This window comes from Helianthus annuus, chromosome 13 (assembly GCF_002127325.2).
Source record: "Helianthus annuus cultivar XRQ/B chromosome 13, HanXRQr2.0-SUNRISE, whole genome shotgun sequence".
In the NCBI taxonomy this organism is placed as follows: domain Eukaryota; kingdom Viridiplantae; phylum Streptophyta; class Magnoliopsida; order Asterales; family Asteraceae; genus Helianthus; species Helianthus annuus.
The window spans coordinates 152,080,813-152,224,991 of NC_035445.2; the positions used below are offsets into that span (position 1 = coordinate 152,080,813).

The window sequence follows — 144,179 nt, forward strand, 5'->3', positions numbered from 1 at the left end:
TGATCAGCGCGTTGCGACATACCTATTAAACGAGGAAAAATAGACGCGTTGTAACGGGCTTGTAAAACAGGAAAAATAGATAGAAAAACGTCGAACCCCACACGCACTTTGTGACGTGTTAACTCGAAAATTTAAAACGGAACGTTAAACAACAAAAAATGCAAAAGAATAAAGTATAAGGGACCGAAGTTGAAAGTAAAAAAATTGTTGGGGTTAACTTGTAGAAGATGAAAAGGTTTGGGTTAAAAGTAAAAAAAATTAAAAGGGTTAAATAGCAAAAAATGAAAACTGTTGAATTAGAAGTGAAAATCAAATTAATCAAAGGAAATGGGTTAAACTACCAAACATCCATTAACCATCATTACATGAGAGGAGAAGAGTGGGAGACATTTTTACTTAAATAAGGGCAAAAGCCCAAACAACATTGGTATATTTACGTGATCAATTTTGAAGATTTTTATCGTCGATGGTGTCACGGTAGAGAAAAATATCAAATATATATACAGTGGCGGACTTAGAAATTTTTTTCTGGGTGTGCGGATGAAGGGTTCAACCATATTTTCAAGGGGTGCGATCGGGTTTTTTGCCTAAAAAAATACACTAATTTTTTTTCAAGGGGTGCGTCCGCCCACCCTCTAATAAAGGTAGGTCTGCCAATGCATATATGCACACTTGTAAATCAAGTTATGTCATGAAGTTTAAATGTCATCAGGGGCGGACCCACCCTTTGGCCAAGATGAGCGGCTGCACCCCTTGAAAAAAAAGTTTAGTGTATATTTTAGGCAAAAAAACTTGATCGTATTTTTGAAAATATAGTTGAACACCTCATCCACATCCCACCAAATAATTCATAGGTCAAATAATTGAGGGTCCGCCACTCATCCTATCAAAAATGGTTCACATTATACTAATACATAAAATAATAATAATTATAAATATCATGTATTCATGTGTCACCCCGAGATTGAAATCTGCACAGATTGTTGATTAATATTAAAAAGGAATGTGCTGAAAAGTTGGTTTTGAACACGAAAGAGGTGGTGCCATTGTCTGTAGGGTCGTTGAACAGCGGAGATAAATAAACCTTTATAATAGGGGTGTGCATGGTTTGGTTCAGTTTTTGGGTAAAATCAAAACCGTAACCGAAAGTTCGGTTTTTGGTTTTTAAAAACCGTTCGGTTTCGGTTATTTCAGTTTTAGCAACGGTTCGGTTCGGTTTTTTCGGTTTTTGAAACAAATTATGTAAGATTCAAAACTTAAAAGTATAATTCATAGTTTAAGAATCTTTCTTAAATGTTTACATTTAAGTTAATAGGGTAAGGTTCCAGCGTCAACAATCTCCAAGAGTGAACTGCGTGAACAGATATGGACCCTTGATTTCCTTTTTAGTTGTTAAGGGTAGGATTGTAGTTATATAAAAATTTAGATTTAAATCATTATTTTAATAATTGAATTAAGTTACATCTTTCCTAATTTAAATTCATTATCCACATTATGTTTATATATTAATAAGATAATTATCAAAACAAACAACAAATCACCAGATTTCAATTTTAATTTTTATTTCAGATTCATCACTAGAATTCAAATTTTGATTTTTAAGATCCACGTAACCTTCATATTTCAACGGTATACACATGTGTACTTAGATATAAATAGAACAGTACACATGTGTACTCAGCATCGTACATATGTGTACAGTAATTCACAGGTGTACATCAACATTCAATACAAAATTTTTTTTGATATATCACAAAAACAGACGATATACACATGTGTACATCGCATTAAAAAGATGGCAAAATCAGAATACACATGTGTACATCGCATTTAAACAAATAATTATTTTAATAATTGAATTCAGTTACATCTTTCCAAATCCTTGATTTGATTTGTGATAGATTTATGCAATCAATTTGAGAGGATAATTGATTACTTGATTTGTGAGAGATTTATGCAATCAATTTAAAATTGAATTTACAGATATACCCTTTTTGTATTTAATTAAATGGAAAAATAACCAAATAATTACCATCATGCCACTCACTTTAATCTCAAGATCATAAAAATCAAGGCATAAAAATCAAGGGCCCAGATCAGTTCACGCAGTTCACTCTTGCGATTTTGTTCACGTTTGAACCTAATCCTAAGTTAATATATCTAGTCTTTTAAATTAATATTATTCACATAAAACTAACTTTCTAATCTATTTTAATGTTACTACAAAATTTTTGTTAAGACGTTTTCTTTTATAATACTTTGAAAACCATTTAATTTTTATATTAAACTTTGTTAGTTCTTGTAAACAATGAATAATTTTAATGATAAATAAACATGGTAATGTTCTTATTATAAATATTTAACAAACAAGAATAAAATTAATAATTCTTAGTAGCATGGTAAACATATAAACAACTTAAATATAAAAATATATAGATTTGGTATATTATTAAAACTTATCGGTTCGGTTCGGTTATTGAAAATGATTATTCGAAAGCCGAACCGAAATTTTCGGTTATTAAAAACCCGAAAACCGAACCGTCGGTTTTTGTTTCGGTTCGGTTTTTTCGGTCCGGATTTTTCGGTTATTTCGGTTACGGTTCAGTTATTTCGGTTTTCTACTCACCCCTACTTTATAATATTATTGATGATTAAGATGGACTTATTTTTTTGGTTTATTGTAATATTTCAATAAAAAAACAATTTTCTGCCTGGAAATTGTATTTTTGACCAAACTAGTTGATTTTATGTCCGCGCGTTGCGGCGGAGACCCAATGATTGCAAAACGCGTGTCAGCAACGGCAAGCAGCTACCGAATATCAAAAAATAAATAAAAATGACATGGTAAGGATAGTCACTCCGTTCTAAAAAAAGATTTTAAATAACCTAATATATAATAATAGGACCCCACACGTCCTACACGTTGGAAATTCGGTTGTTTTCAGTTCAGTTATTTCGGTGCTAACACGTTAAAATATGGATGAGCTCGGTACCGGTAACGGCACTGAAAGTACGATCCGGAAAATCATCGAAATTAGGTACCTGCACCGAAAATGCTCGGTACAATACGGTATGGTATTTGAAGGTAAAAATCAATAAATACAGGTATTGTGCTAGACCGGTGTTGAACCGAAAGTAACGATTCTGAAAACGCCAAAAGGTAGGTACCAAATTGGTGCCGAAAATGATTTGGTATAGTAAATTTGGTACCGATATGATACCGGTTTGATTACAGGATCTAATACGATTTGCTTATCAATAATCTAAATATCCAAGTTAATTTTACATGCTATAATTCATTCATTACAGAAAAGACAAAAAAAGGAAGCGAAATAAGTTGTTGTGTATATAAAACCTCATTCAAATGAAATACAATTTACTTACTGTGTGTATGAAAAGTAATCTAAACGGTGCAATTACTTGCATTGTTACGTTGCTACAGGATTTGATGAGCTCGGTACCAACCGGTACCGAAAAAACCGTTACCGAAATCCCCAAAAGTGGGTACCGGTACTGAATATACCTGGTACGGTACGGTTCGGTACCGGTCGATACTTGTACGACACCGGTATTTGAGGGTAAAAACCGGTGAATACCGGTGCCGAACCGGTACCGAAAATATAACCGGTTTGCTAAATTTGATACCGGTACCCGATACCATTTGCTCATCACTTAGTGATGTTACTATTGATTCAATTCTATTTTTAATATATAGGCCCAAAAGTGGGTACCTGTATCAAATATACCTGGTACGGTACGGTTTGGTAACGGTCGGTACTGGTACGACACCGGTAATTGAGGGTAAAAACCAGTGAATATCGGTGTCGAACAGGTACCGAAAATATACCCAATTTGGTAAATTTGATCTCGGTACCGGTACTCGATACCATTTGCTCATAATTATTATTATTGTATTAATGTATTAATAGGTTACTATAATATTATAAAATCACTGTTCGTTTGTATTATTATCATATATGAACACTGTTCATTCGTTTGTATTATTATCATATATCGTTTGTATTATTATCATATATGAATATGAATGAATGAATATGAATTTCATTGCTTGTGGAATTTGAACTTTCTCATATAATGTGTTAACAAGCAACTATTTATAATATTTAAAAGACATCAGCACATCTAGCAGAAAAATACAAATAATCAAAATAAAACAAAAACACCAGACTTAAATAATCAAAATACTCCAATAGTCTAATCATGTAATTAATTCTACAAAGATTTTACCTACAAGTATTAGGGGTTGTTTGACAACATCTAAATGGTTAAGTGATGAACCAATAAGTGGTCTGAACCATTAATAGCTTGTATAATGCTTAACCGTTCAGAGACAAATGTCTGACCAATTCAGATTTAATGTCTTAACCATTCAGACTTTGTATAAATCTTAACCATTCAGAGGCACATGTCTGAACCATTCAGATATCTGCTCACGAAACGAACAGTCTGAACCATTAAGTGCTGAACTAGTACGAGGTCTGAACCTTTAAGAGCCTCATTAAGAGGTAAACAAACAGCTCCTTAATGGTAAAACAATTTGTTATTGATACCAATGACGTAATTTCCCATAAATACTATTTTCAATTTATTAAATAGATATTAAAATGTTAAAATAAATAAACCACATGTACTAACCATGTAAGTAATTCTAAAAAAAACTTCAAATAGCATATTAGTTTTGTTTATTCTCCTTCATAAATAAAAATGAATAATATTTTAATCTAACAAATTAACTTTTAATCTAACAAATTAACTGAACCATCTTTCTCAATAATGAATTAACCTAACCATATATAACCAAAACCAATCGGTTATAAAACTTTAAAACCAAAATATTGGTTATAGATTCAGTTTTAGCAAAGCGGAAGTAAGAATGTGACTCTAAAAAACTGTCTTACATCACAAAGTCAAAAACTTCATTTTGAGTCCATTTTGGCATCGAACCAGTACAGATTCTTGGTTCCAACATTGTCTTCAAACATCCATTGAAACATGATCCAAATATCAAAAAATGGTTCATTTGATTACTAATTATTTAACCGTTCTCATTCGAAACTTCTCAAACCGCTATACTCAAAAATTGTAATAAACAACACCAACAGGTAAGAATCACATGGTTTTATACTTCTTTCACGCCCTATTTCTGCATCATCCACCACATTATATCATTCCGAATCACCCCATCAAACCCTAATCTTGTATTTTTCATCTCAAAAGTGTTGAACCGTCTGTACTGAGTATTACCTCCAACCGGCTTCATCATCATACCGACAGTTGCATATGCTGCATGACAATATTGTCTTGAACTAAAATGACGCTTACCGGGAGATTCATGATCCTTGTTTTTGATGTAAGATGTTTCATGGCTTTGTGGAGGCTTCTGGTTACGGTTGTCGGTCAAATGTTTTTTCGCGGGGTTGACTTTAGTGTTGTCGGTTTTGGTATGGTTTCGTTCACGTATCTGCGCAGCGGGTTTCATTTTGTCCAGCCATCTTAGGATCCAGTTTCCAAGATTTCTACCTACTTCGATGTCTCTTTTTTGTACCTCTCGGTGAACCTTTAGTGCCACATCAAATACGGAGCGTGTTTTCCTATTGTACGACAAACACAAAAGTTAAACAGTTAATTATCTACCAGATCCATTAATAATCTAATTACTTAATCCTAACTAACACTACACTTAGCCTTAGGCGTGAAGAAACTTCCAATGGCGACTAAACAACCAAAAGAATACAACTTATTAATTGCCACCAAAAGAATACAGCTTCGCTTAAAGCTTTTGGAACCAAAACGCTTCGGAGCGCTTTGTGCTTGTTAAAACCAAGATTAGAATTTTCATTTAATTCATTCGGTTGTGTAAGATGTTTAGCAGCAACAAATATGGCCCTCGCTCACACACATTTCTTCTATTGTTGCAGCTATTAACTTGTTCTTTTCTCATATCCGGCTTCTCATACTAACATGGTTTTAAAACGCGTGTGGCGCTCTAATGCGTTTGATCTCAAAATCCAATGAGTGGGGCCTTTGAAAAACTTACAACCATTGCAATCAACGGTCTAATTATTCAAACAATGGTCCACTGCATAAGGTGTCGCATCAAGCATAAGACTGCATCATGCAATCGCATCGCGCGATGTGATCTAGTTACCGCACCATGTGATGCGAGCATTATGTGCTCCTAATGTGCACATATTAAAACCAAGCTAACTAATATTGTTCGCTTCGTCACAGGAGCTCACATATACGTTTTTGGTAGTTAGAATAAAAACTTCCCACAATAAGTAATTATTCCCACTCAAACACACTTAACCGTAACATCCTCCACTCGCATTAATGCATTATTATATTTAAGTTAAGGCAGGACATTTCTTATGAGCCCAACATCTCTCCTACCCGCCAATCTAGCATTCACCTAGTGTGTTACAACATATTTTCACAATATAAATTAGCAACATATTGTGGCATTGGATTGTTGTACCACAAGCATAGGGGGTTTTTCAAAAAAAAATTGTGATTTTTCACTTTCAACCCAAAAGTTTCATCTCTTATATTTCAACACTTTTAATTTGTTTACTTTTAACCCAAAACTTTTCATCTTTTATAAATTAACCCAAAACTTTTTTATTTACAACTTTGGTCCCCCAATACTTTTTATCTTTCACAAGTTTTTCGTTTTACGTTTCGTTCTAAATTTTGCGAATTAATACGTCGCAACGCTCGTGTGTGGTTCAACATTTTTTGTCTATTTTTTCACATTTGACAGGTATGTCGCAACGTGTCTATTTTCCCCCTTTGGCAACTTCGCCGCAACGGGCGGATCCTACATTGACTTAGTTATTCTTTTCTACGTTATTTTGCGAGTTAACACGACGCAGCGTGCGTGTGTGGTTCAACGTTTTTATGTCTATTTTTTCCATTTAGCAAGTTCGTCGCAACGCGTGTGTCCAAAATCGACATAGTTATTTTTTTTTTATGTTATATGTTTCAGTCTTATTTCTTCGCATTAACACGCCACAACTTCAGTATTGGTGGTCGCTACCAGCGGTGTGACATTGATGTTATTTGGCATAGTTTTAGGCCCCCCGCCGCAACGCGGGGGGTGCTTAATTCTAGTTATGTTCATTTATCAATAACTCCATTGTTATCTTCTTACATACTGTATAGCTCCTAGGGTTCCAAATACCTAATTAATCTATACACAATAATAATCTCATTTCCTTAAGCAATCAAACTAGAACTTACAACTCTCACAGTTTCACATTTCCTAGGGTTTGTTTTAACACATCATTAACAGATTTAATAAAAACTGATCAAAAGTGCGTACAAATCACAGAAATTCGTCGCTAATAAACTACCAAATAGAGATAGAAATGAGGATACCTTTGAAGAAATTGACGGGTCTTAGGGTGTTTATGAGAAACAAGACGCCGTTGAATCTTGAGAGCGAGTTTGTAAGTCCTCTTTAATCCTAAAAAGTACGCTGTTCCTAATGTTATCTCCCATAACACCATGATTTTTGTATACGGTGAAAAAGCTAGGGTTTAATTGCTGTGTGAGAGATATGAAAATCGGTTACATGTATGGAGAAATCGGATGACGGTATCTTGTCGGAGTTTCTACCATTTTCGGTTCTTCCAGGTCACCAGAGAAATTAATCGGTAGAGAAAACAAAAGGATGCACGCAAATTGTTGTTTCCTAATATATTTTTTTATTCCTCTCGTATAAATTTTGTACGAAATAAAAGTGTTTTTTTAGGCTCAAACTATCTATCTACACATGTTGTCCTATGTGAATACCCTGTAATGTCAAGCTGTGGCCAAAACGCGACGTTTTGATCCGGTCAACCAGACAAAGACTGACGGGTCTGTTGACCGGACCAAAACGCCGAGCTTTGGCCGCGTTTTGGTCCTGTCAACCAGACCGGGTGTCAGTCTTTTGTCTGGTTGACAGGACCAAAACGCGGCCAAAGCTCGGCGTTTTGGTCCGGTCAACAGACCCGTCAGACACCCATCAGTCTTTGTCTGGTTAACCGGACCAAAACGTCACGCTTTGACCACAGCTCGACAATTCAAGGTGTGCATATAAGACAAAAAAACACATTTTTGGTGTGCCAATAGGCAAATGGGTGTGCAAATAGGTAGACCTTTTTTTATCGATATTGTTGATATTGTTAGGGAGGGTGTGGTTGAAGCCCTCTAGAGGCTTTATCAGGCTACGTTCACCTAGAATCCACCTCAGCCATTGAGCCCCTTTAATTTGCATGGTGTGGATGGAGCCCCTATTAAACATACTTGAAAAAAAAAAGATTTTATTGGTTTAAATCAAGTGGGCCCCTCCTATAGCGCCCCTTCTCCATCGTTACCATGATAGAGCCCATCCTATAGCGCCCCCCCTTTAAATCCGAGGGTGTGGAGGTATAGCGCCCCGGGCGCTATAGATGATGAGTTGGCGGGGGTGGCGCCCCCACACCCTCCAGCCTTGGGGCTAGGGGTGGTCAACACTCACTCACAACTTTCAGTTAAGTTCCACCACGTCATCGAGCTTTATTCCATCATTGGTGATGAATTTTATTGGAAATGCCCATCACTCATAACACCCAACAATAAACCCTCACATTCCCTCACATCTTTCCATTCTTCACACGTGATACATTCAACGCGTTATAAAATTGACGCGTGATACAATCGAGTGGCGGTGGTGTTTTGTTTTGTTCCACGCATTATGGGGGCTCATCACGTACACAAACACAACCTCCCCGGGTCCCCTTAGACTATCCACATTAGTGACCCAACCCAACTCAACCTTTTATTAAAAAAATATTATCTCTTTCTTTCACATATGCAACCTAACCTTAATCAACTTTTACACACATTCACAACCCAACTCAACCTAAGTTTTTACTAATTTAATATATCATATGGTTATTTTTCTTATTTTAAAAAATATCAATATTAAAATAAGTATCTTGAAACAAACAAAAGTTATTTATTTTAAATCTAAAAATAAAAAAAAATAACTTATCAATATTTATTTTGTAAAAAAAACTATTTTCTAGATTTAACATCGTTTTTAATAAAATTTATAGCGAGATGTTCAGAAAAAAAAAAAAAAAACTAACTAATGATGTTTGTATAGTTTTTTTCTATTTTAAGGAAACCAATGTAATTATGCCATATGGCAACCAATCCTTCAAAGGTCACTAATGTGACTAGTCTTTGTGTCTGGTAGTGTACCGTTGTTGTGACGGATCGGTACCAACTTGACATAGGTACTGGTATTAGACCATGTGTAGTGGTAACACCTTATAATGCCCCCATCATGGGGCATTATCCGACATGTGGCGTCCTAGTCAGCAAGGGGGCATTATAGCAAAAGTGGCGTAGTGGGGCATTATACCAATAACCCCCATTCAATCATTTCACAATCATTTCACAATTATCTTTTTTAATTTAAAACATAAAAAAACTTCATTAATTTAAAAATAAAATTACATTACTTGAAATAAAAATAAAAAAAAAACAGAAAAACAGAAAATAAAAAAACACAGAAAAAAAAACAGAAAAACAGAAAAAAAAAACAGAAAAATAAAAAAAAACAGAAAATAAAAAAAAACTTAAAAAATAAACTTAAAAAAAAATAACATGATCTAGAGTCCATATTTTTCTCTAATTTTTTTGGCGACGCATTTGCGCAAAGATCAACGCATCGCCTTGTAGGTGGTCGATAGGTTTGGACAAAAACTCAATGTCCTTTTCCATTTGCCTCGCCTCTTGCATCTCGTTAAATTTTTTGGTTTCGGCCACTCGTTCCTTCATAATCTCATAACGTTGGTGGCCGAGGTCGCGAATGTCTTGGAGACGACGGTTCATCTCCTCGAAATCTTCCTTTAACTCGAGATCGGAAGACGACTCGACCGTTTTTTTCCCGGTTCCCTTTCTTCTACCGGTGGGTCGGACCAACTCTTCTTGAATTCCCTCGTCAACGTCCACCGCCTCATTTAAATCAACATTGCGGGCATCCGATGTCGGAGTTGACGGGTCAACGGAGGATGATGTTTTTGACCTTTTAGCCCGACGTCTACTACTAGACGTCATTGGATTAACTACCGCCCACTTTGGACTTTATAGTGGGAATATTTTAAATTAAAAAAAAAAAAATTAAATAATGTTACCGTTGTCAACGGTCAAGAAATGGGCCCCCCTCTCTTTTTAAGCGTTATAATCAAAACGCCGGGCGAATTCTTTTTGAAAAATAACGCCCTATAACGCCGTGTGTAATGGCATTAGGGGCGTTATAGGGCGTTTTAAATGAATTTTTTTTTAAAAAACACGCCCCAGTACGGGCGGTCTTAGTATTATCGAAACGGGTATCAAAGTGAACTTATACCAACTGAATTCCGACAATGGTCTTGTTTCTGAGCGGATTTGGAAGCTAGGAGACTGATATCGGCGAGTTCAAGTATTCTTTCTGGTTGCACTATTTGGTTTGTGATTGCAGGTGCTTGCTCGAGAAAAATGAGAATTGAAAAATGAGGCGGGTGATTTCAAATCTCAATGGTATTTCCTTTAACAACATTTTTTTACTCATAAATATCGTCTAATCAACCTGTATTTGCATATATTTAAATCCAAATTACACTTCTAGAGGGCAATCACCAATACCACAAGACCACAACATGATTGTTTATATTATAACATGAAAAAAATTATGTATGTCTTCAAGAGGTTAAAGATTGAAGAAATTAACCATTACACATGGTCTAAAGGTTTGATTCAAATATAAGACCTTTACTAAAGGACATAGGGAATCATATGCCAGCCTATGATGTTAGCCTTTCTTCAGCCACTAGTTATATGTCCCAAATCATAGTGTGAAGTGATTAAGAAGATGCATATACTTTGTTATCTTACACAATCTACGTTTGCTTGTGCCAATGTGGCTTCCATTCTCATTTATTTGGCGACTCTTTTTTCAACTTTCAATTCAATATAAGCAACTACCATTCATCAAACATTTTATCTCACATCTTTTGACATTGAAGGTCGAGTTGAGGTGTTCATTAGTAGTAAAGATATCTCGGATACCACATATTGCCTCGTTAGCTCGTTCAAAATTCCTATTAATCCATTGATTTCCTCTTCATATTGCTCATAGATGAAAAGGAGAATAAACGAAAAGGCCAGTGCTGCAGTGAGGTTAAGCAATAATCAGAAGACGAAAAGACATGAAACCATAGTAAAACATGCGGCTACTAACAACACATACCTAATCCCAATGAAATGGGAAAATAGTTGACAAGAAACAACTTGAAAAAATAGAGTGGAACTGCAACCTGCAGGGGTCAATAATAAAGTCAACAATTCCATGATGTTTTTGGTACTAGCTGGTTTAGCTATAACACTTTTTGTATAAAAAAGTTATTCTATAAATGATTATAGAAGTTATTATTTCAGTAATAATCTATTATTTTGCAAAGAGTAAATTACGATTTTGGCCCGTGTGGTTATATCACTTTTACCCTTTTAACCCAAAAAAGAATCTTTTAACATCTGAGCCCCCAACGTCTTTTTTTCTAACCCTTTTGGCCCCTAAAAGTAAATGGATGGGGTTAGTGTTAGGGGCCAAAAGGGTTAGAAGAAAAGACGTTAGGGGCTCAGATGTTAAAAGATTCCTTTTTGGGCTAAAAGGGTAAAAGTGATATAACCACAGAAGCCAAAATCGTAATTTCCTCTTTTGCAAAAAATGTTTCACTTTTATGCATTTAAAATATAGTTTGACTAAAAAGTTTTGACACGTTCGACCGATTTCCTTTTTAGCTTTGATATACCCGTTTGAACAGTCGACGCCTCTTAAGCGTCTATAAAAATAGCTTAACCATAGCAAATGAGTGCCAGCCAGAACTTTTCTTATGTGTTCAATGTTTAAAGATAATGTTTTGGCAAAAAGGACCCTTTCACATATGGGTCTCGATTTGGATTATGTTTGATATAAACGTGCGAATAAAAAAAATAAACCAAGAAGAAAATGGGTCAAATGGATCGTAATCATATTTTATAAATGAAAGGTCAACAAAAAACTTTTAAAAGTGAAGAAAAAATATTTGCAGGTCAATCACACCTGCTCAGACCCACCCATTTGACACCTCTAACAAACCGATGGTTTAGGGTTTCCCAAATCATTTCCTCAAATCATTTTTAGCAAATTTGAGGAAAAATAAAAACATTTTAGAACTCGTAATATATTTAAAAAGGAACCTAAGAACCACTAAGGTACCTTTAAAAAGAAACTCCAGCTTCTTCCTTGTGCCAATGATTTAATCACATGACTTACGCCATTCCAGATGCTTACTATATTTGTAACAAAATTCCTCATACCCTTTTCAGAGACCTCAAAACGTGAATAGCTAGACCTGTAGCAAGCAAACATAATCAAACGATGGCAAGTTGCAGACGAATTTGATCAATTTCAAGCTTGATTCTGTGACTGAATAGAGATCTTTTTTTTAAATGTTAATACTTACATCTCAGTTGACATTAGAGAATACCCATATAGAAAAACTGTGACGAGCAGCAGTAGCTGAGCTGCAGAAGAGACGGCTGTTCTTTCACAAAGAAAAAACCAGTAGAACAGAGAAACCACTCCACAAAAGCAAAAAAATGACTTCCTCTCATCCCTCCACAATAAAATCTCAGCAACTGCATCCACAAGATAATAAAGGGAGTTAAAGTATATATATATAGGGTGTGGCCAGAATGGAAACCCATTGAGAAAACCTTGCAAAAACCCTATGAAACAATTTTTTAACAAATAAATTAGGGTATTTAAATAACATATTTTTAAGAGTTTTAAGCAAAAAAAATCATAAAGGCGCCGAAGGATTTAAAAAAATAAAATAAAAAGCTAGTCAACTTTACATGAGTGTTACACAAAAAATATTTATTTTTAACATAAGTAGCGTAGGTTTTGTATTTTTTTAATTCTTCGGCGCTCTTTTGATTTTTTTAGTTTTCTTGGCTTGAAAACATGTTACTTACATACCCTGATTTTTTCATAAAAAAAAATTGTTACATGCGGTTTTTTCCAAGTTTTCTTAATAACAGTGGGATTCCAATTTACACACACACACATACACAAAAGAAAAAACAACAAGGGCAGAATTGCCATTTACCATCTCCACCCCCTAGCAGCTGCGCGATTTTTGATTGTTCATAAAATTCATCGAGAATTACAGAAGAGTCCTTTGCTAAATGAGAGAATGATTCAATTGTCGATGTGATACCTTCCTGTACATCAACAATTAGTGGCAATTATAAAAATAAATATCATCCCAATCATCATTGTATTATGCCAGGAAGCCATCATAAGAAACAAAAGCAGAAAAAACAGAAGCATTGCAAGAGTACAGAACGAAAATAGCAAGCTCTAACACGCACTCCAAACAAATAAAATTTGCATCCAGTGAGTACAAAAAATTACAAGAAGAATAGAGTTTAAAAACACTCCGAAATTATAAAACTTACATCCAGTGAAACAACGGGCGAGTATTCAAGGTGGTGTTGGGCTGCAGAGCAATCATAGGTTGTAGTGTGCGACATTAATCGAACAATATTGTGGACTGAAGAATTACTATTGTGTCTGGAGTTTGTCTTTAAATGCATCACTTTAATGAGATAAACCATCAACCTCACAACCACATCAGGGATTTTGACCATTGGCCTGCGGTTTATTGCGTCAGTCCACAAAAATACAAATACAAGTTTTATGAATTTCTGGTACACATATTAATGGGTCAGAAAGAAACCGTAAGCACAGAAATAATAAATTAAGAAAAAATAAAGTTATTAGAAAAAGAGTAAAATGGCATTTTCGTCCCTGAGGTTTGCCTGGTTTTGCGACTTTCGTCCAAAGGTTTGTCTTTCCGCATCTGGATCCAAAAGGTTTAAAATCTTGCCTTTTTCATCCGGCTCGTTAACTCCATCCATTTTCCCCTGTTAAATCAAGGGTATTTTCGTCTTTTTACCTACTTGTTTTTGTTTAGTAAGGATATTTTGAATATTTGTACATTATGTTAAATGCTTGTACACAAAGTGAAAACAAAAAAACGAATTGCCCTTTAAGTTAAGAAAAAAAAGACATAAATACCTTTGAGTTAACGGGAAAAAATAAATGAAGTTAACGAGCCGGATGAAAATGGCAAGATTTCAAATCTTTTATTGGTAAAACAAACTTTGGACGAAAGTCGCAAAATTGGCCAAACCTCAGGGACGAAAATGGCATTTTACTCTAAAATGGGTTTTATGAAAACATTTGCATCGCATAATGCTCTTATGATACACACAACCTACAGATGGGTTTACTTTGTTTTTCTCCATCGTATAACAAAATTCATTAACATGAATTATCACTGATTACACGCATGCACTGTAAAGATGGTTCATGAAAATTTTTGGCGTAATTCAACCGTTTCTATAAAAATGGATAAATTTGATACCTGTAATAGCCTAAGCCCTCCAACATGCGCAAAGAAAACTCCCAAGAGCTCATTGGCTCAAGATTAGTGACGAAAAATGCCTACAGTATATGGAATCTTTTAGTTGCTAATGTCACTGAAGGTTAATAACTAATTAACTAATACTACAAATTACCTTTCCGGACACGGTAACCATACGAGAGACCAGAGCAGCTTCTGCACAGATAAGGGCATGAGCGACATTCTCCATGTATGTGTAGTCACACATGTTTACATCACTTCCTATAATAAACTGGAATGAGAGACTTTATTACTTATAAAAACTATATCCAAGAAGATATTAAAGAAAAAATGGGACTCAAAATCACATATCAATACGCAGAATGGAGGTATTAGAAAACTGAGATGTAAAGTAATGTCAGGCAGTTTTTATGTATACAGAAGTAAACTTTGAAGTTTTAACTTCTTATGTTAAACTGGATATACATGATGCTACAAAGGTTGATGATGTATGTTATAACAAGCAGCAATAATATTTTAACTGGTCTATCAGATTCATTTAGTGATGGTAAACAGCGGCCTATAGTTTGGGCCCCATATTCTCCGTTAATGTCTATCATTCAAAATTAATAATTACAAAGCGAAAAATACCGAGATTTATAAAAATTAGAGTAAAATGCCATTTTTGTCCCCGAGGTTTGGCTAGTTTTGCGACTTTCGTCCAAAGGTTTGTTTTTCCGCACCTGGATCCAAAAGGTTGAAATCTTGCATTTTCATCCAGCTTGTTAACTCCATCCATTATTCTCCGTTAAGTCAGGGGTATTTCCGTCTTTTTAGTTAACTTAAAGGGCAATTCGGTCTTTTTCACTTTACATACAAGCATTTAGCATAATGTACAAGTATTCAAAATACCCTTATTAAACAAAAAACAAAAACAAGTAGGTAAAAAAGACGAAAATACCCCTAACTTGATTGACAAAAATGGATGGAGTTAATGAGCCGGATGAAAATGGCAAGATTTCAAACCTTTTGGATCCAGATGCGGAAAAACAAACCTTTGGACGAAAGTCGCAAAACTGGCCAAACCTCGGGGATGAAAATGATATTTTACTCTAAAAATTATTTTACGTTGGATCTACATCAATATATATAACGATCTGATTGCAAAAAATGATTTTTACTGATAAGTAGGATAGAAGGATCAAGAAATGCACTTAAAAATGTTACGAATAATATGAATTCCGCACCTTAGCCCAGCTGGATTTTGCGACATCAACCAAAGAGGGCAAAAGCTGCTCATCTCGAGGTCCAAAAACGTTGCTAGGGCGAAGAGCACACGTAAGAAGGCCATCCATGTCATTAGCAAGCAAAACAGTTGCCTCTGCTTGAGCCTTAAGTTCACTATATACATTCTTAAACTGCAACACGGTAAATATAATTATATATCAGTATGAGCCGAAACAGAGTCTGTCACGTCAGGTTGACCAGCAATGGATTAAAGCTTAACTGTATAACTTGACCCATTTTTAGTGCATTTGACCCATTTTAGTTTGGGTAACTTTTAACCTGTTTGACCGATCATTAGTCTGGCCCATTTGACCCATTCTATTTAATGCTAAACTGTATGATTTGGCCCATTAGACCCACTTGAGATAAAACCCACCCATGAATAAATACTAGCTAGATCGAGATTTCCACCGCTAATAAAGAATATATTGATTCATCATTTAATAGGTTCATCTGTTAAGCATATGGAATATTTGAACAAAACAAAATATATTAGTCATACACACACGTGGCAGTAAGTAGAGGAACAAGTTATAGTAACATATGTTTAAAAAATCTAAGTTAAGAAAGTAAAATATTGGTCTAAAAGTGTGATCTTCCTTTTATATTTATTGAGAAACAATACATGACACTTATTGTAGAAAGTGGAAGTAGTATAATCTTCATAACTAGGGTATATAACCATATAAGTATAAGTATATGAAGACGTACTTTTGTAGCATATAACAACATTTCATTCCCATTATGAATATCATGTGAGTTGTCCAACACTACGTCTGCAGTACTGTTGTATATTAACCTTTTAACTTTGCATTCTTGACAAGCGCTAATAACATTTTTCACGCCTAAATAGAAAACAAATAACAAGATATGAGATCTTTGATAAAAACATAGTGTATTACATAAGGGGCAATCTAATTTAGGTATATTAAGATTTACCTTGAACAATTATTGTGTACCCAGAGAAGAAATCATGATTGCAGGAACTATCATCATTCACATAGAACACCACTGATGAGCCTTCAATAGCTGCAAAAAGATAAAACATTTTCTGTATAAAGTTTAGTCACAGCCTGATAATCAAGTTCTAGGTAGAATTACTATTTTAAAGTATATGGTAGAAGGACAAAATGACCAATTAGCAGCTGTTGTTTGCCATAGTGACCATTTGTGAGAACTAGTAACTGTGCAGTTAACCTCCTTTTAATCTATTTAGCATATTAGATATGTAGGACGTAGGTCACACCGACTGAACCACGTAAATCTCTAGTTTTCCGTTTTACTTTCTGTTTGTCTTCCTGTTTGATTCCTAAACCTAACAATCGCAATCAAGCACAGTTGCATGTGACCAAATTCCACCAATGATAACTACTTATATACTTCTTCCACTAATGAAACCTCCTAACATACACATTTATCACAAATTTTCATAACCTCACTATCACAATTAACTAATTAAATACATAAGATAAAAGTTATTCGGTTAAAATAAAATTACACTCAAGTACGCATCTACATTACAAGCTCTCACTAACAACTGCAGCAATTATTGTAATAAAACAAAATAAAAGGTATAAAACAGCAAATAACAAGAACAATATCATACATATAACAAAAATTCAGAACAGTACCATTGATAACGGACTTTTTGTTGCGAACATCAACATGAAAATAGAAAGCACGGCCAGTAGAGAGAGCACGGTCAAGAGGCACATCGTAGTCGTGATCATCGGGATCAAGTTGAAGAGACTGAGTTGAATCGGCAACTCGAACGATCCAAAACCCTAGCTTCAACAACCTCGCAACAAGAGATCTGCCAACGAAGCTTCTGCCGCCGAGAACGGTGCAGGTTTTCGATTGATCGTCGACCATCGCCATTTCCTCTCTCCACTTTCTCTCTCTAGGTCACAGAGAAGAAGTTAGAGAGAGAAAGGTGTTTAGGTGTGCATAGATTTGGGATTAAATGGACGAAATTTGTTTTGATTTTGTTCGGTTAGGGTTTGTGAATAAACAGGGGAGGAAGAGGAATTTTACGTGTACGTGAAGTTGGGATTTGGCGCCCAAACACCAAACGGAAAGCCTTGAAGTATGTTGGTGGACCCACAAGAGTTAATTTCTTTTAGCGTGAAATACATCCATTTGGCAAAATGTCACTCGCATCAGCGATCAAAGACACCGCTGGTGATCCGACCCGTCACTAATTCAAGAGAAAACTCATCGCCTGAACACACATTATAGTAAAACTTCTAACTTGCACATAACATTTTTTTCAAAGACATCGCTGGTGACCTGACTCGAATTCAAGAGAAAACTCATCGCCTGAAGACCCATTATAGTAAAACTTCTAACTTGCACATAACATTTTTTTTTCACAAATGAGACTCTCTCCAGACATCTTCTAAAGAAAGATAGAAACTGGAAATTCGATTGATTCAAACAAAAACAAGAACAGGATAGTTGGCCAATTCGAGAAGGCTAATCTCCGCTTCTAAGGTATAAAACCCTAATTCAGATAAACAAAAACAACGACCTAAAAATTGACAAATCTAGAAATATAAATACTAAAAATATGCAGCAGTTTCTGCCCACGTCTCCACCTCCTTAATTCTAGACTAATCCCCTGTTTTCTTGGTCTTTTTTCCCGCCAATTATTTTTCCTCCGCCTCTTTTCCCCCCATCCAATCGCAACTGCTCTGACCCAATTTGACCTGGCCCGGTTTGGCCCAACATCGGTTTCGTATCAATACTTCCTGCCGGGGAAAACAACTTGTCCTCAAGTTGGGTGACAATCAACTGAGCTGCTGGTCCAGAAGTGTGCTCTTCAAAGGGTTCGATAGTGAAGTGGTTAAATGTTGCGGATGGCTGCAGATTCGGTGGCAGTCCCATAAGCTTGTACTCCTTCCCATTGATAGTGAATTGTAGAAACATTTCCTTCCAGTTTGCTTGAACCGTGTTAAGCGTTGCAAGCCATTGAATACCGAGTACCGCATCAGCTCCTCCCAAATCAAAGGGGTGGAAGTCTTGTTTGATTTGTAGGTTCGCAATCTGCAGCACCAAATTCTTGCAAATACGATTGCATTTTAGGACATCACCATTCCCGATTTGGACTCCGAAAGGAGAGATGAAGTGGGTGACGAGGTTCAGGTTACTGACCAACTTATCTGAGATGAAATTGTGAGTGGACCCACTATCAATCAAAACTAAGATTTCAGCCTTGTCTATATGGCCCCGAAGTTTCATGGTTGTTAGAGATGTCTGACCAAATAACGCGTGGAGGCTGATCTTAGCTAGCTCATCGGTGCACTCCTGCTCGTTTTCAGCTGCTCCTTCCTCATTCGTGATCTCAAGGAGTTTGAACGTCCCCGTTTTACAACGATGTCCAGGGCCATATTTATCCCCACATCGAAAACATTCACCCTTGAGGTAACGGCTCTGTTTTTCTGCATCGCTGAGGCGGTTTTCAGTGGGTTTTTGGACGGGAACAACTTGGTTAACATTGCTTGAATAGGCTGGTCGTGGATCTGTTGTTGCTACACCCGTTGTCACACCCCAACCAATGGCGGAAACATCGGGATGAGACGAAGTGTGAAGATTGCTCGAGACATCATAACACTATTTGTGACAATAATTTAATAATCCAAGTTTCATTTCATAACTTCAACTAGTCAACATTACAAGAAATTCCAAATACAACAAGTTTAACCAATACAACATGATAACATAACAAAATTTGATACAACATATTCAACCCTAACGTCTATATGTGTATCTAGGCATCAACGCTACTTCTTTTATAGCATCATCATCAACCTGTAACATGTTTAAAATACAATTCAATGCAAAAGCAAAGGCGAGTATACAAGTTTGGTACGTACATAGCATAAGATAAAAAGTGTGAACAATTCCTCATGGCAAGCATATGATTCAAGATAAACATTAAATATGGCATGTGTCTAACATATCAAACCAAGAAAACGCAATATGCTCAAGACATAACCTCAAGTTTACGGGCGGGTCGTTAATCCTATAGCGCTACATATGTCAAGGTTTGGCTCGTACGAAGTTAATGATAAGTTCAACACATAAGAATAACCCAAGTTTAAAGTATCAAGTCATCACGTATACAAGCATGTTATAGGAACGTTCATGTGTTTAACAAAGTGTTCATGTGTAAGTTAATAGGTAAACATGTTACACCCCAAAAATGGTAAAAGTAAAAAGGGGGAAATACGAGTATACTCACGGTTTACAAGTGGTGACTTGAAATTCCGAGAGCAAGTTTGTAGATGAATTAGTTCGGAGCACCTTGTCCTTCTACACAAGGAAACGTAGGTGTGTGAGTTTGGCGTATAACGGAAGATTATAGATTCGGAGTTTTTAATATATAGAAAGTAACATAGGTGAAAATAATCATCTTGTACGCATAACTCTTGTTCTTGACACTATTGAAACTCAAAAGAGTTGGTATGATTTCATGGATTCTAAGATCCATTAGAGTCGTAACAAGGGCATGGTCATAGATGATGTAACGTCCACTTAACAAATAACTATTAAGTCATCATCAAGTCTTAGTTACTTAGATGTATACATATAGAATAACTTAGATATTATATAGTTTACAAGTCTTATGATTCAAGCATGAGGTAGGAGATTAATGTCTCCATTTAGGTACCTCTTTGTGTCATAGAATACATACATGAGGTAGGAAGAACAAGCTTCCATTTAGGCACCTCTATTGTTCACCACTACACTTGTTGTTATAAACAACAAGGAGGGTCATGAACATACAAGTATCAAGGTATTAACAACAACTAATCTATAGCAAAACATCAAGTAATGAGTGGATTCTTATGAAGGATAGCCCAAGCTAATCCAACCATCACACATTCAACAAGTTTCACACTTGAACATTACTTGTGGGTAAAACCCTAATTAAAAACAGAAAGTTTATGAGGTTTTAACCTCTGATTTAGATGTCTCAACCTTGTTTTTAAGCTTAACCAACCATGGGATAAGTTGTAAGCATTAGGACATAGGTATGAGATGTGTTGGACACAAGTTGCATAGATTTAAACAAGTTTTTGATGAACATAAAAACAAACAGAAAGTTTATGGACTATTTCGGGGCATTTCCAGGTCTGATTTCTCCAAGGAGAAGTCTAGGAATCGAACCCCATGATTATACAAGCAAGTAGGAAAAAGAATCGAGTGAATCGGATAAGAATTGAGTGAGTTATGCTCATTTTCGTGAAGGGGTGTCAATCTACTCGAACCTTTGCTTTCAGCTACGGTTTGGAGGATGTTTTGAGAGTTTTTAGTGTTGCAAAAGTGGTAGGGAGGCTGGTTATAAGTGGTATTTATAGGGGGAAGGATTAGGGTTTCAATGGGTTGGGCTTTGGAAGTGTTTAGAAGGGGTTACATCTTGAAACTAGCCCACAAAACCCAACTATATGGGGCTGAATTTTGCTGAATTTGGGCTGCCATGTTTCTTTAGTTTTTTATTTTTTTAAAACATTATAATGAGTAATTTTATTAGTTAAGTTGTGTAATAATATGCAACAATGTTTCCCCTAACTTGTAACAAGGTGAAATATGAAATAAAACATGATTTAACTAGGCAAAAAGTGTAATGTACAAGTATGTAACATGTTTGTAAGTAACAAGTATATGTCACATATTTACAAGTTCAACATATGTTTGTAAGTATCACAAAGAAGTATCAAATGATCTCATGATTAATCGTATTATGGTGTATGTATAGTATGTAACAAGGAAATGCAAGTTTTCATTCATGATCAAAATCTCGAGTTTACAACGAGTACTAGAAGGAACGAGTACAATGATACAAAGCTTCCAAAATTAGCAACACGAGTAAGACAAGCTATAAATAGAAAGTACAAAACACAGGGCGTTACAGTCTCCCCTCCTTTAGGAAATTTCGTCCCGAAATTTAGGAAGACTCAGGGAAAAGATGAGGATATTTCGATTTCATTTCGCTTTCGAGCTCCCAAGTAAATTCAGCGCCACGTTTTCCTTCCCATCGAACTTTGACAATAGGAATTCGACTGCGCCTCAATTGCTTGGTTCCTTGGTCCATGATTTCGACCGGTTTTTCTACAAAGTGAAGTGTTTCGTTGACTTGCAAGTCTTCGAGAGGAACGTGGAGTCCTTCGTCAGCTAGGCATTTCTTTAAGTTGGACACATGGAAGACAGGGTGTACATTGCTGAGTCCTTCAGGCAGGTCCAGTCTATACGCAACCTTGCCAATCCTTTCGAGAATCTTGAAAGGACCAACGTAGCGAGGTGCGAGTTTCCCTTTCTTGCCAAATCGAACCACGCCTTTCCAAGGGGATACCTTGAGAAGCACGTTGTCACCTGTCTCGAATTCCATAGGTTTGCGTCCTTTGTCAGCGTAACTCTTCTGTCGGTTCCTGGCTTTCAATAAGTTGTCTCGAACCTGTAAAATCTTGTCCGTAGCCTCTTGTATAAGCTCGGGACCGGTGATTTGGGCTTGACCAATCTCGTGCCAAGAAATAGGCGAACGGCACTTGCGACCATACAATGCTTCGAAAGGAGCCATTTGGATACTCGTGTGATAGCTGTTATTGTACGAGAATTCAGCCAAGGGCAAGTATGAATCCCAGTTGCCACCAAAATCTATTACGCATGAACGAAGCATATCCTCTAAGGTTTGGATAGTACGCTCGGTTTGACCGTCAGTCTGAGGATGGAAGGCGGTGCTAAGGTTAAGCTTAGTACCCATAGCAGATTGAAAAGTTTCCCAAAGACGAGACGTAAAACGAGCATCACGATCAGAAATGATATCAATGGGCGTCCCATGACGACAGATGATTTCCTTCATGTAGACCTTAGCCAATTTCTCGACTTTGAAGTCTTCACGAATGGGGAGGAAGTGAGCTGATTTGGTCAATCGGTCAACGACGACCCATATGCTGTCATGACCAGCTGTAGTGCGAGGAAGCTTAGTGATGAAATCCATGGCAATGCTCTCCCACTTCCAAACGGGAATTATTGGTTGTTCGAGCAAGCCAGAGGGACGTTGATGTTCGGCTTTTACTTTGGAACACGTAAGACATTTAGAAACGAAGGTGGCTATATCCTTCTTCATTCCAGGCCACCAATAGGAAGTACGCATATCATGGTACATCTTATCGGCACCAGGGTGAATAGAATATTTCGTGTTATGGGCCTCCTTCATCAGGAAATTGCGAAGATCGTCACGATTGGGAATCCAGATGCGATTGAGATAGTATAGAATACCATCGGGTTTGGACACAAGACTATTCTCAGCACCACATTGCATTTCGTTGTAGAGGTTACCCTCATTAACGGATGTATACTGGGCGTTACGTATGCGATTTTGAAGATCGTGGACGAGTTGGAAACAACGGATACTTTGGACGTGAGTTTTACGACTCAGGGCGTCGGCTACTACATTCGCCTTACCCGGGTGGTATTTGATTTCGCAGTCATAGTCGTTTAACAATTCCACCCAACGACGTTGACGCATGTTTAGTTCTTTTTGATTGAAGATGTGTTGAAGGCTCTTATGGTCGGTGAAGACTACACATTTAGTACCATAAAGGTAGTGTCGCCAAATCTTCAATGCAAAAACGACCGCACCAAGTTCAAGGTCGTGAGTAGTATAGTTTTTCTCATGAATTTTGAGTTGCCTCGATGCGTAAGCGATAACTTTGTCACGTTGCATAAGGACACAACCAAGACCAAGGTTTGAAGCGTCGCAATACACGACAAAATCATCGTTACCATCAGGAAGCGTTAGGATAGGAGCATTGCAAAGCATGTCCTTGAGCGTTTGAAAAGACTCTTCTTGTTCGGGACCCCAAACAAAAGGTCTCTCTTTTTGAGTCAAGGAGGTCAAAGGAACAGCGATTTTCGAAAAGTTGGAGATAAAACGACGGTAGTAACCAGCAAGACCAAGAAACGAACGGATTTCGGACGGAGATTTAGGTGCGACCCAATTTTTCACAGCTTCGATTTTTGCGGGATCAACGTGAATACCAAGTTTGTTGACAGTGTGACCAAGGAATTGAACTTCTTGTAACCAAAATTCACACTTGGAGAATTTGGCATATAGGTGTTCAGTACGAAGGAGTTCAAGAATAAGGCGCAAGTGTTGCTCATGCTCTGCTTGCGTCTTGGAATAGATGAGGATATCGTCGATGAAGACGATCACAAAACGGTCCAAGTATGCTTTGCACACGCGGTTCATTAAGTCCATAAAGACAGCAGGTGCGTTGGTCAAACCAAAGGGCATGACCACGAACTCATAATGACCATAACGCGTACGAAAGGCGGTTTTAGGCACATCTTCTTCGAGTACTCGAAGTTGATGATACCCAGAACGAAGATCGATCTTTGAAAAGCAGGTTGCGCCTTGCAATTGATCGAAGAGGTCATCAATGCGAGGAAGAGGGTATCGATTCTTGATAGTAAGCTTGTTGAGCTCACGATAGTCAATACACATACGAAAGGACCCATCTTTCTTCTTGACGAATAAAACGGGAGCGCCCCAAGGAGAAGTACTAGGGCGTATGAAGCCTTTGTTAAGAAGCTCTTGAAGTTGACTCGAGAGCTCTTGCATCTCAGAGGGTGCTAAACGATAGGGGGACTTAGCGACAGGCGTAGCGCCAGGCACTAAATCGATGCGAAAATCGACAGAACGAGCAGGAGGAGGACCAGGAAGGTCTTCGGGAAATACATCCGGAAAGTCACGTACAACAGGAACGTCACTTATGCTTGGGCCTTTATCCTTCTTTTCCACGATGTGGGCGAGAAAGGCGAAGGTACCCTTGCGTAAGCACTTGTTTGCCTTGATGCATGACATAAGCTTAAGGCCTTGAGAAGGCTTTTCACCATAGACGTGTAGAGAATCACCATTTGGAAGAGGCAAGCGAATAAACTTCTCAGAACAGACAACTTCAGCATGAACTCGCCTAAGCCAGTCCATACCTACTATGACGTCGAAACTACCCATTTGCATAGGTATGAGATCGATTGAGAACGTATGATCGTTAAGGATTAGTGAACAATTGGAGAGAACAGAATTGACTTTGACGGTTTTACCATTAGCAACTTCGACAGCGAAAGATTTTGGCAACTTAGAGCGTTTACACTTGAGCAAAGACTCGAATTCTAACGACACAAAACTTTTATCGGCACCAGTATCAAATAGGCATGAAGCATAGACATGGTTAATGAGAAACGTACCAGTGATGACGTCGTTTGCATTTTGAGCCTGAGCTGTGGTGAGAAGGAAAGCTCGACCCCTAGCGGGTTCTTGAACCTGTTGTTGTTGTTGGGGTTGTGGCTGTGGTTGTTGCTGTCGAGGTTGTTGTGGTTGATATCGTTGAGGACACACATTGGCCATGTGGTTGGTATCACCACACGTGAAGCATGCTCGCACAGGAGCGACTTGATTTGGAGCCAAAAGAGCTTGGTTTTGGTAGGCCTGTGGGGGGATACGACAGTATGGCGAGAGATGCCCATACCGGCCACACTTGTCACACTTTCGACAATGAGCGTTTGGGGGGTGATGATATCGGCATTTGTCGCACTTTGGGTGCGTTCCAGTATAAACCTTGCGTTCACCATTGAAAGCAGGCACAGTTTGAAGGGGTTGTGGGTTTGGCGGAGTGACGACCGCGCAGTTTTGGCTTGAAGCCTTCCGCTTCTTGCCTTGGTTTCTCTTAGATTGCTGGGAGGGTTTAGACTCATTAGGAGAGTCAATGGTGGCTTGGTGCGCATTCTTTGTTGAAACCTTGTCAAAGGTTCCATGAAGAACACAATTGTTGTTAAGTTCGGTAGCTATGCGGTACGCGTCTTCAATGGTTTGAGGGTTGGCAGATGCAAGATGGTTTGTTAAAGAAGGTGCAACACAACGAATGAATTTGGCCACGGTTTTGGGGGCGGTTTCTACTTGACCAGGGCATAGAACACTAAGCTGCTTGAAGCGTGTAATCAAACCATCCATGTCACTCCCTTTTTGCGTGAGGTTCCAGAATTCATTTTCCAACTTTTGGAGTTCGTGAGGGGGACAAAAGTGATCCTTCATAAGTTGTTTGAGATCGTCCCACGGCATAGCGTGTGCGACCTCGTTTCCTCTCTTGTTACGCTCAGTTGTCCACCACTCAAGTGCCTTTTCACGAAACACACCGGTTGCATTCAAGGTTCTTAGTTCGTCAGGGCAACCACTTTGCAAGAAGGTAAGCTCGATGGCATCAAACCAGTTCATCATGGCGGTAGCGCCATTCTTGCCGGTAAATTCTAAGGGTTTACAAGCCATGAAGTGCTTAAATTGGAAGGTCGATTTGGGTTTGTCGGCCTTTGAGTCGACCGAACCATGGGGTGAATCGGTTTGGATCTTGCTAACAATGTCGGGTAGGACCTTTGCAAATTGTTTAGCCATAAACTTCATACAATCCTTTTGGGACATGGCGGAGGAGGTCGAACCCTTCTTTGACTTGAGTTTCTTGGATGAACTAGAAGACATCTAAAAGATTTGAAAGAGAAGGGAAAGGATGAGACTTTGATCATTAATTGAAAACAAGGTTTGTGTATGCAAAGCAAGTAGATGTTCAAGTACCAAGTAAAGTTCACATAAAGCATAAGTTTCCAACACACATTCAACATGTATAGCACATAAGTTGCGAATAGGAAAATATAAATTTAGTTGGTTCATGAGAATTATTATTGTTTGTGATTGCGATAATGTGCGACATGATTAAAACGACATTTCGAAATGAATGAACGTTCAAGTATAAAATCACATATAAATTGAGATACATAAAAGAGAGGCTCAATAAAACATAGGAATGTTTCGGGTAGAGAAACGTCGACAATTCCAAAGTGGGTCGAAAGTCCTTTCGATTTAGAGATATTGTGCTTTGGCCTATAAGTAAGATACTCTCGTCGAGAAGCGATTAACGGTATCTTACCCTTCCGGTTACTACACATCTCTAAATGATTGGAACATTCGGGACTTTGGCGAGAATAAAAAAAATCAAGGAATGGGACTTAATCGACAAGATGCGGGTTTCACCCCTAACTTGACGATTTCGTACCCTAAATGTGGTTGGTACTTGTCGGCCAAAATAAAATTTTGACACTTTGACAAGGGTCCACTAGAGTTGAAATGGAAATTACCATTAAGTTGTGGATGTCACTCCTAGCTTAATGGTGAAATTTCGTGCAAAAATAGATTAAAGGTAGAGTGAGAGTCGTTTACCAAATTGTGGGTTTCACGCCTATTTTGGTAAAGTTGTCTCGTTGATGTTACAAGAGTATAAAATAGCAAAAGTGTATTCGTGTTAGCCTTAGGAAAGGCACATAAATTTATTAACAAGAAGTGTAGCTAGGAAGCATGTAAGATAGAGCACAAATGTTTTAAACAACAAATAAGAGACAAAGTTCCTAAAACTATAGACTAGGGCAAAAGCATGGCAATTTTCCTAATTCCCTATAGTTATGGCTCTGATACCAATCTGTCACACCCCAACCAATGGCGGAAACATCGGGATGAGACGAAGTGTGAAGATTGCTCGAGACATCATAACACTATTTGTGACAATAATTTAATAATCCAAGTTTCATTTCATAACTTCAACTAGTCAACATTACAAGAAATTCCAAATACAACAAGTTTAACCAATACAACATGATAACATAACAAAATTTGATACAACATATTCAACCCTAACGTCTATATGTGTATCTAGGCATCAACGCTACTTCTTTTATAGCATCATCATCAACCTGTAACATGTTTAAAATACAATTCAATGCAAAAGCAAAGGCGAGTATACAAGTTTGGTACGTACATAGCATAAGATAAAAAGTGTGAACAATTCCTCATGGCAAGCATATGATTCAAGATAAACATTAAATATGGCATGTGTCTAACATATCAAACCAAGAAAACGCAATATGCTCAAGACATAACCTCAAGTTTACGGGCGGGTCGTTAATCCTATAGCGCTACATATGTCAAGGTTTGGCTCGTACGAAGTTAATGATAAGTTCAACACATAAGAATAACCCAAGTTTAAAGTATCAAGTCATCACGTATACAAGCATGTTATAGGAACGTTCATGTGTTTAACAAAGTGTTCATGTGTAAGTTAATAGGTAAACATGTTACACCCCAAAAATGGTAAAAGTAAAAAGGGGGAAATACGAGTATACTCACGGTTTACAAGTGGTGACTTGAAATTCCGAGAGCAAGTTTGTAGATGAATTAGTTCGGAGCACCTTGTCCTTCTACACAAGGAAACGTAGGTGTGTGAGTTTGGCGTATAACGGAAGATTATAGATTCGGAGTTTTTAATATATAGAAAGTAACATAGGTGAAAATAATCATCTTGTACGCATAACTCTTGTTCTTGACACTATTGAAACTCAAAAGAGTTGGTATGATTTCATGGATTCTAAGATCCATTAGAGTCGTAACAAGGGCATGGTCATAGATGATGTAACGTCCACTTAACAAATAACTATTAAGTCATCATCAAGTCTTAGTTACTTAGATGTATACATATAGAATAACTTAGATATTATATAGTTTACAAGTCTTATGATTCAAGCATGAGGTAGGAGATTAATGTCTCCATTTAGGTACCTCTTTGTGTCATAGAATACATACATGAGGTAGGAAGAACAAGCTTCCATTTAGGCACCTCTATTGTTCACCACTACACTTGTTGTTATAAACAACAAGGAGGGTCATGAACATACAAGTATCAAGGTATTAACAACAACTAATCTATAGCAAAACATCAAGTAATGAGTGGATTCTTATGAAGGATAGCCCAAGCTAATCCAACCATCACACATTCAACAAGTTTCACACTTGAACATTACTTGTGGGTAAAACCCTAATTAAAAACAGAAAGTTTATGAGGTTTTAACCTCTGATTTAGATGTCTCAACCTTGTTTTTAAGCTTAACCAACCATGGGATAAGTTGTAAGCATTAGGACATAGGTATGAGATGTGTTGGACACAAGTTGCATAGATTTAAACAAGTTTTTGATGAACATAAAAACAAACAGAAAGTTTATGGACTATTTCGGGGCATTTCCAGGTCTGATTTCTCCAAGGAGAAGTCTAGGAATCAAACCCCATGATTATACAAGCAAGTAGGAAAAAGAATCGAGTGAATCGGATAAGAATTGAGTGAGTTATGCTCATTTTCGTGAAGGGGTGTCAATCTACTCGAACCTTTGCTTTCAGCTACGGTTTGGAGGATGTTTTGAGAGTTTTTAGTGTTGCAAAAGTGGTAGGGAGGCTGGTTATAAGTGGTATTTATAGGGGGAAGGATTAGGGTTTCAATGGGTTGGGCTTTGGAAGTGTTTAGAAGGGGTTACATCTTGAAACTAGCCCACAAAACCCAACTATATGGGGCTGAATTTTGCTGAATTTGGGCTGCCATGTTTCTTTAGTTTTTTATTTTTTTAAAACATTATAATGAGTAATTTTATTAGTTAAGTTGTGTAATAATATGCAACAATGTTTCCCCTAACTTGTAACAAGGTGAAATATGAAATAAAACATGATTTAACTAGGCAAAAAGTGTAATGTACAAGTATGTAACATGTTTGTAAGTAACAAGTATATGTCACATATTTACAAGTTCAACATATGTTTGTAAGTATCACAAAGAAGTATCAAATGATCTCATGATTAATCGTATTATGGTGTATGTATAGTATGTAACAAGGAAATGCAAGTTTTCATTCATGATCAAAATCTCGAGTTTACAACGAGTACTAGAAGGAACGAGTACAATGATACAAAGCTTCCAAAATTAGCAACACGAGTAAGACAAGCTATAAATAGAAAGTACAAAACACAGGGCGTTACACCCGTAGACTTGATAGTTTTTCCTGATAAGGTGTGGTTGAATTTGGACTCAAACTCGAGGGCAATGCTCATGGCCTTGTAAACCGTCCTTGGTTTATGAATTCTGACATCTGCCTTCAGTTCTTCTTTTAACCCATTCAAAAACACCCCTAGTAGACAGTGCTCGGGCCAGTTAGACACCCGAGAGGACCGTTTCGCGAATTCCTGTCTGTATTCTTGCACAGTACCGGTCTGCCTTACATTGCATAAGTGTTCGTCCGGATTCTGAAACTCAGCAGGCCCAAAATTTTTATGAAGGGCATGGACCAGTTCATCCCAGAATTCAATCGCCTGATCTGTAGAAAGCCATGAGTAAAAATCAAGAGCGTCACCTTCAAAATGCATTGTCGCCACATCAACCTTCTCATCCTCAGGAATGTTGTAATACCGGAAATACTTCTCGGCCTTAAGGACCCACCCACGCGGATCTCCATCACTGAAAGTCGGAAAATCCATCTTGTTATGAGGTCTGAAGTGTCGATTATTGCTTCCGGAAGAATCTTCATCATCAAATCGGTTAAACCCCCCGCCAGTTTTTTCCTTCTTTTTGTCGCGTGCCTTGAGAGCAGCAACATCATTCTGTAGGGACTCCATAGAGGACGCGATGGCTGCTAATTGGACAGCCACAGGGTCAGGGTTTGAAGGAGTAGGATCTGGATTCCCTCGTGTAGCAGGCATCTTCGATTTTGGATAATTGAAAGGGTGAAACGGTTGAGTATCGGATTTCAGAAATTTCCGATGGAGTGTGTGATTCCCGGCAATGGAACCAAATGTTAGAAACTGGAAATTCGATTGATTCAAACAAAAACAAGAACAGGATAGTTGGCCAATTCGAGAAGGCTAATCTCCGCTTCTAAGGTATAAAACCCTAATTCAGATAAACAAAAACAACGACCTAAAAATTGACAAATCTAGAAATATAAATACTAAAAATATGCAGCAGTTTCTGCCCACGTCTCCACCTCCTTAATTCTAGACTAATCCCCTGTTTTCTTGGTCTTTTTTCCCGCCAATTATTTTTCCTCCGCCTCTTTTCCCCCCATCCAATCGCAACTGCTCTGACCCAATTTGACCTGGCCCGGTTTGGCCCAACATCGGTTTCGTATCAGAAAGTCATTGGGTTACCGCTTGATCACGGCCTCTTTGGTCCCATAAGAGTGTATTGGTAATGAGTTGATGACAACGATTTTCCATGTGGTCGTCTGTTGAGGCCATGTGTGACGTCCTTGGTATTGAGGCAAAGCCATATCCCCACTTATGATAGTGGATCACTCGTTTTGTCTTGTCATTGACTCATCATGGAAATAACTGACTACGAGATTAGCCGGCGATTATGGGTATGGTTATTTGATTAACTGGTAAATCCGATATGATTATGTTTACGAGTGTCCCATAACTGAACATTGACCCAACCGAGCCAAATAGAATAAAGACATGTTATGTCAAATCGATATCTTTTTCAGATTCTTAAAATTAATTAATATAAAGCTGACTTCGTTCAAACCCAAGTCATATTCATTTGGTTAGACCATTCAAAATGGAAACCTGTAACACAACCAAAAAAATAGATTAATCGAAATTAACCAAAACCAAATCATAACCGTATAACCATAACAGAATCCTATAACTGACGTTATCGGTAATGAATATGGTTAAGGGTAAAAACGGAACCAAACCATGATTTGCATGCCCAACTTAAGACAAAGGTAACACGGTCTCAGATGGTAACTACATAAAACTTATTAGCATAAATCATTTATGTAGATATCCTAAGTTTAATTTAGTGTTATTATCATATAATATAAGATAGTCAAATATGTAAAGTCAAACCAGTATATTAGCGGTTAATAGCTAGTTGTGTCGGTTGGTAATAACCACCAAGATCAAAGGGCATTGATAAATACCCTCTTGCATGCCATTGTAATGTGTGCAATAGAATAAATTTGTGTCTGTCTCATCCCTGCTTTGCATCGTGTTCTTCACGGGTGATCTGTACAATCATGTCGTCATCGTCGTCGTCGTCATCATCATTATCATCATACTCAGTAAATCCCACCAATAGCAAAGCTAAGATAAGGTATGAGAAGGGTAAGATCAGGGCAAGCTCTGGCCCGATGCCCAAGGCCCAAAATTTCAAAGGGTCCGAAAAGTTTTTTAAGCTTGTATATATATTTATTAAATTGTATATTTAGTATATTTATCCATTTATTATGCAAAAAAAATATTGGTGGTGTAGTGGCAAAAACCATCTCAAAATAATATAAAGGTCTCAAGTTTAAGTCTTTGCTCTATCACTAAGTTTTTATTTTTGTAATTCATTTACCCTTAACCATAATTTTGGGCCCAATTCTTTTGTCGCCCGAGGCCTAAATTTTTTCAAGAGTTTTCGGGGACGGCTCTGGGTAAGATGTAGACAGTCTTACCTCTACCCCGTAGGAATATAGAGGCTGCTTCCAGTGAGACCCCCCCGGCTCGATGGTAGTTTTGCATCAACCCTTGGACATAGGAAACATAACACTCGACAATTAACATAAAGGCCAATTAGTGCATTTAGTCCATTGTCTTCCAGCTATCAAAGCCACCAGATAATGCATGATTAACCATCCCTCTCTTTTAACATTATTTTCACGAAATTAGTAAAATAACGTTAAAATTAGTGCACTTTCACTTTTGCCTCCCGAGCGCCCACACATATATACATTATATGCATACCTTAAGCGGGGCGTTGTCTGCACATTCATGTGCAGATCCTAAATTTGTTCCATCCATACCAAATTGATTGATCCATGATCCTGGGCAACATTGCAAACATTGGCTTGTTTGGTTTCACTAAGTATATTAGTAAGCAGCAACACATTACATGGTTCAACTTTGGCATACATGATTGAAAACAGCAGCCTATTCTTGCTTAGTGACAAGAGGTAGATTCCAATCACGGATCATAGGATATCAAACATCCTCAGTTGATCAAGTGACTTTTGGTTGACCAACCCCATCTTTATGTTTAGGTTGACTTTTGGTTGACCAACCCCAGCTCCATGTTTAAAAAACTTTATACAAAATGCCCTAACTGCAACGAGATAACCGGCAAAATTAACCCAAGTTGGTACATTCACAGGTAAACGGGTCGAAACAGCCCCATCTACTATCCAGCAACCAATTAGAAAATCACTTTTACAACATAAGAGTCAACTCTTAGTCATGCAGGGACAAAAGATTATCTGCATCAGATTTATATAAAACCTAGTTATCAGCAGATTACAGCACTTGTAAGGTAGCAAGGTAAAAACCTTATAACCATTATCATGAACAACAACAATATAAAATTCACCGGGGTAACCCTTTACCCAAAAAAAAACAACAACAATAAAAAAATTTGTAACAGAAGTACACATCATCACTAGATATTGATAACAATAAGTTGAAGAAGTCTTACTTAATCTATGCACTTTACAGAAACAACACTGTTACACTTCAGCCCTCCAAGATTTCCTTTCTCCGTTACAAGACCGACCGCAACTAACTTCATAATAGCTGATCCCTGAAACACAAATAAATGCATACTGAATGAAACAGGATCTCAATCTAAACTGATAGTTTTAACAGTAGTACAAAAACAAGGTCTCAACTCTTAATATAAATACTGATTGCAAGTCAAAATGGATTAACAAAACTATATTCAAGCCAAATATGAATTTTGATTAGCAAGACATGAGTTAAAACAAAATTTTGTACGAAAATAACATTTTTTTAGTATACTATATATTGTTATTGTTATATATAACCACGAATTCCAACGGCAATCGTAATGGAAGTTGATGAACCGCGCCATTCACAATCGCATAGAATCGGCGGTGAGTCCTAGATGATGAAATTGAAGATGGAGGAGCAGAAGTAATTTTGGCAATCGCGTTGTGGTTGGAGATGACAAAGGTGAAGATAGAAACGGAGCGACATGCTGAACGTCCCCACAAAACGGGCCCAGATCTGGAGAGTATCGGCCCACAACCTTTTGCGGCGCTACATCGAGGCCCACCACTGTGCCAGAGCCCAACACCCCTTGGAAGTCGTCCGTCATGGCTTCATTAGCGCTATGCGACATCAAAAGGCCATGGCCAAACTAAGGTAAAAAAAGTTGTAATGCGTTTAAAATCAGAGTATTATTGCTCAGATAAAGAATATTAATTTGCCTTCTTCACATATGTCCAATCATAATTCAAGCGATTTATTTTTTATTATTTTTTTTTTGAAAAGAGAACTTCCTTAAAAATAAAAAAAATAAAAATAAAAAAAGAATAATCAGTAAGCATGTAAATGTTAACAACCAGATATTGAGATCAAATATGAAACTGTTTGTTTGAAAAAAAAAAACAAAGCAAAATAAATAAGCTATTTAAGTAAAAATCATTAAAGAGAGAAAGAGACCTTCTATTGACTTCATGATCACCATATGTTGATACAGGGGATGTGGGAGATGAGAGGCCAGTGACTGCCACTTTTACTCCATCTTTCTTTCAGTTTTGGGCAATTAATCCAGATATATAGACTCAAAAGTGAAGGCAGCATCATTTCTGGTAGATCCATCATGTTTGGGCAACTGTGAAAATAGAGATGTTGGAGGGAGGTGTGGGGTTGGGGATGGGACAATTCCTTCAGACTAGGGCAATCAAAAAAAGAGAGACGTTGGAGGGAGGTGAGGTGTTGGAGATGGGATACTTTTTTCAGATTAGGGCAGGACCAAAACTCCATTCGTTGGAGGGCGGTGAGGTGTCGGAGTCCCATTGAAACTGATTCCAACTTCTCAAATTCATTCATTTCAAGAAAAATAAGAGATGAAGGAAGAAGATGAGAAAGCTGACTACAACTACTCACTCCATCCTCACCACCGTATACGCGTAGTTTCACAAGTGAAGTTGGAAATTTCTGTGGGCCCCACTCTAGGATGGGCTTCTTCAACTTCCCTATACATAGGGAACACAAATTAGGAGGCCAAATCCCACGAGGAAAAGAAGTATCCATTCTCCGACAATTTACTATGTGCAAATTCTTCAATGAGGTTAAATTGGGCAACTCACTATCAGGAAATGACTCCAGATTTTCACAATTAGATATGGTCAATGTGGTGAGGTGAACCAAGTACTTCAGTTCAATGATTGATTTCTGATTTGGCCAACCCCTTATCACTACATATTCAAGCATCTTTTGTCTTCCCCACTCCCTTTCCAATAGTTTTTCACAGCCTTTAATCCTAAGTGACTTGAGTTTTTCACTTCCTGTTGGTAGGGAGATATCAGTAATTGAATTACAGAAGTCGACCCACAACTCCTCAATGCTATATGGACAACTGCAACGCTTGATATTCTCACAAGAAAGTATATGCAACGTCTTAAGAGATGTTAAAAGGCTGCTCCTATAATTATCCCTCTCTTCTTTCTCTCCTAACCTCACCAAATTACCACAACTTTGCACTTTCAGTTGATTTAAATTCACAAGAACCTTACTCGCAGCTGCTTCTGATTCCCACAAGTATCTTAATTCATTACACTTATGTATGAATAATTTTTCAATGGTCCCAAGATACTTTATAACACCCCTCCACACCACATCATCCAGCCCTGAAATATCTTCTATTTCCAACTCAGTAACTACTGAAGTTATTTCAACCAGCCTTCTCACCACACCACTATCACATCTACGTATTTTCAGAACATTCAACAAAGGCAGTGCTTCAACCGATACTTCAACCAAATTAGGACACTCTTCTATATGAAGCTTTTGTAGGAGTGGGAACACAACCCCACTATTGGTTGACCATTTCTCTAACCCTCCCATATTTATTATATGTAGAGTTTCAAGTGAAAGAAATGCACTACTAGTCCCTAGTAACTCCAAACCCACAACTTTCACCCCATCTAGACCTTCAATAAATAACTCCTTAAGTGACCGTAGCTGCCCAAGAGGTGGTAGAAATGTACATTTTTTACCGCCACGTATTGACACATGCTTCAGTCGTTGAAACGAGGGATCACCAACCCATTTTGGAAACTCTAATCCACCATATGACACAATGTTGAGTTGTTTTAGATGATCATTACTAGGCTTCAGCTCATTAAGGACCTCCTTTTCAAGTATTTCGTTTCCTGAGGCATCACTCCATACAACCTCTAACTCATTAAGCTTCTTTTGTGAAAAGTTCGCTTCCTGTGCATCTTTTGCATTATGCACTTTGTCCAAACCAACAATGGAAATTTTCCCACATAAATTCTTGAAGTCCTTAAGTTTGGTTATTTCAAAACCACTTTCACCACTGATAATGAACTTGGAGAGAGTTTGTAGGCTTTTCAAATCACCGATCCCCAAAGGCAACTGATTCAACTTTGGGGTATCCCTGATGTCAAGATGCCGCAAGTTCTTAAGCTTTAAGAAGTTGTTGGTCAACTTTGCTAAACTACGGCAACCGAATAATATCAACATCTCTAAATTATAGAGATTGCTAACATTTTCAGGTAATTGTGTGATTCTAGTTCTAGATAGATTTAGATATCTCAAGTGCCTCAAAGTACCAACGGACTCAGGTACCTCACTTATTTGAGAACCACTCAAGCATAGAACCCCTAACAATGGTAACTCAGGAAGTAAGTCAACCAAAATCTTATTGGATAAGTAGAAATTACATTGCTCAACAACCCCAGTAGACATTGCTATGAAAGTTCTCAATCTCTTAGCTCTTTTAAACACCTCAAACTTCTGATAACCTACAAGTGTCTCACAAACAAATGACATATGGCGGTACTTTTCCAACGCTTCTTCCCTATTATTATTTTCCAACCTTAAAAAAAACTCGCCAGCAACAGATTTCGCCAAATCATTTATTAGATCATGCATCACAAACAATGATTTGTTGTTAGGTGCATGCTGAAAAAATGACCTCGACAATAACTCATCAAAGTATCTGTGACCCAAGCATTCTTCTGTCGAATCGCTTGACGCTGATTGCTTGAGAAAACCTTCTGCCATCCATAATTGAACTAGTAGTTCCTTGTCAAACACATAGTCCTTGGGGAACAAGGAACAATATGCAAACAACTGTTTCAAACATGCAGAAAGATCTTGGTAGCTTAGTCTGAGGGCAGGGACGATTTCATCTTCAATTGGTAAGCTCCATATCTCACTATCTAACACGTTCTTCCAATACTCCTCTTCATATCTTTTCGTGCTCAGTAATCTCCCAACTGCTATCAAAGCCAAAGGCAAGCAATCACATTTTTTCACAATACCTATGCCATATGGTTTAAGTGATAAATGTGAATCAAAGTTATTTACACCCAACGCATATAGAGCAACTAAAGACAGAGCATCATCATGTGACAAGCTTTGCAACTGGTTTAGATTACAATAACCCAACAATTTAAGCAACTTATCCTTCCGTGTAGTCATAATGATTCTACTTCCAGGAGCACATGCATGAAAAGGGCCAACAAGGGTATCCCAATCCCGACAACTCTCACTCCATACATCATCTAAAACCAACAGAAATTTTTTCTCCCTTAGCTGTTCTTTAAGAGCTTCTTGAAGCAGATTTAAATCTGCAAATTCCTTGTTTTCCCCCGCCACGGATTGAAAGATAACTTTGCTTATGCCAAAGCTATCAAACTCATCCGAAACACAAACCCACGCCTTGAGTTCGAAGTGATCCTTTACTTCTTGTTCATTATACAAAAGTCTAGCTAGAGTAGTTTTACCGACCCCGCCCATACCAACTATGGGAACAATGCTAAAGTTTTGATCACCTCCTTCATCCCGCAATAACTTTTTGACCAATGCCTCTTTCTCCGCCTGCCGTCCAACAATACTAGATTGCATGGACCATAGAGGTTTGCAATCTTCTATTTATATCTTTTGGCCTAGTTTCCTCTTTCACACTCAAACCAAGACTAGTTTTCTCCTCAACTAGATCTTGTAATTTAGCCGTAATGTCATCTAACTTGTCATGGGTCCGTGAGTAATTTATGCAGCAAAGTGGGACTGGGATTAGCTTTCTTACCTTGCTGGTGATGGGTTCTGACTTGTGGGTGAACTCACGATGCATAGCTTCGGTTGCCAAATCATCGAGTACGTCATCTATGTCATAAGCCAGATGTTGGAGATCATTCAGCCACCGTTTCACAGATTGATTGGTTATCTCCTTCTGAGAAGCATCAGCAAGCACACCTTGTATCTGGTTTAACAATCTATGCCATTTCTTCATCTCAGCATCAATTCCCTTGTAGCTAGCAATGCTTTTCAAAGTGGCAGAGGCCAGCTTCTCAAAGAGCACAGAGAGGAAGGCAGAAAGCACGATTTCAGCCATTGATTAATTGTGAAGAGGTCGTAGAGGTGTAGATGAAAGGGGTGCTTTTTTTGTGAAGCGCTGTGTATAACGGTTTTAATCATTCAATAAGGCTATGGTCAGGTTTATATTTTTGGTTTGCACCAATAAGATAGATGAAAAGGAGTAGATAAGCCTATCTCTATCATGTGGTTGATAATCACGCTTTTAACAAAATATAGTAGATACTAGATATAAAGTTCATGAATATATACTTTAATGATAACTAGTATTAAGGGCTCCCGCGTTGCGGCGGGGCATAGACCGTGCCAAGTAGCACTAGTGCTACACAATTACAAGCGACCAACAACACTGGAAAAGCTCGTAAAAACAAAATAAATAAAAAGGAAAAAATAATACTGAACGAAAAGCATACGTAAAATCGTTGAACCACGTATGCCAGTTGCGACACGTTAACGCGAGCAAATTAGACTGAAATGTAAAAATAAAAAGAGTAACTAAGCCGATCTGAGACCACGTGCAGCCGATCTGAGACCACGTGCGTTGCGACGAACCTGTCAAACAGGGAAAATAAACGACGGTCTTGTCAAATGGGAAAAATAGTCAAAAAAAAACTTTGAAACCCACACGTACATTACGACGTGTTTACTCGCAAAATTAGAACGAAAACTAAAACAAAAAATTTTCAAAAGATGAAAAATACGTGGATCAAAGTTGAAACAAAAAATGTGTTGGGGTTAAATTGCAAAAAATGAAAAGTTTTAGATTAAAAGTAAAAAAAAACAAAAAGATTAAAATGCAAAAAATGTAAACCAATAGGTTAGAAGTGAAAATTTAGAATTTTTTTTTAAAGACTCCCTATGCATAAAGTACATTCCATGAATCATAAACATCTTCTTAAGAGTGAATTGCAAGTTTTGTCCTTTATCTTTATACCTAATTGCAGCCGGTGTCCTTTACCTTTAAAATTGATGAGTTTTGTACTTAATGTTTCTAAATGTTGCACGTTATGTCCTTTGACCTTAACTCAGTTAATTTTATTGGTTAAATGTAGTCATGTGCCCTGCACATGAGGGTAAGTTTGTCATTTCAACTAAGTCTGTAAATAACTTAAAAGAGCTTTTAAAAATAAAATATAAAAATCATTTTCTCAATAATAATAATGTACATAATGCTCGGCGATGAGCTCCTCTTCCAACGCCTCCCTCCTCCGTCATCTTACGTCTTCTCCGACTGTCTTTGAAAAGAAATATGAAAACACTTCTCAACAATTTGCCATCAGACCACTTATCAAACATTTTTGTTATTCTATTACAACCAAGTCCACATAGCCTTTTCAAAAACTAAATCAAAGCATCTATGTTCATTTAAAGTTTTAAACTAAAGGATCTGTGAAAAAAAGAAAAGCATATTTTAACCCACCTAAAATGGGAGAGTAGCAATTAATGTACCGCAAGTCTCCACCATGATTGGCTTTTCGGTTGGGAGAAAAATGATCTGAACCTGGAGGATCAGAAAATGTATCGATCTCAATGAATAGGTAAATTTGAGCATGAATTCAAGCTTTTATTCTAAAGTCAACAATCATCAACTCACCTTCACGAGCTCGAATTGAAGATTTGCTGGTCAATTTTTGCTTTAGTTTTGCTTAATTTAGCTAAGAATTATTCAAACTCGTTGTCTTCTTTGGTAATTTACGACGGCGGTAACAGAGTAAGTTTGGGTCCGATCTGTTTGGTCTCTGTAGTGGTGGTGTCGTCGGGTCTGATCTGTTTGATCTCCAACAGATCAACTGCTATGTGGTTGAAGGAGGGCTGGTAGTGGTGGTGATGTTGGGTTTTAGCAACGGTGGTGACAGGGTAGGTGGTGGCGATGACAACAGGTGGTGTTTGTGCGAAGATGATGATGGTCGGTGGGGTGGGTGGTGGCGATGGCAGTAGGTGGTGGTGACTGGTGGTTGTGATATGAGGGTGAGCTGAGAAACAGAGAGAGAGAGAGTAGGGTTTTTATGTATATATAATTGATTTTTATTTTTTTAAAACCTTTTTTTTAGTTATTTACCGAGGGTGAGCTGAGCAACAGAGAGAGAGAGAGAGAGTAGGGTTTTTATGTATATATAATTGATTTTTATTTTTTTAAAACCTTTTTTTTAGTTATTTACCGAGTCAGTCCTTGAAAACATGAAATGACAAACTTACCCTCATGTGTGGGGCACATTAGTAGATTTAACAAGTAAAATTAACTGAGTTAGAGCCAAAGGACATAACGTGCAACATTTAGAAACATTAAGTACAAAACTCATCAATTTTAAAGGTAAAGGACACCGCCTGCAATTAGGTATAAAGATAAAGGACAAAATTTGCAATTCACTCTCTTCTTAATTTATAGTAACTAGTAATTAGACCCGCGCGCGTTGCAGCGCGGGTACATTGCAAACATCAAATGAATTAGTTCAAACGCTTTATGATGCGTTAACCTTATAAAATTTTCAAAGTGAAGGAGGTGTAAAAATAGAGTAACACAGTGCAAGGAGTAAAAACCCAAAGTTTGAAACTTAAGGGGTGGTGGCAGTAAAAATGGAGTAATAGTGCAAGTAGTAAAAACGCAACGTTTAAACTTGAGAGGGTGATAGTGCAAGGGGTAAAGACACAAAGTTTAAAACTTGAGGGCGTGGTGGCGTAAAAAAAGAAGTAATAGTGCAAGGCGTAAAATATAAAGCGTAAAACTTGAAGGGGTGGTGGTGAAATTCATACTTGAGGGTTAGAATGCGGCGCGCGGAGGATGGAAATGTGTAGTAAGATAATACACGATTCGTAAAGGCGCAACGTAAAAGACAATTACAAAAAAAATGTAAAACATATAAAGCTTAAAACTTGAAGGGGTGGTGGCGAAATTCAAACTTGAGGGTTAGAATGCGGCGCGCGGCGGATGGAAATGTGTAGTAAGATAATACACGATTTGTAAAAAATAACATACTTAGGTACTAATAGTTTAAAATCACCTTCTAGGTTATTAACTTTTCATTTTGTAACGTTTGGAGGTATTAACTTCTAGGGTATTAACATAGTTAGTCCCTGTAGTTTGCACAAAATAACATACTTAGGTACTAATATAATGTGATTTTAAACCTACAAATAACGTTAATACCTCCAAACGTTACAAAATGAAAAGTTAATACCCTAGAATGTGATTTTAAACTATTAATACCTAAGTATGTTACTTTGTGCAAACCATAGGGACTAACTATGTAATTAACTCTTATATATAATAATAAGTTAAAGGGTAGATTTTGTAAGAAACCAAAAAAAGAAGGGTTGAAAGTAATTTTATATTTGCTGTGCAAAACTATCAAACAGATGAAAGAGCAGACCAACCAATCAGACAATTTTGTCAAGTTAAAAACTTTGGGGCATTTTGTCATTTTCTTGGTGCCACCGAACTTTATCTTTAGTATACAGAGTAATAATATGTATGTCGTGGCAATGCCACCGACTTTATGTTTTAAGATAGTATACAATTAGAGTCAGAAAGAGCAAGTTTAATGTCCGTCGCTTGATTCTGTAATCACCTTGGCCTTTTCAAGATTGTCTTTTTCAGTTGTGATATCAGATTCGCTATCTTGAACCTCAGGCTTTAGCTTAGTGTTTTTTCGTTTTCTGTAAGTTTTTTGTCGAAAATAACCGACCAGAAGCTTATTGCCTTATAGACTTGAAAAATTCAGAACCAAAACCAGAAGCTGATAACAATGCTTTCTCATTCATTCACTCATTCACTGATTGTTTAATTACAATTGAAGCGCTCACAATATAACCCCCTAAACTACTTAACAATTACAACTAACCCCCTTCTACTTATTGACACGTAACAATGTCTGAGTAACTTCAGGTGAACTTCAATAAGAAGAATCAAGATGCTGGTATTTCAACAGGGATGGACAGTTCCCGCTGACGTTTCGGATTATAACCAAAATATTGATCAGCCAAAACGCAATAACTCACTTAAATGTTTTACCTTGAACAATTTTTTTAGACCAACTTAACATGTAAAAAAATGCTGATGAAACAATTGCCATGATAAAGATTAATTTAATCATCGAAACCATTTCTTTTGCAAAACATAATCATAAAGTATAATTAGTTTGATCGATTGAGAACGAAACTAATCTTCACAACGAAACCAAATGTAAAGAGAGATTGACTAGCCTTTCTGCCTTTCGAACATGCAATAACCAAAATATTTTTGGTTCAGTTCTAACCAAAACCAAATCAAGTTTTCACTTCCAAAATCTGAATTCGGTTCCGAGTCGGAGGTCTCACTGGAAGCAGTCTCTCTATTCCTACGGGGTAGAGGTAAGGCTGTCTACATCTTACCCTCATCGGACCCTACCTTAGCTTTGCTATTGGTGGGATTTACTGAGTATGATGATGATTTGATCAATCTTGTTAATAATTGTTAAAGTTAAGGATAGTTAGTGCTTAGTCAAAAGTTAGAGGGTGTTATTGATAAACTTTCTTAGTTGAGGGACTGAAGCTGTACAAGTTAAAAGCATAGGTCTCGAGCTGGTTAAATAGTCGTTTTAGTAGAGATTTGATGTTTATGTACGTACGCTTCATCAAGTAGCCATTGATTTGAAACTGAAATTGAAAGCAGAGATGAACAGCACGAGAAGAATTGGACTTCGTTATTACTCTACTGCTTCACCTTCAACCTCCCATTTCAATCAAAGAATTACATCCCTCAAAAATGATTCAGGACCCATCAAGGTGAATGACACCCTCCAACTGTTTGATGAAATGCTTCAAAGACAACCTCCACCGAACATCATCCAAATTAATCAGCTCATCACTCTTATTGTAAAGATGAAGCAATATTCCACTGCTCTTTCACTTTTTAAGAGAGTAAATATGATGGGTATTCCTACTGATCTTTATGCAATCAACATCTCTATTAACTGTCATTGCCGGCTGAATAAAGTTGCTTACGGTTTTGCCTTACTAGCAACTATTTTCAAGCAAGGTTATCCACCCGATTTGACCACCTATAACACTCTCATAAATGGGCTTGTTCTTGCTGATCGGGTCTTTGAAGCTGTTGAGTTGTTCAAGAAACTGCTTAGAGAGAAAGTTTGTGAGCCTGATCAAGTTATGTATGGAACCGTTATTAATGGGCTATGTAAAGTAGGTCACACTACCAAGGCCCTTGAATTGCTCACGTTCATAGAATCAGGCTCTTGTAAACCTTGTGTATACCATTACAATACAGTCATTGATAGCCTCTGCAAAGATAGAATGGTTGATGATGCATTAGAATTATTTACGCGTATGACTGAAAAGGGTGTTCTTGCAAACATCATCTCTTACAACTCTTTGATTCATGGACTGTGTAACTTTGGTCGAGAGACAGAAGCTGCAAAAATGTTGATTGATATGGAGGAGGAAGGAGTATCTCCCTCAGTGGCTACATTTAATATCTTGGTAAATTCCTTTTGCAAGCAAGGATCTGTTAAAGAAGCAGAGCTTGCTGTACAAGCAATGGTACGAAGAGGTCTAAATCCAGATGTAATCACTTATAGTGCATTGATTGATGGATACTGTTTACGTGGTGAAATAGATGACGCAGAGAAAGTTCTTGATGGCATGGTGAAGAGGGATATTGTACCTAACATCATCACATACAACAGCCTGATAAATGGATATTGTAAGAAGAAGCAAATTGATAAGGCCAGGCATCTCTTTCAAGATATCCAAGACAAGGGTTTGATTCCTGATGTTGTTACTTACAGTAGCATGTTACAAGGTTTGTATGATTCAGGGAATCCTGCAGCGGCTAGAGAACTCTTTAACGAGATGCAAGCGAATGAATTGATGAAAGATATAGTGTTGTATAATATATTGATTGATGGTAGTAACAAATGTGGGAATCCTAACATGGCTATGGATCTGTTTGATGAACTCTGTTTGAAAGGATTGAAACCTGATGTTAGGACATATACAGTGATGATAAGTGTGTATTGCCAAGGAGGCTTATTTGGTAAAGCGAACGATTTGCTTAGAAAGATGGAAGATAATGGTTGTTTGCCTGATAGCGTTATGTACAATGTTATTGTTCAAGAGTTGTTGAAGAAATCTAAGCGTCAAGAGGCGGAGAACTTTATGGAAGAAATGATTAACCGAGGTTTCATGCCTGATTCTACTACTTTTACGATGGTGCTACACCTAATTCCAAATGTAGGAAAGGAATCACGTATGCGAACCATCATTCAAAAGCTAACTACCGTAGAAAGAAAAGACGGGAGAATACTTAATTTAACATCTAGGCTCGTTCCCTGATTCGCAAACAACTGAATCTAATCTAGCTTGAATTCTAGTACTTCGGTCAGGTTGTCGTCTAGTAGGTCATGTATCGAAACCTGATTGAATACTAATCATGTGATTACAATCATAATTACGGTTTGATTGCTAATTACTAATATTAATACAAAGTTTTGGATTAGCTTAACAAAATGGATGAAAAATGGCAAAATTTTTACCATACGACGGGGACGAAAATAACAGTTTATTCCATGCATACATCATCCATATAGCCATATACTATGAACACATACGTACTCAACTTATGAATGCTCATGACATCTAGTTGAACTTCAATTGTCCGAATCAACACGATAGTTAATACCAACATGTAATTGGACATGAGTTAGGGTTGAGGGTATGGTTAATCACTCTAGGGTGATTGAGTGAAATCCTACCCAATAATATTATACCATGTCAACTCCTCATTTTGCACTCAATCAAGGGGTATGGTTAATCACTCTAGGGTGTTTGAGTAGGTTAAAAAATAAAAAAAATTACGATTGGTTGAAATTGGGACCCACCATTAAACCTCCCTCCCTCCTCCTTCCCCCCTCTTCCCGCATCGGTGAATATACACCGAAAACATTCAAAACTAGTTCTATACCCGTCCGGTGGACGGGCATATTAATGGTATAATATAATAACTATTTTATTATTTGTATTATAAAAGAAAACATTATTTGTTTAAAACAAAAAAAAATGTGTGAGTTTTTTAATCGAAATTGTTTCGTATGCTATGCCTTGAAAAACATAGCAAATAAAGGTTATTAACAATTTCAATATTACATTTATTCAACTCGTGTAATACACGTGGTTTTAAAGATTTATAGATATAATTTTTTATTATTTAATATATAAATTTATATTTATTCAACTCGTGCAATAAAGAAGATTTTTAAAGATATATTGTTTTATTATTTAATATATAAAATTTATTTATTCAACCCGTGTAATGCACGGGGTTATAACCTAGTATTATAATTATAGTAGTTGAAGATATTGATTTAAAAATTTCAAAATTATACGAATTCAACATACATTATCACATTCTATTTCATTGAAGTTCAGCTTAAGTCCAATTCGTTAACATATTATTTTATTAAAAAAATAATTTAATCCCTTTAAGAAAAGAATTATAATCATGGCCTTTGGGCTTATTATTCAAATTAAGGTCAAATGGGCTCATAATTCTTTTTCTAAACAAATAAGTTGGAGGTGTTATAGTGGGCTTTGGGGCTTTGGTCTGCTACACATATATGGGTGCTCCGAAACCCTAACCTCTTTTTCTACAAACCTCATTCCAAATTTTGCCCTAGTTCAAGATGCGCACACCTCCAACAAAACCTCACAAGCCTCCGCCTAATCAAAACTCCAAAATCTCGCCGAAAATCAAATCGTCATCATCTCGGTCGTTTTCAGTCATTCAGATCTAGGATTTACGGAGATGCCGCAAGGGAAGTGGTTGTGGTGTGGTTAAATCTTCAAGGCGAAGATACCACAGCTCCAGATTTTTAAAGTTTGCAAGGTCAGTTCTTAAAGTTTTAATATGTATCATGTGATTTATCTATTTCTGTTGTGATGTACACATATAGTGATTTGTTACTGTTTTTATTCATATTTGGGTAATCAGTACTAATTTTTGTCGTGTATTTGATGAACGATTCTATGTAAAGTGTGTATGTTGATCATGATTATTTTCCATTTATCAATGTTGTACGAGCTAGGGTTTTCGTGTTCATCAGATCTGACGTACGGCCTTAAGGATTTCCCTAAGAGTATTCCCTAAGGGATTCATACTCTTAGGGTTTTCGTGTTCATCAGATCAGATCTGTTCTTTAATTATATATTTAAAAAAAATTTCTAGCTATTATCTTCATCTTTAAGAAAAAAAATATATTTTAAAATTATTTTTCTTCTAAAAAATTAAAGTATTAGTCAAATCTCTATCCATATAGGGAGGAGATCTGGGCTCTTAAAGGACATGACCTCAAACAGTATCTACTAAACTTTTGATTGTAGTTATGAGAGTAAAACTTCATAACAAATCAATCCTTTTTTGTGAGCGAAATTCTGGAATTATATCATTGTATATACATAATGGAAAATTTTAAATCATGAAAAGCTTTAGACGGAATCGAATTGAACAACTCGTTCACGGGTACGTATTTCAACTCGTGGAATTTTAGATTTCTTCCAAAAACTCTCCATTGAATCTGCAGTATCAGCCATCTCATAATCGGGATTTGGATCATCTTCGCTGCTGACATTGATAACCTCTTCCCAATTCCAGGTGGCAAGAGACTCTAACCTTTTGTTTAGCTTGTCACACTTTCGTTTCTAAGATAACAACAATTTAAAAAAATAATGTGGACATAAAAAATAAAATATATTACACTGCTAAAATTCAGATTTACCTGCTCACTGATTTCACGTAGAATTTCTGAAGCGGTTGGACTTGGCTCTCCATCACATTTAATTATCTCAACTCTTTTTATAGGTTTCTACAAAATCAAAGTACATCATTAGATATCACTTTTACAGAATTTCTTAATATGTTTACTTACATGTGATTCGAGGTGTTGCTGCTCTTCGACTTCTTCGGTTTTGGGATCATCTTTTTCAACTTGGTAAGTTTGCTCCGTCTTAAATAGAAAAGATAAAAAAAGATTATAAAGTAGAAATTGTAGGTAAATATGTAGAACTGGAAAAAAATACATTACATTTAAATATGTTTACTTACAGGTAAGTCAAGGTGTTGCTGCTCTTTCTCGTCGGTTTTGGGATCAAAATTTTCAACTCGGTAAGTTTGCTCCATCTTAAAATACAAAAGATAAAAATATTGTAAGATATAAAGGTTTAAATGGAAGTAGGTAAATTTGCAGAATTGACTTACGTTTGGCTGCATTTCTTTCTTGATAATAAACTTCATCCAGAGAGCAATTTTGAGAAAAAGAATGGTTTGTTTTTTAAGCTATCTACATCTTTATATAGTTGCTTTTAGGGACAGTTTTTAAATAACTTCTTCCCATGATCTACAAAATAACTTCTACCCATGTTTTCTGTGTTTTTTTTTGGATGTTGTAAAACTAATTTGGACAATTTGGAGGGAACTAAAATTTTGAAACTTGGTTGCAGTTAAGACTTTAAATAATTTAGACAATCTGCAGTTTTTATAAAATAATTGATAATTTAAGGTGAAAACTGTCCAGTTCGAGATACATAATTTTTTGTTCCTTTTAATAATCAGTTCCAACTTTCAGTGACGGTATGTTGTTTATATAAATATAAATTTTTATAATTTAAAACTTGCAGTTAGGCTCTATATTTTTATGGTATATTTTTTTTTGGGTAGAATTTAACCAAAATATTATGCACCTTCACTTAAAAATTATTAGACTTAACACTTTCATGTAGCTGATTTTTTTTTTTTTTCAGGTATCATTTCATGGCAGCAAACTTGCAACACAATGTTTAGCTTTCAATAAAGTTTTATACTTTTTACTGTTTTATTTTTTATAAAATAACCCGTTGTAAAAAAAAGGTAAAAGTTATTGTTGTTATATAACGTAGTACCTTTTATTGTAAATTAGAACATGGGGTAAATTAGAACATGGGGTGTCAGTTGTGATGATTACCAAGTCAAATGCAAAACTGGAACCCCAAACATACAAACTGTCGGTAACCTCTACTTCTAGAAGGAATTTAGTAATTTATAAAGATTTTTTATTTAATTTTGTTAAGTTATTAAAATCAGATCGTGGCCTGAATTTCAGGTGAAAATCAAAATGGGATTTAAAAAAAGTCAACTTTCAATCTTAATAACTGCTCCTGCTTTTTCTGAATTATTAGGGCCAGGATTTAATCTTATTTTGATCCAATGGCTAAGATTGCATTTTGTTCCCTTTGACTTTAAGGGGAACATAAGAATATAGAATTTCGGTGACTCAAACAAGTGGGGGTGGTCACAGATCGGTTACTCCCACTCAATCACCGATTACTATACCCTTCACGTCGTAACTCGTATTTACTCTCATTGGTCTTTTTTTTAAACATCCTTCAACTTAACACTTCAAGATAACAAAATAACATCAAAATAGTACATATATTTATTATAATGATGTAATGCAAGACGTGTTTACAGTGCAATAAAACAAATACATTAAAGTAAATGCTACTAAGACGTAAACTTTATCAGTTTCTATTCTTTCAAAATACAAATACATTAAAGTAAATGCTACTAAGACGTAAACTTTATCAGTTACTATCCTTTCAAAGAACAAATATTAATTTGTTAGTTAAAAGATATTGTTTATTTATGATAACTAGTATTAAACCATCCCCGCGTTGCGGCGGGGGCGTAAAGCCATGCCAAGTAACACCAACGCTACACCATTGTCGATGATCATTAACACTGGAAAAGATCGTTAAAACACCAAACGAAAAGCAAAGTAAAATCTTTGAAACACGTACGCCCGTTACGGCGTGTTAATGCGAAGAAATTGGATCGAAACGTAAAACATAGAAAAAAAAAACTAAGTTACAACCAACAATGCCAAGAATTATTACAAATTTATAGTAAATAATTTATCAAAGTGTACAACCTCAACACATAAAGGTACAACAAAACTAAGCATTAAACACCATTAATGCAAAAGTTACAACCACTTAAAGCCTAAGTATATTACAAATTGATATTATATAAATAACTTAGATAAAAGTGTTAGCGTTAATATTATTTTTTACTTAAAAGAAAAATTATTGATATAATCCTCATTATTGATATAATCCTCTATAGCATAAGCCTCCAACGGGGACACTTTTTTTAAAAAGACAAAAAAAAAAAAACTGATAAAAAAAATCTATAAACAGTTGGAACGACAAGCTATGTTTATTATATTTTCAATTTTCGTATTTTACTGAAATGGCCTTATTGAATTAAAAAAAGAAGCTTTTTGTATCGTGATAGCATTAAGAAAAATGCCCCTTACGATTTGCGACTTGCGTATCGCCATGAATTTGCGGTCAAAACGATTAGGGCATCCGACATGCTCATTCCATCGTGAACATGGCATGCTAGGACTGCAGTGGCGGATCTTGCCGGTTGAACGTGCTAGGGCCGAAAAACACGGGCACTAAAAAAAACCTGGGCAAGCCCGGCCCAAACATAGTATATATAAAAAATTTCGATCGAAATGCGGAAAATTAGCACTATGGCCTACCTTGTAGCGAGTACTCGGGGAGTACTCGGAGCCTAACCATGGTCTTAACACATAGTCATATTCATGTAATAAAGCATATCTAGACTGGAAACTATCAACTTTTTATAAAAAGAAAGAAACTATCAAAAATAATACAATGAGTCATCCAAGTGGTCATGACTCTCATGACCCTCTACGTCAACGTCATGTCACCCATCTCTAATCTACCATCCAAAACCACTATCTTAAGGGTGTGGTCATGGCCCAAACCACTATCCCCTTATTTATTTTAATTTATATTTGTCTAAAGAAAAAGGAAAGAAAATCTTGAAAAATAGAAAAGAGGACCATAGTTGACATGGTTTAATCCGTGTGAAACATGGTGGATCAGGCAACGGGGTGGTGTAACTTTCCATTCATGTTCCTACGTGGCGTGAAACATGGTGGATCAGGCAAGGGGGTGGTGTAACTTTCCATTCATGTTCCTACGTGGCGAATCATGTCCCAACCATGAACCCCAAACCCTTCTGCCTAAGTAGGTAGAATGCATTTAGATCAAGAGATCACCATCTAAAATGAGTCAATAATGCTTCCGACGGTCTCTTGATCTTATGTCAGCCTAAATCGAATGAACGTGAACTATGAGTAACAAATTTGTGCTAATATATTTATATATACAATTCTAGGGAAACTTCTTGTACAAATAATCTTAACATACTAAACATACAAATTGAAGGAAAAGTCAAAAAGACAAGGTAACCCCCCCCCCCCCCCAGCTAAAATGCTAAAAACTAAACCCCCCAAAAACCTAAAAAAATCTAAAAAAAATAAAAAAACACAAAATATTTTTATAAAAAATCGCTACTTTTACTAGCAATTTTTTTTTACAAAACGTAGCGATTTTTTATAAAAAATATTAAAAAATTTGTATTTTTTTAGGTATTTTTAGTTGAGTTCACATTTGTATAGTAACTTTGATAGTTGGTGGTAATTACAAACACCTTGTCTTTTTTACTTTTCCTTCAATTTGTATGTTTAGTAGGTTAAGTTTATTTGTATTTGATATTTTGCCTACAATTTTAACATCTAGCTTTTAATATATTTATATATGAAACTAAAGTCGAGTATATCGTTATTGTTTGCAGAGAGAATTCTATTTTTATAAATTCAAGAATATGATTATTTATCTCCCGAAGGGGCTCTGGTACACGGTATTTGCATGTTCTTTTGTAGGTCCTGATACGGATCATCGGACTAAAATGATTTCTAGTTTCGGATACCGTAACGAGTGCGGGATTCCCGTTACGGCACAAACCGAGCAAGAGAGTAAACACAATACAAAGATTCAACGTTTAACGAGTTGTGTATTCAAATCGACAGAGTTTCGGTACAAGATTTATTCAAAACAAGCACTCCGACAACTCTCTCGCTCTCTCTAAGCTCCTACAAACTCTCACTATATATTCAGTTATCTGCAAGTCTGTTTATATAGCCAACAATCCGAAACATAGAATGGGTCACGAAAGATGGTGAGGCCCACTAAACATAGAGTCCATCGTGGACCTCCATATCTGCGAACAACTGATGTTCACGAAGAAGAAGTTGTTCTTCGTGACTTGTATGCTTCGTGACTATCACATGCATGATCTTCGTGAACATACATACAAAGTTCAATTCATGCAAAGACAAAAAACTTCGTGACATCCACATGCATGAAAAGTTCAATTTATATTTGTGACATCATCAAGATGATGTCATCTCGCATTATCTTCGTTTGCACCATCGTACCGACAAATAGGGGCGTTCAAAACCGAATATCCGAAAATTCGGATATCCAAAAATTTCGGATACTTAATTTCACCATCCGAAAATTCGGATATCCGAAATTCAGATATTGTTCGGATAGTGAAACGGATATCCGAATTTTAAAACAAAAACAAATTCAAATTAAAGTCTTAACAGTTAACACTACATAACCACTAGTCCAGTCCAACATACAAACCAAATACTAAGGGTTCAAAAAAAGGCAAATAAAGAGAATACATAGTTCCAAATTAAAGACATAATAATAAAATAATTCATTGTTCAAAACTAAAGACATAATCTTCCAAACAAGATAGCCCAAAATTCAATCCATCTCTCATCTTCCAAGCTAACATAAAACCTGAATGCAAATAAAAGGGAAAAGTAATAAGACAAGTGCACAACATGTATGTATTTAAAGTAAAATATAAATCGAAATATTAATACGAAAAGGAATTTCTTTACTAACTAGTGAACCATATTCCAAATTTCCAAGTAGCAAGCAATGCTCAAAAACAGTGACAACCTGTTAAAATCCAAAACCTACAAACCATCTCAAACAATAAGTTGCTTTTAACATATATCACTAAGTTTATTAAAACAAACCGATACCTTATGCCGTTTCGGATGTTTCATAACTTTCATCAACCATTTCATCAATGATAATGGTGGGTTGTTCCAATGATAACTCCTTCATACCTATGATATAATAGAGAAAAAAACATATTAAAATGCTCACCATGTGAAAAAATACACTAAAATGATATATGATAAACATGAAACTGAAACATATTAAAATGCTCACTATGTAAATCAATCAACTTTTGTTTTTTATTAATATTTGGTGGATACTTTTTACAACTATTGATGTGATTTTTTAAAGGTGTTGTCCCATTTTGTGATACACAACCAATTGCTCTATGGCAATATATGCACTCGGCTTTATCAGCCATATCACTATCAATAAAATGATCCCACCAAGATGATCTTTTTTTTGACACACGCGTTGATCGAGTTTCACTTACGGTTTGCGCACTTCGGGGTGCATTTGGGGATTTTCCATCTTGTTTCTTCCTTTGCGTTTTCTTTCCTTTAGCCTTAGAAACCACTTCATTTTCAGACACTAGCTCACAGTCGGAGTTACTTGCATTAGGAGTGGCCATTGGAAACAATCTGTAACAAATTAAAAACAATCTCATACTAACAATTATATTTAACGAAGTAGCGAATAGGTAAGAACCATCTAATAAGCAAATACCAAAAAGGTAAGCTGATGTAATCAATAACTTATTACTATTATTATTTTGATCAATAATTTCTACAAATATCAAAAAGGTAAGCTGAATACACAAAAAATATACACTTCGTTAGGATATTTATATATAAAAAGGGGTGAATATAGTAAACATTTGATCCATTCAACTTTGTTAGGATAAACTATATTCACTCTTATTTATATAAATTATTGAATCAACACCCACCTTGTTCACACATGCACTGGATATTTATATAAAACCCTTAAATAGTTTAAAGTTCAACAGATAACCATTTTTTTTTAAATATAATTTTATATATTTATATATAAAATACTGGCCGAGTTACATCAATATCGCAGGTAAGCGAGCAACATCCATTGGATAACCATTTGAATTTATAATTATTGTCAACATAATATAGTAAACATTTTGATTCTTTTTTCTTTAGCCCCCAAAAAAGTTAGGAGTGTTGCAAGTTGAAACCAGAATAAACAAAACAAAATGTTACTTCAAATAAAGATTGAGAGCTTTGAGTCAGTACCAATTTGTAAATGTTTCCTTTTTTCCAGTCACAACTCAGGACCAATGCGACTATCATGTGAGTTTCAGCCAATATATTTTTTTAGCCCGTATCATGTGAGTTTCAGCTAATATATTTTTTAACCCTAGATCTAGATCTTAACCGTTAACTGTTAACATCGAAGTAGATGAAAGAGAGTGTGTGTAGAGTGAAGTGAGGTAATACCGATGATGAGTTCGGTTGCCGGATTGATGACAGGGATGTGATTCTTCATATGAATAAACTAGAAACAATAAGATAAGATGATTAAACAAACGGACTTAAATGTTTTGAGGTAATAACAGTCGAACCATATAAGAGAACCCTAGAGATATGGCAGTTGTCCATGACTTCAAACTGTCGTCGAATCGTCGATGATTATGAGTTCTCTCCACTCGCGGTCGATGAATAACTGCATGACGAAATTGGAATCAACAAGATCGATTAAGTACTAGTTCAGATCAACGAGATTTGAAGAACAAATCTAGATCTAGGAAGCGAGTTGGAGAGGTGGAGAGATGGCGTCTTGTGTGAATCAGATCTTGATCTAGGGTTTACAAGGAAATAAGGAAACATGACTATTTATATTTTATATATAAAATAATAAAAAATTAGCATTATTTAGTATTCGGATATCGGATATCCGAAATATCCGAAACTTTTCAAAATCGATATCCGAATCCGAATCCGAATTTTCGGGTATCCGAATTTTCGGATATCCGAAAACTCGGATTATTCGGATTCGGAATTTCGGATATTTCGGATTCGGTTTCGGGTTCGGATTTTTTTGAACACCCCTACCGACAAAGAGACAAACTTGACTCTCGGATGATAGATGTGATTTAGAATCACTTATTCAGGGGTAATTATGATATTTTTATCACTTATTGATGGTCGTATGCATCATGTATTATATACATGTATCTATAGTATGTACACGTATGTATGGCATCATGGGAGTTCTAGACTTGCGTCTCCGTTGTTTTCGGTAAAAGAAACAACCATGATACCCAGATGATAAACAGCATAAAGACCACGTATCTCAAAACCTCGGCAATCTATCAAACGAAATTTCGGTACCAAGACCATATGCCAATGAGTGGTTCCCTCACGGTCTTCAGTCGATTATGTTTATATCACCCTGCACTCTGCACACTTTAAAATGATTGTGAGCCTACCGATACATCTTATATAGAGTTGCTTATCGTTTTTCATTTTAAGTTCAAAGAGGTTTCGACAGAGGATCAAGATGGGTTTACAAGTGATGTTGTAGCATTTTTCATTTTAAGTTCAAAGAGGTTTCGACAGAGGATCAAGATGGGTTTACAAGTGATGTTGCATTGCTTCGATAGTAGCATCGTCTACTACCTTCATTTCTTTCAAAGCCAAAATCTGTTCATCTGAGAGTTCAGACACAAACTCTCCTACTTCTAATTCTTCACCTTACAGAATGACACACCTGTAACCACGATCTGCTTAGGGTTGTTCAGATGAAGCTGATGCATCAGGATTTCCTGGGTCTTCACTGTCGTGATCACGCTTTTGTAGAACTTCTTGTGCCTTGCACCTTTCTGACCATAACGTGTTAACCCGCTTCCTACTCATCTCGAAGGCATCCTTAATGGTATTAAAACCATTTATCAGTGTGGTATTTCTTTCGTTGTACCATCGCCTCATGTCATCATGTTTGGCAGCAAACGTTTCTGCAAATTGTTGCACTGCTGCACTTTGTTCTTTCAACATGTTCATTTCAATACCACCAGCATTATCAGTTGCCCGCATCTGTTGCAATTGAGCTGCCCTTTCAGCATCAGCAACCTTTAACCGTTCATTTTCAGCCCGTAACTGTGTAATCTCAGCTTGTTGCTTTCCAACAGTTTCCTTCAATGCGTTGACCTCTGACTGTTGTTTAATCACCGTGTTTCTCGTTGAAGACATAAATTCTGATTGCTGATTCATCTGACTTGTTGCAGCTTGTAATTGTGTAAATAGAAAATCCACCTTCTCATCCTGATCCATTTCTGAGAACATTCTACTACGACGCTCTGGGCTTTGTTGATGAGTTGTGGATCGGTATTGTTGAATAGAAGAAGTAGCATGTAGTGGTTCAGCTTGAGTTGTCACAACAGGAGGTGGTTCAGTTGCAGTTTTAGTCACAGGAGGTGGTTCAGTTGTTGCTGTGGGGGAAGTCATTAATGCTTCAGTTTCCTCCGCTATGAAGGCAAAATGTGGATTGAAGTTGGCTTCAAGTACAGGTTCTGATATGGTTTCAGGTTGTGTGATTGTGGGCTCTACTGATGATGCTGCAATTGTTTTCTTACTCTTTTTCTTTCTACAAACATCGGCTTTTTTCTTTCGCAGACGTTCTGATTCTGTATCAGACGAAACATAATCAACATCTTGATCCGTACAAAGGCGTCGAACTTGTCTAACACCATGATCATCAAAGTAGTGTTCATATCCAGGTTCAGCTGGAATGTCATCCGAATCCAATTCATCATCATCTCCTGGTTGTTTACTTTTGTCACCACCAGGAGTACTTGCTCCACTTGCACGAACATCACCACCATCACCACCTTTGTCATCACCGTCGCCGTTATCACTTTCGTCATCACTATCACCAAAAATTTTGATTTTCCTTTTCTTCCGACCAAATTTATCCTTAATCATCTTCTTCAAGGTTGGTTCCTCATTGTCAGACTGGCTGTCATCATGACGCCACTTATCATTTTCCGGAGCAACGTATGCCGTATTTGCCAAAGCACCAAACATCTTCCGTGGAGGTGTACTTTCCTTGTAACGTTTAGCAGTCTTACCCCTAAATATCTTCAACGAATGCTCCAACATAACATCAATCTTTAGAACGTCGTTGTCACTCTTCGGAAGATTTGGATGTTGCACATTCATGATCATTTGTAGAAATCTTGGATACATCCAAAACTTGCTGCCACCAACACCTGTTCTTCCCAAATTCTCCTTCATATTTGCAAAAATATACTTTGAAATACTAAACGGTTTGTTCAATACCAAAGCAACCATCAGTCCGACTAAGTCGTTATTTGCCATGTCATAACCACTTCGCCTATTGCTCAAACATTGGATGAGAATGTGTAACAAGAACTTGTATCGAAACGGCAACCATGCTTTGTTGATCTGACCTCCCAAGATATCATCCACACACTTCATGCGCAATAAACATCCACGTTGGCACATTATCGGAACAGAATACGGAGCATCGGGATCATCGTGAAGTTGTAAAACGGTGTTAAGGATTTCAACAGAAACATCCACAGCCAGCTCATTGACTTTTCCGCGGATTACTTCTTTTCCGTCTACTTCTATAATGTTTGCCGAATCCCAAAATGCCTTTATCAACGTCTTGTACACGGGCGTTTGATGTGTAATTGCTTCATTAATCCTTGACTCGCGTAAAAACTTTGTTATCTCGTTGAATTCAACTAACTTGTCTTGCGGATCCAGATAAGCAACCATGTTGTGCCTTGGTTCGGACATGATTAAAACCTCCGTCTTGTCAGTTTTCTTCGTAGCTGGTTTGCGTTTCTGCTCTTTACGTGCCATCCTATACACAGATGCACAAAACAATGAGAAGAATCACAAAACACTTACTTAGACATGTTCACTGTGAACATTGTGTAAGAATGAACCCACAAAGGACCACATGTTTTAATCAAAAGTCACCTACACGAAGAACTGTTTGAACGAATAACCTGTAACCACGAACAACTATTCTTCGTGACTTCTTCTTTCTTCTGACGAAAAACTGAAGTCATAGAAGAATCTATTTTTCGTTGACTAGAATGGTTCTTCGTCGAAGACACTCGAGAAGAAGGGTTCTTCGCCCAACGAAGAATGGTTCTTCGTCTCTAAGGGGTTCTTCGTCGAAGATATTCACGAAGAAGGATTCTTCGTCCCTAAGTTCAATTCTTCGCCTGATTCTTTTAAAAAATTAAAACTCAAAATGACATGTGATGAAACAGAAACCGGCATACCAAATCAGAAACCCAGTTTATTCAAAACTATTCCAACAATTTCGAAAACCCCCAATATCAGTTAAACACATCCAAGAAACCGTCTATATTTCAAAATTTCAATCCCTTTAACAAAACCAAACAACTATTCATTTTAGGTTCTGATTTTCCATCAGGATTAAAAATTTTAACAAAACATCTGTTAAACATCGATTTTAACATGAACACGAGCAATGTGTTTGATTTCTTTGGTTCAACACATTCCTAAGAACCGGTTATCATTCCACACTTCAAAACATCAACAAAATCAAACAAACGCAGGAACAGTTGGTTTGAAACTTATGGTTTTTGATTTTTGATCAATCACTTAGGTTGATTCGACCATGTTATCAATTGACCACACACAAGATATATCACATCATCGAGTATACTTTTGTCTGCGCCGCACAGACCACGCGCAGACGTTTAGGTTTGCAGAGTGTTTAATTTTCAGAAGACATTTATTAAAAAGGGCTTGCGAGACCTCTTTTTGATGCAGATGTGAGAATGGGTCTTCTCACCTCTTCTTACTTCTTCCTTTCTTATTGCATAAGACGTAAACCCTACACCTCCTCTCACCTCTGCCACCTACACAGCGCCACCACCTCCGCCATCTCCACAGCGGCCGTCGCCCTCCACCAACCCTCCCCGTCGGCGACCTCTCCGCCACCTTCCCACTGTCGTCCTCCCTACACAGCCACCTTCCCACCGCCACCCTCCCTTTAGGACGCAACTTGAAATGATGAACAAGATGGCGAGGGAGGTATGGCTATAACAGCGTTGGTGGTGGCTCCACCCATGAAGTCGACGGCGCTCCACTGGGTCACCATTTCCGGTACAAGTCTCCCGCATTTCCAACAAGCTATGAAGGTGTACACGACGGTGACAAGGAGGTCATCAGTTTTGCTTCAGATCTATCCCTGTTTCCCTTTGCTTTCCCGTTTTGGGGGTTTTCCGACTTGGGGGTTAGCGATAATTAGGGTTCCGACGGCTGCCATGCTTGTTTGATGTCAAGATTTTCTAACATTTATTACAAATTTGTTGAGTATGTTCTAAATTTTATTAACAGTTGTTATATTCTGAAAGATTTTACAAAAATGCTGAGCGTGGCTGAAATTATAAGTCAACAAATCTTGGTATTAGATTTTTCGTTGTTGCTAGCTTCAATTTGTCCAGCTATAAGTGATTTACAAACAATAGAAGACTAGGAAAATGAAACAATTCGTGTCCATGAATGTGAGGGACCGTACAATCAGCGAAGAACCAAAATCTCAAAAATTTTGGTATATTATTTTAGCAATTTATCACTTTAATTCGCTGGAAACTATTCTTAATATTTGTTCCACATCAAAGGAGTATGACATTTTAAGTGTGTACGGATAAACAAACGGAGCAGTACCATACCTTTGTCAAGATGGAAGTCAAACGATGTATTGCACCGGAGATCCAGAAAACGACACTTTGATGGTTCCGCGGTGGTTCAGACGGGTGACAACGATGGTGTTCTGGCGGTTTGTTGTTAGTTATTTTTGTTGTGTGGTAGTGACCGATAAGGGAGGATGAGTGGGTGAACAGAGAGGAATATGAAAGAAAAAGGTCATGTGTCGCTGCTAATATTTTAAGGTTCTTGTGCTGTAAAGAAGAAGAAAGGAGGTTTATTGTTTGCGGCTGGAAGTTCAACAAATTTTTAGGGTTTTGTGATTGTTATCGATAAAGAAGAAAAAATTAGAGTAAATTACTTTTTAAGTCTCTGTGTTTTAGTGGTTTTAACCATTTTAGTCCAAAATTAAAAAGTTTAACGTCCTGAGTCCCTAACCATTTATTTTATAACGTTTTGAGTTCAATTTTGTTCATTTTATAATGATTTGAGTCCAAAAAATTGGACTCAAAAGGTTAAAATTTGGACTCAAAAGGACTCAAAAGGTTAAAGAAAATGCTTATAGGGACTCAGGTCGTTAAACTTTTTGCTTTTGAACTCAACTAGTTAAAACTACTAAAACACAAGTACTCAAAAAGTAATTTACCAAAAAAATAAGAACAGAGGTTTTCTCACTTTTACGAAAATGGTGTTTCCAGCTAAAAATAAAATTATGGGAGCTAATTTTTAGGATTTTCATCATATACATTTAGACCATGTGTAGTGGGGCGTTTTTTTTTTTAAATTTCAAAAATAACGCCCGAAAACGCCCACCCCTCCATTACATGGGGCGTTATAATAAAAAAAAATTCAAAAATGGACCCTTGGCGTTATAATGAAAACGCCGGATACTTCCAATGGTGGCAGGGAACAAGTTTGACTAGCCAATAGGATTAATGTTGCTTTTTCTTTTTTTTTTTTTAATAATTAGAAGGGGCATTATTTGGGCATTATCCCCACTACACCACTTTATGCTATAACGGCCCATGCTGACTGGGTTGCCACGTGTCGGATAATGCCCCATGGTGGGGGCATTATAACAAGTTACCACTACACATGGTCTTATCATGGTAGAGAATAAATGGGCGGCCGCCTCTCTTCTATTGACCAATCATTTTATTATTTTATATCCACTTTAAAATTACGGTTTTACCAACAGTTTAAAATTACGTTTTTCTCCTAGTTAAAAAATATAATAACCCTTTGCCAGCAGCTTAAAATTACGATTTTACCATCAGCTTTTTATTTATACCCGCTTTAAATTTACGTTTTTGCCCCAAGTTTAAAATTACGTCTTCGCCCCCAGTTAAAAATAAAATTATGCTTTTGCCCCCAGCTTAAAATTACGATTTTTCCCTCGGTGCAAAATTACGATTTCACCCTCAGTTTAAATTTACTTTGCCCCCAGCTAAAAATAAAATTATGGTTTTCCCCTACCTCAAAATTACGATTTTACTCTCGGTTCAAAATTATGATTTTCCCCCAGTTTAAAATAAATATATGACTTTACACCCAGCTAAACAAAAAATACGATTTCGCCATCGGTAAAAAAAATTATGCTTTTACCCTTAGCCAAAATTACATTTTCGCCCCAGTTCAAAATAAAATTTTGTTTTTCCCCCGGCTCAAAATTACGATTTTACACCAGTTTATTATTTTATATCCACTTTAAAGTTACGTTTTCGCCCCAGTTCAAAATAAAATTTTGTTTTTCCCCTGGCTCAAAATTACGATTTTACAACAGTTTAAAATTACGTCTTTGCCACCAGTTCAAAATAAAATTATGCTTTTGCCCCCAGGTAAAATTTACGATTTTCCCCTCGGTTCAAGATTACGATATCACCCTCAATTCAAACTTGCGTTTTTTTGCCCCCGGTGCAAAATAAAATATGGTTTTCCCCTAACTAAAAATTAGGATTTTACCCTCGGGAAAAAAATTTGATTTTCCCCCAAATAAAAATAAAAATATGATTTTGTCCCTAGCTAAAAATCGTGTCAAGGAGCTGCCTAGCACTCTTTTTACTTTTTCTTTCTAGTAAAATTATGGCACTGTTTTTTTAATTGGTTGACAATTATTCGGCTATCGCCCCGCAACGCGGGCGGGGCAACACCTAGTTATATTATATATATATATATATATATATATATATATATATATATATATATATATTGTTGACAAAGCTTCATGAATAGTAATTTTAATTTTATAATAATATATAGTTTTTTTAATTATTTATTATTTTAATAGTGTAATACTTAATTATTATATTTGATTTTCACTTTTTAACATATTTTCATTTTTTTTCTTTTTTTAAACCATATTTCCTCTATTACTTATTTTCTATTTTTAATAATCATTTTTTTCCTTTTTCTAAATCATATTTCCTTTTTTTAGTTAATTAGATTTTTTATTAATAACTTAAGTTTGTTTTTTCCTTAACATTCCCGCATAAGTTTTGTTAAAAACAAACATTATTCAAAATAGAGTATTTATTTGCTATTATAAAACAGTACGATGATAAACTGAACAGATTTTCTGACGGTTTGGCTTTTTAAACAAGATGTTTCTTTTTCAATTAACGTTTGTTTTACCTTATCATTTGCTTTGTTTCGACGCAACGCGCGACTTCAACAAATCTAGTATATATAAAAGAGCAAATTACGTTCTTGGCCCATGTGGTTATATCACTCTTACTATATTAGCCTAAAATAAGAATTTTTAACATATATGCCCCTATGGTCTCTATAACTAACCATTTTGGCCCCTAAGTCTAGAGATCATGGGGGGGCAAATTGGTCAGTTATAGAGACCATGGGTGCCAAAATGGTTAGACTTCGAGGCCAAAATGGTTAGTTATAAAGACAATGGGGGTAGATATGTTGAAGAAAAAAATAAGAACAGAAACAATATATATAAAAAATCGAATTTGGTTATATGAAAAGGATTTTGCAAAAATAATTAGACTGGTGGGCGTGGGCGTGGCCAAGTGGTGTTGTTGGCCTTTAATTGATGTTATTCGGTCTGAATTGGGTTGGTTCGTAACGACATTGGACGACATCGATAATCATGTCCATTTTAACAATGCCTTCTCTTCCTCATTTTTTTATAATAATCGGTAAGCATGTCCATTTTAACAATGAGAGATCATATTTAAAATGTTTGTTTTAAAAGAAAAAGCAAAATAAATCAGTTGATCAATTTAAAATCATGAAATAGAGATTGAGAGACACCTTCATATTAACTTCATGATTGAGGGTATATAAGGGGGATATGGGAGATAGGTGCCAATAACAGTCATTTTATTGCGTCTTTCTTTCAGATTTGGGCTACCCCTGTAGATTACTAAACTCAAAAGTGTAGGCTACATCTTTTCTGGTAGACCTATCATGTTTAAGCAATGGTAAAATGAGTGACGTTGGAGGGAAGGTGTAGTGTATCTGACATGTGATTCAGAAGACGGCAACGGTTGAAAGAGAGATGTTGGAGAAAGGTGAGGCATTGGAGTCCTACTGAAAAGGCAGGCAGGAATTGAGCATTTGCACAAGAAAGAAAGTGCAGAGTGGAATTCCAGCAGTGTTGGTGATTAAAGGCTGGAAGTTGAAAAGGCTAATCATTTGACACCCATGGATGAGTTAGCCTATGATTTAGTGTCAGCTGAAAATGCTCAAGAAACAGATGAAGCTGATCTAGAAAAAAAGACAGCCTACTTAAAAAGATCAACAACTTAAAATTAAGAAATTGGAAGAATTCAAACTCAGATTGATGCAGATCCATGTAACAAAGAACTTAAGGACCTTCTATACCTTAACACTCACAATATAATCAACAAATATGAAAAACTGTTGCAGTCCCACTGTGGGGGGGGGGGGGGGGGGGGGATATTCCACGGTCCTCCCAACCGCTGGAGTGATCACACTCCACAAGCTAGCTTAGCCCCATAGCTGCCTGGGGGTGAATACCCAACCGAGAGCAAAGAGCTTGGCCGTGGGTTGTGGACACCAAGATTCGAACCCGGGCCCTCTAGGGAGAGGGTGGGTGAGGCTGGCCAACTGGGCTACCCCAGAGGGTGGGTTGCAGTCCCACTACTTCGTTCACTATTTGCATTAATGGTAAACATAACGATATTGCAAGGGTGAAAAGAACTAAGGGAGGGGTATGGAATTTCATGATTTAATGGTGAAAAGGTATATTCAAGAGAATGAAGAATTTATGTTGAATTCAAATGTTGATGTTAACAGTAATCAGAAATATGGTTTCTAAATTATCGGTGATAGAAATGCAAGAGAGGAAATATCACATTTGGAACACATGTTTTCATAGTTTTAATCAAAACCATGTAGTTTTGTTATGTTTTATATACACGTCTGGATGTATGGAAGGTACCTACTCAGTTTTCAACATAGGTTCTAGACTTGCAGCCAATGATCATCTTATACAATGTTAACCCAGGGGTCAAGTTATTCTACAAAGGCTCCTAATTGTAAGAAGTGTAAGAAGGATTTATAGAGTGACAAGTGTCCAATAACCTAAAATTAAACCCACTACATCACCACCCAAAACCTAAACACCCACCCCCCACCCCACCCCACCCCACCACCACCCAAAAACCTAAACCCCCACCCCACACCCCCTCAGCAAAAATAAAAAAAAAATTGGGTGGGTGATGGGGGAGGGGGTGGGTGGGGGTGGGGGTTTTGGTTTTTGGGTGGTGGTGGATGTTTAAGTTTTTTTTTTTAGTGGGTTTTTTTAGGAGCCTGTGTACCCTTCTTACAATTAGGAGCCTTTGTATTTGATCCTAATCCGTTAACCCAGATGCTTAGCTTTTATATTCATAAATCAGATATTAATTATAAACAGTGAACTTTTCAAACAACAAGAAAGAAGATTATTAGAATAATACAATGACAGCACCTATTGTAACCTTCAATGATGCTTCCGAAGATAGTCTCTTGATCTTATGTCAGCCTAAAGTCCAATGAAGGTAAACATGAGTTAAAACTTAAAAATTTGTGCTAGCTAGAAGGATACAATTCAACTGCTGACATCTAGATTTTGATATATGAAAATAAAGTCAAGTATACGGTTTATTGTCATGCAGAAAATTTTACTTAAATATTTCAAGAATATGATTATTTACCTGCCTGATGGGCTCTGGCACACGGTATTTGCATGTTCTTTTAACGATTTCAACAGCAGAAGCAAGAGATACGCGGTGGCCAACTGAAACAAATATTGGTTTAAATGACCCTTTACTTGAATGTAATGCCTGCAAAACAAAATCAAATTAATAAATAAACTCCTGTATCTTTATGTAGCTTGTAAAAATCATAAGCAGTTCTTCATTGAGATCAGACACAATAATATTTGGATGCTTCACAAAACACAATGAAAAGCATCAAGGTTTATAAAAGGAAAAATTACAAGTTTTGTCCTTTATCTTTATACCATTTTTCAGGCGGTGTCCTTTTTAACGAATGTTGACAGACGGTGTCCTTTACTAGGTATTTTGTTGCAAGTTTAGTCCTTTACACCCAACCCAGTTAAAAAAACCTTGTTAATTGTTGGGTGTAAATCTTGGTTTAAAAAAGCGCGAAGCGCTCCGAAGCGTTTTGGTTCTAAAAGCTTTAAGCGAAGCTTCAAGCGCGAAGCGAGAGCTTCACGTATACGAAGCTCTCCATATTATATATAATTATATATAATGTTAATTATATATATATGTATAAAAAATAGCTATCCATATTATATATATGTATTTTATAATGTTAATTTTGTACTTTTATGCATAAATTAAAAAGTTTAAGGACCAAATGTAACTACTGAAGATAGAGGGGGTTAAATGTTTAAATAGACAAACTATCTTTACACTTTTTAAGTAAAAAGTTAGAAGTTTTAGGGACTGAATGTAAACTAATGAAAGATAGAGGGGTTAAATGTTTAAAAACCTTAACTTATAAAAACCCTAAAAACCTAAAAGACATATACGCAGCCGTCAGCATCTCTCTTCTTCTTCTTCCCCCTTCTCCCTGGTTTCCAACTCCGTCGCCGGAATTTGTCGCTTAAAAAATGGCCCAAATATTAAAAAATGGCCCAAATAGTGATCTGATTGGCTGGAGCGTCGCTTCACAGCTTCAACGCTTCACCGCTTAAAGCTCGCTTCAGCTCGCTTCATGTAATGCAGCGCTTCAGAGCCAAAAAAGCGTTTTTCCGATCGCTTCATCGCTTCATCGCCTCAGGCGCGCTTGAAGCGCGCTTTTTTAAACCAAGGTGTAAATGACTAAACTTGCAACAAAATACCTAGGTAAAGGACTAAACTTGCAATAAAATACCTAGTATAGGACACCGCCTGTCAACAATTAACAGGGTTTTTTAACTGGGTTGGGTGTAAAGGACTAAACTTGCAACAAAATACCTAGTAAAGGACACCGCCTGTCAACATTCCTTAAAAAGGACACCGCCTGAAAAGTGGTATAAAGATAAAGGACAAAACTTGTAATGTTTCCTTTATAAAAAGGTTGAAAGGATTGAAATTACAGATGATATCTTACTGCTCCTAAAGTGTTCCCTGAGTCCCCAACTAAAGGGATGAAGCCTACGTTGAAGTTGTCTTCAGCTTCTAGAAGCTCCCTTACTCTGGAGTTGGTAAGACCATCCACATGATGCAACTGTCTAGACAAGAAAGATAAAATAATCACTCAAGACTTGTATGATTTGAAAACAAAATGACAAGTACTGGACTAGGATACAAATAGGGGTGTAAACAAGCCCAGAGGCTCGAGAGCTCTCGTGATCGGCTCGGTTAAAAGCTCGAACGAGTCGAGCCTTAACGAGCCCGAGCTCGAGCCTGAAATAGAGCTCGTTTAGTTATCGAGCCCGAGCTCGAGCCTGAAATACAAAGCTCGTTTAGGCTCGCGAGCCCAAACGAGCCTAAACAGAATTTTAGTTTTTTTATATATATAATATAATAATGATGATGATAACATTGGTGAGCCGAGCTCGAGCCGAGCTTTGGCTCGCTTAATCGCTGTTGAAACGAGCTCGAGACGAGCTTTTAGCTCATTTGAGGTTGTTCTCGAAATAGCTCGAGCCGAGCTTGAGCTTTGGGTTTTACTCACAAGCCGAGCTCGAGCTCAGAGAAGTAGGCTCGAACCGAGCCAAGCGATACAAACATAACGAGCCGAGCTCGAGCCTAGTTGGGCTCGGGTTCGGCTCGGCTCGTTTACACCCCTAGATACAAATATAAAGATCACAAGAATGATGGATCCATTAGTAGCTTTAATATGACTTACATTCTTCCCTACGCCGATTGTGGGGAGATCAGCAAGAACACCGAGATGGCAAGCTGAGCCAAAGCCTGCATATAAAAAGTTTAATAAATGCAGCATACTTGATACCAACATGGTGTAGAAAATAATCACTCACCATTCTGTCACGTATTAAAACCAACGATATGAGGAAGGCAACCTATCAAAATTAGGTACAAATTCACCTGTGTGGTTAATCATTCACGTTCTTAACGTACTTTCTTTTACACGTATAGTTGATCTTAACATGCTTTCTTACATACTATTTTTGTTGGTTTTAAACTATCAAGTTCTCAAGTAAAAACTAATGTGAATCATGATTGTTCTGGAATAAAATAAGAAGTCGACGTCGCTTGAAATAACTGAAAAAGAAGACCGTTTTATTTTAAGGCTGTGATATACCAAAAGCCCTCTTAAGCCCTAAATTAGCAGAAAAAAAATTGGAAATTTCAAACAAAAATTTGGCTAGTCGTTTTATCTAATACCATCAAAATCACCTTAACTACCAAAAGCATTAGATCCCCAACTATAAGGACACACCAAACAAAGCCCAGAATTTAGGCTACAAAGATAGCTTTAACAGAAGCACATGCCTCTAGGATGAAGTATTCCATTTCCATCGATCATCAACAACTGATTATGACAAAAAGAAAAAGATGTCAAGTTAGTTAAAAAAGTGGCTTCAAAGAGTAAACTTGATAATGAGATTCAGATTCTGTGTACACGTGTCAAATTAACTTTTGGTAGCTGCATGCATAGCTTATCATTTAGTCACATGTTGCAGAAAAAAGAAAGGCTACGATCAAACCACAGAGACAAGCAGCACCTGAGGGTAGCAAGAATGAGAAGAATCCTGCATTTTCTTCAAAAGTTGTACAAATACTGGAGCCTGCATATTACAATAAAACAATGTAAGTTATTAGTTATCAGACTAACTTCACTTGCAGTTATAGTAAGTACTCCGTTTGACTCATGAACAAGTCATGTTAGGCAATTACGATATTCTTAGGAAGGCATTAGAAAAGATTACAGAGCCAAATCCTATCCAAACAGAGGTTTTTCTTTGGTGGTGGTGGCGGCGACGACGGTTAGTAGCGGTTAGACATCAGAAAACAAGCAGAACTTGAAGAACACTTTCATTTTTATGGTAACCTGATGTGTGCCTTATTCGGTGAATCCACAAAGTCCATGCATCTGCATTGCAATTAGTTTGTTCCCTTTATGTTGCACGTTTTCTTAGGACCAATTGGTTAACGGAGTGGCGGCCTCCATGGCATATCACCAAGTATTTTCCGAGTCCATCCTTGAGGACAAGGATAGTTTGAGCGGGGAGGAATGATACGTGTCATCAACCGAAGAATATGTCTTTCTAGAAGCTATTCGCCTATTCACACGTTTGCATATGTTGCAAGTTTACATATTCTGCATATGCATGTTTCCATGTTTCCCTAATTATTAGGAACTTTTATGTCTTTGCAAGGTTATATATTGTACATAACTTGAAGTGAAGGGTATGAATGAAAAGTAGAGATTATCTCAAGTCTTGCTTCTTGGCTTCTTGCTAATTTTCTTTTGAGCTTTACCCAATACCCACTCAACGGGTCATCTATAAACCGATTGGTACATATCATAACCAAAGTTATTAATGGCGAATAGCGACAAATAGCGATAGGGTACCTATATGCTACATAGCGAATAGCGATAAATAGCGGGCGGATGTTTAATAAATAGCGATACACTAGAAAAAATCAAAAATTTTATATGTATATTATATCAAAATGCCTTGGTATATATGCTAATTTATATGTATATTTAACAAAAACCTAAAATCCAGCTATTTTATAGCTATATTTAATTGCTATTTAAATTAAAATAAAAAATAAATAAATTGTCGCTATTATCGCTACAACTCGCTATTGACAACTATGATCATAACCATGTAAAATGATTTAATCCGTTCATGCTGAAATAAGTATTCTAATTTAGCTTTCTCATTTTCTGTTACAGAGATCAAATTACTAACGATTGACCTAAACATGAGTTGAACAACATGAAGATATAAACTCAAAATCACAGTAAAATTAATGATAAAATTGAAGTAAAATGAAGAGGCATATACCTCTCTGAAGGCAAGAAATCCAGGAACATAGGGAACATCGATCGTAACGATTGAGGAATCCTCATAAACAACATTTAGGGTTTTGAAATCCAAAACAACGAGAGTTCCGCAGGCTGAAGAGGGGTGATGTTTAGAGAAACTGATATCAAATCCACCTATATACTTCAACACTTGTACTCCACTGCTCTCATCTTCTTCTGATTCCCCCAATTTCCAGTTGTAATCGTCTTCAGTGATTAATTTCCTCTTTAACGTGTCCTGAGCCCTAATTGGATATGTGAGATTCAAGAGGAATGAACGAAAGAGGTGAGGAGATCGGAGGATGCTTACTTACTCAACCCATTTCTTATGATGGTCATCGGATAAATGAAAGGTTGACGATGACGTAGAAGATCCCTCCATGCGTTTGACAAGATGCAGTGTTTACAACTTTACACAAAATAATATCGGTACAACACTCGTATTGAAAACCGGTAAAGTCTCATGTTCGATCCTCTAAGCGTAAATTATGTAACAATAAATTACAAAAATCGTCATTTATACTGCTTATCGTAAAGTGTGTTCTTTGTTTCGTACTTGATGTTGCAAACTCGGTCATGTCCGATAGTCATAACAAAGTTAGTTTTCATGGTTAAATTTGATTAAGTCAACCCCACACAAGGGTATTTTGGTCATTTTATCCTAAACGTTAAAATAAATAATCATAAAAACAGTAAATAAAACAATTTTAAAATTATTTATGTATACAGACATTAACTATTATTAACCCATCTTCGCCTTCTCTCTCTCAAACTATCCTACCACCACCTACCCTACCACCACCACTTTACATGCCACCACCATTACTGATTTGTCTCCTTTCTCTTCTCACTTCACACACACTTTCTCTCTCTAGAACCATCACCACCCCACCACCGCCACCACCCACCCCACAATATGCAACAAAAAAGGCAATTATAACCTGTCGCAACCCCCGATCCCTGATCCCTGGGAACGGGCGGCCGCGAGCCAGTTTCGGTAGTATCACGTTATTATCCAATTTGGCAGCGGAAATTTTCATCAGGACCGTAGTTAGGAAATATTGAATCAGAGTAAACCACCACATTTTATAATATTAAATACATGGGTAAAACCCAAGTTTTCAGTACACACATTTTATAGGAATAAATCCTATTTTATTTAATAAAAACATTTATTTTATTAGGTAACTTTATTGCCACTTTTCCAAACCTCCAGTGCTGTCCAGCTGGCTTCTATTTGGCTTTCACATTTTGTTACCTGAAACGCGTTTTAAAAACATTTTGTCAGTGGGAAATACTGGTGAGTGAATCCCAGTTTAATCAAGTTTAAATAAAAAGTCACAGTGAACAGTATTGAGGGCGATCCCGCAATTACATTTGTTTCCAAGTTATATCAATTATCACCCGTCGGTACTGTCAGACCTGACTTGTGGAAATGTTACTCCTTGACCAGGAGGTGACAAATTTTGTATACAAAACCCCAACATACCCACAATAATTGTATTCTTACAAATACTCAATAACTGTTATTCGCATGGAAAGGTATTTAAGGTTTTGTAAAAACAATTAACATAAAGGTTTACAAAAGGTGGATCAACTCACATTGCTGTTTTAGATTATCCTTTAGGGTTTCCTGGTGTTAATCTAAAAATTACACAAATGCACGTGTGTTAGTATAATAACCCATTTTAACATTTGTAATACCCTCCCCGAGACGGCATTCCAACGACTACGTCGGGCAGAACCACGACAGCCGTTACGGAACCCTAGATCAATCGGGCAGAGTATCTAATACGTCTCCAGGGGTTGTAATACTTACATCGTAGCAGAACCTCGCTATTTAGGGGGTATAATACCCGGGTATAATAACTTCCTACAGAAATTTAGATTGAAAGAAAGAAAATGAACGATCGGAACTGAAGGTCCGTTGCCTTCTTATATAGGGCTGAAATCTGGTCTCCACGCGGCCCGCGTAAAGCACAGGCCAAGGTTACGCGGCCTGCGTCAACCTTGGTCAACATAGTAGCTTAGCTGGGTCAGCTTGTAGACCCGCCACGATGTCGACACGTGTCGGCTCAGGGTGTCTCCGTGTTGTAGGTCTCTCGCGGCCCGCGTACACTTAAACGGGATCTTACGCGGCCCGCCTGAACTTAAGTTTCACCGAATCCAGCTATGAGCTTTAATACCGCCCGCGTAAAGTTGAGGTGAGGTCCTACGCGGCCCGCCTCAGCTTAAGATTTATTGTTTTTAATTTATTTTATATGTTATAATCTATTTTGGGCTCGGTTTTCACATATGGGTGTAATATAAGGCATATTGGGATATTTTAAATAATTTTAGGGTGTCGGAAAAATTATAAGGGTGTCGGTTTACCGAGGGTTGTTATATAACCTATTTTTTTCTAATTGATAAAGGGAAACATATTTTCAGGCGTAATTCATCATACAGTCGATTAATTAGACAAATGACACAATATTTAAAAGGTACCGGATGAGCGGCTGGTGGCGACGACGGAGTTGGCAGTTGTTGCAATCAGAGCGTGTTATACTTCCTTCCATTATGTGTTTATTTGTGGGTAAAATTGTAAATTAAGTCATACATAGCCCAATCCACATTAGGTACCGGTCGATTCAACGGTGGGGGTGTGGAGGTGGGGTGTGTGCAGGTGGTGGCAGTGGTCTGGTGAGGTGTATGGCGGTGGTGGTCGGTCTGGTGGTAGTGGTGGTCCGACAATTAGAGAAAGAGAGCTTGTGTGTGTGTTGTGTGAGAGAGAGAGAGAGGTGTTTATGTGAGTGTATGTATAATTTATAAATATATCTATATATATAATTTTTTATTATTTATTTTAGTACTTAGGGTAAAATGACCAAAACACCCTCATGTGGGGTCCATTTGGTCATATTTAACCATAAAAACTAACTGGGTTAGGGCTAAAGGACATAATGTGCGAGGGCTTGCAAACATCGAGTATGGTCTTTGTACTTATTAAAGACAAAGGACACAGTTTGCAATAAGTAGCATACATAAAGGACGATTTTTGTAATTTACTCATTATGTAAAGGGTGAGCACCAGATTCAAACTTAGGGTGAGAATTTTAACAGCATATAGTGATCCTTTGGAGTAAACTAAAAATCCAGCTAATCCGCCATTCAAAAAAAGTAAATTTCCCTCAAAACCCAAAAAGTAACGTCGTTAAATGCTCCAATTAAGTACATATAAAATTACCAAATTACCCTTAGTTTAAAAAAAAGTAAATAAATTACGCAAATACCCACCGTCTATTTTCCATCTTTTTCCCTCAACTTGCAACTTCTCCACTACCATCACACACACATTCTCTCTCCACCAAAACCACCATCCTGGTTGTAACATCCCACATTGGTTGTGAAGGGGAACGAATGCTTCCTTATAAGGGACTTGATACATTCACCGTCATGGCGCGTTTTAAAACCGTGAGGGGTAGGCGCTTAGGGCGTGTTGGCTGCAAAAGCGGACAATATCATGGTGCGGTTACGCTGGGCTGTTACAGATGGTATCAGAGCCAGGGACCGGACATGTGTGCCAGCAAGGATGTTGGGCCCCTGTCACACCCCGATATTTCCACGTATTACCGGTGGTCCCGGTGGGGAGTATCGTGACGTAGTTGATATCATCATGGTTAAACATACACATAATAGCACAGCGGAAGTCTTGGAATACAAAAATATTATTACAAATTCGAATGTCTGAAAATATCAAAGTATTTATTATAGACGAGCCTGTAATATCAAATCCACAGGTGGATCATCACAGAATGTATAAAATGAAGTTTAGCAGACTTTAAGGCATCTTTAAGGATTTGCAAAATCCTCTATTTCGACACCGAGCAACTCCCAGCCTATTACGAGTAGTACCTGCCACTTAGTCTTTTAAAAATACGTCAGTTTTCACTGGTAAATACAATTAACTGACTCTTTTGAAAAGAGTTTATGAAAATTGATTTAAGTGCACAAGGCACAAATCATTTATAACTAGGGACAATTATTTAAAGATAATCTTGCATACAGATTTACATGTTTGTCATACAATTGGGGCCGGTTTGGAAGCCAGTCGTGATTAACCGACTCACCACTTATAAAACCCACAAAGAAGTTATTCCCAACATGTGGGTTTATTTTAGCATTTGCATCTGTCAGGTGTATGCCTACACCCCGTGCATAGGTCGTGGCCACTTTCAAATGAAATGAGCCGAGGATATCCAGGACACGGTCGTATTAACCCCCAATGTTCATGTTATCAAACAAGACAGATTAAAATGGGTTATGTAAATTTATTAATCACAATCCGATTAAATGATTTCATACCCGACCAAGTGGTATTATTATAATACTATATTCCAAGCCTGTATAAGGGAAAATAAGTTAAAAGTATTTACCTGAGCTAATACTTGATTCACAGCAAAATAACTCAGTCGTATCCAATCTATCTAAATGCAGGTAGCTTTTACCGGGTGGCTCTAGTCTGGAGTGATGGTAATATATAACCAATTTAGAATGCTAACGGTCTTATTTAAGTCGTAGACTTAGACCGGCTAGCTTAAGGTATCTAAAGCGGTACGATACGCTAGATTAAGCGATGACCAGAATAGAATGTTATTTAGACTCAACAAGTACGAAGACTTGTATAATATGGGTAAACTAAACACATTCTGGATTTCGAGATAAAAATAATAAGGTTAAACCGTTTCGGCAAACTTACGTAAACTAGTTACATAAACCGATCCGAACGCGTAAATGCGTAACGGGCAACCAAATGAACCATATACAAGTCCCATATGTTATTATGCTTAGAATATGTTAATACATCAGTAGGATGTTAACATATATGCCCAAAAAGTATTTTAAACCAATTTAAGTCCCGTAGGGGCATTTTGGTCATTTTATCCTTTATAAAAGAGGTTTTAAAGCTAACTGAGGTTCTGGTCTTTAATAATCAGTAAAAATATTTATTTTATCACATTACATCAGTAACATATTATATATATATATATATATATATATATATATATATGTGAGGTTTACCAATTATGGCCAAACTATGCCCTGAAAGGGCATTTTGGTCATTTCACATATGCTTTTTAAGGACATTTTTGGAAGTTTGAGTTCATGACTTATACCTACTGTAATTATATTGAAATTTGTTTAAAAATTCAGTAGGTAACAAGTCTTAGGTGTTAATTATGGTTTAGAACCATACTATGCTCTTAAATAGCGTAAAAAACGCTAATTAACGATAATTAAGGTGTTTTATGGAAATCTGAGATTTTGATCAGTTTTGAATGCTCGAAATAATTTATTTATGTATAAAATCAGTAGGAAAAGGTTTGGCATTCAAATCATTTGTAAATCTCATTTTATGCATGAAAAGGGTATTATCATCATTTACCGAATTCCACAAGAACTCTATGATACGATCAGTTTATAATCTGATCAAAAATTCCAAAAATCCTTAAAAATAATATCTTAACAGTAGGTAATGAGTTTTGGGTCAAATCCAAGTTTAAACATGCCTTATGCAAGATATCGCAATTTAATTAATAAAAAGCTTCTATTTACGATATCGCGCATAACTCCTGTTTGAGACCAAGAACTGATGTGAAGTTTTCGGGATATACTTATATATCAGTAACAAAGGTTTTTGTCCTCTCATATTTCTAAAAATCTCATTCATATGTCGAAAGGGCAAAATGGGCATTTATAAGCATATTAACGGAGATTAGCATATAATTCAAACCATTAAGGACAAGGTAATATAACATTAGGGGGTTATACTATAACATAATACGGTCCTAATGGAATCTTAAAGCATAAAGGATTTAAGCTAGATTGGGTCAGAACTGAAAGTCAATGCAAAAGTCAAGCTTTTGCGACTTTCAGTTGCGAACCGACCCTAAACTCAGAATTGTCGGGTTGAACATGCTTAGACATGTCCTATTAATAATTACCAAGTTATTAGAGTGTTAAAATATGATTTATAACCTCTGCATCATTGGTTTTAATTTTTATTTATAAATCTGCCAAGTTTGACTTTTTACCTAAATGGTTTGACCCGACAATTAACTAAGCAAACAAAGGAATTTGGAGGTGCCCTTTATAAATCTGCCAAGTTTAATTTTTAGTTAGGGTTAATCACCTACCTAACTATGGTCACATACCCACATTCATTTCGAACAATGGCTGGACCTTTTGAGTTTAAACCGAAAGTCAAAGTTAATTTATGATAACTTGACTTTTCGGTTTTTAAAACATAAAACTGAACTATAGAGAGGGCTAAGACACTTACAACGGGTCCTAGCTATCTTTTCTACTAAGAATAAGTTCCACTTCAGATTAGGAAGCTCCAGGTTTGAGTGATAGGATGATAGAATGAAAATAACAATTGAAATGGATGAACTTTCATCCTTTATATAGGTTTTGGGAGTGATTTGGATCAAGACATGTGTTTGGAGGGTCCCTAGGATCACTACAGGTGTTAGCACAGCTGTCCTATTTGGTTTGGAGCCCAGGGATTCGAACTTAATTAGTTTAGAATGGATTTGAGTGATGAACAAGCAAGAAATAATAAAAAAATATATATGTATATGTGCAGATACAGGCCACGCGGCCCGCGTAAGAGGCGGCCCAAGGCCTACGCGGCCCGTCTGTAGGTCAGGCCCAGACAACAAGTTTGGCAAAAGTCGATTTTGGTCCCTGTGCTTTCTAAACTTCTCAAACAGCATATAATATGTTGCTGTTTGTTTAGTTAGCCCCCGAAATGGGTAGCCCAATGGCTCATGGCCCGTGAATAGGCCCAATTCAGTCCAAGCAATGTTTCAGGTTTATACAACATCAGTCCCTGTCTCTTTCTGAATCATTTTTAACTTCCAAATGTGACATAAATGGCCCAAAACTTCATGTATATTATGTATTATGATAATATAAGGTATAATTATCATAAGTGACAAATCTTAGGCATGCCCGGAAGTACGATTAATCATTGCGGAGTTCCCGGTTTCTTTAAAAGACCTTCAAGCGCGTAGTTTCACCCGTTGACGCGTTTAGTCCTTTTAACGCGTAAAGTGACGCGTAATAACATTTATCGATATCAAAATCTTCCTAGGCCCATTCTAGGCATTCCCGAGTGTATGCTCATTTATTACGGTGTTCCAGTTCGCATAAAAGATCACTCAAAGGTGTATTATCCGACGTTGACGCTTTTGGTCCCTTTAACGCGTAAACTTGAACATATCGTCATTTAATAGCATCAAAGCCCTATGTAGCTCATGCTAAGCATTCTCGAGAGTATGATAGTACATCAAAATGCTTCGGGTTCATTAAAAGGTCATTCAGAGGTATAATTAAACATGTTGACGCTTTTAACCCCTCTAACTTACAAACTTACGCGCAACTTTACTTATTGGCATAAAAGCCTTGAATGGCCAATATTAAGCATTTCTGAGAATATAATTAAACATTATGAAGCTCTCGGTTTGTTAAAAGGTCACTCAGAGGTAAGAATTAACATGTTGACACTCTTAACCCTTCGTCGCGCAAACTTTCAAATAATTACGCAAACGACTCCTCTCGTCTAACTAGTGGCTCGTTTGAGAATACGGACACCGTATAAGATCACTCAGAGGCCTAGTTTAGGCATGTTGACACTTTCAGTCCTTCAATATTCATAGTTTTTGTTTTTTGACGAAATTAGTCCCTCATAGTCAACGTTTAACTTTATTAGGGTTCATTACACGTGTCAACACATCATTGGACACGATTTTTACGAGGTGTTACAGCCCCTTAAGGAGGGTGGATTGTAACATCCCATATTGGTTTTGAAGGGGAACGAAGGCTTCCTTATAATGGGCTTGATACCTTCACCATCATGACGCATTTTAAAACAGTGAGTGGTAGGCGCTGAGGACGTGCTGGCTGCCAAAGCGGATAATATCATGGTGCGGTTACGCTGGGCTGCTACACTGGCATCCTCCACCACTACCATTACCATCCACCACAGCCCACCATCATTTTTCCCAAACCACCACCACCCCCATTCTGCCAAACCACCACCACCATATGCCTATACCACACCAAAACCACCACCACCTTCTCTCTGCCACACATGACCACCGCCATCCACCCTCCCTTGCCGTCGATCGGAACCATGGAACAGAACCCCCTTACTGTCGCTGACATCAAAGCTATAAGGCAGCACCATCCCATCCCATAACCTGAACACAACTGCCTTGCATCACCACCCACCCCACAACCTGAATGCCTTGCGATTTCAGATTATAGGATATTTCTTTGAGATCGATGGCAAAAGTGAAAGTGCACTAATTTTATCGTTATTTTACTAATTTCGTGAAAATAATGTCAAAAGAAGGGGATGGTTAATTATGCATCATGTGATGGCGTTGATAGCCGAAAGACAAGGGAGTACATGCACTAATTGGCATTTGTTTTAATTGTTGAGTATTATGTGCCTTATGTCCAAGGCTTGATACAAAACTACCATCGAGCCGGAGGTCTCACTAGAAGCAGCCTCTCTATTCCTACGGGGTAGAGGTAAGACTGTCTACATCTTACTCTCCTCACCCTACCTTAGCTTTGCTATTGGTAGGATTTACTGAGTATGATGATGATGATGATGATGATGATTTGAGATCGATGGCATGGGGTGAGGTGGTTTTAGCCGGATGAAGGTGGTGATTTTGGGGTTTTCATTTGATTGATGGCTTGGGGGTCGACATGTTAAGTCGTACAGAGGTGGTGGTGACGTGCTTTGAGCCGGAGGTGAGGAGGTGGTGATGATCATATGGTGTGCAATGGGGAAAGGGAAATAAAATAAGGGGTTGGGTGGGGTATTGCAGGTTGACTTGAGAAGAAAGTAGGGGTTGGGATGAGGCCCACATGAATTTAATGTTACACTTTATGGGTAAATAAGTAATTTCATATGTATTTAACTGAAAAATTTAACGACGTTAGCTACTAAGGACCACCCGTGTAATATTTTTACAGCCATCAAAACTAGGGGTTGTACAGAAAACCGACTTAACCGACCCATAACTGAATTAACTGTCAAAACCGAACCGAAAAAACCGAACCAAATAAAAAACGATGGGTCTATCAATGGTTTTTTCTGAAAACCGAAGGTAGCGGGTCAGTTATGGTTATCAATGTTTCTATACCTACCATAAACAAATTGAACCACCATGTAGTAAATATTTGTCGGATTTAGAATTTTTCACATTTTTTTAATATTTGATGTTTCTGATTGAACGTTTTAGTATTTATGGGTTATTTTATATCGTTTTTAAAAGAATGAGTCATTTTTAGCATGGGCGGCCCTGAGGGTAGGCAGGGAGGACCACCAGCCAGGGTCCGGAGGGCACATTATTTAACAAAAAACCCGATATGTATATGTAAAAAAAATTAATAAGGTATATCATTGCCAACACCAACATAGAGACACTTATAAAATTATTCTTATGGTTTAGAGTAGTTATTAGCCCATTGGCATCAGATTTAGACCTTTAGTGAACCTAATACCCAAATTCGTTAAGGCCTAAGGACACGTTTTTTTCAAGCTCAAACAGGGTACACGAATTCTCAAGGCCGACCCTGATTTTTAGCCAGACTTAAATTCATGGTTAACCATCCACAACCGACCCACTATAACCATCAAAATCGATTAACCAAAACCGTCATAACCGATCAGTTATGATTATCCATTAACTGGTATCGCAGTTACGGTTATAGTTTTAAACCAAAACCGACTCATACACACCCAAAACCCCAATTGTATACTTGTTAAAAGTTGAAGACTAACCATGTAAAATCTTCCATTCAAACCACACAGACCAATCATTATCATACATTTAACTCGTTTTCATCAACGACTCATAGCTATCCGCTATCCTATATTCGTATCCACAACGTTACAAAGTAGAAACTGTCAGACGACAGAAGATGGAAGCCATCACTTCATTGGGTCCCTTTCTTTCTTTCTTTCATTCCATCTTCAGATCACTCCAATTCATAATTCTTTTTCTTTGTGTATACCAAAAGCAGACTCATCCCTCTTCAACTAATAATCAATCTTCCCTTTTTCTGCAATCCAAAAAAAAAAAAAAAAAAAAAAAAAACAACACCGATCATCTATATATTCATAGCAACTATACTTACAGGAGTCATAATATCTGCCCAAAAATATTTACCCCTTACCAACTGCAATCAATATCATTTGTCTTCTTCTTCTTCTTCATGTATGCTGTTTCATTGCATTATTGCTTATTAATATTAACTGCCGCCATATAAATTATACATATTCCCACCATTCATTAAGTTGAAAATACTTGGTGGGTATACCTAATATAAATATTATTCTCATTATTTTTATTATTCACATTTTTTTTTGTCGGTGTAAATTAAAATTTTCAGATTATTAAATGCTTTCTTGAGCTCACACAAAGAATCCTGATCTTGGGTTTCTGTTAACTTATTGGTTTTTTATGGTTTTATATTAATTTTTTGAGTGATGCATATTGAAATTATTGATAAAAATGACAACTTTAGTCCCTGGTGTGTTGTTAAAGCTGCTTCAACACATGAACACTGATGTCAAAGTTGGTGGTGAACACAGATCATCTTTGTTACAAGTGGTGAGCATTGTACCATCTTTATCTGGTGGTGAGCTTTTTAAAAACCAAGGGTTTTATATAAAAGTGTCAGATTCTGTTCATGCCACTTATGTGTGTTTGCCTGACGACCAAACTGATCTTATTCTTAGTGATAAGATCCAGTTGGGTCAGTATGTTTTTGTGGAGAGGCTGGAGTCAGCCTCTCCGGTACCCGTTTTACGAGGGTGTCGCCCTGTTCCTGGGCGACACCCTTGTGTGGGTACCCCTGAAGATATTGTTGCCACTCATTCTTTAAGGTTTGTTAATAATAAAGGTTCTGGTTCTGGTTCTGGTTCTGGTTCTAGAACGTCGGGTTCCAAACCGGATGTTAAAAAAAGTACGCCGGTTTTGGCGAGATCTAAATCGCAAGTGTCGAAGGTGGTAACGGATTCGGTTGATACAAAGTGGTTGAAAGCGAAATCGTTTAATTCGCGTGGAGTGTCTTCGTCTTCCATGAGTTGTTACTCGTTGCCGGGTTCGTTTGAGAGGTTTTCGAATGGGATAAAGCAGCAGGCGGGTGTTAAAGGGTTGGATAAAACAGTTGGTAAGTTGAAATTGGGGGGAACTGTGAGTACTAATGTGATGAAATCTGGAACCGGAAGCTCGATAAAGAACGTTGTTTCGGGTGTTGAGTTGGGACATAAGGTTCTTAGGAAGAGTTGGGAGGGTAGTATGGATATACGGACTCCGAGATTGGATGTTAACAAGAAATATTCGAAGCCTGAAGCTCGGGTTACTTCTGTGAGTTCGTTTTTTAGTTCTTACGATGTGCATTTTGAAACTCATTGTTGCGATAATTAGTTGATTAAAGATAACGATATGCAGGTAAGTTTACATTTATGTTAGATGTGGCAAAAAGGGAGGGTCGGGTAATGGGTTCGGTTAGTTAGTGTATTAATACGATTATAGAAACTGTACTACAACAATAAACATATAATCTGTTGTATATAAAACGATGTAGGACATTGTAAGCATCTGAATACACGTTATGCTACTTTTGACCCATTTGACCCGTTTGCCCGGTTTCATTTTATAGCTACTAATTTTCTTTTACCGGTCCGGCTTGTCAAATTTCTTTCAACAAATGCATACTTGCTTCTCCAATTCTGATTGTTTTGACCCCAAATAATTAAAAAAAAATGCATAACGATAAGCACTTTTACCCGAACACTCAAAACTGATCATTGAATCTTGAAATCGCAATAATAATAATTTAAAACACATATCCAGCAAACACTTAATGGTATAAATGTACTATCGCGTGCCATGATTCTAAGGTTCGGGAAAATATTAAAAAAAATGTTGTGTTTTGTAATGTAAACCAAAAAATGCGTTATGGTAGCGTAACGCATTTTTTGGTTTACACTACAAAACACAACATTTGTTTTTTAATATTTACTTGAAGTCTGCATCGGAAGATTATTTGGATCAAAAGATTTACTTGGTAACTATTGCAGCGTTAACCCAAATAATCTTCCGATGCAGACTTCAAGTAAATCAACAAGTGAAAGGATGCAGACTACAAGAAAACCGACGAGTGAAAGGATGGCGTCTATAGAGGAAACTAAGATTCAAACACCTATAAATAGAGTTACTAAAGCTAGAGATTCGGTTGATAATGGCCAATTAAGTAAACATAAGTTATCATCTGGGAGGATATCGTCATCAAACGTTTCTAATAACGGATTATCGGGAAACTTGATTAAGGTTTCTAATAAAGGGTTACCAGGAAACATGATTAAGGTTCCTCTTAGTAACAAGAGGTTGACTTTGACGGATTGGTCTTCTCTCCCGCCACCTATTGCAAATCTTGGAAAGGTATATATGTTCTTGATTGGTATTTATTACTTTCTTAATTAGTTAAAATTTATCATACCCTCAACACCATCTAAATTAATTATCGTAACTTTGAAGTCGTACGTTTTATAATAGCTGAATATCTTATTCTGATGAGTTAATATAATATAATCACGTTCAAAACGCTCATTTAAACAACGCTTAAATTTGATTATGCAGGAAGTCATGAAGCATAGAGATGCTGCACAAATTGCTGCTATGGAGGCTATGCAAGAGGCTTCGGTTGCTGAAAGCATACTTCAATGTATAAGGTATTTTGTGCCTAAAAAATCAATATTTTATAAATTTACAAAGCAATATAATTATAAAAAAAGTAAAATGCCATTTTCGTCCCTGAGGTTTGGCCAGTTTTGCAACTTTCATCTAAAGGTTTGTTTTTCCGCATCTGGATCCAAAAGGTTTGAAATTTTGTCATTTTCATCCGGCTCGTTAACTCCATCCATTTTTCTCCGTTAAGTCATAGGTATTACCGTCTTTTTGCTAACTTAAAGAGCAATTTGGTCTTTTTCAACTTTATGTAAAAAGACTGAATACCCCTGAAAAAGACTGAATCGCCCTTTAAGTTAACAAAAAAAAGACGGAAATACCCATGACTTAATGGAGAAAAATAGATGGAGTTAACGAGCCAGATGAAAATGGCAAGATTTCAAACCTTTTGGATCCAGATACGGAAAAACAAACATTTGGACGAAAGTCGCAAAACTGGCCAACTACAAGGACGAAAATGGCATTTTACTTTTTTTATCCGTTTGACCCGTTTGGTATTGATCTTAATCAACCGTATCTAAACTTTTCAGAATTACAACATCTGCTTTCGTGATTTTATATTTCGTAACTCATGTTTTAATGTGACAGCTCGTATTCAGATATCTGTTCTTCTGCAAAAGAAGACAACCCACAGCCTACCGTCGAGCAGTTTTTAGCAATGTACACTAGCTTGAATAACGCTCATCAAATTGCTGAATCTTTATCGAAAATCACCATTCGGGATTCATCATCAGATTGTGAAGAAAACCCATCAGAAGAACAGTTAAAAGTAATATCAGACCGACAAAAACGAGCAAATCTTTGGGTTAACGCTGCTATAGTTACCAATTTATCTTCTTTCTCAGTGTACACCAAACAACCGCCATCTTCTACCGCCAATAAGCCCACACTAGTACTCGAGGGGTCCACCAAGACCCCATCACCAAAACCGCAAGTCAAACCCCGTCAACCAGTCAACACAAAGATCGCCAGTGCCAGCTCATCAACTCTGAAGTCCGTAGTTGACCAAAAGTCAACCGCCCCACCTCCAATAAAATGGGAGAAAGGGGCTGGTCTTGAAGAGACAGTAGAGCTTGCACAAATGTTACAAGCGGAGTCACGAGATTGGTTCTTGGGATTCGTTGGAAGATTCTTGGATGCTGATGTCAGCACCGCCACGTCATCTGATAATAGTAGGATTGCGGGTATGCTGACTCAGCTCAAGAGCATAAACGATTGGTTAGATAAGATCGGGACTAACAAAGATGAACGAGAAAATGATCGTTTCACCATAGAGCCGATCGATCGTATAAAGAAAAAGATTTATGATCATCTCCTTACACATGTAGAATCTGCTGCAGCTGCACTTGGTGGAAGTTCAGAATCATCGAAAACCGGAAGTAAAGTAAAAAAGTAAATGAATTTTTTTTATTGTGTATATATACAGGTTCAACATATTGTTGGGGTATAGAATCAAAGATTTGAGTGTTCATGTAAATATGTAATTAGTGAGAGGTGTTTAAGATGTGAGGGTTTTTTTTTTTTTTTTTTTTTTTTTTTTTCAGTTTTGACATTTTCTATTTATTTTGGGACACCACTGTTGAAATTATATATACAGAAGCGTGAATTCACAATACATATCGATGAAATGACTGTTCTCGATCGCTTACTTAAGTTCGTTTGATGTTTGATTGACGCACTTGCAAATCCAGTTGTTTTCAAGCACCCTATTTTTGTTTTTGTTGATAATTAAATCGCCGCACGTCAATTGAGTGTGTTAAAAACATCATTTCTTGTTTTGAAATACTTGAGTTGCTACATGCGAACGGTTTTTGATCAAAACACCAAGTTAGCCCTACAACTGGCTAGACCAAAACTAGATGTTGGCGATACCGCAATAATGTAAAGGACCATTCCAGATGTCTAGACAAGTGACACAGATAGCCAAAACCGCATTACCATTCGATTACAGACCTTCTGGGACACAGATGGTCCAGAACTATGCTAGGACGGTCATCAAACACGTAATGGTAAGTATCCATAAATGTTGCCGAAGTGAAGTTGACACGTATCCGAAATGTAACATGGTTCAGGACAGACACGCCTCATGTTGCTACAGTACTCACCTTAAATGTGGTATGTATTGGACCAAATAAGAATCCAACCTAAAAATATAGTAATCTTAGAGAATTAGACAAGCATTAAGTTTCACACATTTAATACCCTCAACTACCTACTCTCTAAATGTGGTCATGAGACCGAAACCTTCGTGACGAGGCTAACAACATTTTTTTCTGTTTCAGCTATGAACTGGCTACAGCACTTGAGTTCGTCCGCACAGGCTGTGGTTTGGTTGGATAATAGTTGCAGTTTTACCCCCTTTTTACGTCAGTTTATGTAGAGATACACAAATTGGGTTTTTTGAGAACCTAAAACCGGGTAGGAAGCGGGTCCAACAAAGTCAATAACCAGGTACGGTAGTAACCGGTTCCGGGTACGTTTGGAATTTTGACAGGGTTTAGAACGGTTTGGCTAAGTTTTTGTCGGGTTTTGGCCGGTTCGGTCCGGGTAGAGGTGGAACCGGGCCAGGTCTAGTTGAGTTCCTTTTTCTACACTCGGGTCGGGTAAGGTAGGAACCGGTTCCGGGTCGGGTTCGGAACCAGGTTTTTTATACATCTCCAAGTTTATGCATCTATTTTTATATGGAGTTTTTTTTTCAAAGATTATACTTGAAAACAATAACAAGTAATGCTTCATTCTTAGCTGTATAAAACCCAACACTATGCATAGTTGCTAACACAGTCTTCCAAAATGCTACTAGATCTAATTTCTTATGTGCAGGACAGGAGAAAAGGGTATTATGGGAATTATTTAGAAATTATCCTTCGCCTGTCGGATCACACCTAACGCTTCTGCGTCACTTGCATTGGCTGGAATATTCAACGCGCACCGTATTTCTTCGCTTGACGTACGCAGAAAAGGATTGCATAATTTCTCCCTCTTTAAAGTGGTTGGAATCTGATGCACAAAACCAAGAGTCAGCTTAATTATTATAAAAAAAAAAGGAAAATGCAGAAACACATGGTCACATAATAACTGAATGAGTAAAATGCCATTGAGGCTTGGGTAGTTTTGCGACTTTCGTCCAAAGGTTTGTTTTTCCGCATTTGGATCCAAAAGATTTAAAATACTGCCACTTTCATTTGTCTTGTTAACTCCATCCATTTTTCTCCGTTAAGTCAGGGGTATTTCCATCTTTTTTGTTAACTTAAAGAATAATTCGGTCTTTTTCACTTTATGTCAAAAGACCGAATACCCCAAAAAAAGACTGAATTGCCCTTTAGGCTAACAAAAAAGACAGAAATACCCCTGACTTAACGGATAAAAATGGATGGAGTTAACAAGCCGGATGAAAATGGCAAGATTTTAAACCTTCTGGATCCAGATATGGAAAAACAAACCTTTGGATGAAAGTCGCAAAATTGGCCAAACCTCAGGGACGAAAATGGCATTTTACTCTAACTGAAAATAAACTGAAATTACCGTGGGCAAGTTCTTTTTACGGAGATTAGCTACATTGGCTGCATATGACTCTAGTTCTTCATTACCAGGCTCAATAGATAGTGCAAACTTCGAATTACTCTGTCAACAACATGCCCATAATTAAACATACAAGCTTAATTGTAGACAATAGTGGAAGAGAAATCGAAAATGTTGCACATGATTAAAAAAAAACGAAAAACTTAACTTACCAATGTATATTCATGCCCGCAGTATATATTTGTGTCTTCTGGCAACAACATTAACTTTTCAAGGGACAGATGCATCTGAAACACCAAAGAGAACATTGTTACACGCAGCCAGGGGCGGACCCACATTGGTGCCACCGGGGTCCCCGGACCCCAATCTTTTTAAAAAAATAGTAAATTCGGTATATTAAATTGTATGTGGACCCCATAAATACAATTAGGTGGACACCATAGAAATTAAAAGAAAGCTGGTGTAGTGGTAAATCTCCCTATTTTCCACCAAGAGGTCATGGGTTCAATCCTTGATTAGCCCATTTTTCTTATTTTTTTTTTTAAATCTAGTTCAAACCTCACTTTAACTCGACCCGAAGGAGGACCAACCCGAAAATGGACCCCATTGAAATAAAATCCTGGGTCCGCCACTGCACGCAGCATTAGTAAATGTAACAGTTTTGTTGAATGAGTTATTAGTGAATTCCCAAAAAATGAGTGAATTTAGAAAATATTCAGAATGAGATTTCAGAAGGTCTATCCACATAGCATGTGGACATTGTTAACAGATGTAAGGAAATATCTAGGAACCGCATGTTGTTTCATTTGGAAAGGAACCAAACACCAAAATGAACAAATCTAACCTGAATGCATAAACATGGGTCGTTTTGGGTCTTTTGTAAAATCACCATGGGTTGATTTGGGTTTCTTTTTAGCAATTAATGGGTCCATATCAAACGGCGGTGTTTGGATGCTATGCGGAGGTCGTAACGGATCGATGGTGTAACCGGTGAGTGTTTAAATGATCACTCAATGGCTGACAGTTATGAACCCAAACGGGTCGACATATGCGAGAGATTGGGTGGAGCGATTTCTGAATTGGAACCGTATGAATCATGAATCGTCGCGGCCTCGCCAGAAGAAACAATCGTTGGTTGTTCTTTTTTCAATTAGTATGTTTGAATATTTGAATTGTGTTTATTTGCTTATTATGTTTTTTTTCTAATATAAAACTGTTTTCTTTTAAGTTTAATTGAATTTTAGTTTTTCAATTAAAATGAATTTCTACTCAACATCTGTTACAATTTCACTTTCTATTTTAGTTAAGAAAACTAAGGTTTTACCATAGAGATTCTAATACTGCTGGAGTGGGTGCAGACACCAATTTGTATAATGACTCGAACCAAACTAACCCTTTCCTTAACATGACCTGTTCTAACCCGCACCCATTCTGACACGAACCCATTTTGACCCATCACTACACCCAACCCGACCCCCCCCCCCCCCAAATTTTGCCAGGCATAATCATTTTAGATGCATAATTTTGATGAGATGAACAAGTCACTACCACTTAACGTTACTGACAGGATTGAGGATACAAAGTGATAGATTTTAGGTACGGTTTGATAGGTTTAACACTTGTTCTATTCACAACTATAAATCATTATAATATACACGGGAGCTTACCTGTTCAGGTGTTCCTTCAAATAGTTTGCCACATGACAAGCTGAATAAAGTGTCTCCAGTGAAAATAGCCCCCGAGGCTGGAAAATAGAAGCTAATATGGCCTGTAAGCACAATACAAATAATAAGTTGTTACTACAATTATCATCATTGCTTTTTTATTTTATATTTTGAGAATCTCTTTCAATATTCCTAAACTTAACCATTTAAAAACTCTGTTAACATGACTACCAACATATCCAAATGAGTAAAATGCCATTTTCGTCCATGAGGTTTGGCCACTTTTGCGACTTTTGTCCAAAGGTTTGTTTTTTCACATCTGGATCCAAAAGGTTTGAAATCTTGCCATTTTCATCCACCCAACTAACTTCGTTTGTTTGTTCTATTAACTTGAAGGGTATTTTAGTACTTTAACTAAAGTACAAGTTTATAATGCATAAGGTACATCATCTCTGCTTCTCTCTCTTATTTTTTTACTTAGTGTGTAATATATATAAATAAATAAATAAACAAAATAAATAAGTAAAATGACAAAAATACCCTTGACTTAACGTTAAAAAAATGGGTGGAGTTAACGAATTGGATGCAAATGGCAAGATTTCAAACCTTTCGAAATCCAGATGCGAAAAAACAAACCTTTGGACGAAAGTCGCAAAAGTGGCCAAACCTCAGGGACAAAAATGGCATTTTACTCTATCCAAATCATGTTTCAATTTCTATGTCAAAACATGGATCGCCAATTAACAACGCAGATTGATGTACAATGAAACTCAAAAACTTCCAACAATTTTGCGTTCAAGAATCCCTACACCATAGTGGCAATTTTTATCACAAGTCCAAATTGGTAGTTTTGTTAACATGCAAAAATCATTCCAAAGATTACCGAGGAAAATTACAAAATAGAAATAGAGTGAAGTACACGAATGGTCCTTGTGGTTTATCCAAATTTTGGATTTAGTCCCTAGCTTTCCAAAAGTACACAGATGGTCCTTGTGGTTTGCACTTTGTAACGCATTTAGCCCTCAACTATTTCCAAAAGTACACGGATGGTCCCTGTGGTTTGCACTTTGTAACGCATTTAGTCCCTAACTTGGACATGCTGCCTAAAACCTTTAGATTTGTTAGCTGGGGACTAAATGCGTTACAAAGTACAAACCACAGGGACCAAATCCAAAATTTTGGTAAACCACAGGTACCATCCGTGTACTTCACTCATAGAAATATTTCATTTGTTAGCCTATGTAGTTAATATCCCGATATATCAACCGATATATTAGTGACATATCGGTTATCGGTCCCCTGCCGAGATATCGGTACAAAATATCGGTACCGATAATATCAGCGATATTGACCAATATTTAACCGATATTGGACCGAGATTTAACCAATATATCACTGATTTTCCCGATATCAGTACCTTTCTTCTTAGTTCTACTATCTGTCTTTTTTCTTATTGTTGCTATTAGTGTTTTAAGTCTTAATTGTTAGTTGGTATTGTTAAATGTTAGTGTTTTAAGTCTTAGTAAGTTCCTACTTACTACAATTGTTAATGTTTTGCAAGTTGCAAAAGGTTAATTTGTTAATGGTAGAAGAGTATACTGAATTGTTAGTGTTAAATTGCTATATATTTAAATTTAGCATGATATTAAAATTACCGATATCCTACCGCGATCACCGATATCTCAAATATCGGTCCTTGACCGATATCCAATATTTTACCGCATTAACTACTTAGTTGTTAGCTAAAATATCAGTTTGAAGGATGCTTATCTAAATGTACGAATTTAGCAACAAATGAGTAGCAAATATGGAAAACCTTTAGTGTGGCCCGGGGTTGCGATAACATGCACCTCGTGTCCTGCAAACATCCAGGTATCACCGTCATTCAAGCTGATATCAATGCCGGGAATTCTCTCTCTGTCTATATTTGATCCAATTACCTGCAAGATTGCAAACACAGTAGAAACTAATATAAAAAGATGTATGATTTAACAAACTCTCACATCATAGTTGTTAAAAGCCATCGCCTCTTGCGCCTAGGCCCATTTTTCAGGCGAGGCGAGGTAGTTGCGCTTTAAGTTGAGGAAATTGCGCTTTAACTCTCCAGGTGATGGTTCAGGCGCGCATTCTGGCAAGATTCCTAGATTCCGGAGAGTTTCCGGCTAAATTCCGACAAGATTCTAGCCAAATTTCTACTTTTAATCAAGGAAAACTACTTTTCTACACTAATACACTAATATTTTGGTACTAATTAGATGATAATAAGTGTTACATAATAGACTTTCTTTATTTTATTTGAAGAATGATATTCTTTTTCTAATACATAATAAATTTTTTAATATTTTTCATTATGCGCTTTATTTTTCTCAGACCCTCGCTTTTTTTACGCTTTGCGCCTAGGCCCCAGGCAAGGCCTATGCGCCTTGAGTGTGCCTTGTGCTTTTAATAACTATGTCTCACATAACACAAAACAGAAAGTTTGACCTGGACTTGTCAAACATTTATCAACAACTTGTGTTGTAAAATATTAAGATTGAACCTTAAATTCTTAGTTATAGTTGACTGATTGCTAAATATATATAATAGAGTAAAATGTCATTTTTGTCCCTGAGGTTTGGTCACTTTTGCGACTTTCATCCAAAGGTTTGTTTTTTTGCATCTGGATCCAAAAGGTTTGAAATCTTGACATTTTCATCTGACTCGTTAACTCCATCCATTTTTTTTACGACAAGTCAGGGGTATTTCCATCATTTAATCTTGCCATTTTGATATAAATAAACAAAACATATAGCTAAAATGACAAAAATACCTTTACTTAACGTAAAAAAATCGAACGGAGTCAACGAGTCGGATGAAAATGGCAAGATTTCAAAACTTTTCGATCCAGATGCGGAAAAATAAACCTTTTGACGAAAGTCGTAAAAGTGGCCAAACCTCAAGGAAGAAAATGGCATTTTACTCTATATAATACTACAGTTAAACGCTCGAATTACAGTAAACAAGATAACCAAAATGAGTCAGAAACTCAGAATTACTTTCACAATGACAACTAGGGAATAAACAAGTAAATTATCTTTAAAAGTCCCTAGTAGATTATTAAGCGAAAAGTTCAATCACATAAACATTACAAATTGCAACGAAGAATATATATTACTCACCTTAGCCCCGTACCTTGATTTCAAATCCACATTCCCGCCAGTGTGATCATAATGATGGTGTGTGTTTAAAATGTAGTTGAGATTTCGATTATTTCTGCTCAAAGCATCTACTATTGGTAGAGATTCAGACGGATCAACCACTCCAACAGTGCCGGTATCTAAATCGTGCAAAAGATATGCATAATTGTCCTGGAGACATGGTACCTAACATAAGTCAAAAAAAAAAAAAACTTTAATATGAGTGTACGATTGTTGAAGTCATGAAAAACACAGAAGAAAGAAAATGGTTTAGAAACTGCAAGATTTGATGAAGTGAAAAGTTACCAATTCAATTTGCAATGATGAAGACATGTTTGAAATGCTACACAAACGAGAAACACCAAGAGATCGACTGACTCCTCGCAAGGTTTTAAACGGAAATGAAAACAACTGCATAAACCCGTACATAAGGTTTTTCCTAAGGCAGATTTGCCTCATACCTGGCCATACGCATACTGTCCTTCTTGCCTGACGCATTAGAAAACAAAAAAAATATTCAAATTGCATACTAAATAACGTTTAACAAAATACAAACGTTTGTATATGAATTCATCAACGATACCATATTACTGGCATCAATAAAACTATCTTCTAGTATTCCTTCTTTTATAATACATTAATACATATTTCATCAGTAAGCCATAATGTTGACCTAACTCTTTAACAACTAAAGAAATGGAAAAATGTAAGTTACCTGCTCTTCCAAACACTATCCTGGATAGGCATATTTTCTAAGTTGGTTGACTTATCTATTTTCCAATTTTGACCACTTCTTCCTGACATTTCCCCTCACAATTTTTCCTAAACAGATCAACAAAAAGCCCTAAATCAGTAAACCCTAACGCTACAAGAGTTTAACTTAATACAACCATACGAAAAACCGATATTCTTAACCACATATATGTGCAGCATACAAGTACAGCTGCAGAAACCTGCCCTATCATATGCATTACTCCTAAAACCCCCAAAATTCATCGAATAAACTAAAAAATCGTACTCTAATTACGCAATTACGCATGACCTAATGGAATATTCCACATTAACTATCTTATTCCAGAGTAACTGAATCTACAAAACCTCAATGACGATGATAACGAAGTCAATTTTCAAGTGGCAATTATACATAACACACACCGTTTATAATCATGAACTGATTGAAATATAAAGAAGAATCTGTATAAATAACGAGAGTGAATCACGAATCTTGAAATTGTTGAGAATATATGTGAAATTAGGGTTTAAATTGAGGGAGAAGAAGAAGAAGAAATTACTTGAGCAGAAGGGAGTGCAGACATGGCAGTAGGGAGGAGTGATCTGCAGAGTAATTGCATTTTTGGTGCGACTTTTGCTTTTGTAATCTTTTGAGAGAGAGAGAGAGAGAAATGATGAGCAATAAATGGGTATGGGTTAGTGTGTTTCCACCACCACACCATCCACGCTTTTTATTTTGGCTCATTCTATACGCACCCCCTCTTCCTGATTACACCCCCTTTGTGACAGGAAAACTGTCGGTCCCACGCAGGCTCCACCTGTAAGTATGTGAGAGGAGGGGGGTGAAAAAAGTAAATAGGGGGTGTAGAAAGTAGCACCCTTTATTTTTTTCTCTTTTTCATAGCCTTTTCTATGCTCCATGCTTTTTATTTTTCTCCTTTCTCATAGCCTTTTCTATGCCTTTTTATAATTATTAAAGGGTGCTAATATTAATACATAGGAAAACCTTATTTACACATAAGTCCCATATAGAATTTAAAAAACTAATAAAGTTCGTGCCAGCAGATTTTGTCAGTTTTTTTAATTCTATACGGGCCGTATAACAGTATACGGCCCGTATACACTATGTGTAAATAATTTATCTGGTCGTATACAATATATACGAACGATGTATACGGGCCATATACTTTTATACGGCCCGTATTTTTCGAAAATTAGTTTTTTCTCAAAGTATTTAAGGGATTTAAGGTGTTAATCACACAAGACATTTTACAGTCGTGAGGTGGTTAAACCTTTTTTAAAAGTAAAAAAAATAAAACATTAACAACTAATAAAGATTGATGAACAAAAACTGGCGTCGTATGACTGTAATAAAACAGAAGCTATCAACGCGGGGTTACGGGCATGGTGTTATTCTTTATTTAATATTTACAGCATAAAAGGAAGGGTGAGGCATTTGATGAGAGTTGTAAGGAGAAACGTTGAAATCAAGGGTCCCGTCATTACAACCACTTGTTTTTAACGAGGATGTAATGCAATGATAATGCAATTATTCCTCTCAATTGAATAGACAGACACTTGCTTCATATGACTCACTTGAGTCGTCTCGAAAGTACTGAACAACCGAATAACAGCTTCGGTTCCATCAGCCTGTACCGAAGAAACCAAATTCGCAACAATGAGTCTGAGTCCATTGTTGTTCGTTAATGTTTCGAATCATCATAGAAGACCTCCACACCCCCACCGTTGAGTCGACCAGTACCTAATGTGGATTGGGCTATGTATGACTTAATTTACGATTTTACCACAAATAAACACATAATGGAAGGAAGTATTACACGCTCCGTTTGCAACAACCGCCGGCTTCGCCGTCGCCACCAGCCACTCATCCGGTAACTTTTAAATGTTGTGTCATTTGTTTTAATTAATCGACTGTATGACGATTTATGTCTGAAAAACTGTTTCCATTTAACACTTGGAAAAATTAGGTTATAATTACCTCTTCTTGTTGCATATTGTGTAATGAGAGGTATACTCTGATGAAATTAGCTTCTAAATTAAGGTTTTGTGATGTTTCTGTCACACCCCCAAAATACCACATGCGGGAACCCCGCGAGATGTGTGACGTACCAGGATTCGAGCCACCAATCACATTGAACCACGCATAGTATTTAAACAAAACATGTCATTAATTACCAATAGTGAATGTCAATCATAAGATTATTACAAAGAGTTGTGTAGCGGAAGCATATAGTAAATCGTTTAACAACTGTTTCATAATAAATGTTCAAAAGCAATGTATCAACTATATGTTAATCCAAGAACCTCGATCCATGACCACTCCAGCACTCTCAGATAGCAAGTCCATGTCACGAATTCTAACGACCTGCAAGCATGCAGACAAGTGTGTCAGACTACGCTGGTGAGTTCAAGGTTTTGTTAACAGGTTGTGTGACCATATATATGTTAATGCGATTCAACGTTGCGATACGATGTTGCTCATGCTAGATACCCTAGGGAGTGTGCCCATATGTATCCGGGGAGTGGGTACCCCTTAACGACCGATTGCTATGTTGCCTTCGTTAGATACCCTAGGGAGAGTGCCCATATGTATCCGAGGAGTGTGCCTCTAACAACCATAGCCATACCCAGATAATTAGTTCACGCCCGTCCTTACGGCCCGGTGTGAGGTTTCCCACCTAATAGCGCTATCAACTAATTACCCCCATTGCCCTCCAGGCAATAACCAAACCGATTAAGTTGTTTACCCAATGTTTCCCTTCCAAATGTTTACCAGTTGTCCCAAACCACCGGGACGCATGCTTGAGAAAATGCAATGAACTCACCTTTGGTTTGCTCGGTATGATTAGCGTATGTGTTCGTAGTTGGGTCAATCCAATCCTATTATGATTTCAATACCAGTCAGTTACTTACCCAAATAGATCGCATATTTTTCTATTATGCAAGTATGAGCAACCTAGCACGTATTATCACACAAGTTATAACGAATGTTCAAGTCACTCGCCACACCAAACCTTTTACCGTACTGTCACACTTTAGCAACTCATTTACCTTTTACCTACAATTAGTTGGTTGGTTCACGTATACGTTCTTGTTTCAAACCTTATACCATAACCGGCCCAATACTTTGTAATTTACACCAATTAATCTGGCCAACACAAATCACTATCATTCCTTGACATCAACTGTAACCTAGTTTCATGCAACAAATAATTCAAATCACATAATAAGATGCCTTAAACATGTTGAACGATCAGCTTATTTGCCAACCAAATCCATAAACATCACACAGTGGGTAATATCATATCAAAACCATTGAAGTCCTTTAGTGACACACAAGCCGTAATGATCAACCTTAAGATTATTACTTTATTCATTGGTGATTTAAATATATCATTGTAATGTAATCATTTAGAATCACAATTATTCTATACCCTTAAGAAAAGAATGTTCATATACAGTTAGCGTAAATATATTAGAGCATTAAATCTGTATTGGTCAATCATTTAATAGATCTAAAAAATGCAGCAATCAAGACACAAATAGTTATGTTAAAGACACATCATAATGTTCCTTTGAATCACATACAGAACAGTTGGTATTCATTACTCTTAAAGACACAAATCATCAAGTCAAAGCAAAAAAAATCTAGCATCATATATAAGCAGATCACAACACTTTATCTATATTTCATATAGTTATCTTATAACAAGTCAAGATCATGTCACAAATGCACATAAAGCTAAAGTCGCGATCGAACCGAAACCGAGATAACAAAACCTTAATGTGAGACTACGAAGTAGGGAGGCACTTACCGGTGGTGATCTTGGGTGATAGTTCCGGTGCGTCGAAGAAGGAAAGAAGAAGAATCGGCAGTGAACGGTGCTTCTTCTAGGGTTTTCGATGTAAGGGACGATGGGTGGGGGTTTCCTTCTGTTGCCGCTGTATGGTTAAGGGGAGGTGGAGTCGTGGGGTTGTTGTGTGATAAGGGTATATGACTTGATAACATGCATATTATACGAATACTAAAACAGAATGATGGATGGCGGTTAAGTAAATGGGACGATCAAATTCAGGATATGAGGTAGGCTTGAGTGTTGATTGGGCTGGCACTTTCAAAACGTGAAGATCACATGTGCCAGCAACATTGTTTTTTTTTTCTTTAAACAAATTGTACAATTATTATTATCCTAATTGTTTTTAACTTAAATAACTAATATATTATGCGTAATATAGTAATAATGTAAATGTACATTATTCATGCTATGGTTTGGACCTCATAGGTTTCGGGTTTCACAAGAGAGTTGAATCGACATGCACCTTGTTCGAACACTTCGGGTCGGTTCAACGTGATGTGGATAAATGTAATTAATTCTTCAAATACTAACATGTAGGATTTGATTTATAAAAGAGAAATAAACGGTCTTTACCTTGAAGTTATGGGTTGTCACATCATCCCCTAGTTGAAAGAAATTTCGTCCCGAAATTTAGCACGTGGTTACTGAGGAAGCTAGTTAGGTTACGTGGTTTCCTGGTTTTCTTGGGGTGTCACATCATCCCCTCGTTGGTTTGGAATTTTTCCACAGTAGCTTCAACCTCAGTAGTGGTTTCATTGTTCTCGAACAATGGGGATATTTGTGTTTCATTTGGTCCTCTTGTTCCCAGACAAACTCTGGGCCACGACGGGAGTTCCCACGAACTCGAACAATAGGTATCCTGGTGCGTTTGAGAATCTTGACCTCCCGGTCCAAGATTTCCACTGGTTCTTCGACAAATCGCAACTGATCGTCGATGGGGAGCTCCTTAAAAGGAACTGTGGGGGTTTCATCCGACCTACACTTCTTCAAATTCGACACATGGAATACGTTGTGAACTCCACTGAGTTCTTCGGGTAGATTCAACCTGTAGGCCATCTTGCCAATTTTCTCAATGATTTCGAAAGGTCCAACACATCGCGGGTTGAGTTTGCCTCGTTCACCAAAACGAACCACACATTTCCAAAGTAAGACTTTAAGTAGCACTCAATCCCCAACCTGGAACTCGAATGGTTTCCTGCGCTTATCAGCGTACCTTTTCTGACGGTCACGAGCTGCCGCCATTTGTTTTCGTATCTGAGGAATCTTCTATGTTGTGTCTAAGACGAGTTCTTGGCTAGTGACTTAGCTGTCACCAACTTCTGCTTACAAAGAGGTGGTCGGCACTTCTGCCCGTACAATGCCTCGAACAGAGCAGCCTGGATGCTGGTGTGGTAACTGCGACTCTAATTCGGACCATCATGGTATACCACTAAATCACCCGCACCCTTGGGTAAACACGATGCTCAGTGCATTGCAGGGTTGGAATTCGAAAGCTGGAGAGACGTCCTCCTGTTTTGTCTTCTACAACCACAGCACCGTGCTGTGCTAAAGAGATTACAGTGGCGCTATATTCGAAAATTCCTTGAATCCAGATGCATCATTCCCCGTGTGGTTGTACTTGTTGCGAGGATTTCCAATACGACTGTCTTTTCCTTGGTTGTTGTAGTTTTGATTTAGCAACAGCCACTCCATGTCTTCATTTCGAACCGTTGGTTGCCATTTCAAGTACCTTGATGTTGCCGTAACTGTTGCCTCCAGTGTTGTTGTTTGAAACGGAGCTCTACGATCTTTTATCGACAGGGTCCAGCTTTTCTTATTCTGAGCCACGTCCTAAAGTGCTACTCATTGTGCTGGTAGTTACACATTCCACGTCATAGTCGATTGTCATTGCTTATGTCCTGATTGGTTCGTAAGAGTTGACTCCCATAAGTCGCTGACAAGGGTAAGGATTCGATTGAAGCCAATTCGTTGTGCTCGTTACCGGGTTTCAGGGTCGTCAGAGTACTGAGGTCGGTAAAGTACTACACTCGTTCTCCGGTCCATCGATGTTGCAAGTTGTTTAAGTAATACACAGTATGATACGAGAGCATTGCAGAAGTGATCGCACTTCGGGATCTAAGGCGTCAATAAGTTAAGTTCCAGCAAACGAAGAAAAGGTGAGAATGATATAGACCAATCATTGTGGTTGCAACATCCAACTCGGGGATGTTCGTACCAGCACCTAATATTCTACACAGTTCACTAGGCGTTCAGATGGGTGTTCAGATAATACTCGATAGCGCCGAGATTCGAAAGGATCCAGAGAGGAACGGAAAGTTCACGTTCAAGTAGGTGGCAATCACTACTATGACCCCTATAGGTTTTTTTTATGTTTCACATCGATCAAATAACGAAACGGAACCCCTTTTTCACTTGTTAAGCCTCACTGGGACTCGCATGCACCCCACATTATTATTATGTGTGCACCCACAATAATATTGTGATTTGCATGTTCATCTCAGCTCCTCTTAACTCATGTCAAATGGTTCCTCAAACTCAGATGTCAAATGGGGGTCGTTAAGGTAATAAGATCACAAAAAAAAATCCAAGGACTATGGCATACTATCAACGCATCATAAGGTAAGCAAGCAATACATGACATCATGCTATAGTGACGAGTGTGTGTTCGTATGTTTCGTCATAAACAAATGTGTACTAGTTACGTAATGTATACAACAAGTAAGAGGGACGAACCTTGCAATCTGGAGCTGAGTGTCATGGTCATATTCTTTGTTGTCAAAACTGTTCGGTTATAGTCTGGTTTTATAAAAACGTTTTAAAACCAAGTTCTCTATAACCAGTGGCTCTGATACCAAACTGTCACACCCCCAAAATACCACATGCGGGAACCCCGCGAGATGTGTGACGTACCAGGATTCGAGCCACCAATCACATTGAACCACGCATAGTATTTAAACAAAACATGTCATTAATTACCAATAGTGAATGTCAATCATAAGATTATTACAAAGAGTTGTGTAGCGGAAGCATATAGTAAATCGTTTAACAACTGTTTCATAATAAATGTTCAAAAGCAATGTATCAACTATATGTTAATCCAAGAACCTCGATCCATGACCACTCCAGCACTCTCAGATAGCAAGTCCATGTCACGAATTCTAACGACCTGCAAGCATGCAGACAAGTGTGTCAGACTACGCTGGTGAGTTCAAGGTTTTGTTAACAGGTTGTGTGACCATATATATGTTAATGCGATTCAACGTTGCGATACGATGTTGCTCATGCTAGATACCCTAGGGAGTGTGCCCATATGTATCCGGGGAGTGGGTACCCCTTAACGACCGATTGCTATGTTGCCTTCGTTAGATACCCTAGGGAGAGTGCCCATATGTATCCGAGGAGTGTGCCTCTAACAACCATAGCCATACCCAGATAATTAGTTCACGCCCGTCCTTACGGCCCGGTGTGAGGTTTCCCACCTAATAGCGCTATCAACTAATTACCCCCATTGCCCTCCAGGCAATAACCAAACCGATTAAGTTGTTTACCCAATGTTTCCCTTCCAAATGTTTACCAGTTGTCCCAAACCACCGGGACGCATGCTTGAGAAAATGCAATGAACTCACCTTTGGTTTGCTCGGTATGATTAGCGTATGTGTTCGTAGTTGGGTCAATCCAATCCTATTATGATTTCAATACCAGTCAGTTACTTACCCAAATAGATCGCATATTTTTCTATTATGCAAGTATGAGCAACCTAGCACGTATTATCACACAAGTTATAACGAATGTTCAAGTCACTCGCCACACCAAACCTTTTACCGTACTGGCACACTTTAGCAACTCATTTACCTTTTACCTACAATTAGTTGGTTGGTTCACGTATACGTTCTTGTTTCAAACCTTATACCATAACCGGCCCAATACTTTGTAATTTACACCAATTAATCTGGCCAACACAAATCACTATCATTCCTTGACATCAACTGTAACCTAGTTTCATGCAACAAATAATTCAAATCACATAATAAGATGCCTTAAACATGTTGAACGGTCAGCTTATTTGCCAACCAAATCCATAAACATCACACAGTGGGTAATATCATATCAAAACCATTGAAGTCCTTTAGTGACACACAAGCCGTAATGATCAACCTTAAGATTATTACTTTATTCATTGGTGATTTAAATATATCATTGTAATGTAATCATTTAGAATCACAATTATTCTATACCCTTAAGAAAAGAATGTTCATATACAGTTAGCGTAAATATATTAGAGCATTAAATCTGTATTGGTCAATCATTTAATAGATCTAAAAAATGCAGCAATCAAGACACAAATAGTTATGTTAAAGACACATCATAATGTTCCTTTGAATCACATACAGAACAGTTGGTATTCATTACTCTTAAAGACACAAATCATCAAGTCAAAGCAAAAAAAATCTAGCATCATATATAAGCAGATCACAACACTTTATCTATATTTCATATAGTTATCTTATAACAAGTCAAGATCATGTCACAAATGCACATAAAGCTAAAGTCGCGATCGAACCGAAACCGAGATAACAAAACCTTAATGTGAGACTACGAAGTAGGGAGGCACTTACCGGTGGTGATCTTGGGTGATAGTTCCGGTGCGTCGAAGAAGGAAAGAAGAAGAATCGGCAGTGAACGGTGCTTCTTCTAGGGTTTTCGATGTAAGGGACGATGGGTGGGGGTTTCCTTCTGTTGCCGCTGTATGGTTAAGGGGAGGTGGAGTCGTGGGGTTGTTGTGTGATAAGGGTATATGACTTGATAACATGCATATTATACGAATACTAAAACAGAATGATGGATGGCGGTTAAGTAAATGGGACGATCAAATTCAGGATATGAGGTAGGCTTGAGTGTTGATTGGGCTGGCACTTTCAAAACGTGAAGATCACATGTGCCAGCAACATTGTTTTTTTTTTCTTTAAACAAATTGTACAATTATTATTATCCTAATTGTTTTTAACTTAAATAACTAATATATTATGCGTAATATAGTAATAATGTAAATGTACATTATTCATGCTATGGTTTGGACCTCATAGGTTTCGGGTTTCACAAGAGAGTTGAATCGACATGCACCTTGTTCGAACACTTCGGGTCGGTTCAACGTGATGTGGATAAATGTAATTAATTCTTCAAATACTAACATGTAGGATTTGATTTATAAAAGAGAAATAAACGGTCTTTACCTTGAAGTTATGGGTTGTCACATCATCCCCTAGTTGAAAGAAATTTCGTCCCGAAATTTAGCACGTGGTTACTGAGGAAGCTAGTTAGGTTACGTGGTTTCCTGGTTTTCTTGGGGTGTCACATCATCCCCTCGTTGGTTTGGAATTTTTCCACAGTAGCTTCAACCTCAGTAGTGGTTTCATTGTTCTCGAACAATGGGGATATTTGTGTTTCATTTGGTCCTCTTGTTCCCAGACAAACTCTGGGCCACGACGGGAGTTCCCACGAACTCGAACAATAGGTATCCTGGTGCGTTTGAGAATCTTGACCTCCCGGTCCAAGATTTCCACTGGTTCTTCGACAAATCGCAACTGATCGTCGATGGGGAGCTCCTTAAAAGGAACTGTGGGGGTTTCATCCGACCTACACTTCTTCAAATTCGACACATGGAATACGTTGTGAACTCCACTGAGTTCTTCGGGTAGATTCAACCTGTAGGCCATCTTGCCAATTTTCTCAATGATTTCGAAAGGTCCAACACATCGCGGGTTGAGTTTGCCTCGTTCACCAAAACGAACCACACATTTCCAAAGTAAGACTTTAAGTAGCACTCAATCCCCAACCTGGAACTCGAATGGTTTCCTGCGCTTATCAGCGTACCTTTTCTGACGGTCACGAGCTGCCGCCATTTGTTTTCGTATCTGAGGAATCTTCTATGTTGTGTCTAAGACGAGTTCTTGGCTAGTGACTTAGCTGTCACCAACTTCTGCTTACAAAGAGGTGGTCGGCACTTCTGCCCGTACAATGCCTCGAACAGAGCAGCCTGGATGCTGGTGTGGTAACTGCGACTCTAATTCGGACCATCATGGTATACCACTAAATCACCCGCACCCTTGGGTAAACACGATGCTCAGTGCATTGCAGGGTTGGAATTCGAAAGCTGGAGAGACGTCCTCCTGTTTTGTCTTCTACAACCACAGCACCGTGCTGTGCTAAAGAGATTACAGTGGCGCTATATTCGAAAATTCCTTGAATCCAGATGCATCATTCCCCGTGTGGTTGTACTTGTTGCGAGGATTTCCAATACGACTGTCTTTTCCTTGGTTGTTGTAGTTTTGATTTAGCAACAGCCACTCCATGTCTTCATTTCTAACCGTTGGTTGCCATTTCAAGTACCTTGATGTTGCCGTAACTGTTGCCTCCAGTGTTGTTGTTTGAAACGGAGCTCTACGATCTTTTATCGACAGGGTCCAGCTTTTCTTATTCTGAGCCACGTCCTAAAGTGCTACTCATTGTGCTGGTAGTTACACATTCCACGTCATAGTCGATTGTCATTGCTTATGTCCTGATTGGTTCGTAAGAGTTGACTCCCATAAGTCGCTGACAAGGGTAAGGATTCGATTGAAGCCAATTCGTTGTGCTCGTTACCGGGTTTCAGGGTCGTCAGAGTACTGAGGTCGGTAAAGTACTACACTCGTTCTCCGGTCCATCGATGTTGCAAGTTGTTTAAGTAATACACAGTATGATACGAGAGCATTGCAGAAGTGATCGCACTTCGGGATCTAAGGCGTCAATAAGTTAAGTTCCAGCAAACGAAGAAAAGGTGAGAATGATATAGACCAATCATTGTGGTTGCAACATCCAACTCGGGGATGTTCGTACCAGCACCTAATATTCTACACAGTTCACTAGGCGTTCAGATGGGTGTTCAGATAATACTCGATAGCGCCGAGATTCGAAAGGATCCAGAGAGGAACGGAAAGTTCACGTTCAAGTAGGTGGCAATCACTACTATGACCCCTATAGGTTTTTTTTATGTTTCACATCGATCAAATAACGAAACGGAACCCCTTTTTCACTTGTTAAGCCTCACTGGGACTCGCATGCACCCCACATTATTATTATGTGTGCACCCACAATAATATTGTGATTTGCATGTTCATCTCAGCTCCTCTTAACTCATGTCAAATGGTTCCTCAAACTCAGATGTCAAATGGGGGTCGTTAAGGTAATAAGATCACAAAAAAAAAATCCAAGGACTATGGCATACTATCAACGCATCATAAGGTAAGCAAGCAATACATGACATCATGCTATAGTGACGAGTGTGTGTTCGTATGTTTCGTCATAAACAAATGTGTACTAGTTACGTAATGTATACAACAAGTAAGAGGGACGAACCTTGCAATCTGGAGCTGAGTGTCATGGTCATATTCTTTGTTGTCAAAACTGTTCGGTTATAGTCTGGTTTTATAAAAACGTTTTAAAACCAAGTTCTCTATAACCAGTGGCTCTGATACCAAACTGTCACACCCCCAAAATACCACATGCGGGAACCCCGCGAGATGTGTGACGTACCAGGATTCGAGCCACCAATCACATTGAACCACGCATAGTATTTAAACAAAACATGTCATTAATTACCAATAGTGAATGTCAATCATAAGATTATTACAAAGAGTTGTGTAGCGGAAGCATATAGTAAATCGTTTAACAACTGTTTCATAATAAATGTTCAAAAGCAATGTATCAACTATATGTTAATCCAAGAACCTCGATCCATGACCACTCCAGCACTCTCAGATAGCAAGTCCATGTCACGAATTCTAACGACCTGCAAGCATGCAGACAAGTGTGTCAGACTACGCTGGTGAGTTCAAGGTTTTGTTAACAGGTTGTGTGACCATATATATGTTAATGCGATTCAACGTTGCGATACGATGTTGCTCATGCTAGATACCCTAGGGAGTGTGCCCATATGTATCCGGGGAGTGGGTACCCCTTAACGACCGATTGCTATGTTGCCTTCGTTAGATACCCTAGGGAGAGTGCCCATATGTATCCGAGGAGTGTGCCTCTAACAACCATAGCCATACCCAGATAATTAGTTCACGCCCGTCCTTACGGCCCGGTGTGAGGTTTCCCACCTAATAGCGCTATCAACTAATTACCCCCATTGCCCTCCAGGCAATAACCAAACCGATTAAGTTGTTTACCCAATGTTTCCCTTCCAAATGTTTACCAGTTGTCCCAAACCACCGGGACGCATGCTTGAGAAAATGCAATGAACTCACCTTTGGTTTGCTCGGTATGATTAGCGTATGTGTTCGTAGTTGGGTCAATCCAATCCTATTATGATTTCAATACCAGTCAGTTACTTACCCAAATAGATCGCATATTTTTCTATTATGCAAGTATGAGCAACCTAGCACGTATTATCACACAAGTTATAACGAATGTTCAAGTCACTCGCCACACCAAACCTTTTACCGTACTGTCACACTTTAGCAACTCATTTACCTTTTACCTACAATTAGTTGGTTGGTTCACGTATACGTTCTTGTTTCAAACCTTATACCATAACCGGCCCAATACTTTGTAATTTACACCAATTAATCTGGCCAACACAAATCACTATCATTCCTTGACATCAACTGTAACCTAGTTTCATGCAACAAATAATTCAAATCACATAATAAGATGCCTTAAACATGTTGAACGATCAGCTTATTTGCCAACCAAATCCATAAACATCACACAGTGGGTAATATCATATCAAAACCATTGAAGTCCTTTAGTGACACACAAGCCGTAATGATCAACCTTAAGATTATTACTTTATTCATTGGTGATTTAAATATATCATTGTAATGTAATCATTTAGAATCACAATTATTCTATACCCTTAAGAAAAGAATGTTCATATACAGTTAGCGTAAATATATTAGAGCATTAAATCTGTATTGGTCAATCATTTAATAGATCTAAAAAATGCAGCAATCAAGACACAAATAGTTATGTTAAAGACACATCATAATGTTCCTTTGAATCACATACAGAACAGTTGGTATTCATTACTCTTAAAGACACAAATCATCAAGTCAAAGCAAAAAAAATCTAGCATCATATATAAGCAGATCACAACACTTTATCTATATTTCATATAGTTATCTTATAACAAGTCAAGATCATGTCACAAATGCACATAAAGCTAAAGTCGCGATCGAACCGAAACCGAGATAACAAAACCTTAATGTGAGACTACGAAGTAGGGAGGCACTTACCGGTGGTGATCTTGGGTGATAGTTCCGGTGCGTCGAAGAAGGAAAGAAGAAGAATCGGCAGTGAACGGTGCTTCTTCTAGGGTTTTCGATGTAAGGGACGATGGGTGGGGGTTTCCTTCTGTTGCCGCTGTATGGTTAAGGGGAGGTGGAGTCGTGGGGTTGTTGTGTGATAAGGGTATATGACTTGATAACATGCATATTATACGAATACTAAAACAGAATGATGGATGGCGGTTAAGTAAATGGGACGATCAAATTCAGGATATGAGGTAGGCTTGAGTGTTGATTGGGCTGGCACTTTCAAAACGTGAAGATCACATGTGCCAGCAACATTGTTTTTTTTTTCTTTAAACAAATTGTACAATTATTATTATCCTAATTGTTTTTAACTTAAATAACTAATATATTATGCGTAATATAGTAATAATGTAAATGTACATTATTCATGCTATGGTTTGGACCTCATAGGTTTCGGGTTTCACAAGAGAGTTGAATCGACATGCACCTTGTTCGAACACTTCGGGTCGGTTCAACGTGATGTGGATAAATGTAATTAATTCTTCAAATACTAACATGTAGGATTTGATTTATAAAAGAGAAATAAACGGTCTTTACCTTGAAGTTATGGGTTGTCACAGTTTCCCTGGGAATTTAGAGAATACAATAAGATAGGAAGTCTAATTGTCGGTTGTTGCGAAAACTTGACCTGTTAGTCTTACCCTAGCTTCCGCCAGTGCCCATGACGACGACCATGAACCTATTGAGTGGTTTTCAACCTTATAGAAGATGATGAAACTGAAGGAGCAGGAAGACTATGAGTGGACTGTCTGACACCTTTTTTTAATACGATGGTGATGATTGGTTGGGGCTCGATTTTAGATCCGTTCGTCGGATGTTGCAGGTGGTTCAGAACCACCACCGCGCCGGTGGAGGTCGTGATGGTGTTGGTTAGATTAGAGATGGATGGTAGTGGGGTAGGTGGTGGCGGTGGTGGTGGTTCTAGAGGGAGAAAGTGTGTGTGAAGAGAGAAAAGAGATGAGACAGATCTGTGGTGGTGGCAGGTGGGTTATGGTGGTGGTGGTAGGATAGTTTGAGAGAGAGCGGGAGAGGAGGAGAAGATTAGTTAACAATAATTAGTGTCTGTATACATATATAATTTTAAAATTGTTTTATTTACTGTTTTTTATGATGATTTATTTTAACATTTAGGATAAACTAAATTACATAACTTGCAAGAGTTTGTAAACATTGAGTACGTTTTTTATAGTTTTTAAAGACAAAGGACACACTTTATGATAAGGTAATAGCATAAATGATGATTTTCGTAATTTATTCTTACATAATTTACGCTTAGTGGGTGTTTGGCATTCCTTCTCAAAATGACTTATTAACTTATATAAGTCATAAGTGAAAGGTCAGAAATTCTGACTTCTCAAAAATGACTTCTCACACACACAAAATCCTCTAAAATAAGCTAAGCCCAAACATTCAAAAAAACAACTTATTAACTTTAATTGCTCCAAAATAAGCTATCCCAAACACCCCTTAGAGGATCGAACAACTGGAAATTGAGGGAATCAGAAGAAGAAGAAGATAGCAGTGGAGTACAAGCGTTGAAGTATATTGGCGGATTTGATATCAGTTTCTCTAAACATCACCCCTCTTCAGCCTGCGGAACTCTCGTTGTTTTGGATTTCAAAACCCTAGATGTCCTTTATGAGGATTCCTCAATCGTTACCATCGATGTTCCCTATGTTCCTGGATTTCTTGCCTTCAGAGAGGTATATGCCTTTTCGTTTTACTTCAATTTTATCTTTAATTTTACTGTGATTTGGAGTTTATATCTTGATGTTGTTCAACTAATGTTTAGGTCAATCGTTAGTAATTTGATCTCTGTAACAGAAAAAGAGAAAGCTAAATTAGAATACTTATTTCAGCAGCATGAACGGATTCAATCATTTTACATGGTTATGATCATAGTTGTCAATAGCGACTTGTAGCAATAGATAGCGACAATTTATTTATTTTTTATTTTAATTTAAATAGTAATTAAATATAGCTATAAAATAGCTGGATTTTAGGTTTTTGTTAAGTATATATATGTAAATTAGCATATATACCAAGGCATTTTGATATAATATACATATAAATTTTTTGATTTTTTTTTTCTAGTGTATCGCTATTTATAAAACAGCCGCCCGCTATTTATCACTATTCGCTATGTAACATATAGGTGCCCTATCGCTATTCGCCATTAACAACTATGGTTATGATATGTACCAATCGGTTTATAGATCACCCGTTGAGTGGGTATTGGGTAAAGCTCAAAAGTAAATTAGCAAGAAGCCAAGAAGCAAGACTTGAGATAATCTCTATTTTTTCATTCATACCCTTCACTTCAAGTTACGGACAATATATAAACTTGCAAAGAAATAAAAGTTCCTAATAATTAGGGAAACATTCATATGCGGAATATGTAAACTTGCAACAAATGCAAATGTGTGAATAACTTCTAGAAAGACAAATTCTTTGGTTGATGACACGTATCATTCCTCCCCGCTCAAACTATCCTTGTCCTCAAGGATGGACTCGGAAAATACTTGGTGATATGCCATGGAGGCCGCCACTCCGTTAACCAACTGGTCCTAAGAAAACATGCAACATAAAGGGAACAAACTAATTGCAATGCAGATGCATGGACTTCGTGGATTCACCGAATAAGGCACACATCAGGCTACCATAAAAATGAAAGTGTTCTTCAAGTTCTGCTTGTTTTCTGATGTCTAAACAAACCAAACAGCTTCATATCATTTCCATTTGACTGTTTTAAGTTGTAGTTTTACTACTACTACTACTACTACTAACCGCTACTAACCGTCGCCGCCGCCACCACCACCAAAGAAAAACCTCTGTTTGGATAGGATTTGGCTCTGTAATCTTTTCTAATGCCTTCCTAAGAATATCGTAATTGCCTAACATGACTTGTTCATGAGTCAAACGGAGTACTTATTATAGCTTCAAGTGAAGTTAGTCTGATAACTAATAACATACATTGTTTTATTGTAATCTGCAGGCTCCAGTATTTGTACAACTTTTGAAGAAAATGCAGGATTCTTCTCATCCTTTCTACCCTCAGGTGCTGCTTGTCTTTGTTGTTTGATGATAGTGGTTTTTTTTTTTTTTTTTTTTTTTTTTTTCTGCAACATGTGACTAAATGAAAAGCTATGCATGCAGCTACCAAAAGTTAATTTGACACGTGGACACAGAATCTGAATCTCATTATCAAGTTTACTCTTTGAAGCCACTTTTTTAACTAACTTGACATCTTTTTCTTTTTGTTATAATCAGTTGTTGATGATCGATGGAAATGGAATACTTCATCCTAGAGGCATGTGCTTCTGTTAAAGCTGTCTTTGTAGCCGAAATTCTGGGCTTTGTTTGGTGTGTCCTTATAGTTGGGGATCGAATGCTTTTGGTAGTTAAGGTGATTTTGATGGTATTAGATAAAACGCCTAGCCAAATTTTTGTTCGAAATTTCCAATTTTTTTCTGCTAATTTAGGGCTTAAGAGGGCTTTTGGTGTATTACAGTCTTAAAATAAAATGGTCTTCTTTTTCAGTTATTTCAAGCGACGTCGACTTCTTATTTTATTCCAGAACAATCATGATTCACATTAGTTTTTATTTGGGAAATGTCAGCGTTTGATGCATATATTTGATCTCAAGGACAATGGTCACATCTAAATAACTTGAGAACTTGATAGGTTTAAAACCAACAATAATAGTATGTAAGAAAGCATGTTAAGATCAACTATACGTGTAAAGAAAGTACGTTAAGAACGTGAATGATTATTAACCACACGTGTGAATTTGTACCTAATTTTGATAGGTTGCGTTCCTCATATCGTTGGTTTTAATATGTGACAGAATGAGTGATTATTTTTTACACCATGTTGGTATCAAGTAAGCTGCATCTATTAAACTTTTTATATGCAGGCTTTGGCTCAGCTTGCCATCTCGGGGTTCTTGCTGATCTCCCCACAATTGGCGTAGGGAAGAATGTAAGTCATATTAAAGCTACTAACGGATCCATCATTCTTGTGATCTTTATATTTGTATCCTAGTCCAGTACTTGTCATTTTGTTTTCAAATCATACAAGTCTTGAGTGATTATTTTATCTTTCTTGTCTAGACAGTTGCATCATGTGGATGGTCTTACTAACTCCAGAGTAAGGGAGCTTCTAGAAGCTGAAGACAACTTCAACGTAGACTTCGTCCCTTTAGTTGGAGACTCAGGGAACACTTTAGGAGCAGTAAGATATCATCTGTAATTTTAATCCTTTTAACCTTTTCATAAACCTTGATGCTTTTCATTGTGTTTTGTGAAGCATCGAAATATTATTGTTGTATCAGATGTCAATGAAGAGCTGCTTATGATTTTTACAAGCTACATAAAGATACAGGAGTTTATTTATTAATTTGATTTTGTTGTGCAGGCAATACATTCAAGTAAAGGGTCATGTAAACCAATATTTGTTTCAGTTGGCCACCGTGTATCTCTTGCTTCTGCTGTTGAAGTTGTTAAAAGAACATGCAAATACCGTGTGCCAGAGCCCATCAGGCAGGTAATAACTAATAACCATATTCTTGAAATATTTAAGTAAAGCTTTCTGCATGACAATCTTGGTTTTAAAATGCGTGTAGCGATCCGATGCGTTTTGATCCCAAAATCCGATGCATGATGCGCAATGCATGAAGCGCACGCATCACGTATGCAAGGTTTTCTTTATTCAATAATGCTAAAAAAATATATGTAGCTAATATTTTGACTTGTGAACCTTTAAACACTAAAATATAATACATTCTCATCATCTATAGTCAGATTTGTTCAATTAAAGATCTAATTTGTTCAAACACCGGTCAACTGCATAAGGCGCCACATTAGACCACATCATGGAACCGCAACATGCAATGCGATCTCATCATTGCATCATGTGATGCGCACATTATGTGCTCCTGATGCGCTTTTTAAACCAAGATCAAAATCTAGATGTCAGCAGTTGAATTGTATACTTCTAGTAAGCACTAATTTTTAAGTTTTAACTCATGGTTTACCTTCATTGGACTTTAGGCTGACATAAGATCAAGAGACTATCTTCGGAAGCATCATTGAATCATTTTAGACGGTTATCTCAAGAGACTGCCTACATTCTACCTATTTAGTGGGACCTACATTAGGTGCTGTCATTGTATTATTCTAATAATCTCCTTTCTTGTTGTTTGAAAAGTTCCCTGTTTATAATTAATATCTGATTTATGAATATAAAAGCTAAGCATCCGGGTTACATTACATAAGATGATCTTTAGCTGCAAGTCTAGAACCTATGTTGAAAACTGAGTAGGTACCTTCCATACATCCAGACTTGTATATAAAACATAACAAAACTACATGGTTTTGATTAAAACTATGAAAACATGTGTTCCAAATGTGATATTTCCTCTCTTACATTTCTATCACCGATAATTTAGAAACCGTATTTCTGATTACTGTTAACATCAAATTTTGAAGGCAAATTGGAAATAAATAATCCTAACTCACTGTTATTGGCCAATAATAATCCCGACTCATTTAATCACCAATAATAATCCGAACTATTCACTTTTGTTTGTAAAATACTCACACGTTAAAAAAACACTAACTAGGTTAAAATATTGCTGATGTGGCTTAACATGTGTGGACTGACGTGGTTAGTTAACATCTTACCAGTGTATAAAATGATTATCAGCCTCATTTGCACACACAATTGACTGAATTTGCCCAATTTGTAGAATTAGGGTTTTGAAGGAGAGTGCGATTGTGTGTGAAAATGAGGCTGATAATCATTTTATACTCAGGTAAGATGTTAACCAGCCACGTCTGTCCACATATATTAAGCCACATCAGCAATATTTTAACCTAGTTAGTGTTTTTTTTTAACGTGGGAGTATTTTACAAACAAAAGTGAATAGTTTGGATTATTATTGGTGATTAAATGACTTGGGATTATTATTGGTCAATAACAGTGAGTTGGGATTATTTATTTCCAATTTGCCAATTTTGAATTCAACATAAATTCTTCATTCTCTTGAATATACCTTTTCACCATTAAATCATGAACTTCCATACCCCTCCCTTAGTTCTTTTCACCCTTGCAATATTGTTATGGTTCATAGTTGTTAATAGTGAATGGCGACAAGGGACCTATATGCTACATAGCGAATAGCGACAAATAGCGACCGCTATTTTATATATAGCGATACACTAGAAAAAGAACTTTGAAAATTTTTATATGTATGTTATAATATTTTACATGTATATTTAACAAAAACCTATAAATCCAGCTATTTTATAGCTATATCTAATTACTATTTACATAAAAAAAACCAACTGCCGCTATTCACGCTATTGGTCGCTATGACCCAAATAGCGACACTTGGTCGCTTCGCTACATAGCGCGCCATAGCTGCTATTGACAACTATGGTTATGTTTACCATTAACGCAAATAGTGAACGAAGTAGTGGGACTGCAACAGTTTTTCATATTTGTTGACTATATTGTGAGTCTTAAGGTATAGAAGGTCCTTATATCTCAGTTCTTTGTTACATTGATCTGCATCAATCTGAGTTTGAATTCTTCCAATTTCTTAATTTTAAGTTGTTGGTCTTTTTAAGTAGGCTGTCTTTTTTTTCTAGATCAGCTTCATATGTTTCTTGAGCATTTTTAGCTGACACTAAATCATAAGCTAACTCATCCATGGGTGTCAAACGATTAGCGTTTTCAACTTCTAGTCTTTAATCACCAACACTGATGGAATTCCACTCTGCACTTTCTTTCTTGTGCAAATGCTCAATTCCTGCCTCACCTTTCTCCGACATCTACCGTTGCCATCTTCTGAATCATATGTCAGATACACTACACCTTCCCTCCAACGTCACTCATTGCCCAAACACGATAGATCTACCAGAAATGATGTAGCCTTCACTTTTGAGTTTAGTAATCTACAGGGGTAGCCCAAATCTGAAAGAAAGATGCAATAAACATGACTGTTACTGGCACCTCATCTCCCATATCCCCCTTATATACCCTCAATCTTGAAGTTAATATGAAGGTGTCTCTCAATCTCTATTTAATGATTTTAAATTGGTCAACTAATTTATTTTGCTTTTTCTTTTTAAACAAACATTTTAAATATCATCTCCCATTGTTAAAATGGACATGCTTACTGATTATTATAAAAAATGAGGAAGAGAAGGCATTGTTAAAATGGACATGCTTATCGATGTCGTCCAATGTCGTTACGAACCAACCCAATTCTGACCGAATAACATCAATTACTTGGTCACGCCCACACCCACCAGTCTAATTATTTTTGCAAAATCCTTTTCATATAACCAAATTCGATTTTTTTAATATATATTGTTTCTGTTCTTATTTTTTTTCTTCCAAATTGGATTTTTTTTTATATAGAGTAAATTACGTTTTTGGCCCCTATAGTTATATCACTTTTACTATATTAAATAAGAATTTCTAACATATCTGCTCTCATGGTCTTTATAACTAACCAATTTGGTCCCTAAATCTAATCATTTTGGCCCCCATTGTCTCTATAACTAACCATTTTGGCCCCTATGATGTCTAGACTTAGGGGCCAAAATGGTTAGTTATAGATACCATAGGGGCAGATGCGTTAAAAATTCTTATTTTAGGCTAATATAGTAAAAGTGATATAACCACAGGGGTCAAAAACGTAATTTGCTCTTTTATATATAGGGCTTGTTTGGCTAAACTTATTTAACTCAAAAATGACTTTTTGTTAAAAGTACTTATTGACTTATGACTTTTTGAAAATGAGTTTTTAAAAAGTATTTGGATTAGCTTATTGGGTGGGAAAAACCAAAATTACTAAAAAGGACATTTTTCATATTGAAAAGTTGTTTAGTAGGGGGTAAATTTGTAATTGTGTTGAAAAGCTCTAAAAAGTCACAGATTTGTGACTTTTCAAAAATGACTTTTTATCCATACTAAAAAGTTGTTTTGAAAAGAAAATGGCTTTTCAATTAGCTAAACAATATTTTAAGTTATTGACTTTTTCAAAAGGTAAATAAATTGGTTCAAAAAGCTTAGCCAAACATGCCTATATTTCTGTTCTTATTTTTTTCTTCTTTATCAATAACAATCATAAAACCCTAAAAATTTCTTTTAACTTCCGGCCGCAAACAATAAACCTCCTTTCTTCTTCTTTACAACACAAGAACCCACACATGACCTTTTTGTTTCATATTCTTCTCTGTTCACCCACTCATCCTCCCTTATCGGTCACTACCACACAACAAAAATAACCAGGGGCGGACTTATGTAGAAAGAACGGGTTCCCGGGAACCCATTCGGTTTTTAACTTTTAGTGTAAATATATATAAGAAACTGAAAAGGAACCCATAAGTAAATTATAAAGGGAACCCATAAACGAAAGAAGCCTTGGCTCCACTGGTTATGTCCGCGCTTTTCCACCTGATACACCCGAGTTCGAATCCCAGTTAAACTACTTTTTGTTCCGTTTTTTTTTATTTCTCTTTTAATTATTTTTTTTAATTCAATAAAACCCATTTAGGGTTATGTCAGCAAACATACGCCGCACAACACAACAACATCAGCAGCTGCAGCTCCACCTCTGACCTCTCCGCCGATTGCTCCCGTCGCCTGCCGCCGCTCCGCCTGCCGCTCCGCTCCGCCGCTCCGCCTGTTGCGATTGAATGATTGATTAAGGTTAGAATTTTTTATCACAATTCACATCAGCGATTATATTTTTTATCACATAAGTCTTATACATCTGAATTGGGGTTTGTAACTTGAATTGGGGTTTTTTATCACATAAGTCTTATGATTATATTCACATCAGTTCTCTAAAGGTTTTCTGCTTTTAACATTCATATAGTGTATACAATTCTCTATTTTTAACATTCTTATGTTGTAATGGCGGCTGAAGAACTTATTGAAATCAAATTTAGGTTTGCTGATGGCACTGATATTGGTCCCAACAAATACACTTTTTGTCACCAGTCACCACTGTTGGATCTTTGAAAGAAAAGATTATTTCACAATGACCCAAAGGTTAATTGAATATCAAGATTCTTAATTTCTGTGAGATTTTTTGTTTTGAGATTTTACTATACAATTTGCATCTAGAATGGATAGTTTGTTTGTAGAATTTATGATTGTTTTAAAATTTATTTTGGTTAGATTAGTGATGCCTTAATCTTGATTGTTGTTATTTTTATGGATTTGAAAAATGTTATTTGAAGTAAAGAAGATTATGAATTGATGCATTAAATAAAAATAATTATAAAAAGTTAGAAGGGGATGTGTAGATCTGTAGAGTTTCAATTCATTTTTTTAGTTTTTACTAATGGTCTTTTAATCTTTGACAGATAGAGAAAACGGGACTAAATCAATAAATGATTTGAAGCTCATAAATGTTGGAAAGATATTGCAAAAGCTACAAAACTCTTGCGAAATCAAGATCTCCGGTCAGTGAAATCCCGGGAGGCGCCATCACTACGCTTGTTGTAGGTATGTTTTTTTATTCGTAAAGACCATCTTATTTATATTATGTGTTTTTAAGTTTATCATGACGATGTTTTTTCATTATTGTATCGTATTTTTATTAAGTTATGAACCTTATCCGACCCGAACCGTCAAACCGACCCGTATTTTTTATGTTCGGACAAATAATATTGAAACATTTAAAAAAGTGAACCCATTGGAAAAATTTTCTGGATCCGCCACTGAAAATAACTAACAACAAACCGCCATCGTTGTCCCCCGTCTGAAGTCTGAACCACCGCGGAACCATCAAAGTGTCGTTTTCTGGATCTCCGGTGCAATACATCGTTTGACTTCCATCTTGACAAAGGTATGGTACTGCTCCGTTTGTTTATCCGTACACACTTAAAACGTCATACTCCTTTGATGTGGAACCAATATTAAGAATAGTTTCCAGCGAATTAAAGTGATAAATTGCTAAAATAATATACCTAAATTTTTGAGATTTTGGTTCTTGGCTGATTGTACGGTCTCCCACTTTCATGGACACGAATTGTTTCGTTTTCCTAGTCTTCTAAGGTACTGTTTGTAAATCACTTATAGCTGGACAAAGAGGTGAGAAGGTGAGAAGACCCATTCTCACATCTTCATCAAAATGAGGTCTTGCAAGCCCTTTTTAATAAATGTCTTCTGAAAATCAAACACTCTGCAAACCTAAACGTCTGAGCGTGGTCTGCGCGGCGCAGACAAAAGTGGGCAGGAGGAGCTTTTATGAAAAATCAAACACTACCTAAGTTGTTGCCCATCACCAATTCCATTATGACTTTTCATTAAAAACAATAAATTTATGTTAGACATCTGAATCCAAAAGTGTTAAGAATTTAGAATGAAATATATAGCGTTTATACATTTTTTTTTGAAACACATAAATTTATATCGTATTCATACAGTTCATACACACAAAACAACATAATAATATATAGGGTAACTTACACTTTTCGTCCTTTATGTCTGTATTAGATTCCAATAGATAGCCTTTAATTTCAATAAGTTCAGTCACAGTCCTTTATTTGCAAAACCTGTTACATCTTACGTCATTTGACCCTAACCTGGTTAAAATTTTCAGTTAAGTGAGGTCATGTGCAACCCATGCAGCACGGCCTCGTGTTCAGTGAACACGGCCCGTGTTCAATACTGTAAATGAAAAACTAACTAAAATACAGAAAAATGTGTGCGCGTTTTTGAAAAGGTTTTGAAAAAAACTGATTAGGCCGTCGATTTTATCTTTTCTTGTGTGCCGGCAACGGCGCCAAAAACTTGATGTGCGTGCGGTGTGATAGATTTTTATATATAGTTTTAGCTCCTTTTAACCACTTTAGTTAAGTTTTAAATTTATAAAACACGATATTTACTAACACTAAACACACATATGGGCAAGTGCACCCATCGTGAGCGTAGTATACTGTTGGTAAGATACCGAGGCCGTCCAAGGACACAAGAACTTTTAATACCGGTTTATCCTCAACGTCTAATCAAATCAAAAATTTAGAAAAAGGTTTTAAACTAGAAAAATAAAAACTAAAATGCTGAAAATAAAAATAAAAACAGATAGACAAGATGAATCACTTGGATCCGACTCGCCTTTAGTGTAACCTTTGAATATTTCCGCACTTTTGCACTTTTTAAGAGATTATCGTAGTTATTGTATTATGCCCCTCTTTTGAAGGTGATGTTAATCTCAACCCAGTAGTTTGAGTCAGCAAGGATACAATCCTAAAGGGTTGAATACTATTGAAAGATAATTAATTAAGTTATTAATGCGTAATGTGGTAGGCCCCTCTTTTGAAGGTGACGTTACCCTCGGCTAAGTAGTCTGAGTCAGCAGGGATACAGTCCTAAGTTGCCGGGTTAATATATTTATAGTAGTTTACATATGAGGGGATCAAGAAATTTGGACCCCCGCCATCCAATACCAGTGGGTATTGAAGGAGATCCTACTAAGCTTGACCCAGATCCTTGCAGGATCTATACACTGAACAAGACAAGACTCTTACCAAACCAATCCCTTAACCCCCGACCAAATAGCCAACATATCTCCATATAGACCGTGGAGATATGAATGGTGTAAATCTTTTATTTTATATAGACAGTAAAATAATGCCAAGACACTACAGACAAATGATAAGGAAGACTCACCTTCAACATAAGAAACTAATTATTAAAGTCATTAATACATAACCAAATAAAAAGTGCGAAAATATTAAAAATAAAAAGTATTACACTAAATGCTTGTCTTCACCAAGTGATGTAAGAGACTTATGCAAACATGGCCTTTGATTGTCAAGAACTCTTACGATCAATCTTGGATCCCGAGACTACTACACACACTCTATGATGGATGATGGTGGTGGTGGATGATGGTGGTGGTGGAGTGTGGGTGAAGTGTGAGAGAGGTGGTTTGCCAAGGGATGGTTTGCAAGTGAGCCAAGCACCCCTATTTATAGCCTGCACAGAAGCCTGGACACGGCCCCATGTCCATTGGGCACGGCCCCTTGTCCACCCATCTTCTCTTTCTTCATTAATTGCAGTGTTAATTTTTTTTCAAATAAGGGCTGAAAGTGTGATTAGATGTAAACCTTAGGGACTGAAATTGTGGTTTTACTCTTTCATTTTTGGTTGAATGATGATCTGTGGGCATTTGTATCGTTAGGAGAAGGCGGCGGAGGGTGTTGAAATACGTGGAGGAAAGAGGCAGATGATGAAGAGGATGATGATGCTTACACGTACTGTCGTGAATCGCTTCACCATTGTTCAGTCACACTCTCTACGTTGTCACTCGCAAAGCCGTCGCCAGGTTCGTTTATCTGAATTTGTTTGTTAGGTTAGGGATTTTTGATTGATTAATGACGTGAGGTTTTAGATGAGCATGGGAAGTGAAAGTCTTGTTAGCCGGCTTAAGAGTTGTGGATTATTACAAACCAAAGGTCTTATTGGTGGGAAGTGGGTCGATGCATACGATGGAAGGACCATCGAGGTAACCAAACCATGTCATGCTCCGCTTTCTTTCCCCGATTTGCTTTGTACCTAGTCAGCCAGTCAGAATACTTTTACTATTGCTGTGACAGGTTCACAACCCTGCTAACGGTCAAGTTATAGCCTCTGTTGCTTGCATGGGAGACAAGGAAACAAAAGATGCAATCTCTGCAGCCTATGATGCATTTGCCCGTACGTACCCTTCCCTTTGTTTTAATTTAATTGCATTTCAGTTGTTGATAAAATAGGTCTGTTGTTTGCAATGTCTTCTGTGTAGCTTGGAGCAAGCTTACTGCTGCTGACAGGAGTAATCGCCTACGTAATTGGTATTAATTGCTAATAATCTCTTTATTGTTATATAATGATCCATTGCTCTTAATCATCATTTTGCTCAACATTAGGTATAACTTGTTGATTCAACATAAAGAAGAGCTTGGACAGCTTATAACTCTGGAGCAAGGAAAACCTATCAAAGAAGCCATTGGGGAGGTACACACATATTAATCAAGGTACTAGAGAGAGCACGTTTGCACTTCTTTATGTTTTTTCTTAAGTGTTGCAGGTTGGATACGGGGCTAGTTTCATCGAGTTCTTTGCAGAGGAGGCAAAGCGTGTTTATGGTGATATAATTCCAGCAACGCTGCCTGACCGCCGTCTTTTTGTTCTAAAGCAGGTGCTCTTAACTTTTATCATATTCATCTCAATTGATTATATTATATGACCTCCTGTTCTCTTTCAAGTCGTCAATTGAAACCGCAAACTTGTCCAATCATCTTATATGCTCTATGAGAATTGGCTAATGATTATTGTAATCTGCAGCCTGTTGGTGTGGTTGGTGTAGTAACTCCTTGGAATTTCCCCTTAGCAATGATCACCCGCAAGGTAAACGTTGCATCATTATTCGAGGTGGCAGTTTCCAATCCTTTACTTATGAATAGATTGATGGGTAAACAAAAAGAAATTAAAAGGAAACGGGTCAAAAAGGAACCTTTTTTTCTTCAAAAACTAGATTATCATTTGTCAAAACAAAAGTTGTTCAGGCCATCAGACACTTTCTCACCCAATACTCAACCCACAATTTTAGCCACCTCTTGTCTTCATTACTCAGAGTGAAATTTTGCATATTATTGTTGTATCAGGTTGGCCCTGCCCTTGCCTGCGGTTGTACGGTGGTCATAAAGCCTTCAGAGTTTACACCTTTGACTGCCTTAGCGGCAGCTGAGCTGGCCCTTCAATCTGGAATCCCACCAGTAAGTATGTCTTGTACACTTACTTTGATGCATTGTAAAAGAGTTGGTTTTCTTTTTCTGCTTTTATCATTAATCACATAACCTTTAATTTTATAAAATTACAGGGTGTCTTGAATGTGGTAATGGGCGATGCTCCAAAGATAGGAAATTCTTTGCTTGAGAGTCCACAAGTAAGAAAGATAACATTTACCGGTTCGACAGCTATTGGAAAGAAATTGATGGTTGGTGCAGCCGAGACTGTTAAAAAGGTAATTGTATTAGCCATAGTTGTTAAAAGCGCTCGCTTCTTGCGCCTAGGCGCATTTTCCAGGCGAGGCGCACCTAAAACGCCTTGTGTTGTCAAAGGCGCTCTTCTGGTGAGCTTCCGGCCAAAAAAAGACTTCCCGGTGATTTTTCCGGCCAGATTACGGCAAACTTCCACAGTTTTAATGCTAAATTCAATTCTGGACAAGTTTGTTTGTGGTTGCATCACCGGAGAAGAAGAAGAAAGAAAGGAGATGATAAAGATGAAAACCCGTAAAACAAAATGTTGAATTTGCAGACTTTTGTGTTAAACATGGTTTATAAAACTTATCTTTAACAGTGAAAAAGTGCTCTGCACACTGCTGTGCAGAATTAACACTGTTTCAAAACAGTGACAACACATAAAAAGGTCATTTTTCTTTCAAGATAATTTTTATTATTATAGTTAGTATAAAACTATATAGGTTAGAATTTCTTTTACACTAAACATTTGTTACTCAAGTTTTAGAATTATGTTTTTAGTACTAATTAGATGATATTAAAGTTCGTATAATAGCTTTTGTTTATTTTATTTGAAAATAGTATTATTTTTCTAATATATAATATACTTTTAATTTTTATTTATTGTGCGCTTTTTTTTCCTCAGGCCCTCGCTTTTTTTGCGCTTTGCGCCTAGGCCCCAGGCGAGGCCTATGCGCCTTAAGTGCGCCTAGCGCATTTGATAACTATGGTATTAGCACTTCTTACAAACGTTGTTGCAATTCTTAATCTTTTTTAAATGTCGATTTCTTTTAGGTATCTCTAGAACTTGGTGGTAATGCACCTTGCATAGTCTTCGATGATGCTGATCTGGAAGTGGCACTGAAAGGGAGTGTAAGTGGTTCACATTTCAGTTATTATAACGCATATATGATGTCAGAACGTTGTATTAAAAGTGTTTGTTATGTTCGTTTTTTCCTTGGACAAATCGACCTTACCTTAGTTTCTTTTCGCACATGTGATTTCAGTTGGCAACCAAATTCCGAAACAGTGGACAGACATGCGTATGTGCAAATAGAATACTTGTGCAAGAAGGTATATAAAGAAATTATTTTTTATTTTATAGTGTGATTAAAGCTTAAATGTGACACTTGTTTTGTAGCTTTTTAACTGTTTTCATAAACCATTGAATAGTCTTTTATTTGGATTTGCTAAGTTGAATATTCGTATGTTCATCTGTTTATCTTCCTTGTAGGCATATATGAGAAGTTTACAAGCGCCTTTTCAAATGCCGTCCAGGACCTTAAAGTTGGCAATGGTTTTAGTGAAGGTGTGGTTCAGGTAATTAGTTTGCAAATGTTGGTATAAAAACATATTACTTGATTTGTATTCTGAAAAGATGGAATTTCACCGTGTGCAGTTTTAAATGGTTTAAGCAATTACTACTTAAAATTAGTCGACTTTAGTTTCAGCTAGAATATAGATACTTAATTGGGGTTCAATATCTTGTGCAGGGACCACTTATCAACGAGGCTGCTGTACAGAAGGTTCATTTTTTTCGGATTATGCTAAATTTCATTCTTTAATACATTCAATTTAGTTGAACTTTTTTGTACGTTATGTTGCAGGTTGATTCATTTGTGCAAGATGCTATCTCAAAGGTTTGATTCATTTGTACAAAGTTAAGCCTTTTGATTTGCTTTATTGGTAACTTGTATAGTCCAAGGGGTATCCTAATACATCTGCCTGCCTTGAACGCACTTACCAAAACATGCAAATACCAAAACTACCCTCCATTAGGTAATCTTGGCCCATCCATTTTTTTGTTATTTTTTCCGGAATGTGAAAACAGGGAGCAAAAGTCCTTGTGGGTGGTAAGAGGCATAGCCTCGGGTTTACTTTTTATGAGCCTACAATTATAGGTGATGTCAAGAATGAGATGCTCATAGCAAGGTAATCTTAAGCCTTTTTAAGGGTTTTATTGGTTTAAGGATTGGTATCATGTTAGTTAATACTAGTTATTGAAATCTCTAGTTTTGATTACGGACTTGAATATTTGTTGCTACAGGCAGGAAGTGTTTGGACCTGTTGCACCTGTTATACGGTTTAAAACCGAAGAAGAAGCTATACAGATTGCTAACGACACCAATGCAGGTATTTATATGCTATACTTTCTCCATGTAGGATTTTGAGTTGGTTAGAATTAAAACATAAATCCGACATACATGTGCAGGGTTAGCTGCTTACATATTCACAAACAGTATGAAACGATCGTGGCGTGTGGCTGAGGCTCTTGAATATGGTATAGTGGGAGTCAATGAGGGATTGGTTTCTACAGAGGTATGTGGTTATCTTATGGCAAGATAGTAATGAGCTCTAGCTAAAACAGGTCGTTTTTTGTACGGGTTTAAACAGCCCATGTCGGTATCGGACTTCTTTATTCATTTTAAAACAATTACGTTAAATAATCAATCAAACTTTGAGTAAGACGCCTAAGAGGCTGCATGCACAAAAAATACACTTTCAGAGACGTTCAAGCAGCTAGGTTGTTTATTCGACCCGTTTTGTTACGACACCACTCATTCGCAAGAAAATGGGCTGAAATTACTATATCAACGGATGACATACAGGTGGCTCCATTTGGAGGTTATAAGCAGTCTGGTTTAGGACGGGAAGGTTCCAAATATGGTTTGGATGAGTATCTTGAAGTAAGTACCAAACGGACATGTAATTTGACCCGTTAGAATAGAACATGTTCTGAAAACACCTGTGTTTATTTGCAGATCAAATACGTTTGTATGGGGAACATGGGATGATTTGATCATAGATTGGTGAGGTTGATGTTCCAGACGTAGGAGAAATGTTGCAGGATGGTAAGATTGTAGGATTTGTATTTTGTGCATGCTTTTATAAGAATAAATAAATGGTGTAACCCAAAACATATTTGCTCAATAAATAAGGTAGATTGATTTGGTTTTTGAACACTTGCACTAGCTGCTGTTGGCCATAAAGCATAATTTAAATTTGAAGCTTTCATAAACCAATTAATATAGCGTGACAATCATATTGAAGGTTCATCAATATATATATATATAGAGTTAAATGCCATTTTAGTCCCTATGGTTTAGGCCATTTTTGCCAGTCTGTCCAAAGGTTTGATTTTTCGCGTTGGGTCCAAAAAGGTTCTTGCCAATGCCATTTTAATCCACTGGGTTAATTTCATCCATTTTTTCTGTTAACGAGAAGGTCAATTCGGCCATATAAAATACCCTTTAGTTTGATTGGTGGAGAGTGGTTCTCGCAACTGATGATGGTTTCTATTTTAGCGCCCCCCCCCCCCCCCCCCTATATATGTGTGTGTATATATATATAAGGTTGGGTTCATTTTAGAACTCTAAATAATTACAGAACTTTCAGAACTCTTAATAAACAACATTTTTATTTAGTTTTTTCTTAATTTTTAGATTATTTCTATCTTTTTTCCATATATTTATATATTTTTATGATTACATGCATGTTAAAAGTAGTTTATCAGTTTTTGGTATGTAATTGTATGATTACACATATGCAAACTTGGTTTTTTACATATATGTAATTAGTTGTTACACATGTATACAATTTGATTATTATACATATGTAAACTACTCTTAACATCTATGTAATCATAAAAATACATATTATAAATGATAAAAGTACCCCAAATATAGAAATTTATATATAAAATAATTGGTTATTAGGAGTTTTGAAAGTTCTGTAATTATTTAGAGTTATGAAATGATCCCCAACCTATAAATAATTGTAATTATATATATATATAGGGTTGGGTTCTTTTCAGAACCCATTTTCCTTCAGAACTTGCAGAACTAACGTGAACCATTCATTTTTTTAATATTAAAATTTAAAAATAAATGAGAAATGGTATAATTTTTTTTTGAAAAAAGAATTTCATTAACCAACAAACACCGACCACAAACAAGAGGCGGCAAAAAACAAAACAGAGAACAGATCCTGTTACATATTAACGAACTTACGCCATTCAGACCAACTAACTTCATTACCTCTAGATCTAGCATTGTACCAAAAAAATCCTAAAGACTTTAACTCCCGGACGATCCCTTCAATCTTCACCTCTTTGTTGTTGAACTTGACTTCGTTTCTGGCCTTCCAAATGCACCAACAACCAATTCTAACAATTCCTTGAATCAAATCTTTTTTCCTGCCTTTAAGACTGCCAACCTCATGCGCTTCAAGAAGGTCTTTGACCGAGAAAGCAAGAATATGGGGAATCTTGCACCAAAGACTCACCACAGACCAAATCGTCGAAGCAACGCCGCAAGCGGTGAACAAATGTTCCACCGACTCATCTTGATCACCACAGAGCACACAAGTGCCATCCCCTTTATCTATGTTCCTTTTCTTGAGAGCGTCCATTGTAGCCAACTTGTTCATACCGAGCCTCCATATAAAAACGCTGCACTTCCGAGAAATGGTATAATAGTAATCCACTAAATTGTTTCTCTCTCCTATTAATTAATTAATATATTATATCTTCCTTTTTTTTTCTGCATTTAATTAGTTTCTCATCTCTCCTCTCTCCAATTACTATGGATTTACGAGTGTGTTAAAGATTAATCTGAACTTCTATCTCTTCACATTGATGTTAAAGAATCTTATTATGTATGTAAATTTTTTATCTGAATCTTTTCAATTAATCTTTTATTTACTTATATGTAAATCTTGATAATGACCATACATTTTTCAAAATGATTGTCTATTCATATGCATATATGTAAATGTTTAAATGTAGGTAGAATGTTTACATATATGTACAGAGTCACATTGATCATCAATTTCTTTAAACTAAACACATGTTTAATTAACATATTTGTAAGTGGAATATTTATATATATCATATATGGACATATTCGCATTGATCATCGATTCTTTAAACCAAATGTCTATTTACATATAGAGTAAGGTTAACATACAAAAAGCCTTATCATACATCACGTAGGAGACAATGGTAACCGTTGGATCAGGGGTATAATCACGCATGGGACCACAGAATCACACATGGGACCACATAATCACGCATGGGACCACATAATCACGCATGGGACTATAATCACGCACGTTCTATGATAATAACGCACGTTATATTTTTTGTCATGTATGTTAATGTAGGTTAAGCCCTGATGTACATTATACTTTGTCTTACATATATGTAAATTTTCAAACCAGTTATATATGTCTTCAAATTGGATGTCTTGCATACATGTAAACGTTCCACTTGTGTGTAAATATAATATCTATATATATGTAAATATTTAAACTGAGATCATAAATATCTTTAAAATTAATATGTTTATGCTGATTGTGTATTTTATATATGTAGATTTTGATATTGTAAAAAGCAAGAATTAGAAAGGCTAGTGAAAATATGTTGTGACAATCCATTGCTAAGAATAAATTCAGACAACGTATCAATCGCCTTTATCCATTTTCATTTTTGCTTGCAATTAAGCCTTTTTACATGCTAAAACATAAAACCTATTCACACGAAATGATAAGAAGAAATAAAAGTTGGATTACATTTTTTTAAACGGCAAGGAACGACGTGCCAACCACGTGACACCGGGCGTTGTAACCAAGGTCGACTACTCGACCGCCGCCAACCCCTTGGCTCTCCCAGATGTGCGGAAACCTGACCTCCACCCGCCCGAAGGAACGATAGTGGAATAATCGGTAAAACCTCGCCTCCCATCCAATACGAACCGGCGCCCCTCGTATTTGCCCTTCACCTAGATGCTGCAAAAAATAATGGAGAGAGTGGGATTACATATAACAGAAATTCCATATATATTGTTTACATACGTATAAATATAATATTTACATACATGTAAATACTTAAACTGATTATCGGTTTTACTTAAACTAAATGTTGAACAACCATTTATGTAAATCTTTAAAAACAATTAAACTAATAATTTATTTGAAATTACACGATGAATACAAAATAGATGAACTCTAGAAAAAAATCGTGAGCATAAAAGTTCGATGAACTGATTCAAATAATAATAAAAAATTAATAACAATGTAAATAAACATGGATTTTTGGTTTTTAATTACAAAAGCTTTGAAACTCCAATAACTAATCTCCTTAAACAAAATAGTTAAAATAATATAACAAGTTACATGCTTGTTTTTTTGTCTTCCTTGGAGGCATGTGAAGCTGGTGCAGCAGCATCATTAACGATGCTAGAACAACTTGAATTGCATATACATATCATCTCTGCTTCTTCATTTAACGGCGATTCTATACGCAACATCTCTTTCACAAATAATTTACATTCACTGGTTTTTTAAATTGATTTGGAACCAATTAAAGATTGAAATTGAAAGAAAGAATATTGAAGATAGGATGGAAATAGGGCTAGAGTAATACCAAAATAACGTGAATTAAGGGAGGAATGAGTAATTACAGGAGATGTTAATTAAAAATTTAAGTTAAAGTCCCTATAATACCCTTGATTTCTTTATTTAATCTCCATACTTTTAGATTTAATTACCAAATTAACATCATATTTATGAGCCATTGATTAAATCATTCAAAGGTCTAGATGAGTTCTGCAAGTTCTGAAAATAAAAATAGTTCTGAAATGATCTTGACCCTATTTTATATATATATAAAGAGAGAGAGAGAGAGAGAGAGAGAGAGAGAGAGAACGGTTAACATACTTCACGGCTTATCATACTTCACGTAGGAGACAATGGTAACCGTCGGATCAGGGGTATAATCACCCATGGAACATATAATCACGCATGGGACCACATAATCACGCATGGGATCCAAAATCACGCACGTTATTTTGGTCAAAAAAATAATTACGCATGTTATATGTTTCGTAAAGTACGTTAATGTACGTTAAGGCGTGAAGTACATTATACTTTATATATAATATAAATAAACTAAAAAGTAATATAATAAAACAAAAAAGTAATTAAAAAATAATAAAGAGAAAAAGACAAAATATTGTTATTTTACTAAACTACCCTTTTGGATTAAGAAATTAAAGACATAATAAGACAAATTTTATTTAATATTAATTTTTCTTACTTTTAATCTCATCCATTAATCTTGTTGATCTAAAGGCTAGAAAGTGGTTCATATGGTTCTTACAACTAGAGGTGGTTTTCATTTTAGCGATCCCCTATATATATATAATGGATGAGATTAAAAGTAAGAAAAATTAATATTAAATAAAATTTGTCTTATTATGTCTTTAATTTCTTAATCCAAAAGGGTAGTTTAGTAAAATAACAATATTTTGTCTTTTGCTCTTTATTATTTTTTAATTACTTTTTTGTTTTATTATATTACTTTTTAGTTTATTTATATTACTTTTTATTTTTTTAAAAGATTTCTTTATTATAAACAATTTTAAATTCAGATTTTTTGACAAAAACAATTAATTTTGCGCGCCGCTTTTTTACACGCCGTTTTTACGTCCGGCTTTTTTACGCGTGGTGTTTTTGACGCACCGTTTTTAACGTTGTTTTTTACCGCGCCGTTTTTAACGTGCCGTTTTTTTTAACGCGCCGTTTTTTTAACCCGCCATTTTTTACGAGCGTTTTTTTACGAAACGTAAAAAAGTTTTACGTTAACGTTTTTTACGTTTTTACGTTTTACACGCCGGTTTTTTACGTTTTACGCGCCGGTTTTTTACATTTTACGCGCCGGTTTTTTACGTTTTAGGTGCCGGTTTTTTTTTACGTTAACGTTTTTTATACGTTTTTTTTACGGAACGTAAAAAAGTTTTACGTTAACGTTTTTTACGTTTTTACGTTTTACGCACCGGTTTTTACGTTTTACGCGCCGGGTTTTTACATTTTACGCACTGGTTTTTTACGTTTTACGCGCCGGTTATTTTACGTTAACGTTTTACGCGCCGGTTTTTTTACGTTCTACGTAAAACTTTTTACGTTTTACTAAAAAAATTACGTTTTACGTTTTACGTAAAGCTTTTTACGCTTTACGTAAAGCTTTTTACGCTTTACGTAAAGCTTTTTACGCTTCACGCTTTTTACGTTTTAGGCTAAAAAAGTTTACGGTTTGCGTTAAAAAAGTTTACGGTTTGCGTTAAAAGTTTACGGTTTAGTTTTTTTTACATTTTACGTTTTACGTTAAAATTTTTTACATTTTACGTTTTACGGTTTAAAAAGTTTACGGTTTTACGTTTTACCTTAAAATTTTTACATTTTACGTTTTACGTAAAAAGTTTTACGTTTTACCTAAAAAGTTTACGTTTTACCTAAAAAGTTTACCCAAAAATGAATGCACTCAGAAATGGAAAACTCGGGAGGTGTCTCAGATATATCGTTATCATCATCGACTAGGGGGGAAAATAAAAAAAACAACAACATCAAAACAAAGTGTTTCTCGAAAAAAAATCGGGTCAAAAAAACGAAGTTTTGGCTCAGATTTCCCGATAATCAGAGGCTGCAAAGTGGGGTTGCGGGTTCAAAAACCTACCCTCCACCGTCCTTGCCGCGCCATCGTCATCAAAATATGCGTTTTTTTTCATCATCGCCTCCCAAATCCAAAAACGAATCAAACCCCACATAGTTCACTGTTCGAAGATCTACCAAAAAGCACCAGCAAAACCCACAGATTCATTCATTCAAAAATATCTCAGATTCAAACATTCAAACAATAAAAAAAATCACCAGCAAAACCCACTGTTCAAAACATTCAAACATTCAAAGTCACCACCAAAAACCCATCAAAAATCACTGTTTGAAAACATTCAAAACCATTCAAAATTTCACAGATTCAAACATTCAAACAATCAAAAAATCACCAGCAAAAAACATTAAAAAAGCATACCAAAAATATCTAACCAAACACCACCACCGCCGCCGTGAAAACCCCACCACTGCCACCACCGTCTCCGACAGTCCTCACCACCACCACCGTCTCCGTTTACATCAAAACCACCAACACAGTCGCCGCCAAAACCCATTTTCTCCACGACTGAAAAACCTGCAAACCCCCATCTCCCTTCACTCGAAACCCCAAGTCGCACAAACGACCACCACTTGGCCGCTCGGAATCGGTGCTGAAACATCCGATCTGTGGTTGAATCTATATGATGAAGCGAGGGAGATGAAGGGTTGCGGCTCACCCGGAGAAGATGGGGGGGGGGTGTATGAGTTCCAGCAGGCGGCGATTACTGTGCAGAACATTTCGAAGGGGGCGATTACGGTATAGACAGATGGGAGAGGGTGTTTGGCTGGGGGGTTGTCGCCGGAAACAGGGGGCGATCTCCTTCTCCGATCTTTCTCTCATTGAGATGGTGGATTTGAAGAGAGAATATGCAGAGATTTAAAAATAAATGGTATCATCAATGGAGTTTTATAAAGTAAAAGAGAGGGAGAGAGAGAGTCTTTATTGAAAAGAAAGAAAGAGAGGTCTACGTGATATAAATCTCAAAGAAAGAGAGAGGAGAGAGGGTGTGAATTAAATGAAGAGAGAGGGGTGAGATTAAACATTTTGGGTAAATGACCAAACTACCCTTTTCGTTGGCTGATTGTGATTGGTGGAGAGTGGTTCTCATGGTTCTTACAACTGGAGGTGGTTTTCATTTTAGCGGCTCCCTATATATATATATATATATAATAGGATTAGGATCATGTGAGAAGTAGTAGACCAATTGAGAAACTTGAGAAGTATTATGAACCACACATTTTCCCTAAGCTTTACGTAATATACACATATGTATAGTTTAAAATTAACTATATACATATGTGTATAATTCAAGATTTGACAATATACATATATGTATATAGTCAATTTATACTATACATATGTGTATATTACGAATAGGTTGGGAAAATGTGTGGTTCAGAATGCTTCTCAAGTTTCTCAAACAGGGTGGACTTCTCTTAGGATCCCTACCATATATATATATATATATATATATATATATATATATATATATATATATATATATATATATATATATATATATATATATATATATATATATAGGGATAGGATCATGAGAAAACTAGATATAAATGAGAAAACTATTAAACATAGGGGTACTTTTGTCAACAAACACAATTACACGCTTTCTGTTCGCCCAATTCATAACCCACACACACAGTCTTGATTTTGTTTCTGGAGGTTTCGTGTTCAACAATTCTCGAATCTTATATCAATCAATTCCATAATTGTATCGATTACTCATACATATAACGAATCTCATACCGAATTAAAGCTGTTTCGCATCCAAATTCGTGTTCAACAATCGTAGGTAATCGGATTTCATGTTTATTTTATCATATATTGTTCATAAACGGAATTCGGACATGTTTGATTGTTGTTTAATCGATATTGTTGTTAAATCGTTCAGGTATGGCTTCATCTAGCAGTTCTACAAACAATGGTGCAATTATTGATGACGCATTAATCGGTTGTAGGTCAGGTGATAACGATGATGACGGACACGAACGCATCGATGATTCAACTGATGTTAACAATTCAAGTTATGGCAGTCATAATGTCCGTCCATTACGTTTGTATGACGTCGATCAATTTGGTAAATTATTTATTTATTAAAAAAATGTGTATTACACATGTGTACACGTGTTTGTATTACGATGTGAACTGTATATATCATTAATTGTTAACATGTTTGTATTTTCAATATAATATGTTGTTTTCTTATTGTACGTATGTATGTAGGGACCCTATGTATGTATGTATGTATGTATGTATGTATGTATGTATGTATGTATGTATGTATGTATGTATGTATGTATGTATGTATGTATGTATGTATGTATGTATGTATGTATGTATGTATGTATGTATGTATGTATGTATGTATGTATGTATGTATGTATGTATGTATGTATGTATGTATGTATGTATGTATGTATGTATGTATGTATGTATGTATGTATGTATGTATGTATGTATGTATGTATGTATGTATGTATGTATGTATGTATGTATGTATGTATGTATGTATGTATGTATGTATGTATGTATGTATGTATGTATGTATGTATGTATGTATGTATGTATGTATGTGTGTATGTGTGTATGTATGTGTGTATGTGTGTATGTGTGTATGTGTGTATGTGTGTATGTGTGTATGTGTGTATGTGTGTATGTGTGTATGTGTGTATGTGTGTATGTGTGTATGTGTGTATGTGTGTATGTGTGTATGGTTTTGATGCAACATATCATACGAATCAGTAAGTTTTCTCTCTTTATTATGTTGCATAAATGATACGAACACTATGGTTACAATCAGTTACACTGTTTTGTTGTATTACATCTATGTAATAACGATTTTATTTTATTAATGAATGTATTACTGATGTTATGTTTGTCATATTACACTAAATTCATTGTTTTATGTTGTTTTGAAGGTATAACATGATATCTGTTCTGTTTACCGGTGTCGATCACCATAAAAAGTGTGTCATCTTTGGTGCTGGGCTATTATACGATGAAACAATTGGTTCTTACACGTGGTTGCTTACCACATTCCTTAAAGCTCATAACAACAAGCAACCAACGTTGGTGTTGACCGATCAGGATGCTGCGATGAAACAAACAGTTTCTGGTGTATTCAATAAGTCTATTCACCGGCTGTGTATGTGGCATATTGTAAGGAAAACTCCTGCAAAGGTATGATATTATTTTTACATACATTCATCTGCATACGTGTAATAGTTGTATACTTTCATGTCATTCATTTATGTTTGTGATTTTTTATATTCAGATTGCAGGTGATGTATTGGAAAATATAGACTTGAGAGCTGCTATGCATAAGCTGGTTTGGAATTTGTTTATCACACCTGAAGAATTTGAAGAACGATGGAATTTGCTTATGGAAGGGTTACACTTGAAAGAAAATAATTGGCTGAACGAGATGTATGAGATTAGGGATCAATGGGTTCCGTGCTATTTTAGGGACGTGCACATGTGTTGTCTAATGAAAACCACCTCGAGGTGTGAGAGTTCGGATTTCCTGTTTAAAACAAATTCTAGTGGAACAAACACGCTCGTGCAATTCTTGATGTGTTTCGACACAACAATTGATGGGCAACGGTACACTCAACGCAGACTGGAGTTCGAAAGTAACACAATAGCACCATCAATGCCGAAGAACGTGCGTATCGAAAGACATGCCTCGGAGTTATATACACATACACTGTTTTTGGAGGTGCAAAAAGAGATATACAGAGGGATGACATTCTGCTATATTGCTTCAAAAACCCCAGAACTTGATGGGGTAAAAATTTATACCATTGTTCATACTAACAGGCAGTACAAAGATATTAACGAATTTGAGGTAATTTGGCTTATTATATGGTTGTATTACATATGTTCATTATAATTATCAACGTTATGTTTTTTTAACATTTGTAACCTATACACATGTGATGCAGGTCAGTTTTGATACACGTAATAGATCGATTTCATGTTCGTGTATGGGTTATACGCGCCTTGGCTATTTGTGTAGGCATGCCTTTTGCGTGTATAGATACAACCAGGTTGACGAAATTCCCGTTCAGTATCAACCTGGTAGATGGAAACGAGATATATTGCCAAGGAGGGTTTTTAGCATGTCGAACAGGTATTCTTCCGATACAGACGCGGAATCTGTAATCCGGAATGAGATTTTTGATTTGGTCATTGAGTGTACTGATCGTTTAAGGCGTAATATTGGTAAACTTTCTGAGTTGTCTGGTGAAATTAAAGAAATTAGGAACCGTGTCTTTCGTGAATTCCCGACCGAACCAGCGTGTAACAGGACATCAGCTGTGATCAGTGACCTTCTCAAACAGCCTGAAGATATGGAAGTCTCGATAAATCCACCACAAGGCATCCGAAACAAAGGGTGTGTACCAACCATAGACTCATTGGTCCCGGGGAAAAGGCTGTTGTTAATAGTGCTAAAACTACTAGGCCGTGTGGAAAATGCAAGAAATACGTTAATGATCATGACTCACGTAATTGTGAAAAAGTTCGGGCTGCCAAAGAAGCTGCGGCTGCTGCTGCAAAAGCTGCTAAAGCTGGTAATGTTGTTGTTCCAGAAGATTCATGTCATGTTGGTGCCGTTGATTCGTCTAATGGTGATACATCTGTTGGACCATCGTCTCGCATTTGTACTCGGGCCACTTGAAGATCCACTAGAAGATCCACCATACGTTCGTCCGACCCGCTTGATGAGTGATTTGGTTTATACAATATTGAGACTTGTTTTACATAATAAGCAATGTGACTCCTACATTACACATGTGCATCGAATAAATTTCATGGGATTATGGTTTTTTTTCTAGTATTACACATGCATCCTGTTTGTGATGACATGTTTTTATGGATTGTGTTACATGTTTAAAATTGAGTTTATGTTACATAAGCATACATGGTGTTACATATTTTGACGTTATATTCAATGTGATATTATACTACATGTATGCATTACTTGTTTTATGGTAACATCGATTTTGACCTTATATTACACGTCTGATGGATTTGTTCACATTCATTTTATATGTATATTTCTTATGATCTTGCTATTATATTACAAATAAAATCATTCAGAATAATCCAAGTCATGATATGTTCGTTTTTTTAGTTATGTAGTTGCATTTCACGTGTGCTGTATAACGTTATCATAAAGTTGTGATACGTTTTTCTTTTGTATGATACGTTTTTCTTCTGTATGATACTGTTTGCTAAAACATTACACACGTGAAATGCATACAACTGTCAAAACCGATAAACATTCGTATCCAATATAGATGCTAGAATTTAAACGTGCATAAAGCATAATATGTCTTACACAATCATGTTATACTAATAATATTGTATCAATCATAACATCTAAAGATTGTATCAATACGAGATAATAGTCAAAAACAATATCGAAATTATACGATTTTCCATCTATCCTTTATCTGTTGCACCTTCCAATTCATTCTGTTTGGCCGTGTTAGCTTCATTCTTTGCATCCGCTATAACATTTTCTTTGAACACGTTTGCATCAGAAAGCAGGATTCTTGCACAATATTTCATCCTGAGGTTGTTTATCTGACTTTGTTGCATTGATTCCCTGTTGTTGAATCCGCATTCGAACGGTTTGTTCTTTCCATAGTACAACTCCATATGCCGCATGGCGAAAATCCCGCAGTCAGTGAAGTTGTCTCTTATTGCCCAGCCAATCTCTTTCTTTGATAGTGTTACGCTTGATAATGCTTGTGCACTCAGGTGTTGGACACTACACATGTAAGCACATACGATATATTTCTACCAATAATAAAGTGTATGTTAGGTGATATCAACATCCACATTGAAATGGTGCATATGTGTATCGCTGTTTAATGTCATTGTCATTATATTTTAATAACTTACAATCTTGTTTGGTGTGCCTTTTGACGAGAAGCTGTTACCGTCTTTCATCGATACCCAAGCAAATTTTGGATGCATGTTGTCTATCACTTCAATTGAAGGCTCCCTCAAGTCAAAGAATACTAGGTAATAGTGGTGACTTTCCAGTACAGGAATCACAACTACATCATATGATTTCAGATCAAGTCTGTCGGCGTTACGTTCAAGCACTACTAACAGGTTCTTTTTGAATGCTGCTGTCCTTGCCTCCACAGTATGCTTTCTGTTTAGCATCCATCCATTCTGTTTTGTTAAAAAAAACATGTTTATATTTAATAGTAATTGTAAAAATTTGTTTATCATATAATACTTACAATTGTCGACGTGTAACAAAACAAACGTTTAGGTCCATCCTTATTTTTCAAACCTTCTTGATTATTCAAAACACCCGCCCAAAAATCTATAGCACATGTGTACAGCTGTTTGCCTGGAATAAGGTGTGCTAACAGAAACACTCTTGTTTCTAGTCCGTATGTAGTTGCGAAAATATCTTTCCTGTATACATATGTTCACATCAGTTACACATGTGAATCATAATAATAATTTGCAAACTTCATAATGCATAAATGTAATAAAACTTACAAGAACAGCTTTCGACTTCTTTCTTTTCTGCTTCTATTTTTGCTGCCTTCAGTTCCTTTTCCATTTGTTTTTGTTCTGCTTTTGCATCTTCTTCTGACATTGCTCTCGTTTTCTTTTTCGTTGCATTCTTTTCTTGAGTTGTTTGTCGTTTTTCTCCATCATTTTTGTCATTGGCGATTGCCAACATATACGACCATATCAGTTGTTCCTCGTCGTTCAGTTTTTCATTGATGTCTACCGGCTGATTAATAGACGCGCTTTGTTGATGCTCAGCAGAGTTTAAGTTTATTTCACCTGATATGCTCCCAGACTCTTGTGAACTAATGCCGAGATCAAAGTTTGGCATTGAGGTATCACGTTCTTTCTTCTTTTGCACATGTTCAACTTTGTTCATTTTTTCAATGATTTCTCCAATATTTTCTTCAAAAAACTGTGTCCATCCAGTTTGTGTTACATGTTCATTGATATCAATCACTTCTTTGTATATTGTTTTGTATTTTTGTATGCAGTTTTGTATCTCAGGTACGTCCGGGAAAGCCAAACATGCACCACACAACACTTTTTCTAATATTTTATTGTCCCTCGTGATGCGATCGAACAGAGCGTCCAGTTTTGTAACATGTCCCTGTTGATATTACATGATAAGTATGTAGAACACGTGTGGAGTATATATATATATAATACAGGTTTGGATAAATGTATACAATAACGTACCGTCAAATCAGCTGGATTACTCGTATCATCATAAAGCATTATCTTGTTCAAATTGGTTGCTGTGACATGTTCAGATGTGTTGTTTTTTTGGATAAATGTATTGATCTCTTAACTCGCCCATGCCAAAACCTCCATTTTTCAATTCGATTCTCTCCTTCTTTCGCAACTTTTCGATTGTCCAGAATTCAAGCGGGCTCATATGTCGATCAACATTTATTGGAGGGACATTCATTCGATCAACGTACAACAGTTGTTCACATGTGTGACATAAAACAGTTAGAACATATTTATCAGTTGATACATATGTGAATCACACTTGTGAATTACAAATGCACATACATTACAAGTGAATTACAAGCACATTTTTTTATATTACATGTTAACTATAAAACAAAATACATATCACATGTGTAATACATGTCATATTACACGTGAAATATGATTAACATGCACACGTGACCATTATAGTAATAACAAACGTAATTTGTGAATTACAATTACACACATACACACGCGTGCGCATATATAGAACATGTAATACATACCGTTAGGATTGTTAACACGCCCGTGAAGAAACAATTGTTGCCACACCTTCTCCAAGTTTTTTTGCATTTCTTGATCGAATTGACGATGTACGCGCACCAATCAACATGTTGTGGGTTTATTTCATCCGTCATATGGTGTAGGAAATTAAGATCACACTTTCCTTGGTCTTGAATTTCAACAAATGTGCTCATGAATAATGTCAAAAAATTCAGTTTGAACATTATTCCACCATCATCGCCGTTCTCCTCTATGTTTTTTGATATGGCTGAAGGTGTAACGTAACTTCCCTTGTACATGTTTCTCCATTCCTTTGTAATCCCAACAAAATTTTTCTTGTATTCGAATGTTTCCAGATATATACCATGGTTTCTTATCCTCAGAAGGTTGTGGTTGCATCCCCATCAATCTTAATCTTAACACATCCTGCGTTGATCTCCATATTGTCCGTGTCAAGATTATCAACTACGTAATGGCCCAACCTCCCATGTATGCCGTCGTTTTGGATTGATAGAAGTTTACCAAAACCTAGGCTTCTAACAACTTCTTTCTGTTTTTCTGTCATACCCTTTATCGCTATACATAGTTGTCTCGGAGATACACGTGTTCGTATCGAACACCAATTAATACCGTTTGTAATCTTCATTTTTTTACCCTTGGGTGTGTTTTTTGCGTCTTTGTGTTCATCGTCAACTGTTTTCAAGCGTATCAGGTGCATTTGAGCGTTTCCTTGTTTCTTGGCTTTAATATGCACACCTGCAAAACATCAGACGTTATGACGTTACATTAATGGTGCACGTGTGCATTGGATGCACATTCAATCACATGTGTAATATAACACATACAACATATAATCACACAGTAACAGATAGAACATGTATATATATATATATATATATATATATATATATATATATATATATATATATATATATATATATATATATATATAAATATATATATATATATATATATATATATATGGAAACACAAAAGTTAGGGATGAATCAATTGTAGTTTGTTATTCACTGTTAATAGTTTTTTGGCAGTTATTCGTGACCAACTAACTGACTAACTATTAAATACAATTACAACTTTAGTCGAGGCGTTTCACAAAATAGCCATTTAAGTCCATGTTTTTTTATTGTTTTAACCCTTTGACCATATCAATGTGTTTAATATACATGAGTTCATTCACGCATATATACATTTCAGTACAGTTATAGGTTATATTATTGGTGTTCACTTGCATTGCACATGTCACATTACATTTATGATGCACATGTGCATTACATTCATATTCAGTAGTATACGTGTAATACAATACGTATAACACATAATCACATGTTAACGCTTAACAACCATAAATGTGGTGCATGTGTTCACTAAAAATTGCATTTAACTCACACGTAAATACAGTACAATACAATCACATAACAGTTTGGTACATATTATCATATATCATACTCGTGGTGCACGTGTGCAATACATATACACTTAATGACGTGTATTTGCATATTAATTACATACCTGTAACAGTATCGTCAACTGTTTTCGAGCGTATCAACTTCATCGACCTCAGTTTTATGGTAACAGATCCTTCGTTTACTGGGTTGTCATTGTTAGCATCAGGTGCATTTGAGCGTTTCCTTGTCTTTCTGGCTTTAATATGCACACCTGCAAAACATCAGACGCTATGACGTTACATTAATGGTGCACGTGTGCATTGGATGCACATTCAATTACATGTGTAATATAACACATACAACATATAATCACACGGTAACAGATAGAACGGATATATATAGGGGAACATAAAAGTTAGGGATGAATCCACTGTAGTTTGTTATTCACTGTTAACAGTTTTTTGGCAGTTATTCGTGACCAACTAACTGACTAACTATTAACTACAATTACAACTTTAGGCCAGGCGTTTCACAAAATATCCATTTAAGTCCATGTTTTTTATTGTTTTAACGCTCTGACCATATCAATGTGTTTAACATATATGAGTTTATTCGCGCATATACACGTTTTAGTACAGTTATATGTTATATTATTGGTGTTCACTTGCATTGCACATATCACATTACATTTATGATGCACATGTGCATTACATTCATATTCAGTAGTAGCAAACGTGTAATACAATACGTAGAACACATAATCACATTTTAACGCTTAACAACCATAATTGTGGGGCATGTGTTCACTAAAAAATGCATTTAACTCACACGTAAATACAATACAATACAGTTACATAACAGCTTGGTATATATATATATATATATATATATATATATATATCATTATCATATATGTAACACCCTTGTTATTATTTAACGTTTATCATATAAATTAAACTCATAATCATGTGATTACTATCACAATTATACTGAGAAAACAGGTTTGGTAATACTTGTAACACCCTTGTTATTATTTAACGTTTATCATATAAATTAAACTCATAATCATGTGATTACTATCACAATTATACTGAAAATATGGGTTTGTTAAAACTTTACAAATCATAAGTTATTCAACATAACGTAATCGAATTTGTCGTTTAAAATTTACGACGAAACAATGTGCGGAAGCATGTATCTTTATCGTGTTCGGTTCTTCATTGAGCTTGATCGTCTTTCGGTATCCAAAATGCACCTACATTTCATAAACATGAAATGCTTTAGTCATACGGGGATTAAAATGTGTTTAAACAGATCCGGTAATGATAATGGAAGGAAAAAGAATCCCAACGTTAAACTCTTGATCTCAAAACAAAGATTTCAAACTGGACTCCACCGCAACTTACGGTGGCACCGTAAGTTACGGTGGCCCCTGGTATAACATGCCCCTACCGTACTTCAGTAGGCAGCCACCGTAATGCATCCTGCTCCACCGTAACTTACGGTGGCACCGTAAGTTACGGTGGCCCCTGCATCTGAACTCCCATTTTGTCGTTTATTGACATGAAAACTTTCGTATCTTTCATTCCGCTTGTCCGTTTAACCTACCGTTTCTTCCTACGTGATTATAATTTGATTCTCCATCTTATGGAGTTAAAATCCAACATCCAACATAATAAATTTTGAGACTTCTACGTCTGCGACTCGTTACCTTTTTATCAACTTTTAACCCGTTCGATTCTTTTATCAAACAAACAAGTTTGTTTGACCCTTATTTCTCATAAACCTATTAAATTCAATGATGTTTAACATATTAGGTTCCAATTACAGGTTCATATACCTTCTTAGGCCCGTTTTCACTCATATGCTTATTTTGACCCGTTAAGGGTATTTAAGCATATTTTAAGCACCAATTGCTTTCATTCGTTTCTAAATACATATGTCCACATTTCTTATCAATGACCTCCCACCACAACTATATTTGTGGTGGATTCAATGTGGTGATTTATATATTTCAAATTTTACCCTTCAAATCATTATTTTACGGCAAAGACTCTTTATAGAGTCATTTGACCAATATTTTACATCTTAAGCTTTTCATACTTATTCAAAGTATTTATCTAATCGTAAAACTCGTTTCCAAACAACTTTTAAAGGTTGTTTGCTCAATTTAGCCTCCAAGGGCGTTTTGGTCCATTTTAGTCTTTTATTTACGATGAGGTCTTTTGAGAACATGTTTGACCCATAATTCTTCTTTTAAGTTATGATCTTGTTCGAAAAGTCATTATGCTTTTCGAAACGCCACGACCATCATTTAAAACATTCAGATTACTTATTTAAAGCAACCGAATGTCAATTAATTTCATTTAACTCTCAATGAACATCTAGTTCAAATTGAGTAGATAACCCATTGTACATCCCTGGCTCGGATCATTATATTGACCCGTTTCGATACCTTGTCGTAGTAGCTGCTAAATAATAGTGATGTAATATCCATTTGATATTTATTCCTATAAACATACTATTCAACAAACCATTAGTCGATTTTGTCAAAGGGTGATAATTTCACCTTTTGACCCGTTTGGTCTAAATGACCGATTATGTTAGCGAGATGAAGCTTATTGCCATCTCGTCTACACGACTCACTCCAGTTTACACCGCGCGGTCATTTTAATTGTGAATCACCTCTTAACGCTTTTTGGCCTATTAAGGCTTACGAAATGAAGTATCTTTCAAAACCAACAATTATTGTCAACGAGTGACCAAATTACAATTTTACCCTTATTGGTTACCATGATTTACCTTATATGGTAACCCTTTAAGTACATATTTCATTCGTCATATTATGATCGAATTACCGATTTAACTCATTTTTAACCATCAATACGGTTTCTTATCCTAGTTGATTATCTTGTCCCGTACGGCTACACGCCGGAACACCATATCTCAATTAGGCATTGGTCTTATTCGTAATCAATACGACAAAAGAACATTGTAAAATATATGACTAGTGTAAGCTATACTTACCTTGCATCCGAATTACGCTTTTCCTCTATCCTTGATTTGTTTGACCCGCTTTGTAACACCCCAACCCGGAAGGGCTGACGTGTCACAATAACGGTAGCATAAACAAAAAGTCATAATTCCATTTATTTATTTGATAAGGATACAACCACACGACCATTAAAATTAAGATTAATATACAAGCGGAGACATTCGACTTAATTAACTAACATTTTCAGATTTATTCCTAGGCTTTATTCTTCTCTCTTTTCCCCTCCCAAAGTAACCTGTGGACCTGTATATACAGAAAAGTTTACGGAATGAGCCGAATGCTCAGTACGGAATTATAGGCTCAAATAACAAATAACGTTTTATATGAAATCTTATCCGGATGGAACTTTATGCGAAAATGATATGATGCAAGAACATAATTTCATAATCATATCCTACGGATGTACCCATGAGCAAACTTAAAACGTGACAATACACAGGTAGCTATTCCTGCATAATTATCACATGAGATGGCGAATTGGCATACCCGTTATCCACCTCCTTATACTTAAATCCTAGGATCGATCCATACGCCTCCTAATAGCCTTATGTACCACACTTGTACTTAAGAGACGCCGTGAATTGATCTCTCCATCACGGTTGGAGCACATGATGTCGATGCCGCAACAACATGCTCGTGGGACACTCCACGAGAAGCGATACTCAGGGTATCAGAGTACAAATGGTCTTATTCACATAACTTATAAAACTTATTTTCATAACAAAACGAGACATATATTGGAACATGCGATAATGAGTACAACTAACATAATACTATCGCATGACATGAAAACTAAATCAAAAGTTATGATTAGAATAGGAATCAAACGGACTGTCAAATGAATCGATAATCAAAGACGTGATGAGGTTGAAAAGATATACGAATTCAACGGGTTTATGACAATTGAATATCAAACAACAAAAAGTGGGGTAAGGATCCGTACCTTAATAACCCCAAAGTGAAGCTACCTTGTGCTAATATTTTAGATTTATACGGGCAGAGTTTAGATTACTGATTAATCTTTTAACCTAATTTAAATAACATGCACACAAACTAGGTTAGTAACTTAATACCACATTTACGTCAATTCACGAGATTAAACCCTCACAATGATTAACAAGTGCAATACTTAACAATTTAATCGGATTCACAACGAATAACAGAGCATAGTCCGAATTCGAACAGCACTCAAATATTCAAGTTGAAATCACGACGAATAATCAAAGTAGAAGCTCAATTTGAGCAGCACTCAGACAATCGTTGGATGGTTATAATCGATCGGACGTTGAATTGTAATAGCGATCGAGTTATTAACCTGATTGTGGCAGCGTTTCGAGGTGTGGTTGTGTTAATTGTGTTAAACAGAGCATAACTCCGTCTAATTTCCGACTTTGTTCGTCGTTTAAGTGCCCAGAATCAAGTGCCAATGTTCTGCTATTTATACACGAAAATTGACATGCCTACCTACCTGCTTGACATGCCTACCTACCTGCTTGATTGACATGCCTACCTACCTGCTTGACATGCCTACCTACATGCTTGCTTGACATGCCTACCTACCTGCTTGACATGCTTGGGTGTCTTAATTAGGGTTTTCTAGTGGTTAATTTATATATTACTATTATTCTTTTTATTTCTAGAATAATGATTTTAAATTTATGGGCATTACACGCTTCCTTTCCCAAGCCTCCACCTAGCTCGTTAGGCGTCAAACTATTTTCAATCATTTACAAGGCGGTTAAATTAGTCATAAAAATCACGACTATTCCACCTCACTTATTTTCTATGTCGAAGCTACTATTCGACTTCATGATTAGTTAACTTAGCTTATCTAAAGTTAACTACTTCTTGATCACATGGGTTACAACATTAAGTCTAGATCAACATCGTATTTAGAACCCTTATTACTCCATATTACGCGAAATCGCCATATCATTCAAATTCACATTTTCACTATAATTCCAACACTTTAGTTTTCATTTAGGCATTTTAACAAACACCTAATGTGCATGATTTCATATAGTTCAAAATCAAGTTATTGACTAACTATTTGGCCAAGATTTAAGCATCGTGTCATATGTTCATGTCAAATTTTTATATAAAAAATTATGGGTTTTCTTCATGGAGCTCAAATACACCAGGTTAGCAAGATAATCCTAGTGTTCAACATAATTCTACAAAACCCACTTGACACATGAGTGTATGATCATGAATTCATAGCCATGAACATCAATTCAACAAATAAATGACTAGGGTTTACTCCTAGACATAGTTTCATCCCTAATTTCATCCAAACAACGAACATGCAAGCTCAGATTCGAATTTCACAAGTTCATCTAAAATTTAAGATGGAACCACATAGTAAAATTTCGCATACCTCATGATCCTTTTACTGAGGTGATCACTAATCCATGCTTGGATTTCGATTCGGGCTTGATTTGCCCCTTCAATTTGATGAATTTCTTGAAGTTTAGGGCCGAGTAGGAGAGCCCTTGGCTCCTGTGATTGTATCGACCAGAACCCACACTTAGAGTGTGTGTTTTGGTGTTGGCATTTTATTAAATTAAAACTAGTTTCTAGTTTATCAACTTTAGTCCCTCTACTTCACACAAGTTATTTAAAGGGTATTTTAACAATATTTGTTCTATTATGTCAAGATACTAACTAAATAGGTTAGTATTCCTAGTTACTTGGTGGGTCCCGGGAGTTATAACCCGTCTTATTTTAAGTCCCGTTAACTCGGGCTCTTATAAACTCAATTCCTTAAAACTTTGATTCGCTTGTATTTATTATTAGGATTTCTTATTTAAATCCAAATATTTACCGGGCTATTTTTACTACTAACGGTACTTTACCCGTCATTTAGTATTAAAGGGGGTCGATTACCAAACCCGTTTTCGGGGTGTTACAATATATCATACCCGTGGTGCACGTGTGCAATACATATACAATGAATGACGTGTATTTGCGTACTAATTACATACCTGTAACAGTATCGGCCGTGTCAGATGCTTTCGCCCTTTTCCTTTTTTTTTGCTAATGGCTGATTCGTTTTGTTGGCTGTTTATAATAAATAAATAAATAAATAAAATACACGATGTATATGTGTATATGAATGTGTGTGCGTGTTAGAACTGTTTGTAATGCTTCCAAGTGAACATATGTATTTCTTTTTATTGTTACGTATCATAACTTACCAAATTCTTTGTCATTCTCAACGTTACTTTTGGTGTCTCGAGCTTTATCCTTGTTGTTTACAGCTTCGTTTTCTTTGTTATGGCCTTCATCATTGATATTGTTGTGCATGTCCTTAATTTCGCTGTTTTGAACATCCTCTTTTTTCTTGTTGTTCGATTTAACCACGAATCTGACTTTCTTGCGAACTGTGATGTTGTTTGTCATATTAAAATAATAATAATAATAATAATAAAACATAAAGAGTAACCATAATTATTGAGTAAACACATGAACAAATAAATAAATGAATATTGATGGCAGTAATGTTAAGAATAAAATATTAATGTTTTTTTAGTAATAGCTGGTTTTGCCTGGTTGGTTTCGATATTGCCGGTACTTTCATCATTGTTGAGCTTCGCCATCATTTCTTTTTTTTCTTTTATCGCCTTAGCTGCTAAATGGAACATATCATGAATATAACATATGTGTAATATAATACAATTATATGTGTGACCATAATACACAAGTGGTGGATACGATTCATAATTATAACTCATATAATCATCGTATATCAATAACATATTTATCATTTATATTACACATGGCCATCGTATCATACGAATATATGTGTGTGTGTATATATATATATATATAGGATAGGAGTTGGCCAGAAAGTCCAAATTTCCTAAAAAGTGTTAAAAGTCATAAAACACCATAATATCAACCATAAAACACACCAAAAACCCACAAATAATATGATGAAGATTACTAAAACATCATATATGTGGGTTTTGTGTTGTGTTTTAGATGTTAAGGCTCTGATTGTGGAATGACAAATAGTATTGTGTTCTATGTTGTTTAGCATTGTGTGTTTTATATTCATAGTTCTACGATGGTGTGTTTGAAGTTTTTATGGACTATTAGAATTTGAATATTGTGTTTTAGTAATATTCATTATATTATTTGTGAGTTTTAGGTGTGTTTTATGCCTGAAATTATTGTGTTTTATGACTTTTTACACTTTTTAGGAAAAACACACTTTCCGTAGGATCCCCACTCTCTCTCTCTCTCTTTCTATATATATATATATATATATAGGGGAAGGTTCAAATGAAAACCACTAGTTATTGTGAAAACTCGAAAACTAATTAAAAAAAGCCAAAAAAACATACAATTTTTTTTTTGCAAACCAAATTTCGCAGGTTTTTTTATATAAACAAAAAAAAATTTCAAAAAATAAAAAAATTTTGTGTAGTGCACATGTGTAATACTGCACATATGTATGTGTACTACAATTTTTTTTTTGAAAAAAAGTTTTTTTTATATATAAAAACCAGCGATTTTTATAAAAAAAATTGAAAAAAAAAATTTGTGTGTTTTTAGGCTTTTTTAGTTAGTTTTCGAGTTTTCACAATAAAAGTGGTTTTCATTTGAACCACCCCCTATATATATATATATTTAATTTGTATTGCACACGTGAACCGTATACACAAGTATAACACATGTAAGACACATTACACATATCCGAAATATCATTTAACATTGTATTGCACATGTGAACCTTATAAATGAGTATCACACATGTGATACATATTACACACATCCGAAATTTAATTTAACATTATACTGCACATGTGAGCCGTATACACGAGTACCACACATGTGTGACACATTACACGCATCATAAATATCATTTAACATTATATTGCACGTGTGAACCATATACACGAGTATAATACATGTGTGACACATTACACGCATCCTAACTATCATTCAACATTATATTGCACAAGTGAACTGTATACACGGGTATCACATATGTGATACACATTACAAGCATCCTAAATATCATTCAACAGTGTACTACACATGTGAACCGTATACACGAGTATCACACATGTGATACACATTTCACTCATCCTAACTATCATTTGACATTATATTTGCACATGTGAACCATATACATGAGTATCGTACATGTGTGACACGTTATGCGCATCCTAACTATCAGTCAACCTTATATTGCACATGTGAACCATATACACGAGTATCACATATGTGATACACGTTACACACATCCTAAATATCATTCAACAGTGTACTACACATGTGAACCGTATACACGAGTATCACACATGTGATACACATTTCACTCATCCTAACTATCAGTCAACATTGTAGTCATGAATCTCACACATATATCACATGTTTGGGCGATTATATGTGTCTAAATCAATGTCAGTATATTACAGATGACAAACGTCAATTATCATCCATAATTAACGACTTAAACATGAAATGTGTGACGATTTTATCAATTTTGTGTTGTGTGATCGGTGTGAACATAGTTATAATCGATGTGTTGTGTGAGTGACACATCAAAATGTGTGATGATTTTTAGGCAAATTAACGTAATACGAGTTCGTACCTGGTAGATCTTCGATATTTTTTGCCGATTTGATGGATCGATTGTGCATCGATCTCCGTTTGTATGAAACCCTAGGATGTCGCCGAGAGAGATGGAGAGTTCCTTTTTTCTCAGGTCTGAACGAATGTTGGTGAGGATAGGCGGTCCAGTTTTTTTACTTGTATATTTCCCAAACTACCCTCCCGTGTATAAATTAAAGTTAAATGTCCGTGATTTATAAACTGACGTATATCAGCCGTTGATCTTGTTTGATCAATGGTTGTTTTTTAGTTTTCTTATTAGAACTAGTTTTCTCATGATCCATCCCCTATATATATATATATATATATATATATATATATGGTGGGGTTCTAGAGTGAACACTAGTGTATTTGTGAACTGAGTGACAATCCTGACCATTGATTTACATCATCAAATCGTAAAAATACACTAGTGTATTTTCATCATCAAATCTTGGCCATTGATAATAAAGGGCTAGGATTTTAACATATGAATAGTAGAAATCATGAATCACTTGAATTATGATTGCACACATATGACAACACA

The 144,179-nt window shown here is 36.5% G+C and overlaps 11 protein-coding genes, 2 long non-coding RNA genes and 1 pseudogene across 25 annotated transcripts; 5 read left to right on the forward strand and 9 right to left on the reverse strand.

The window, feature by feature from the left end:
• Positions 1-4,897: 4,897 nt before the first annotated feature.
• LOC110899856 lies at positions 4,898-7,740 on the reverse strand. Its single transcript, XM_022146754.2, has 2 exons — positions 7,402-7,740; positions 4,898-5,612 (listed from the first exon to the last, which is right to left on the reverse strand). Exons 1-2 carry the CDS (start codon positions 7,530-7,532, stop codon positions 5,159-5,161), a joined length of 585 nt encoding a protein of 194 aa, XP_022002446.1. The 5' UTR covers positions 7,533-7,740; the 3' UTR covers positions 4,898-5,158.
• A 3,153-nt stretch (positions 7,741-10,893) lies between these two features.
• Positions 10,894-17,893, reverse strand: LOC110899855 (3beta-hydroxysteroid-dehydrogenase/decarboxylase). The gene is made up of 12 exons (XM_022146753.2): positions 17,411-17,893; positions 16,719-16,808; positions 16,491-16,624; positions 15,740-15,910; positions 14,668-14,784; positions 14,514-14,593; positions 13,543-13,738; positions 13,191-13,305; positions 12,543-12,717; positions 12,296-12,431; positions 11,288-11,354; positions 10,894-11,207 (listed from the first exon to the last, which is right to left on the reverse strand). The coding sequence occupies exons 1-12, from the start codon at positions 17,655-17,657 to the stop codon at positions 11,038-11,040; spliced, it is 1,698 nt and encodes a 565-aa protein (XP_022002445.1). The 5' UTR covers positions 17,658-17,893; the 3' UTR covers positions 10,894-11,037.
• Positions 17,894-32,538: 14,645 nt separating this feature from the next.
• Positions 32,539-38,453, reverse strand: LOC110899853 (annotated as a pseudogene).
• A 432-nt stretch (positions 38,454-38,885) lies between these two features.
• Positions 38,886-40,026, reverse strand: LOC110899854. The gene is made up of 3 exons (XR_002570589.2): positions 39,645-40,026; positions 39,471-39,551; positions 38,886-39,285 (listed from the first exon to the last, which is right to left on the reverse strand). It is a non-coding gene; the product is annotated as an uncharacterized LOC110899854 (long non-coding RNA).
• Positions 40,027-42,498: 2,472 nt separating this feature from the next.
• On the forward strand, positions 42,499-44,492 carry LOC110899852 (putative pentatricopeptide repeat-containing protein At1g12700, mitochondrial). The gene has a single exon (XM_022146752.2). It carries the CDS (start codon positions 42,701-42,703, stop codon positions 44,375-44,377), a length of 1,677 nt encoding a protein of 558 aa, XP_022002444.1. The 5' UTR covers positions 42,499-42,700; the 3' UTR covers positions 44,378-44,492.
• A 1,983-nt stretch (positions 44,493-46,475) lies between these two features.
• LOC110902030 lies at positions 46,476-47,306 on the reverse strand. The gene is made up of 5 exons (XM_022148772.2): positions 47,295-47,306; positions 47,142-47,216; positions 46,966-47,043; positions 46,816-46,902; positions 46,476-46,738 (listed from the first exon to the last, which is right to left on the reverse strand). The coding sequence occupies exons 1-5, from the start codon at positions 47,304-47,306 to the stop codon at positions 46,526-46,528; spliced, it is 465 nt and encodes a 154-aa protein (XP_022004464.1). The 3' UTR covers positions 46,476-46,525.
• A 16,160-nt stretch (positions 47,307-63,466) lies between these two features.
• LOC110899851 (endonuclease V) lies at positions 63,467-68,567 on the reverse strand. 9 transcript variants are annotated; one of them, XR_004876365.1, is made up of 9 exons: positions 68,418-68,560; positions 68,084-68,348; positions 66,791-66,853; positions 66,558-66,597; positions 65,950-66,014; positions 65,209-65,325; positions 65,073-65,118; positions 63,805-63,929; positions 63,467-63,628 (listed from the first exon to the last, which is right to left on the reverse strand). XR_004876365.1 is itself a non-coding variant. In XM_022146750.2 (8 exons), exons 1-8 carry the CDS (start codon positions 68,440-68,442, stop codon positions 63,587-63,589), a joined length of 750 nt encoding a protein of 249 aa, XP_022002442.1. In that variant the 5' UTR covers positions 68,443-68,567; the 3' UTR covers positions 63,467-63,586. The 9 variants fall into 9 exon arrangements, 5 of the variants coding, with proteins under 5 accessions (XP_022002442.1, XP_022002441.1, XP_022002440.1 ...); XR_004876364.1 differs by having other exon boundaries at positions 63,801-63,929; XM_022146750.2 differs by lacking the exon at positions 65,073-65,118 and having other exon boundaries at positions 63,801-63,929; positions 68,414-68,567.
• Positions 68,568-77,938: 9,371 nt separating this feature from the next.
• Positions 77,939-78,487, reverse strand: LOC118485494. The gene is made up of 2 exons (XR_004876368.1): positions 78,346-78,487; positions 77,939-78,231 (listed from the first exon to the last, which is right to left on the reverse strand). It is a non-coding gene; the product is annotated as an uncharacterized LOC118485494 (long non-coding RNA).
• LOC110899849 lies at positions 78,187-82,393 on the forward strand. The gene is made up of 4 exons (XM_022146743.2): positions 78,187-79,541; positions 80,286-80,618; positions 80,817-80,908; positions 81,513-82,393. Exons 1-4 carry the CDS (start codon positions 78,684-78,686, stop codon positions 82,318-82,320), a joined length of 2,091 nt encoding a protein of 696 aa, XP_022002435.1. The 5' UTR covers positions 78,187-78,683; the 3' UTR covers positions 82,321-82,393.
• Positions 82,394-83,632: 1,239 nt separating this feature from the next.
• On the reverse strand, positions 83,633-90,730 carry LOC110899850 (probable hydroxyacylglutathione hydrolase 2, chloroplastic). Of its 2 annotated transcripts, XM_022146745.2 has the most exons (9): positions 90,576-90,713; positions 89,999-90,105; positions 89,590-89,772; positions 89,266-89,469; positions 87,924-88,047; positions 86,111-86,211; positions 84,656-84,730; positions 84,447-84,545; positions 83,633-83,921 (listed from the first exon to the last, which is right to left on the reverse strand). In XM_022146745.2, the coding sequence occupies exons 3-9, from the start codon at positions 89,740-89,742 to the stop codon at positions 83,775-83,777; spliced, it is 903 nt and encodes a 300-aa protein (XP_022002437.1). In that variant the 5' UTR covers positions 89,743-89,772; positions 89,999-90,105; positions 90,576-90,713; the 3' UTR covers positions 83,633-83,774. The 2 variants fall into 2 exon arrangements, with proteins under 2 accessions (XP_022002437.1, XP_022002436.1); XM_022146744.2 differs by lacking the exon at positions 89,999-90,105 and having other exon boundaries at positions 90,576-90,730.
• A 13,286-nt stretch (positions 90,731-104,016) lies between these two features.
• On the forward strand, positions 104,017-115,933 carry LOC110902029 (endonuclease V). The gene is made up of 11 exons (XM_035982410.1): positions 104,017-104,180; positions 104,682-104,949; positions 106,242-106,304; positions 106,517-106,556; positions 107,163-107,227; positions 107,363-107,479; positions 107,663-107,791; positions 108,298-108,404; positions 115,458-115,601; positions 115,668-115,781; positions 115,873-115,933. Exons 1-8 carry the CDS (start codon positions 104,017-104,019, stop codon positions 108,337-108,339), a joined length of 888 nt encoding a protein of 295 aa, XP_035838303.1. The 3' UTR covers positions 108,340-108,404; positions 115,458-115,601; positions 115,668-115,781; positions 115,873-115,933.
• Positions 104,810-120,236, forward strand: LOC110899848 (succinate-semialdehyde dehydrogenase, mitochondrial). 4 transcript variants are annotated; one of them, XM_035981641.1, is made up of 26 exons: positions 104,810-104,949; positions 106,242-106,304; positions 106,517-106,652; positions 107,163-107,227; positions 107,359-107,479; positions 107,663-107,791; positions 108,298-108,404; positions 115,458-115,601; positions 115,668-115,781; positions 115,873-115,972; positions 116,058-116,106; positions 116,182-116,269; positions 116,343-116,453; positions 116,600-116,662; positions 116,920-117,030; positions 117,135-117,278; positions 118,069-118,146; positions 118,281-118,347; positions 118,508-118,593; positions 118,767-118,799; positions 118,881-118,913; positions 119,105-119,205; positions 119,321-119,406; positions 119,486-119,592; positions 119,883-119,960; positions 120,036-120,236. In XM_035981641.1, the coding sequence occupies exons 8-26, from the start codon at positions 115,503-115,505 to the stop codon at positions 120,066-120,068; spliced, it is 1,581 nt and encodes a 526-aa protein (XP_035837534.1). In that variant the 5' UTR covers positions 104,810-104,949; positions 106,242-106,304; positions 106,517-106,652; positions 107,163-107,227; positions 107,359-107,479; positions 107,663-107,791; positions 108,298-108,404; positions 115,458-115,502; the 3' UTR covers positions 120,069-120,236. The 4 variants fall into 4 exon arrangements, with proteins under 4 accessions (XP_035837534.1, XP_022002432.1, XP_022002433.1 ...); XM_022146741.2 differs by lacking the exons at positions 104,810-104,949; positions 106,242-106,304; positions 106,517-106,652; ... (2 more) ...; positions 107,663-107,791; positions 108,298-108,404 and adding exons at positions 111,821-111,970; positions 112,213-112,315; positions 112,633-112,774; XM_022146740.2 differs by lacking the exons at positions 104,810-104,949; positions 106,242-106,304; positions 106,517-106,652; ... (2 more) ...; positions 107,663-107,791; positions 108,298-108,404 and adding exons at positions 111,813-111,970; positions 112,633-112,774.
• Positions 120,237-121,263: 1,027 nt separating this feature from the next.
• LOC110902028 lies at positions 121,264-121,683 on the reverse strand. Its single transcript, XM_022148770.1, has one exon. The coding sequence runs from the start codon at positions 121,681-121,683 to the stop codon at positions 121,264-121,266; it is 420 nt and encodes a 139-aa protein (XP_022004462.1).
• Positions 121,684-127,672: 5,989 nt separating this feature from the next.
• Positions 127,673-130,460, forward strand: LOC110902027 (protein FAR1-RELATED SEQUENCE 5-like). The gene is made up of 6 exons (XM_035982411.1): positions 127,673-127,856; positions 128,003-128,015; positions 128,698-128,959; positions 129,054-129,626; positions 129,724-130,159; positions 130,303-130,460. Exons 1-6 carry the CDS (start codon positions 127,673-127,675, stop codon positions 130,458-130,460), a joined length of 1,626 nt encoding a protein of 541 aa, XP_035838304.1.
• Positions 130,461-144,179: the final 13,719 nt, after the last annotated feature.

What these genes read in the sequence shown, in the direction of transcription:
- LOC110899856 (XM_022146754.2), bottom strand. Translation starts at nt 7,532, where the DNA reads ATGGTGTTATGGGAGATAACATTAGGAACAGCGTACTTTTTAGGATTA. An exon ending in ACCCGTCAATTTCTTCAAAG is followed by an intron (nt 5,613 to 7,401) that starts GTATCCTCATTT and finishes GTCGTACAATAG; the next exon opens with GAAAACACGCTCCGTATTTG.
- LOC110899855 (XM_022146753.2), bottom strand. Translation starts at nt 17,657, where the DNA reads ATGGCGATGGTCGACGATCAATCGAAAACCTGCACCGTTCTCGGCGGC. An exon ending in TGTTGTTATATGCTACAAAA is followed by an intron (nt 15,911 to 16,490) that starts GTACGTCTTCAT and finishes ACCGTGTTGCAG; the next exon opens with TTTAAGAATGTATATAGTGA. An exon ending in CGCCCGTTGTTTCACTGGAT is followed by an intron (nt 13,306 to 13,542) that starts GTAAGTTTTATA and finishes GTTGATGTACAG; the next exon opens with GAAGGTATCACATCGACAAT.
- LOC110899852 (XM_022146752.2), top strand. Translation starts at nt 42,701, where the DNA reads ATGAACAGCACGAGAAGAATTGGACTTCGTTATTACTCTACTGCTTCA.
- LOC110902030 (XM_022148772.2), bottom strand. An exon ending in AGCAACACCTTGACTTACCT is followed by an intron (nt 47,044 to 47,141) that starts GTAAGTAAACAT and finishes TTTCTATTTAAG; the next exon opens with ACGGAGCAAACTTACCAAGT. An exon ending in TACGTGAAATCAGTGAGCAG is followed by an intron (nt 46,739 to 46,815) that starts GTAAATCTGAAT and finishes TTGTTATCTTAG; the next exon opens with AAACGAAAGTGTGACAAGCT.
- LOC110899851 (XM_022146746.2), bottom strand. Translation starts at nt 68,485, where the DNA reads ATGGAGGGATCTTCTACGTCATCGTCAACCTTTCATTTATCCGATGAC. An exon ending in CATCATAAGAAATGGGTTGA is followed by an intron (nt 68,349 to 68,417) that starts GTAAGTAAGCAT and finishes ATATCCAATTAG; the next exon opens with GGCTCAGGACACGTTAAAGA. An exon ending in CAGGGAACACTTTAGGAGCA is followed by an intron (nt 63,930 to 65,208) that starts GTAAGATATCAT and finishes TTTGTTTTGCAG; the next exon opens with GCATTACATTCAAGTAAAGG.
- LOC110899849 (XM_022146743.2), top strand. Translation starts at nt 78,684, where the DNA reads ATGACAACTTTAGTCCCTGGTGTGTTGTTAAAGCTGCTTCAACACATG. An exon ending in CTATTGCAAATCTTGGAAAG is followed by an intron (nt 80,619 to 80,816) that starts GTATATATGTTC and finishes TTGATTATGCAG; the next exon opens with GAAGTCATGAAGCATAGAGA. An exon ending in AGCATACTTCAATGTATAAG is followed by an intron (nt 80,909 to 81,512) that starts GTATTTTGTGCC and finishes TTAATGTGACAG; the next exon opens with CTCGTATTCAGATATCTGTT.
- LOC110899850 (XM_022146744.2), bottom strand. Translation starts at nt 90,635, where the DNA reads ATGCAATTACTCTGCAGATCACTCCTCCCTACTGCCATGTCTGCACTC. An exon ending in CTGCACTCCCTTCTGCTCAA is followed by an intron (nt 89,773 to 90,575) that starts GTAATTTCTTCT and finishes CTAATGCGTCAG; the next exon opens with GCAAGAAGGACAGTATGCGT. An exon ending in GCGGGCATGAATATACATTG is followed by an intron (nt 84,546 to 84,655) that starts GTAAGTTAAGTT and finishes TGTTGTTGACAG; the next exon opens with AGTAATTCGAAGTTTGCACT.
- LOC110902029 (XM_035982410.1), top strand. Translation starts at nt 104,017, where the DNA reads ATGGTGATGATTGGTTGGGGCTCGATTTTAGATCCGTTCGTCGGATGT. An exon ending in GATTTCTTGCCTTCAGAGAG is followed by an intron (nt 104,950 to 106,241) that starts GTATATGCCTTT and finishes TGTAATCTGCAG; the next exon opens with GCTCCAGTATTTGTACAACT. An exon ending in CAATTGGCGTAGGGAAGAAT is followed by an intron (nt 107,228 to 107,362) that starts GTAAGTCATATT and finishes TTGTCTAGACAG; the next exon opens with TTGCATCATGTGGATGGTCT.
- LOC110899848 (XM_035981641.1), top strand. Translation starts at nt 115,503, where the DNA reads ATGATGAAGAGGATGATGATGCTTACACGTACTGTCGTGAATCGCTTC. An exon ending in TTCAATCTGGAATCCCACCA is followed by an intron (nt 117,031 to 117,134) that starts GTAAGTATGTCT and finishes ATAAAATTACAG; the next exon opens with GGTGTCTTGAATGTGGTAAT. An exon ending in AAGTGGCACTGAAAGGGAGT is followed by an intron (nt 118,147 to 118,280) that starts GTAAGTGGTTCA and finishes ATGTGATTTCAG; the next exon opens with TTGGCAACCAAATTCCGAAA.
- LOC110902028 (XM_022148770.1), bottom strand. Translation starts at nt 121,683, where the DNA reads ATGGACGCTCTCAAGAAAAGGAACATAGATAAAGGGGATGGCACTTGT.
- LOC110902027 (XM_035982411.1), top strand. Translation starts at nt 127,673, where the DNA reads ATGGCTTCATCTAGCAGTTCTACAAACAATGGTGCAATTATTGATGAC. An exon ending in AAGATATTAACGAATTTGAG is followed by an intron (nt 129,627 to 129,723) that starts GTAATTTGGCTT and finishes CATGTGATGCAG; the next exon opens with GTCAGTTTTGATACACGTAA. An exon ending in CTCGATAAATCCACCACAAG is followed by an intron (nt 130,160 to 130,302) that starts GCATCCGAAACA and finishes ATTGTGAAAAAG; the next exon opens with TTCGGGCTGCCAAAGAAGCT.